Source organism: Nyctibius grandis, chromosome 5 (assembly GCF_013368605.1).
Source record: "Nyctibius grandis isolate bNycGra1 chromosome 5, bNycGra1.pri, whole genome shotgun sequence".
Lineage (NCBI taxonomy): Eukaryota > Metazoa > Chordata > Aves > Nyctibiiformes > Nyctibiidae > Nyctibius > Nyctibius grandis.
In genome coordinates this window covers 53784745-53928923 of record NC_090662.1, presented here as the reverse complement: position 1 = coordinate 53928923, position 144179 = coordinate 53784745, and the positions used below count along the sequence as shown (strand labels likewise).

The following is a 144179-nucleotide window of genomic DNA, read 5'->3' as shown; positions in this document are numbered from 1 at the left end:
CCTGGAGGAAACAGGGTTGTCCCCTGCTCAGGAAGAGGTCTCTGGATGTGGCGAGGCAGCGGCGAGCACCTCTGAGCTCTGAGGGTCCCAAAGAAGTTTTCTGGGACTTGCTGTAAATGAGACCTCTGCCTATTGTGCACAATTCTACTCTGTTATGCTTCTTTTATTACAGCCTCATTACATAGAAATTGAGCGTTAAACTAGCACAAAACCACCAGAGTGGAGTGGGAATCAGGATCCTCCCATTTTTATGCATATAGCTATACCATGAGACAAAGTGTGGGTTTCAGATTTTGAAGCTCTTTGCCTTAGGCTTTATGAATGCATTGCTGTGGCATAACTATAGGTTTGATGCTGTCTCACCAGGCAGTATATTGGCAAAACGCAGCAAAATCATTTGACTCGAGACTACGGCATGAGTAGAGAAAAAATCCATGCAGCGTGCCTGTCTGACGTCTCTCCTTGCTGCTGAAGGTGCTCCACCTCGTCTTATGGACAGCTGCCACCCCTGTCCAGAGGAAGGGGAAGAGAGGAGAAAAAACATGAAAGTGAGGAGGAGCGCAACAATCCCAGGCGTGACCACAGCAACAGTATGTGACGTCCCACAGCCAGCCCCTGGGAGGACCAGGGATGCGGGTGGTGAGGCCATTCCCATGGGAGAGGAGTGACACTGCCTCTTGATTTCTCTGAGCCTCCTGGAGCCCAAGCACTGGGAGGTTTTGCTCTCTTCACACCCTGAGAGTGATTGCTCCTCCCTGAGCACAGGGGATTTGCAATTACGCAATATTCAAAAGGAAGATGATGGCATGGGCGGTGGTGCAAGAGCATGCCCCCAGGGTGGCCTTGCAGCAATGAGGAGGGTGGTGGGAAGGGCCAAGGGAAGCCGCTTGGTCTACTTGTGCCCGAGGTCAGCCTGTGATGGACAGACACCAAAGCAAGCCTTCATGGACAAGCGCTGGCAGAAATGTTTTGTCGGTTTTGTTGCTCGAGATAAGGAACGTCTTTCTCAGGATGTCCTGCTTCCAAGGATGGTGATACATGCCACCACGAATGCTCTGGAACAGGAGAATATCATCATGCTCTAGGTTAATTATAATTGACATTTGAATAAAAAAATCCTCCATTCCTCACCCTGCCGATCCCTTTGCTATTTGATTCCAGTGCGTGTGTCTAAAATTAGGCCTTTGAAAGTATTTCATGGCAGTGGTTGTAAATGGTATATTTTGCTAAGCCTGCTGCTCTCGAGGCTTATGTTTTGCCATCTTATGACTTGGCTCGTGGCCGGAATTGCATCTGCGTAAATCTGGGACACGAAAGCTCATTAATACACTGTGACTTCAATAACAGAGGAGCTGAAAAAATTCTATTAAAACATATCAAGTTCATTTAAACAAAAAGCATTATTATTTAACCCTTAGGCTTGAGCTAGTCAGAATATGGGAAATAATCCTCATCAGTCCAGGATCTACCCGGCTTTCAGTGTAGCGTTACCCTGTCCCGAGGTTTCCTTGGGACACTGGCAGGTACATTTTGACACAGGGTGTATAACCTCAGTTCAGCACTGCATGAATGTGATGAGGCCTAGTGCCACTGTGTGCACTGAAGAGGGGGGAAATTGCCTTCTCCTTTACTGATAACAGCCTGAGCACTCCACTTTGCCAGCGTCTTCAGAACACATCAGCTAATTTTTTGTGCAATTATTTCTTAATGACCACTGATTACATAACAATAAAAAGCAGGTCGCTAAAACATCTGCACAAATAAGACAAGTTTTGTGTAGTCAAAGATTTGGCTTCAGATCACATTTCAGTGGGGTGTTCCCTGAAGGGTATCTCAAAATAAATCCAGGCTATTAAAAGAAACAAAGTTCTATTTTTGTCATGGGTTTTCTAATTTTAGTTCCCACTACAGGCCCCAGGACTCTTGTGACTTTTGGAGCAGAGATGGGCTGATAATAAAGAAAAGACTCTCCCATGCAATCTGCCTCCTCTGATTCAGAGCTTGTTTACTTGAAGAAGCTAGTAATGCGTACGCTATGGGTGAACGTAAAGGGCAGCAGCGCTCGCTTCTTGGACAGTCGTCTTGTGTGTGTCTAAAACACACATCATCGTGCAGTTTATGCTGATCTCTTTGATAGCAGATTACCACAAACTGTGAAAAAACCTCTTGCAGCAAGGAGTACGGGTGAGATACACTTGCTCTTTCTCACCCTCTCGTACACCCACCTGCCCTTCTTCCTGCTTTTCCTCTGACGTCAGGGCAACACCACTGTCATTTAATCTCTAGTGTGCGGCACACAACAATGTCCTGTGAGATGCTATATTATCTCTCTCCAAGCCTGCCTTTTTAGGGCTTCACTCTGCTCCCTGCATTTTAGCCTCTTTACTGTGGCACCCTTCTTGTCATTCCTTCTGATATTTTTGTCTTTGAGTTTCTCCACATCCTGTCATTAAGTGTTTTCTTGAAGCCACACTATTCACCCCTGTTATTTTCTTGCCCTCTAAGCGCTTGTCTTTGTCCACCATCTTAGCTAAGATAACCAGGATAATGATTTGGTGTTTACAATAGCTAAAAAAAGTGTAGACCATAGAGGATTTAGGCATACCAGTGCCATGATTTCACTACCAAATCATTGATGGAAGCAGTGTGGCCTGAAGGACAAGGGCTGGCCAGAAAGGCAGGGCACTTATTTACCCTCCAGTTCTTGTGAGATGCAGAGCAATTGCTTAACCCACTCTCCTCCAGTTTCCCCAGCTGCAGGATGAAGCTGACAGGGTGCTGCTACACTGTGCAGGAAAGAAGTACTATAAGTGGCAGATAGTTATTGGAATTGCTTGCTTGATTTCAGGCCATCACATTTCATTTCTCTGGAGACAGAGGTCAGGGAGGGGATTCATGAGAAGGAAATCCCACATTGCTGGAAGGCATTGATGCCATTTCCATTGTTGATGGAGAATTGTGTAAAATAAATGCCATAAAGTTAAAAAAAAAATCACACGAGTGGCTTTATATATTAATTTCCTCCTTTTTTATCCCAGTGGTTTGAATTGTTCTCATGTTTTTACCTTGACAGCTAGAAATCCCTCCAGGGCTGCAGAGGCAACTTTTGTGATGACTCATATTACTCCAAAGGAATGCAGGTTACCCTTCAAGCCAGCTTTTGACTATTTCTCTTGACTACCTCTAGCCCTTGTGGTATCCTTCACTGGAGTTTTAGAAGCCGTCACGAGCCCAGGCAGGCTCTATGCATGGCCCAGGGTCTGGAGGAGGCTTCACTTCCCTGTGGGCACTCCCAGGTTGAAGGCACTGGAGTCCTACCAGTGCTTCTTGGTCTGCCAAGGTTGAGCTGTCCCTGCTGTTAATCTTTTTTGGGCTCTTCAGGCTTGCACTGGAAGTGCAAACCTCTGCCTGACATCACCTATGGGGATCTCAGCTCCCTGCTTCCCTGAGAGCAAGTGCCACCACTGCAGATGTGCCACCACTTTCTTGCCCATCCCACCACTGGTGCTAGCCTGCTGGCGCCAACTGTGCATATGCAGACTGATGGACTCACGCATGTGGTGAGCTTCACAACAGTGCTTCTCATGCAAAGGGCAAAAAAGACAAGACCACATTAAGATATTCCAGCAGGAGAGGGCCTGCTGTGCTGGGGAAATCAGGGTTCCTTTGTCCGGTGGGGAGCAGAATTCCTTCTGTAGTTTTCCCACCACCATGGAGCATGCCACGTCCTGCTGCAGCACCATGTGCTTCCCCATCCCAGAATCTCTGAGCCCCTGTCAGGGCTGGCATACTGTTAGACAGATGCCCACAAATGGCTCTTCCCTCTCCCTGCAGAGGGCCTATGCCCCAGTTTTGCAGCACTGAGCCTCTGTAGCCCCTCTCCTAGCCCCAGGTCCACTGGGCAGGTTGAGCTGGGCTCCATTTACCACCTGCAGTGCTTGTGGCACTGGGGACCCCAAGGCTGCTCCACGCTGCGCGTTGAGGGACAGGGGAGGTTGTTGGGATCTTTCATCTTTCTTGGATACATCCGACATACTGCATGTGCACTGAATGATGTTTCTGCTCTGACTGGGCTGTTTGATATCTGGCCAGATTTCTCTTTTCCCATCTGGACAAGATTTTCAGGCAGAAGAAAAAGATGTTTCACAGAAGCTCTTGATATAAGGGCAATCTTGGGTGAGGGAATGGGCCATGTGCCTCTGGGGTCTGCAAAAAGTGCCAGGAGGAGGTGAGTAGACACACACCATCCATGGGGGCAAGCAGGAGGAGACCGAAAGAGTCTTTGCAGAAACCCTACAGGGCCAGGTGCCCAGACCCTGTGTTTGGGAAGGAGAGCTGGAGACAGCCCACAGAGGGCTGATGGATGGAAGCTCGCAAGAGGGGGAAGGCTGCACCATTTCAGGCATCCTACGTAAGGGTCCTTCTTGGCCTGTGGTTCTGCAGTTACAGAACCAGTGCATTGCGCTGGGACCAGGGGGGGATGACCTCCCTTTAGGGAGGTGTCATGGCTGGCTGGTCCTCAACCAAGCAACTGCATGGAGAGCAACAGAAGATTGATTGTTGCTGGAGACATCCTGCTGCAGGAGACAGAAGTCTCTGTGCTTGAGTCTGGGACACTGCAGAGATGACCAAGGGTTGTCTGGCCTCAGCTCCTCTTTCACATGGGCACCAACGTTACTGCCAGGGACTTCAAGCATTTCAGGAGAGACTACATGGATTTTGGGGTGCTGGCTAAGGGCATGGGGACCCAGGTTGTGTCTCCTCAATCTGGTTGATGAAGACAAGCTACATCATCTTTGGAGTAACTGGGATGTTGTCCTGGTTTGGCCTAAAACAGAACCAATTTTCCTTTCAGTGATTTTTATTTTCAGCTAAGTCTCTTCTAAGTAACTGCAATTTCTGAAGCTAACTGCATGTTTTGCAGACAGTGTCTGCTTCTAGGACTGATAACGCTCGAAGTTTGTAGCTATCACTGAGGCACCGGTAGGGATGTTATGCAGAAAGGCTCTTGCTGTACTTATTCTTAGAGAAACCAAGGTCACTGCCTAAATTCCTCACTAATTACGAGTGAAGAGCTGAAGGGGGGTCGCACCTTCAGGGAAGAGTGGACAGGGCAGGTGACCCAAAATTGACCGACAAAGATATTCCATCCCATACATGTCATTCTCAGTATAAAGTGGGGGATCACGAGGGTCCCTTCCCCTTCTGCTATGGCCGGTGTCCAAAGAGGACTCTGTCCGTTTTCCTTCTGCTCCCGATCCCGATCTGTGCATTCCTGAATCCAGTTCCCGTCCATCGCTGGGCCCAGCCTGGACCTTCCTGGAGCCTGCCCTGCAGTGCCGGTGGTGACGTGACCGACATCGGGGGAGCTCGATCTTGGTTTTGTATATATTTGTATATATTTTATTATTTCTATTATTATTATTATACTCTTTTTCGTTATTATAGTTTATTAAAACTGTTTTAACTTTCCAACCTGTAAGTCTCTCTCCCTTTTCCCTTTCCCTTCTTGGGGGGGGGGGGGGTTTAATAGAGAGTGTCTGCCACAGGTTTAATAGCCAGCCCAGCTTGAAACTCTGACAGATGTATTGGGACAGCTCACACAACTGGAGTGCTATGATGGATGGGTACCAGGTCTTCAGGAAAGACAGGCAGGGAGACAAGGGAGTGTGAATGCATATATGTGACAGAGCAGCTCTGATATCTGGAACTCCTCAATGGGCCAGACAGTAGGCTGGGTGAGAGCTTGTGGGTCAGGACAGGGGTGAGTAATCAGTAGGTGGTGTCAGTCTGGTGGGAGTTTGTTAATGACCACTTAATTGGGGGTGAGGAAAAAGACCTCTTTAAATAACTTGGAGATATTTCTGCATCACATACTCTGCCTCTTATGCGAGATTTTAACTTCCCTCATGTATGCCGGAAGAGCATATTAGAGAGGGATGCAGGCAAGCCAGCAGGTTTCTGGAAGATGTCAGGGCCAACTGCTTGACACAGGTACTAGACAAGCCAACCTGGGATCACACACACACACCCTGAACCTACTGTTCACAAAGCATTCACACTGGTTGAGGGAGTGATAATCAATGTCAGGCTTGCTTGTGGAGGCCCTGAAATAGTGGACTTAAAGATACTGAAGAGAGTAAGGAAGACAAGTAGCAGACTACAGACCATGGACTTCAGGAGAACAGACACTTCAGTTTCTTCAGACAATTGGTAGGTTGGATCCCATAGGAACCAGCTCTGATGGGCAAAAAAGCTCAGGAAAATGGGCAAGTCTGTACTGACAACCTCTTCCAAGAACAAAACCATCCTAGTGTGTAGAAAAACATGCAGATGTATCAGAAAACTGGCTTGACTCAGCAGGGGACTCATGCAAAGACTGGATGTAGGGAGAAACTTTTTCTTCATCAGGACAGTCAAGCAGTGGTTGCCCAGAGAGGCTGTGCAGTCTCCATCCTTGGAGGTTTTAAGGTCCCAGGTGGATGAAACCCTGAGCGACCTGATTCAATCTCAGACCTAACCCTGCTTTGAGCAGAGGGTTGGATTAGAGAGCTCCTGAGGTCCCTTGCAGCCTGAATGGGTCTGTCATTACATGAAATAGCTAACATGGTAAGACTACCTGATTCTTTATCATCGATGTCAGTATGAACATTGAAGCCCAGTGAATTTTCAGCATAACACCTCTATGTAAGTGTGAGCCTCTTTTTAGCCTTTTTATATGCACATTCAGGAAGGCAGCAGCTTTGGAAAGGAAAGTCTGGATGTTGCAGATACTAATAACACTGCCAAAGAATGCTGGAATGATGTACAAATACCCATATACATCTACTCAATCTCTGTCTTTGTACAGAAGTAGTTATAAGATCTACCAATAGCTTAAAGGGATATTTTGGTTTAAAAATACAGAGTCATTGCATCACTGACATTATGAAGAGAAACTAAGCAGGGCTGTTATTACTGCCTTCAGCTTTCTGTGTTAAAAATCAGATCTTCTTTTTCCAAGAATGGCCCTTCACGGAGTGGTGAGTATTGTTTGTTTTTCAAGGATGATGGAGTAAAGCTTTGTATCAGTCCAATCTTTTTAATATTTGGAGATCAGCTTATCTTATTGGGCAGACTGCCGAAAATGATTACAGCTGCAGAAACACTACATTTGAACAGGGATTTTATCAAATTACTCGCAACTGGAAAAAGGCCAAGAAAAACAGTGACTGGAGAGAGTGGAAATCATGCCTCAAAAATGGGATGAGAAGCTGTGGAATAATTATTCAAAAGCTATGGGAACTTACATGAACATCTGCCAGGTGACCAAAATTGCCATCTGAATAAGGCATTATCCAGTTAGAACAGATTTAGCTAAACAAGCCGTTCCACCAGGCATAATTTCACATTTTCCATCCTCATAGCTTTTCTATCAAATACAGATACCCCAAGAGCACTGTAAGATTCATACCCTATCATAAGGCACACTAGCCTCCCCTTGTAGACAAGCCCTTAGAAGCAGAGGCATGTCCACCAGTATGAACGGAGTAATGCTTGTTTAAATGCTACAAGATGAGGAAGTGATTCAGTGATCACTGCAAATAAAAGTGGGTAAACACACCGCTGGCTATTGGAGTAGACTTTTAGTAACGAAAGGATTCATTACATTTGTTTAGCCAAAAACATAGAAATACATCCATAGGCATCTGCTTCGTATATCAGTACGTGCCCTCCACAGTCTATGAAAGCACTATGTGCAAAAGTAATTTCTCAAGCACTACTGAAGGCTCTTTTTCCACTAATGTGAGAAAAGGGGGAAAAGGATACAAGACTTTTTCCATCCCAGTTGTGTTCCACAAAACAGCTGACCACAGTCATAAGTGTCAGGCACCCAGAACGCCTGGGATCTTCCAAGGGACATTAATCACAGCTGGTGGGGGAGGAGAGGCATGCGAACACTAGCGTCATAGGGCCAGGGGAGCGCTCCCTGAAGGTGGCGTGAGAACGCTGCTCCAGCTTGCTTTTTGCTAAGGCTCCAGGAGGAAGTCTGCACCAGCCAGAATTCCTCCAAGGATTCGGGGGCAGCAGCGGCTGTAAAAAACCATATTAGTTGGTTTCAGGCCATAGTCTGCATCTGTATAGCAAGATGCTGTTTGCACATGGGTAAATTCAGGTTGTCTATTCCCTTTGCTCATTTCAATACAAGCTGTGAGTTCGTAGAGTGAACCTTAAATGCAGATGTAGCCGGAAAAGATTGCCTTTTGAACTAACACTTCTCTTTTGTTAATTCCTTCTGGAGTGTATTGCCTGGAGTTTACGAGTGCCAGGCTTTCAATTAATTTCGCCTACATCACAAATCATAAATTAGAGATGGAATGCGTGGTCGGTCATCTAGTTTATCTGCCAGTATAACATTTCACAAAGAGAGGACATAGGTTGCTTTTCAATTGTTGTTCACTTAAAAGGGAGTATTTGTTATTTGCAAAAAAATAATTCCTCTCGTATTTTGGTGACACTTGAGCCCCTGTAGATTGTAATAGGTATACAAAATGGGAGTGTGTGCACACATGTGTGTGCATCAGGAGAACAACCAAGAGGGAGAGAACCAAAATGAAGTGCTTTATATGCAATAAGGCATGTCTATGCAGATGGGTGCAGACAGATGTGGTCTCCTCTGCAGGGCATGTTAGCTTGGGCACAGAGCTGCAGGAAAATGGCTCAATGGTTTCCACACCAGAGCTGGCTCCCATTCGATCAGCTCAGAGCATGGCAGATGAGCGTACTTGTCTGGGCTCATCCATGTAGACATGCCCTGACTCACCTCCAGACTTTCAAAATATCCCTGGAATGGAAAGGAGCTTTTCCAGTTAGGACCCAAAATAAATATTTGCTGGGATAACATGCACACTTGCTAAAGCATTTGAAGTGGAGAAAGACAAAAATGACAGTAGAAACCAAAATTAGATGATGATGAAACGAGTTGATTAAACAGGGCTCACTTATCATGAAACCATGGCAGATCTCCAGCCCAGGGTCAGGTCTTTATTTCCAAAAATGAAGAGGGACATGACAAATAAAGAGTAAAATTTGGCAGAGCTCAAAGGAGAGGAGTGCAAAAGGAGGAGAAAAGGCAAAAGATTAATTCCCTTTATGAGGTTTACAGACTGAGCTTTCCTTTGGGTACCTTGGATGCAACTAGCAGTGTTTCTCTACTTTTCAGCACTCTGACCTTTGGGGAAAATAAAGTGTAAAGTGATCATTGATCAAATTTACCTTAAGCCATCTAATCAGAGCCATGGGTCCATGATCTGTCCGAAGTCAGTGAAGAGGGCAAGTCACTTCCAGAGGCTGCATTTAGGGTGGTGAGAAATGAAATTTAGGATAAGTGACATGAATTACACCCTATGGTTGGTGTCTCTCTCCTTCTATTGACTGTAGCAGATGAGTAGCTTAATCTCAAATCACCTGAAGTCAGGGGAGATGAATCTCAACCTGAAGGGAGTAACAGAAAGAAGAAAAGTAAATAACGTTCATGCAGGATTCTGCACACACTGGGTCCACCTTCATCTCTGGTGTAAGCCTAAGAGTATCTCAGAGATCAATGAGGGTCAACATATCTGCAAATTTTGTAGCTGAAGGAAAGGTCTCAAATGAATATCCCCAATTAAAGCAGAACTTGGAGGCACCACTGTCGGAAGAGGTAGACTCGCTTTTGACCAGCTCCCCATCTTGCAGTCCACATTCCTTGTCTAAATAAGTATCTCAAGCTATTGAGGTACTGCAAAGGCACCATTTCTTTTTATGTTGGTGCTAACACTCAGAGGCTTAACAGAAAATTGCAACTTGTATCATGTGTTTCTTCTGCTTATACAGATATTGTCAGGTCAAATTACCCAAAAACCCGCCTCTCTTGCTCCTTTTAAGAGTCTTAATTTAGGCTTTTTCCATTACCCAGTTTAGTAACGGTTAAAGGTCAGATTCACCTCCAGGCTTCCTTTAACAAACACAACCTGCCCATGATGTAATCTGAGACACATTAGTATTCGTATACCGCATATTTGAAAAATTCTTGATAAACAAAACTGACGCTTGATGGTTCTCTGTTTCTCTCCACTTACCTGACCAAATCTGTCTGAAAGAGTGGCAGACGTAGCGGCATCCTTGACCATCCCTATGCAGGCTCTGAGCAAGGGCTGGACACAAGTGTCCAATGTTTACAGCATATGAGGATCAATGCACACTACAGATCTGTTTGCCTCAGTGCTGCTCTTGCTGGCCCAACAAATGAACTCCTTATGTTAGAGAAAGTGAGCAATAATAAATGTGCTTGAAGCAAAGGTCTTAATAACGTGGTAGAGGGACCATCCTTTCCCCTTCACCCCATAGGTGAGTTAAAAAGAGTCAGTGCCTTTTCAGGCAGGAAAAAGCCAGTGAAGTTGGCTTGGTAAAGAGACTAGCATGGAAAGGAAGGAAATTTGCTGTATACCGTAAAGATGTAAGTATTAGAATACCTGGCTGAAAAAGCCAATAAAGCACACCGAGCGTAAGAAAGGGAAATCACCTCCACAGCAGCAGCAGCTAATTATGCTGCTTGGCTGTAACGACCTGAAGGCATCACTGTGCTGTGGGGATGAGCAGTGCAGGCCTGTGTTATGACTCGTTGTGTGTGTGATTGGTAAAGACTGTCGGTGGTTAGTCCCAGTCCTTATCCACTGCTTTAACTGAGATCCCTCCCAGTGCTCTTTGGGAATGAATGTTCAGCGATGAACCACCTCTCCACAGCAGGACCCGTTGGCCCTCCACCCCCGTTCCCAAAGCAACTTCTGTGAAGTCACTGAAAAGATAACATCATGACACCAGCAGTATTTTAGATGGGGACCAGCTGTGATTAGGGGATGGCTATCATCTGAAAATCCACAATTATTAGAATAACTAATGTTAATGTATTCCACTTGGGCTAGACCATCCATGCTGGAGATTACTGCAGTTTAAAAAAGTAAAATGAGAAGCCTGAAGCAGTTGTGTTTCTCCAGGAGTTTTGTTTTTTTTTGATGAGTGTTTCATTTATAAAGTCCAGAATTTAGGATCCTGAACAGCCACAAGACGAGTAGGCCTACCTCAAACTGATCAAAATGGAATTTTTCCATTGGGTTCAGTGTTCAGTTGACTATCCAAACATCTGTTTTGTGGTTCATTCAACCTTATACGTCAATATGATGTTAATCTCCTTTATACACAAAAGCTGAAGCAGTGCCAATGATTTAACGTCCTAGGAAGATGGAAGATCCTTTCTCAAGCTGTAAATCCTTCTGGCCTGTGCCCAAAGTGAAAAATGTAAATCACCAGAGTGGAAACATGGCAAACATGATTTTCTGTCTAAACAAGCGCAGTCTTAACTTTGGAAATTCATCACATTCTTTCTTAGAAACACCTTCAATGACAATGAAGACAAATCTCCCAGAAAATTACTTTGGAAATTAACCAGCCTCTTCCTTACACATTTTTTCCAGTAATTTTCTGGGAGATTTGTCTTCATTGCCATTGTAGGTGTTTCTAAATCAGGAAAAATCTCTTCTTCAAGAACAGAGACAGCAAAAGCATTTTTAAATGTATTGCAAGCATTCTTTCTCCACGCTATTTTCTAAACAATCCCATTCCTTCCTTTCCCTGAAACCAAATTGTTAGTCTGTGCAGAGGTGGACCTAGTGAGGGGATAGGGGCAAGGGGATTTGTAGGCACCATTCCTACCTCTGCAGCTGGGCTTGTCCTGCTTAGGAAGCAAGCACTTGCACCTAGATCCAGTGCTCCAGATGAGAGTCACTCACTGTGGGACTAAAAGCCTTTTTTTTTTAAAAAAAGATGAAGACTCTACCGAGACAAAATTGATCTGAACACCTTTATCATTCACTTCCAAACTTAATAAAGTTTCCTTTAGGAAGCTTCAGCCCCTTGCTTTTTACTGCTCTGAGCTATGTTTTATGGCCTCCTTACACTACAGCACCATTCCTAGTAAACTATCAAATTTAATTGTCCATGTCCCACCTGGCTTCTTTGTTCCCTGCCATTTTCTCTAATAAAATAAGCTAGGAAAACCCCAGCTTCCCCTGACATGGACTTCTTCACCTCTTGAAATCTGAGAACCATCACGAGCAATTTTTGTCACTCATGACATAATGCAATGCCGAAGCGGAGTTGGACAGTTCGGGAGTACACACTGAGGGATGAGGGACTGGGGCAAAGGGAAGTTTGCAGGGACTTTGAAAATGCAGCTAGACTTTTGCAGAGTTTTGAGGGGGGGGGTGGGAAATGGGGTACCTCAAGCAAGCAGAAATGAAGGAAGCATGGCAGCATCTGCAGGGCGGAGGTGCGGGAGAGGAAAAGGGAGGAGCTGGAGATGGGGAGGGATGTGAGCGGCAGGGCGAGGTGGGAGTGCAGGGAAGATGTGGATAAGGAGGAAGGGAATGTGGGGAGCACATGATGCCATAAAGCAACAGTTTCTGCAGAAGGGCTCACAAGTCCGGAAGGGCAAAAAGAAGTAGATGAGTGACACGGGAAGTGGGATTCTAAGTAAAAAAATTTGGAAACTGCTGCCACAAATTTATTGAAGTTTAGGAACAGGAAAGCAGCTCCTGCCCTGATTCAGTCTGGAAATCTTGTCATGTCCTCCATGAATTCTGGCAGCAAATGCTTCAGGGGAAGGCGTAATAGCTGTAAGTGGGTGCAGAGGTAAATGCAGCTGTGCTCAGGTTGGGAGGAACAGCCCGACTGCCTTGCCCTGATACCACCAGTGGTCAGAAACGTGCCACACATGGCAGAGTTGATCTGGGGGCTCAGAAAGCTTCCTTAGCTCCCGCATAAGCAATGCTCACCTTGGCAGGGTAAGCCACTTTAGCACCTCTTGACTCACTTTGGCACTGTATTGTTAGAGACTGGCATGAGTTTTGGAGAACAATATTTAGCATCTTTCTTCGACACTGTTTTCAGGACACATGCTATTTGGAAATGTACTCTATCCACATCCATGCCCCATGTGGCTTTTTGAATCTTACATCTCAGCTAAAAAGAGTTCCCATGGCAATGAATAGTCTAATTATAAGTCTGTGGAAGAAAAGGCTTCCTTTTATCCATCTCAAATTTCTTGCTTTTTACATGTCAGTGACCTATTATTAGAAGGGAGAAAGAACTACCCACATCTACCTAACATAAACAATCCAGATCTCTGTTGTACTTTCACAGCCATCAAGTTGCAGAGTAAATAGAAAAGGAGAAGATTTACACAGGCATGAGCACAGCAGGATTCTGCAACAGCAGGAAGATCGGATGAATGCAACTTTTTCTTAGCAACTAATAGAACCACCCAAAACACAAGAGTTGGTATTAATGAGATTAACTCCTACACAGGAATTTGCTAGAAGAGAAAAATGTCAGGATAGAGATGGTCCACAAGATCTTGGGATGTGTCATGAGCAGCATTGTTAACGCAGAGGGTGGAGAAAACAACTAGAGAGGATCTTCTTCATTTGCTTCTACATAAGAACATGGGAGTGAAGGTGATCTGTACAAATGTGACCATGATATGACATGTGCTATAACTCTTAGAAAAGCAGGAAGATAAAAGACCAAAATAAAGAGGATGGACTTAAGAAAGCAGTCCTCACGATACTCAAAGATCTAGCACGCAAGATCAACACAGAAAACAAATGTAAGAGAGAAAGGATTCAGGGAAGGTGGAAAGTCCCTGAACGTTACCGTAAAGTCAAAAGTATGCTCTGTCCTAGTGGGGAGAATGTCTAGAATTGAGTGTCAGAGGCAAAATTGGATAAACTGTGAGCCTAAAAAAAGGTCAACATAGTTATCATCATTATAAAGGAACAGGGGAATTACAAGGCAATCAGCTTTTCTTCAATTCGTAGAAAAATGTTGGAACCAGAAATCAGAAAATTTGGGGCATCTGGAAGATAAAAACCAGATAAATGACACCAAACAAGGATCTGTTATGTCAGACTAATATAACTTACTCTCTGCGACAGGGCAACAAATCTTGTTGGTTAGAAGGAGGAAGTTAATGGCACATACCTTTAGTTTATTAAGGCTTTCAACATGCCTTGCATGACATTCCCATAAATAAGCATGGAAAAAAAGGAGTAGATAAATGTTATGGTTAAAACAGTGTGCTCGGAGAGTAGTGCTCAACAACTCATTCTCAAATTTGCAAAAAGTATCTGCTGAGGTTCAGCGGCGTCTGTACTGTGTCCAGCAGTATTCAAGATTTTCAACACTTACATTAGAGAGCAAACATATGCTTTTTAATTACATGAATTACTAAACTGGGAGAAGCTGCAGTGTTGACAGAGGACAAGATGGGAAGGTAGAATGATCTTGACAAATTGAAGAAATGGCTTGGAAGAAATATGGTGCAACTGAAAAAGGATAAATTAAAAGTTTTAATAATTAAATAGGAATAGCAAACTCCAGAAACATAGGAGGGGAATGACTGGCTAATGCAGGGTAATGCAGTTTGATGGTATAGTAGTCAGCAAATTCACTACTAGTCAAGAATTCAGCCACAAAATAGGCAACAGCTGTGTTATGATGGATGAAAATGACCAGTCCATGAAATATGGTGTAATTCTTTTGCTACCTGTGTTTCTGGTAAGGTTGAGACCCATTTAGGTCACAGGGATTCAAGAAGGATTTGTCTTCTAGGGATTGGTAGTGAGAAGGATCAGAGAAATTTGGCTTAGTATGGAGGAGACTCCAGTGAGAGATGATGAATCCTTAAATATCTCGTGATGAGTCCTTAGACACACATAAGTCACTAAACATAAAAATAATTCTTTAAATATGCAAAAGAGAAGTCATAGGAAAGGAATAAACTCTTCTTGGTGTCTGCTGGGGGCTGGATAAAGACTAATGTCAGGCATCACAGCAAAGAAAGCAGGTTACTCATCAGGAAAATCTCTGCAGTAGTAAGGACTGTGCAGCACTGGAACAGACTGGCCAAGGGGGACAGCGAAGTCTCCATCACTGGAGCTTTTAAAAAAGGATTGGGCAAGCATCTGCCAAGAATGTCATATGTTTAATTATTAGGACTTATTAATTAATAACTTCTCTACTTACTTCTTTGAATCAGCCATAATTTGTTACCTTACAACCCACCCCAATTTCCAAATTATTGATAAACATAGTGAATAGCACAGGCACCAGGACAGGATCTACTGCATTTCACCATTTTGTTGTAATGAAAAGAAACTTTTAGTCCTATCTACTGCTTTTTGCCTCCTGCACAACATTTGGCTCATGATAGTGCTCTGACTCTTACTTTTTCACTATTTAGCTGCTGGGGTGATACCTGACTAGATTCCTGTAGAAGTTCAAACAACTTATTCTGCTCCAGATGTTTTAATGTTCTAGTTTCAATGACAGTTTTGACCAGTTCTGATGTACGAATGCAGCAATTAGCAATCATCGCCAGATTTTTCTTTGTGTATGTGTAAATACTGGATAAGCTTACCACTTGAAGTCCTCAGGCACACAAAAAGCTTGCTTGCTTTCAGCCCACCAGCCTCCTTGAGGAGTGGAGCACCTTCCCAGTCTTGGATATACTATCTAAATGTAGCAACATACAACTTTTTCAGTTTGCTCTAGCATCTCAGCAGCTTCATCTCATTCTTAGGAACAGGATCAACGTTACCAGTGGTAAAGACTTACGCCAAAAGATATCTTTACTTCCAAAAAATACCCTTGTCTTCCTTTAGTTGCTTCCTTCAGTCCCTGGTGCTCTCACAGCCCCATGGATTCTCTAGTATGACTATCGCTTCTGAATGACTTAAGAAAACATCTTTTTAGCTTTACTAATTTTTAAGCTATGTTCTTTTCAAGCCTATGTTGATTCTTCTGATTTCCTGCTAATTTATCACCTACCATAATTTATAATCCTGTTTATTGCCCTCAGCAGGGTCAGATTTCCAAATGCTGAAGGACTGGCTCAAATTACCTCTTAAATCTTGCCACTTGGCATTCCTCTGCCCAGCCTGTTCCCTTTTATTCAACCCTAGGCATATCTTCTAATACTATATAACTGTTTTGAGTAGGTGACTTTCTAGGGATTTAATTTTAAAGTCTTTTAAATTAACCTGTTCATCTTATTTTTTAATGCTTACCACAACCATGTCACTTTCTAGTGTTTTATTTTCCCTATTTGAGTCTAATTATATGGTTGTGTCTAGTTATTTAATATTCAGCTACTGTAATTTTCTTTGAATTAACTCCTGTGTGTTAATTAAGACTGAATCAGAAATAGCTTTCCCTCTGATGTGCAAGCTCTTGGCCTAGTTACTCTGAGATCTGACACTTACATCCAAGAAACAGTCTCTCTAGGGTTGGTGCAAGCTGTCCAAGCTGTGGGTAGGCTGAAGAACTCCCCTACCATTGCCTCTTCCCTGTTGCTGGGCTCATTTCTCGCTGCACTCATTTTCCTTTCTTTGATCTGGAGATGTGCAATTTCACCGCGATTATCCTATCAATCAGGAAATGTCATTTTTGATGACATTATAAGCTGCTTCTTTCTCTCCGAGGGCTGTGCATACCTCGATTTTGCTCAGGTTGGCACTTTGTCAGTAGCACCTGTTGAGTTTTGTCTGCATCACCCACAACTACTAATCCCACTCCTGGCTGAGGGGGCCTGTAGACCTTGGGCAGCAAGGACACACTGGCCACAGCGTGCTCCTGAGCAGGAGGAAGCCCCTGCTTCCCACATAAGCTCTGAAAAAGCTTCCATTTCCCATGTCTGTCCTGCAGAGGCGAGGAGACCCTGCATCTCGGGAGGAACAGGGACCTCTGTGGCAGGGTGAAGGACAATGGCTCAAATTATGGCGTTTCACTTGGCCAACAAAGAGTCCTTCAGAGAAACAGTTCACTGCTGTCGGTGGCATTGGGGCTGCCTGGGCTGGTGTGCCTCTATTTCAGTCCCAAGCAGATGATGTGCCTCGTTAGGGGGAGGATACAGGCGACTATTAATGCACTTCTTTTGAAGAGTTCTCATCTGGGAAGTTAATCTCATTAAACGCATCTGCAGCAGCCTCGGCAGTCGCAAACATCTGCTCAAGAGGCTGCCGCAATGAGGCGATGCCTTCCCCCAGCTCAGCTGCCACCAGCGTGGCCTCACCGCCGTGCGTTGTCCGTTATGCGCCGTTGGCGACACACATCCGTCTGTCTGTGTCAGGAACACGTTGCACAACGCTTGGCACTAATCAGGAGGATGCGCTGGGGCATGGACACATAAACCCTCCCAGCGTCAGGTTACGTATTACACAGCTGTTCAAATTGCTGGGAGGTTTTCCCTCTTGTGTTTTTTTATATGGTTTATACGGTGTGAAGGGAGCATTACTCTTGAAGGGACTTAAAGATCTTGGCCCAGTTTGTCTGTGGTCTTTAAAGATCCCATGACGCTTTTTGCAAGAGCTGGAGAATTAATCTCGTTGTGCTACTTAAATTTCACCAGGGGGAATTATATTTTGCTTTTCTACCCTTTCTCTTTCTGTGCTCTGCTTTGTAGATTCAGGCATTATTAATACCTTTTATAGCATTTTAAACACACGCTGTGTGTGGCACTGTGAATGGAAATCTGAGGGGTTAAGCTCAAAGGAGAATCAGATTCTGAACAGTTTATGTGCTGGGAGAAGATCGTGGTAACAGGTGAGAGGCAGCACTGGCAGCTAACATATGGGCATTGTGAATATTGAATAAGAAAGTGCACTAAGTTAAAGTGCTGTTAAGTACATAAAATGTTTTTTAATTCCCATATGATTTTCAAAAGACTCTCCTATTTTAAAAAAATGAGTATTTTCTTCAACAGCTTATTTCTTTGTCATTATGATGGAGTTCAGAGGATAACAGACCTCACATCTGGTGAAAATACAGAATACTGTGACTAGACATCATAAAACAACTCATTTAATATCAGTGTAAACGAAAGCAGAATCTGTCCCACAGTAGCACCCACATGGTAGAGTGTGTTAGCCGGTCGGTTGTCTCACACTCAGATTCTTTCTCAACATAAGAAACAATGAAATGCCAAATTCACAGAAATAATCTGGCTTTGAGTAACAGGTACATAATATCCACTAAATAAAAGGTGATGAAATGTGGTGAAATGAAATGGAAAGAGTTCTTAAAAAATGCAGGAAGAAAAATGGGCAATGAGAAAGAAATAGTCTCAAAGACAGGATTTGAAAACCCTCAATTGATTTCTAATAGCAGTCATAGGACAGACCTGAATGTTTTCTACAGTAAATAACAACTGTAATTCATTTACCGAGAACAGAAAGACTATCAACACCACAGACTGCATCTGTCCTTAAAATGGGCTTTCTACCAGAAGTGGTGCTACCTTCCAGACCAGACTCTAGTTGCTGTCTATGCCAGTCTATGCCAGTCCTAACCACCAAGTCGTGCCCCAAATGGCATCCCAGAGGATGTTTTCTTGCAGACATGACAGTCAGTGCGCCATGAGGCCCCACTGCCCACCTCTCCTGCGTCGCAGCCCCCCAGCATGAGCTGCATCCCCGGCCGGGCTCTGCTCAGCCCCATGGCCCCCTCCCCTCTGCCTCCTGCACGGCTGAATTTGGGGAGCAGCATGTAGCATCTCCCTTTACCACAGCAGACAAAAGCAGGGGAGCACAGGAGACATTTGGGCAGGAGCCTGCGTGCCAAGCCATAGTGCGCTGGGACCCAGCTACACTGAGCACGGCCACCAGCTTAAAGTGCTCTTCTAAAAATGCCAGCAAAGAGCCTTAAATTTAAACGGCATGTTCCCTCTGCTTCAGGAGAGGCCATGGTAGGAGCAGGGAGGTGGAATGCCAGAAATGTTATTGCTTTGTGTCTAATAAGCAATAAATGGATTTTATTATTTGCCTTAAATCATAACCCCTATGCTAGCTTTCAGAGCTGCTGCAATCTGAGATAGCCAGTGTATTAGATAATATTGTGTCATGGGGAAATACATGGCTTCCTGAGGTTCGAACTGCCAAATCACACCCAATCGCTATTGTTCGAAAATTGCGTGAGTGCTGTAACAGATGACAAAGGGAAGCTGTGCTGAAGTGCTGTAGTCAAATATCATCAAGTATTACTAATCGCATAGTGGGGCCATTTGATTTAACAGAAGCTGGAATTAGGTTTGGAGCTGTATATCCTGATTTCTCTTTGATTTAACACAGGCCATGACATATGTTGTTAGCTGCTTCTCTTCCAGGCTGCGCAGAGGAATTCTTCAATTGCATCAGTGGGTTAAAAATCTAATATGATGCCACCACAGGAAAATCAGTAACTTTTAAGTGAAGAAGCCTGTACTTGGGCATGGGTTTCAGGCTAAAGGCTTTTATTTGTTTGTAGTCTAAACACACAAGACAAAGAATTATTCTAATACTTGTCCTACAGACTGGGATAACATACAGAGATCGTGTAGTTTTCTGGGGCTGACGTGGGAACAGGAAAGGGAGCTGTGCATGCAGCTTCAAGACCGTATTCTCCTGCAGGAACCAGGCAAAGTCTTGAGAACCAAATACAGATACGTGTGTTCCCAACTTCTGCTTTGCAACTCCGGCTTCCTAATGTGCACATCTGACATGCGATGAGAGGTATGTAATTGCCAGCACCTAACGCGGGGGAGGAGGGTTTGCGGCAGGCTTATTTGTCTAATATGAGAGCGTTTCTACTCAGAGTGAAAGGGAGGAAATAACCGTTCCCAAGGACTCAGAGGAAACAAGGGATTATTCCAATGTTTAGGAAACTTCCTTAGTTCACTGGAAAGAGTCCACGACTCTAAACCTGACAGCTTCTTCGAGTCTCTCAAAGCTCATAAACCTTTCCTCCAGACACATGGGCCAACTCGTGCTTCTGCACAAATCCAGCCTTGCTGGGGCGAGGGGGCTGCTCTGGCTACCCCGCCAGCAGCCCCGGAGCCCGCAGGGGTGGTGATGAACAAGGCACCCCAAAACTTAATATTCCGGTGCTGCCTGACATACCCAGAGACAGTGGTCATGTAACAGTGTCCGGGCTAAAACTGGCACTGAGATTTTCCGTGTGACATGCTCTTTGCTCTCTTCTCCCCCAAACAGGGCAATTTAAAGGGATCAGATTGTTCCCTGTTAGAACCAGGCATTGCCCCAGGCCTTTATCCCAAGCAGGGCATTACTGTTGCCTGCCATCACTAAAAGCAAGTCCCTTCCCCAGGTGTAAGCATTGATGGGACCCTTCCCTTAGCAGGGTCAGCAATCCAGGACAGGTTTGGTTCTGGGCTAAACGTGCTGGACATGTGCCTTTCCACAATTAAAAACCAAATATATCACTTCGGATACTTCTGAGCAGATTTTTCTCTAGCTTTATTCTAACAATTAAAACATTAATGACTCCCCCAGTATTTCCTGCAGGAGTTAGAAAGACAGCCTTTGAAGCAGACTCAGTCTGTGCGTTCAGTCTTTCCAGTCTTTGTATCATTTGATTTTGCTAAATGCATTTTCAAGTGAATGCTAAATGCTATTAATTTTCATTTTCTCACAAGTACTGCAGACAGACACAGCTGAGTGTTTGTAACTTTTCTATTATACACAAACCAGAGATTATTAAAAACTTATCATATGTTTTGAAAAGCGCAGTTAATTTCTTGATCTCCCCCAAAACTGAAACATTTATCCGCAGCTGCTTTTAACAAAACCTGATTTGTGCATTTCACTGCATTTGAAAAATGTTTGCTCCAAATGAATATAACTGAAATGGAACTGTGAGGAGAAAATGGGCACTCACGTGTCCTCTCTCCTACATACATACAAGCACACACACACAGAGGATTAGAAAACCAAAGGAGCCAAATTTCTGTTAAATCGTTTCATTTGCATTTCCTTGAGCCCTTGTGAAGGCTGACAGAAATTCTATAAACTTTTTGTCTAATAAAAATTAAGTTCAAAATGATGGTACCCTCCCCAACGTACTCATACTCCAAATGCTAATAATTTTAGGCATTGCTTTTCATGCTTTGTAATCAAAGAAGATAGCTAGGCTTTGTAATTTTGAGTCCTGAAAGCGTTTGGCTATCTGCTGCCAGTTGTAGCAGCACTAATCCAGAATAATTCTATTATGCGCAGTTGTTTCACATTTGCTCTGTAATGTGGCCATTAATTTTACCATCAAGGAAGCTCACTCTCCTACTAGAATTTAATTGTTAGCAGAGTGTTCACTGCACAAGGCTGCACATCAGCGCAAGGAGGTAAAATAATGAACTCTGCACCACAAAGGACTGGGAAGAGCACAAGAAATAAAATAATCAAAAAGTGTCCAAACAACTAATGGCAGAAATCATCATCTATCCTAAGGTTTCTTTATCTGATTAAAATGAATGTTCTCAATGTGATTTTACACAGGAAAATACCCTCCCAGACTATTGTAAAACTGTCTGGTGACCGGTCACCTGCAGTGTTCCTCAAGGTTCAATTCCAGGGCCAGTTCTGTTCGATATATTTATCAATGATCTGGAGGCAGGAGTTGAATGCACCATTAGCAAGTTTGCTGATAATACCAAACTGGGAGGTGCTGTTGACTCTCTTGAGAGGCAAGAGGCCTTGCAGAGGGATCTAGATAGATTGGAGCATTGGGCTATGATTAACGGGATGAAATTTAACAAATCCAAGTGCCGGATTCTGCACCTGGGACGGACTAATGCCAGGCACAAGTAGAAGTTGGGAGAGGAGTGGCTAGAGAGCAGCCCTGCAGAAGCGGATCTGGTGGTGCTGCTCAACAGCAGGCTCCGTATGAGCCAGCTGTGTGCCCTGGCAGCCCAGATGGCAAACTGCATCCTGGAGTGCATGAAACACATCACAATCAGTCAGTCAAAAGAGGTGACTATCCCACTGTATTCAGCATTGGTGCAGCCTCACCTGAGTACTGTGTCCAGTTCTGGGCCCCACAATTTAAGAAGGATGTGAAGGTCCTTGAATGCATCTAGAGGAGGCCAATGAAGCTGGTGACAGGGCTGGAAGGAATGTCCTCTGAGGAGTGGATGAGGATTGTGGGTTTGTCTAGTTTGGAGAAAAGGAGGCTGAGGGGTGACCTCATGGCTCTCTACAGCTTCCTGAGGAGGGGAAGTGGAGACGGAGGTGCTGGTTTCTCCTCCCAGATATCCAGTGACAGGACGTGTGGGAATGGTGCAAAGCTGCACCAGGGGAGGTTCAGACTTGACGTCATGAAGCATTTCATTACTGAGAGGGTGGTCAAACACTGGAACAGGCTTCCTAGAGAGGTGGTTGATGCCCCAAGCCTGTCAGTGTTTAAGAGGCATTCGGACAATGCCCTTAAAAATATGCTATAACTTTTGGTCAGCCTTGAAGTGGTCAGGCAGTTGGACTAGATGATCATTGTAGGTCCCTTCCAACTGAAGTTATTCTATTCTATTCTATTCTATTCTATTCTATTCTATTCTATTCTATTCTATTCTTTGGATGGTCGCACTCAAAGAGTTATGGTCAATGGCTCAATGTCCAAGTGGACACCAGTGACAAATGGCGTTCCTCAGGGATCGGTATTGGGACCAGTCCTGTTTAACATCTTTGTCGGCGACATGGACAGTGGGATTTAGTGCGCCCTCAGCAAGTTTGCTGACGACACCAAGCTGTGCGGTGCGGTCGACACACTGGAGGGAAGGAAGGGACCTTGACAGGCTTGAGAAGTGGGCCCATGTGAACCTTATGAGGTTCAACAAGACCAAGTGCAAGGTCCTGCATGTGGGTCAGAGCAATCCCAAGCACAAATAAGGGCTGGGCGGAGAATGGATTGAGAGCAGCCCCGAGGAGAAGGACTTGGGGGTGATGGTTGATGAGAAGCTCAACATGAGCCGGCAATATGCGCTTGCAGCCCAGAAGGCCAACCATATCCTGGGCTGCATCAAAAGAAGCATGGCCAGCAGGTCGAGCGAGGTGATTCTGCTCCTTTACTCCACTCTTGTGAGACCCCAGCTGGAGTTCTGCGCCCAGCTCTGGGGCCCCCAACATAAGAAGGACATGGACCTGTTGGAGCGAGTCCAGAGGAGGGCCACAAAGATGATCAGAGGGCTGGAGCACCTCTCCTATGAAGACAGGCTGAGAGAGTTGGGGCTATTCAGCCTGGAGAAGAGAGGGCTCCGGGGAGACCTCATAGCAGCCTTCCAGTACCTGAAGGGGGCCTATAGCAAAGCTGGAGAGGGACTTTTTTACAAGGGCATATAGTGACAGGATGAGGGGGAATGGTTTTAAACTGAAAGAGGGTAGATTTAGATTAGATATTAGGAAGAAATTCTTTACTGTGAGGGTGGTAAGACACTGGAACAGGTTGCCCAGAGAAGCTGCGGCTGCCCCCTCCCTGGAAGTGTTCAAGGCCAGGTTGGATGAGGCTTTGAGCAACCTGGTCTAGTGGAAGGTGTCCCTGCCTGTGGCAGGGGGGTTGGAACTACATGATCTTTAAGGTCCCTTCCAACCCAAACCATTCTATGATTCTATTCTATTCTATTCTATTCTATTCTATTCTATTCTATTCTATTCTCTCATTTCATCCTCAGCAGAGGGGCAGCTGTGCCAGGAAGGGCAGACCTGGCCTGCAAGCCCAGGTGTGAAGATTAGGAGATGCTGCTAACTGGAAGAGTTGCCCAGCTGTTCTTCAGAATGGTACCTGTCCTGGGACATATTTAGGGTTCCTAGCCTTGTAAAGTGACATCACTTTTTTTTTTCTTCCAAACCTCTCCTTTTCTTCATGCAGAGAATCATGTGTTTGATACACAGGCCAAATCCTTGGATGTTAAAGACCCTGGGACACTGTGGTTAGAAATAAAACTTGACACACAGTTTACTTGATTTGCAGTCATCGCCTTCCAATGCCATGTTCAGCAACGGGCCCTGGGGACCAGGATTTTGGTGTTGCTGATGATGCCCCGGTCTGCTGGGTAATGGGATCACCATTGACAATGGTTGCATGAGCCACAGTTTGGTAACGTGCTCTCTGCTCTCTGTGGCTCAGGTGAAGCCATCAGCCAGAGCAGCGCCGGTGGATTGGAGATGTCAGGTGCTACGGAGGCAGTGGGGGCATCTGACCAGCCCAAATCTACCTGGTAAGGGAGGAAACTTCCTTCAGATGTCCAGCACTCCAGCTATGCTCCAGCAGTCTGCATGTGGGACTAAGAACAGGCGGTATTTTAGGCTTTCACTAACTCATCACGAGGTCCTCCAGGTAGTGGTTTGCCTTTCTGCCTCAGGTTAGCTGCCCCTGCATGACCAAAACACCCACTTTGGCTACCCCTCTGGAAATGGTTCTGCAGTTCAGATGGTCAGAGGGCTTAAGGATGAATCACAGAATCATAGAATCCTATTGGTTGGAAAGGACCTTTAAGATCATCCAAGTCCAACCGTTAACCTAGCACTGCCAAGTCCACCACTAAACCATGTCTCTAAGTACCACATCTACATGTCTTTTAAGTACCTCCAGGGATGGTGACTCCGCCACTTCCCTGGGCAGCCTGTTCCAATGTTTGATAAGCCATTAGTGTTACCCAATCCTCTTCCAGGCTTGGCTGACTTGATAAACTGAAGGGAGTAGTAAGTTACAGAGGTTTTTATTACTTTGGCTAATGTGTGATGGGCCTCCTGGGTTATTTTTTCTAAGTTTGTTTTAAAAGCCCATATTGGAGTTATACGGCACCTGCCCCACCTGCCAGGCAGTGGGGTGATAGCAATGGGCAATGCCCAGCACCCTTCTTCCACCTCACCTTGTAATGACTCATCCTCCCCCTGGTCCCTTCCTTTGGAGGCTCCTGCCAGGAGGCGTTATCGCACACCGTTCTTACAACAAAAAAAATTAAGAGCTTTTCTTTTAATTTACCTGGCACACAATCAGGTTCAAAATCTCTTACTGTGTTTCGCAGAATCTTTTGTAACAGGATTAGATACGGCCATGCAGTAACAACACCGTAAATAAGTTATGACTTAAGGGCAATTTTTTAGAACACCTGTCTTAGTGATTTGTCATAGCTCAGGGCGAGCTGCCCTTCCTGACCCACACCACTTCAGGCCACCAATATTATGGCCTCACAGCTTTACCTCTGTGGGCTGCAGCATTTCCCCCTTCAGGCTGCATCAGACCTTTCAGTTTAGCTTCAAATCCACTGCTGAGCTTAAGGGCAATTTTCAAAAATCACTTGAGCACCTGGGAACTTGAGAACTTACCTCTCCTCATATCCTTACTATTTTTATGCCTGTGTACTCTTGATGGATTTTCAACTTTTGCACCCACCTGTTAAGACAGGAGGAACATCCGAGCTCGAGATTCACGGCTGCATCTCAGAAGCAGAGATTTTTCAATAACCAATCTTAAGCTGGTAATTGCAGCAAAACCCCTAAAGACTGGGTATGGTTATACTGATATCAAAGTGCTAAAAATGGACTGTTTTGCTGTAGGACCAGCTAAGCTAAAATTTCCCGACTGAACTCTACCCCTGCAAAAGCTTTTACTGACATAAATGTAAATGAGGGAAGAAAACCCAAAACCATAGGAGATGCAATTATATCAGGAAAGCCTGCATTTCTTAAGGGTGTCAGGAGTGAAACAAATGAAAATTAAAGGTATTTAGATGCCTACCGCTTACAGATTTTAAGCCTTTTAGACACAGCTCCTTTAAAGAGCTGGTTCCAAGATTATTTTTGGTGTATTCTTGCTTTCCTTTAAAGCCAGCGGGACTGAAGTGGTGCTGAGGATTTTGCTGTAGCTGCCAGATGGTGAAAATCTGCATGCCATTTTTGGCATCGGCTGCCCAATATCTAACTCTCTTGGAATGAAAACATTGTTAGGGTCACTGTCATCAGTGCTACCTAGTTCGTTGGGTTGCCAGAAACTGAACAGTGTTCACAGTCAGTATGAATTAAAAGGAGGAAATCTTCAGGAACAGGTGCAATTTCGACACCATTCAGTTTTTGCTGAATTACCAGCACCAAGAGTGTACCAAGGGACGCGTTCAGTGCCGTTGCCAGTCTCACTGGGAGGGCATGTGTCCAGGAGGAAAAGGGCCAAAGCATCCCATCATGTCCACATCTCTATACCCAGGCTCACCAGCTAGCCTATGGTGCATGAACCTTGCAGGGTGGCTGCCCAGAGACACCCCAGGTGCCATGTGGCTCTGCACAGAGCGATGCCCCATTCCATGTGTGAGGCACAGCTCTATGCTGGGACGATCACCCCAAGCACCTTCCACTATTTACAGGGACCTCTCTGCTACCTGGCAGGGGCTGCTGCCTTCTCTCCACCCCATAGGGCAGAGATGAGCATGGGTTTTCGGAAGGTGAGCTCCCACACTCCTCCAAACAAACCCTGTGCAGGCAGGACCCCCCGCTTATGGGGAGACCAGGCCTAGAAATACCACCTCACAGCTCTTTGCTGCTCTTCCTAACACAGCAGTACTGATTTAGGGCTGCAGCTGGACTGGGAGGCAGTTAAACACTTCTCATCATATTGTACGAGATGGGGATAGATTGTAAAGATGATCTCTGAATGAGTACACATGGCAAGTCTGTAGCAGCAAATGCTTCTCTTAGCGCTTCTGGCTTACAGACCTGCTGTGGAGGGTAGTCAGAGCTGCAACACGCTCGCTGGAAAACCACACGTGCAACTGTAAGAGGTGCACAGCCTCACTGACTAATAGGCAGAGCTTATAAATTGTGTTGTGTATGGGAGTGGAAGGAGCTTTAGCTGTTGAGAAAAGGGTGGGGGATGCCTGAGCATCCCTATGGGTGCAGGTGGGATTGGAGCTGTTGGAGCCCTGAAAGGGGATGGGGCTCAGGCTTTCTGAGAGGGATGGGGATGCTCCCACTGCCTGCCATGGCCAACAGCCTGGGTTTGGGCTGGGCAGGGCAAAGGCAGGATGGCACCCAGGGCTTGAGAAAAGCTCAGTGTTGGAAAACTGCTCCTCATCTTTGCTGTGGGAAGAGGCAGCAGGGCTGTTTTGGGGCCAGGGGCAGGCTACTGCTTCAGGCTGCAGCCTGCTTTGCCTCGCTAGCACTGACTTTAAATTGAGGAGCTTGCCTGGTGAAAGCATCAGTTTTTACCAATTTCCTAAAGGGAAAAAAAGTTTATTGTGATTTTGCATAACTGATGGTGTTATCTGACAGGATAATTGTTGCGTGTAATAGCAAACATTCCTGTTCTCCACACAGCTAGCAGGTTTTGGGAATGAATAGGGGATTCTTGTTTGAGCAGTTACCCCTGATGGGTTCCAGCTCCTTCCCTGAGACATGGCTCGCTGCACGTCGCACCAGCTTGGGACTGACATGTCTCTCAAATGCAGTGCACATTTCAAGACTCTCCCAAAGATCAGCAAGCCCACAAGGCAGCAGTTGTGATCCTCACCCTCTCCTGTATTTATTTTTAATCAATATGGATTATTTATTTGGTTGTGGTGATGATCACTGTATAGAAAATTCTAGAGACCTCCCCACAAGTGAGCTACAAGACAGTCAACATGCGCTTTTTTCCCAAACACTCAGGTGGCCCTTCAAGCCCTCTCTTGGCCCTTTCTACTTCCCTTGGCACAACCAAGGGGTGGCACTTTGCTGCCACCAGGCCGATGCCAAACCCAGCCCAGTCTGGGTGAAAGCAGAGTCAGGAGGGAAGGTAAATAAAAAGGCAGCAGTGGAACAAGAGAACAGGCCTATGCACTAGCAGTCCCAGAATGTATTAGGCTGCACGCCTGCTCCAGCCAAAGTGTGTCAGATGAGCAGGTGCAGACAGACTCCCGTTCCTCTGCCAGTGTGCCACGGGTGCGAGCCAGCTCGGGATCAATCCTGCGTTAGCACAGCACTGACCACAACATATTAAGCTGGTGGGAGCACAGCGACACCCTATTATTGTGGCAGGGCTTTGGGATGAGGACTCACTTGCATCTGTTTGCTCCTGACTGCGAAGACATGCCCTGGGGGGTTCACTCTGCGGGGTGAACTTTGCTTTTCTAAGGTTTCCTGTTCTCTTGTCATTGCATTCTGACAGCTTTCACAGAATCCCCACGCATTTCCCTCTGCCGCCTGCAGCCTTGGGCAGGTGTAGCTGGCTTGCCAGGCTGGCTCACCTGGTTATTTTTTTCAACAGGCCACCTTTTTTCCTTGTACCATTGAAAAAGCTGTATGGGAGCATGAACTTTCGGCTTCTTGTTTGAGAAGGCCATCAAAACTGCTGCGTTTCCTGCCCAGTGACTAGTAGCACAGGCAGGCTCCTTGCCAAGCACGTGTGGGAACAGGCAGTAAGGGCTGTAAAAAGCCTTTATGCACAGCAGCTTCACATCTTCACCGGCATGTTCTAAATTATCGGCTGTACAGGTGTTTGCAAAGTTGGTGCAGGACCCTTGAAAATGGAAAGGCCTCTGGACAAGTGCTTTGGCTTTGTGAAGTTGCTGCAGCCTACAGCTTACCCAGGGAAAGGGTCAGCCACTGCAGGTGCAAGTGACCAGGCAGCTAGAGCCCAGCGTGTTGCCCTGCATGGTCTGCGTGGGTCTGTAGGGTCTGTCCATACACAGGGCTGTGGGGGGAGGAGGTGCACCCCCTGCTTGGCAGGAGGAAGGACTGTGAGCAAGCGAGACTCAAAGAGCCATCTGAGCAGAGAGCGTGAGAAAACTTCCTACCTTCTCGGTATGTGTGTCTTGTTTGCTAAGGGAGCAGTTATTGCCTTTTCCTCATGTGTTGTCTCTAGCCTGTTTTTATTTCTCTTTATCCATAACAAAGCTAAGAAAGACTTTGCTGTGCTGTGTTTACTGTGCTAGGTACCTGCTTCAGTAAGTAAAGGTATGGATTTTGTAATTCCAGGATAAGTAAGCAGCAACTCAACCAGTGTGAGCAGTGGAAGAGAGAAACACAAGAAACCTGTTGGTGGGGACAGGAGCATAAGAAAGGGGGAGGAACAGGTGTTCAGGCTGTCAAGTTTGAAATGGGAAGATACTATCTTCTTGGGCCACAAAACATGAAAATCTCAAGGGATGGAAAACCAGAAAAAAAAAACCCATGTATTTTTCAGATAGGGTGTCTGTGATTTTCTGTGCCCTTTTGTGGTATGATGTTTGCATTTGCACACCACTCTCAATAATATAATTTCACAAGCAAATCACTCTGGTAATGCATTCCTCCAAAAAGCAGGCAGCAACAGCTTCAGGAGGCTCAGGAGTTGCCTCCAGCAACCATCTCAGTGCGGCATCTTCTGCGTCAAGCAGGAGATGGTGGAGGCAGGCAGAGGAGCTCCAGCCCCCAGCAGTGTGCCTGGACGGGTGTTCAGTGCTGGGGCCCTGGGCAGGACATGTGCTCCCTGTGCCGCCTGCCTTGGTCCAGCACTGCCCATGGCCACCTTGTGTAGAAGGTGGGCGGGCGGCTGGGGTGAGACATCTCATTACAGCATCTGCTCGGCCCTTACACTGCTCCAAAACACCAAGGGCTATAAAGTGCGATGAAATCCTGGACCCATTGCCCAGGGTTTTACCCCTGAAGCCTCCTGTGAGATCAAGCTCTCATTCCAAACTCAGACCCAGTCAGGTGTGAGATGACAAACATTGCAATGAGTCTCAGATCTGAAGCACTTCTTTTTCTCATTGACAGCATTCCAATCTCTTTGGTTTTAGGCCAAGTTTTTATTTTAAAAAAACATCTTTTTATTATTAGCACATCTCTGCAATTCTTTCTAAGAGACTTCAAACTGAAAATTCTTGTGTGAGTGTACCAGAAGACAACTGAATTTCAAAAGTCCCCTTCAAGTCCACCCCAAAAAAAACAGCAGAAAGAGAAAGGAAATCAGGAAGACAAAAATGAGCCCTTGTTACACAAACAGGCATGAGGTGGCCATTTGCACTGCAGTTCTTGGCTCTTACGTGAGCCCAGTATGTTCCAGCAGTGCCTTCGACCCAAGTGTTATTTGATTAGGAAGCTTGAATTAAGTGGCTACTACTTAAAAAGTAGCCTACCAGACTAAACTATGGGATTTTAATTAAGGCATTTACCTATGAGGAACAGTAAAGGGCACTGGGAACAGGAGCTGTTTAGTGGATTAACTCCCAGGCAGGAGTCAGGTCTCTGAAGGGACATCGGCTGGAGGCCCCCTGGTCTTGCCTTCTGCCCACCCGTGGGCTGCGCAATCTGCCGTGCTGCACCACCATGCAGGCAGGAGCGTTTCGGAGAAGGAGTCCTGGCCACACCTGTACTGGTCTTGCTGGTTCACATGCAGCATACGCAAGTCTGGTCTTGAGAGCAGCCCTACAGCAGCTTGCACTAGCCAGTGTAGACATAACCATGATAGCTCAGAAAGGAGCAGCAGTGCAGAGAGAAGTGTCCTCTTTAACAGAACCAAGGAAAACTGCTGGCATGCACAAAGAGGACCTCTTTCAGGCATGTGGACCTAGAGGACTTAATGAACATCACAGTCTGCATGAAAAGGGTAAAAAATGATATCCATGGTCTACAGGATAGGGTGTACAGGTGATTTGCTGTCAACAGTATCTAGGCAGAGGTGTCTGGAAAATAGCAAACTGTGCTAGCAGGAGGTGAGTAAATAGCCCTCTGACTCAACAGCAGGGCCTATGGGCAGTTGCTGCTTGGTGGGGAGGAGATGAGGAGTGGAAGATTAGTGTAAAGGGCATTAGAGGCACTTGTTCCAGGTGCAGCAGAGCAGAGGACATGCTGCTTCCTTGGGGATTTGCGTTCTTGTCCCTTCCTTCCCCCACCTTTGTTCCCTTGCGCCACAGCAAATCTAGTTCCCATCTTCGAGCTCCAATGACTACCCCCAGATACAAGACTTTCGATTCCTCCAGCATCTTCTGGATTCCTCACTACTCTGACACCCTTATCGCCTATCTCTATCAACTCCTTTCAATGTCCCTCAGTTGCAACCTGGACAGAAGGCAGCATGTACTATGCTGTATAGACCTATGCAGGTTATATCAAATAATTGTTCCACTGTATAGAAGCTTTCCTCTCAGAAAGGCCATGACTTTGTGTCTCTTTCCTTCCCACAGCTGCCTGTTATCACAAGACTTGCAGGATCTTTATCTCTACCTCACTGTCAAATATGGTGGAATCTAGTCAACCTGGTCAACTCTATGAAGAAGGGGCTGACAGACACATAGGAACAGCACAGTTGCATAAATGAAATTACCTTTGGAAATCAGCCTACAAAAGAGCTCACTGCTAGACATAAAATGAAATAAAGAGCTTGCTTTCGTTTGCAAAGAATTTGCAACCTGGCATTTGTGGTTTTCTGCAGGGAAGACTCTGATAAAGGTTTGAATTCCAATCAGGGGTGTAGGCAGAATAAAAGAATTAGTCTCCTCCTTTCAATGATGGGAAAAATCAAACTGGCTACCCCAGCAAACTTGTACAAGGAAACAGTTTTCACATCTGTGCTCAAATAATAATGATACAGTCCGTTTCTGTAGTATACATCAGTTAAGGATCTCAAAGTGCCTTAGAGCTCATTGAGCACTCCTACCGCCACTTACAATGCACCATCTTTTGAGAGATACACAATAACTGTTTTGCACAAGAGCTGGCAGGAAGTGTGGAAGACATCCATATTACATCTCTCCTAAATGGAGATTGATCAATATACTAAGGGTAATGTGTTATGCAGTCAAGAGAAAGGCTTGGGACATGGGTGTTACACTTTGTGGGTTGCCTCTCTTGACCTAGCTAGATATGACTACACATCATTTAGACTGCTTATAGAGCAATCCCATGGTGCCCATAAGGATTTGGCAATGTAATGTCACCAGATGGCAGAATTGAGGACTGAAAGCCAGGGTTTGTTGGTGGTGACCAAAAGTTTGTCTCCCAGGATGGCTGTTTCATCACCTGTGGGACATGAGTTGCTGATGTCAGTGCAGTTCTCAGGGAATAAGTGATCAAATTACCAACGCTGTCAAAAAGGTCAGTACAATTAGCTTTCTTAATGGTTGCTTCAGAAATTAGCCCAAGGGTTGTCTCGAGCCTTTTCCCACTTACAATCTCACTGGCTTAAATCTACGCCAGACCAAAACCTGCAGAGTCCTGGAGGGTGGATCTTCCTGTACCCTTAGGAAATGTCTGCTGAAAGAAGTTGTAAGTACAATAGCAGACAGCCACTAATACTGATTTTCATCAGTCCAGCCTCAGCCTTGCTCCAGTTATATCTGAGCAGTCACATCTCATGAACTCTGTGCGACTCTCACAACTACCTTCTGCCTCATGCTGCCCCGCTCAGAGAACCCTCATACATGCCCAGTGCAAGGCTGCCATTCTGCCCAGCTTGGACCTATGCTGTGGCCAGACACAGCCTCCTCTGTCACACCTGCCCTGGAGAACTGCAGAGAGACATGGAGCGGGGCTGCCCCAAGGTGAGGCCCACGCTCCAGCACAATCCCCAGCCTCAACCTTTAGGTACCAGTGCCCCTGCCCTACATGAGCCAGTATGCCATGTGCACCCAACAGCTGTCTACAGCTCCTTTTGGTAGTAGAGAAATGGGTTGTGGGCAGTTCTAATCAGCATAGTCTTCCCAAAAATGAGCACAAGACTCTTCATATACTCATGGGTTAAGCTACTGGTCTACTTGGATCATGCTTTTGCAAGAGAACTATGCTGTTATTGTTCAGGAAAGTTTCCTATAATAGCTTAATTTCATACTCATAACTATTGCACATGAATGGCAGTCTCCACAATAAATTGCAATAGCTTTGCAAACCCCATTATGCTTTTTGTCCATTGAAGAGCCTATTTCCCTTTGTCACTGGCACAGGCATGTTGACGGTTGTCTTAATAGAGCTGAGATCTATCTATACACCTTGCAGCATTCGTGCTTTGATAGACACTTAGGTTTTCAGATGTTTACTTTATTTACTACCACTGGTTTCCAAACTTCTCTAATCTCCTGGTTACGCTCTTCCAAAATTTATCCCAATTCATATGCCACATGTAAATCTCTGCATTATCCAAATAATATCTGCAGTTCCTATTCCAACGGCACCTCGAGCACTCAGTGCTTGAAGTGTTTGCAAGTGATCTGCTTTATTCTGTGTCCAGCTTAAACTGCTTGCACATAGCAACTGAAAGAGTTTCTGAGTGTCTCTGTCTGTCTGGGAAAGTTGACCTTCAAAACTACAGTCCGCTGCACTGAAAGACTGTTCATTAACACCATTGCATTGTTAATGCAATAAGAATGGATCCCTGTGGGGAACAAGAAGGCTTGAAATCTCCCTGTGTTCAAAAGAGAGTCCCCAGGGTCTAACTCCTGCTCTTTCATGACATTTCAGTGCTTTGATTCTCACTTGCAGGTGCTAAAGCTCAAGGCTGGGTCCACAGTGGGTAGCCAGCAACTGTGCAATGCAAAAACAACGGGACGAGGCAAGATGTGGAGACAACTCAGATATAATCCTGCAAACTGATATCCACAATGAAGCCTCCTTACCAGGAAAACTAGAAGAACAAGTGCTAAATGCAACCCTTGCTAGCAGACACTGTGGTGGGTGAGTTAGAGTCGCCCAGAAAAACACTGGCAAGTCAGCCAGGAGTTGCTCACCGTTCTGTTCGTTCATTTAGTAAAGAAAGGACCTCAGGCCCTCTTTTAAAAAAGAACAATAAATTTAATAATAATATTTTAAAAAGCCCAGAATCGGAGTGGCATAGCTAGTGATGTAATGATGTGAAAACTGTCAGCTGTGACAAACCACTCTGCTGCAGACAGCCCATTGATGAATAGCTGTCCTAGTAGATAAATTCCTTTACAGACCCCTGACACTCAGGTGGTGGCCTTTTCCACCAGCCCCATTTTATATATGAGTTTCATAGCATTCCTCCTTCCCCTTCCAGTCCCCTCTGCCTTGTGGTGAAAGCATCTACATGTAAAGTGTTCTTAGCATCAAGCTCCGGGACGCTTTGGAATTGCTACAACAAATCACAAATGATGTGATCTGATGGTATGAAATGAATAATCTCTGTAAATGGCATGGTGTACTAGCCTGTTCGCTGCATTAGTCAGACACACGCTTTGGTTCAGTAAAGTGCTGCCAAAAATTCTGACCACACCCAGAAAGAAACATGAAAATATTCCTCCCAGAAAAACACAAAGCTTATTTTAGTTATTTTTTTGAAATGCGATGGTGGCCAGCTAACTGGATTTGACACAGAAAGAGGAAAAAAAAAAAAAGTATAGTCCTACTTCCTCACAAAGGAATTATAAATCATTCAAAGGTTTTTTTAATTACTGAACCATTACAAGAATGCAGACAAAGGCTGGATGTGAATGAGCATATACAAGTGCATGTGTGAATTTAGGGGTAAAAGTGTGCATAGATCCTAGACAAGTGCACTGCATATCATTAATGTCCCCTTTGAGGGTTTCAGAATATAAGAATGTAAAAAAAAAAAAAAAAAAAAGAAGAAGAAAAAAGATCCCTGTTAGGTCAAACACAGACCTGGCCAGCCCACTGTCCTGACTCGGAGCATCGCCAGCAACAGATGCTTCGGAAAGAATATAAGAAAGCAGGCAAATCTAGAGTGATCCTACACTTCCAAGAGTCAAGCAGGGGCTGAGGGGACTTTCTAAGCTGGAGGCTACGTCTGGAGCCCAGTTTTTAATAGCCGCAGAGGTGCTTACAGCTCAGGTGGTCTCCCTGCACGCCGGGGAGCTTCTCAGTGTGAACAACGAGCGAGGAACAGCCCTGGGGGCTGCACTTGGCTGCTGCAGAAAGGGCTACCGCCTGCCCCCGCTTCTCCAGGGAGCCCCCATTTCGAGGCATAATCAGTCCTGGGTTTCTTTGCTGAGACAGCCAACAAAAGTTATTATAATTAATATAAATTGTGGTGACGGACTCCCTAATTCTGCTCAGGGAGGCTATTATACAGCTATTAGACTGCAACAAAATGTGGCCACTACTGATCTGGGCTGGTTTGAATTAATGACCCAGAAACGAAAGACTCTATATCCTATTAACATCTGCCAAGCCATGCCAGATCTCATTACTTTGGTTTATTTGTAACCCGACAGGAAGGACCCAACGCAAATCCAGATCTGGAGTCAATCCAGAGCAACTCCAAAAGGCACCTCTACAATCTCTCTCACATGGCAGAGCAGCATCTGCCCGGTTTCACCCAGCAGTGGGGAAATGTTCATTTCCATGGGGTTTTGTTTACCCAGATGCATGTCGGAGGACAACAGTGGAAAGGGACCGGTGAGATGTGAAGAGGGACTCGGACTCCCACTTTGCAAAAATTCATCTGCTGCACCGGTACCACGTTGCAACATGCAAATACAAGACAATTACCTTAAATTTCAACTCTGGTCAGTGCATGACCCTGGTTTGTACTTCACTGATTCCAGCTGGCAAAAGAGGGGTGGGTTTGGCAATGGCAGGGGTGCAGATCATGGCGTGTGCTGTGGGGACAGGTCTCAGCAGGTACCCACCGTCGCCTGCGACTTGCAACCCCTCTCCCTGACGGTTGATTGGAGCCAGTGGGATCATCCAGCTGGCACTGGGCCACCGTGACAGGACCTTCCCAGGGCATGTTTCAACCTCACTCCCCACCCTACCACCCACACAACTGTTGGTGCAGGGAGTGAAACCTCGGTACCACAGCGATAACTTCAGGTTATCATGTTAATTCCAGCAATAAAGTGATAAGGCAATACCAAGAATACCATGCTGGGAGCGAGTTATGGTTGTGGGAGCCTGTGCCAGTCTTGGCAGCTGACGCTAGTGATTGCCTATGGACTAGCCCAGATAGATTGTGTGCCGGGCTGGCAGCCCGGTCATGTGCAGCTCTGCAGGTTTTCCTATCTGTTTACTGCTGGAGACTGCAAGCAAGGATAAGCATACCATTGAGTCGAGCCAATCCACACACAAAAAAATCACCCCTTCTCTCCCCATCGATCCCATCTGATGTGAAAGGAGGAGAGAAGGGGGAGAAAACACAGCCCCTTGCCCTGGGTCTCTGCAGCCCCTGCTGCTGAAAGAGCCGCTGCGACAGCAGCATCTGTCTCGGCGTCTGACTGCAGCCTTGATCCAGTCCAGGCTTTCTGCAGATCCCTACTGGAAGGAAGCCATTTTTTCTTGAGTGTATTTCCAAGAAACAGTTGACAGGCTTGGCACAGCTATTCCTGGAAATGTTCAATAGGTCATCTTCTGGAAGAGAGTGCTGACTGATGGAATTGAACAGATCTTGTTCTGAACACCACTCGCTCCTTCTCTCGTGACGGCTTGGAATTCACCTTCGCACCATGCCCGGCCCCCCCCCCCCGCCGTGGCATCCCCCCGGCCCCAGTTTCAGCAGTGCACCAGCCTCGCACCCAACCCACCCTGCACCAAGGCAGCCTGCAGGGTTCGGGGTGCGAGCCATATTTCCCTCCTGGCAGCATTGCCATGGTTGTCCTGCGCTGCCAGAACAATTGCTGCATGCAGACGAACAGCCTCAGACTATAAATCACCGTGCTGCCCCTTAGCACACGCGTGCTGGTGCAGTGGAACTCCTGTCCATGCACACACACACACACACAACATGCACATGGAGGCCAGGAGCATGGCGATGCGGGCTGTCCGACTGCACTGTCCCCACTTCTCACAGGCCATCCCTCTCAGCTGAGGCATAGGCTGGAGATGAGCTTTTAGCTTTTGCAGTGTGTCACTGTTCACCAGCAACGAGAAAGTGCAGGGTGAAGTCATGCTAGGAGAAAGTTACTTAAGGTGAGGCATGCCGGCGAGGAAAAAAAACGAAGATCCATGTTGGGTGGTTTCTTCAGTGCTTCTCCTGCCTTTAACCTGTTCCTGGTTGTAATTGCCCTGGCGAGATCTATTTCATTTGCTGATTTTGGGGCGGATCCTGGCATCTCTTGCTAATTGAGGAAAAGGTCTTGGACAGTGATCCTGGCCCAGCCTGAGCTAGGGCAGGTCAGGATGCCTCGCTGGCACTCCCACCCGGGGCGAGGAAGTGCTGCCATGTGCTGGGATGGCCCCGACGATGGCAACAGGGAGGGTCTGCAAGCAAGGGCAGTCATCCAGCCTCCCCAGCATCTGTTTACCAGTCTCAGCATGTGGAGAGTGCCAGGAGTTGTGTCCTCAGGGCACCAGCCAGGGAGGAAAGTTGCTCTGTTTTAGAAAAGCACACGCGTTTGCTCCCTGCAAAGTGCCATAGCCTGGCTCTACAGCATCCCAATCTGGCTGCAGACGAGAGGTCAGGTCCCCCCCTGAGTCTTAGCTCCAGGGTCAGCCCACAACAGGTATTTTCTCCCCATGTTCAGAGATATTTAGCATGGCTGGCTGGGCTTAATTCTGGCCTAGATAGCTCCTTATCATGCTAAAGGATCTTTGCTTCTGTAGCAGCACAGCTCAGCAGGTATATGCTGATACCACCAGCGGCAGCCATGTGGTGCTCCCTTCCCCTGTCCCACGAGAGGAGCACGGGCAGGGCTTGTCTTCATGTCCCTCCCCAGCAGCGTGAGGTGGATAAGGGCTGGAAGGGACAACCGAGGTGCTTAGCTGGGATGTGGTGCAAAGAGCTGTCCTTGCCTCTGTGTTTGGGCTGTGGCGATTCTGCAGGTTAAATAGTGTCTCTGCCCTGAGTCCCATGAGCTTTTTCTTTCTCTTCTGCAGCCTCTGGCTGCAGCTGCTCACTAAAATTATTTTTAAATAATGCTCTGCAGGTTCTGTGTTGTCCCACTTCAACTCTATCCACAAATAATGTATTTGCTCTCTGCCAGGAATTAAATTTCACACATATCTGTAAAAATATCAAGACAAAACACACTTGGCTCAAACAGTTGCCAGAGCTGGCACCAGACCTGCTGGGTCCCCAGGCAGAGGCTCACAGAAGCCTTTCCTTTCCCCCCCTCTCACATCATGGATACATTGCACTGCTGCTTGATTTCCTCCTTATTGCCCCCTCCTTGATTCCCAGCAGCCCGGAGCTCATCTTCTCTAGGCTGTGGGTTCCTAAAACTAGTTTAGCATAGAACTGCAGAGGTATTTTAAGATAGCAAAAATAAGGACTGGAAGATCCTCCTTGTGCTAGCAATGCAAACAGGGGTGAATATGCAACAGACACTCAGTCCCACACCTCTGGAGCACACCCGCTTCACATCTTCCCACTCTCTCTTAGATGTTGCAAGTCTTCCCCATTTGAAAAATTCAAAGCATTTTTTTCAAGGAGAAAGTAAAATCATTCCCATTTACTGGTGAGTGGAGAGGTCTGAAGTAGGGGCTACAATGAGTTCACAGCCCCCAGGGCACCCAGGCCACCGACTCCAAACTAGAAGCACCCCAAGGAGGACCATGGCACTCATGGCTGTTCACCCCATTACAAACACAGCAACCAACTGTGAAGTTTAGCCCAAAACAAGGACTTTCCTCAGAGCTGGGGGAAGGTATGAAATGAAAGGTTAATTTTAAAGAAACCCTTTCAAAGGGAGAAAGTTGTAACCCTTCTGAGAAGAGAACAGGAACACGCCTTTACTCTTTAGGCTTTACCTCCAAAGCATGGGACTGAGGAATGCTTCTCCCATAGACACCCTCTTATGCGTGGGTGCGGTTGCCTGCTGCAGCACGTTGGGATGAGAGCTGTGCCCATGGCTTCCCTCCCTCCTTCCCTTGCCTCAGCCCCTGTGGGTCCTCTCATCTGCTGAAGATAACCCCAGGCACGCACGCACCATAGACCTACTGCCATATTTCTCTAAATTGAGCTCGCTGTGGGATGTACCTGCTCTGTAACATTGACAAAGCTGTGCTTTTCCAAATCTATGCCTTCTAGTCCTTTTTTGAGGCATTAATTAACATCTCAAATCATCATTTGTTACTGTCTTAATTACTGGTTGTCACCACTCAGAAAATATTTCAGTGGGAAGACGAGCTCTTGAAAAAAGATCCTTAAAATAAAAAAGGAGTCGTTCATAGTGACACTTTACGGGATCCTTGCCTCCTAGTGGCTGGACATACAGAAAAATGTGCAAAAATCCTTTATCCAGCATTCATTCATTCAGAAAAATATTCTCAGAGACTTTGCATAATTTTCAGGTCATGAACACCGGTGGGACCAGCTTCTGTGCCTTCCCCGGGGTCTGGGGCTCCCCCCGTGGCAGGAGGAGGCTGCTGCTCCATGGTCCCCAGGGCTAGCGCAGGGCAGAACGGTGGGAGAACGTCCTGAAGCTGGAGGCTTTGCAGGTCTGTGTCAGGTGGAAGAACGCACCTTTCACCTGACCTTCAAGAGACCACTTTCTTTAGTGTGAGACTTGCCAAGTCTGCAGGAAAAGCAGTTTATGGCAGAAGGGGACAAGTTGAGTTTTTTTGAATAGCTGCAGGAGAACTCATCCTCCTCTGGCTGAGAAAGAAATCCTAGCTTACGGTTTGAGACAGGATTCACATGGAAGATAGATATATCTTTTAAATCATACAGTGTTTATTAATAGAATGTGCTCTCCTTCCCTAAGCCTAGATTCCCTATATCTCGGTGTCTGCTGACGGGCAGCTAAGTCAGTTACTTTGTCAGAGCTGTGGTTTTTTAGAAGCTATTTAGAAATGTCTCTTCCATTTTGCTCGCCTGTATATCTTCCCGCTGTCTGGCCAGCTTGCATCTGATAGTTCTCAGTGACTCACAGATAAAACCTATTAGAAAAAAAAAAACAAACCCTAAGCAGTGACGCACCAGATGTGCGGTGAAATGTTAAAAACATGCTATGACTTTTTAGGAATACATGCAATTAATATTAAACAGATGCCTGAAGTTTCCTGCACAGCTGTTTCTCTATTACATGTCATGACTTTTAATGGCACTGAGGTGAGACACACAGACATGAGGAAACGCAAGATTGTTCCAAATTCAAGTTTTTAAAATTCTAGCAACAAAGAGGGGGTAAAAATAAAGCCAAAGCACCAAACCTCTCACAAGGTGCAAAAATGGACCATTTTTTTTTTTATTGGGTGCTTCACAAAGCTGACAGTGAAGTATCTCAGTCAAGTTAACATATACAATCTACTGCTTGGTAATTTATCACCTTTGTTAGGCAACCTGGTCTTTATTGGCTTCCTCTGATATATCTATTTTTGTAGCAGAGATCCACTCTGTGTTTATACACAGCTAGGACTAGAACTGGATTACAAGGCTGCGTTTGGTTCCAGAATCCCTCTTGCTGTGTGTGAATTGTTTACACAAACCGAGTAGGTCTTTTTCCAGGGAAGCTTGTCTACCAAGTTTCAATTTCCTTTTATTGGATACACGAACCATTTATTAGCCCCTAAAAGGCCTCCCTGAAACTCACATTGTCAGGACCTCCACGGCTGATGAGGTGGCAGCGTTACCACATGGGCTGTCAGTGTTCACAGCCAGAACCATCAGGAGCTGAAAGCACCTTGTCTCAAAAATCAGGACTTTGGGGTGGGATTGATTTAATCTGACACAAGGGATGGGATTCATCTCAATTAATGTACATACCTACAGCTGCGGTAGGCATCATTTAGTCACTGGGGTGTGAATTCATAAGGAAAGGTAGATGAATTGCACCCAAAAGGTGTCTGTTTCCCTCCCTTGACTGTAAAAGGATGTGACAGGGATCAGCTCTGATGTAGGTGTTTCTATGATAGATGTCTAAAGTTAGACAGATCCTTCTCTGGCTTTCTAATGCTAAATGGTTGGCCAAAGCAAGCCATCTGTGTTCCCTTGACAACCAGTGTAAGAGATCCCTCTAGAAGATGTCACCTGCATCTACCTGACAGGTGGGCTGAGCTGCCTGCCAATGGTGCCCATCTTCATTCTGCTGTCTATGGGAGAAGCATAGGCTATGTGCCTGATCTTTAGCTGGTGAAAGCTAGAAGAGATGAAGTCAGGTCTCCATCTCGTAGGGTTACCTTGCTTCAGGATCACAACCTCACCCACGACCTCAGTAAGGCCACGGCTCATCTTTTGGCTGGCACGGTGCAAATGCATCAGTGCTTTCACGTTTCCTGGGATATCTTTTCTGGCTCCAGGGTTAAGCAGTTCAAGTGACACAGGAAAGCCTCTGGACACTAAGCAGCTCCACCTCAGGCACCCTACAGGCCCTTACCTGTAGGGTGCAGTTCCCCTTCCCACCCACCATCCTCCCTCCCAAGGGGATCTCCTGTGGCCCCAAATTCCTCCAGCAGCAGCTGCTGTTACTCCCTGTGTCCCTTTGGAGGCTCATTATAGTTCTGATATTTGCTCTCTAGCTATTCATCGTGCCTTCTGTGGGGAGTCACAGCCAGTTTATCAGCTACCAGAAGCATGCTTTCTGGGCTGAAAAGCAATTTCCTTTTCTCCTCTTATTGCAGCAGCCTAAGAATGGTTTGATTTATGCCATCAGTTTTAGATTTAAAAATCCTCAGCTTCACCTAGGTACATTTCCTGGAGATCGGCAATGCTTAGTATAGTAAGCATTTAGTAATGCTTAACAGATGAGCAATTCTGTTATGCCATATGATCATCTCTTATACATGAGGTCTGGATTTTTCCTACCATGTTAGTTATAGCCACTGTCAAATGGTGCCATTCATCTTTTCCTCTTTCTCTTAGCAAGCTTACGTCCCTGGGAGAGTTCATAGCAGTGAACGTGGCAACCCTGTGTTGCTGCTTCTGGTGAGCTGCACTTCTGCCTTTCTTTTGTGCAGCACTCCTACTTTGTTGCTGTAATGGCCCCCAAAAAACATGTGTTTGCCAATATACTCAAGCACAGGAGAACACAATGGCACCATTTGAGAAATGCTGGCTTTTTAATGAAAACCACTGCTGTGTGCCAGGGAAAGTGGCATTCACCACCGCATGGATAGCTCAGACTCAACGGTCCCCACTCATCATTGCTGGATTTCTGCTGGGCTCTTCAGAAGTATGAGCCACCGTGGTCCACCCTGAGGGTCCACACAAGCCCATGCTGTCCATGGTGGGGGAGGCAGAGCAGGACTGGTCATGAGTGTGGGTTGGGCCCACCTCAGGTGTACAGCAAAGGGGCACTGTGAGGAGCAAGCAGGAACATGGGCCTCCACATTGGGCCCAGCACTACCTGTTCCTCGTCTCAAAGTTGGGAACAGATTGCCCAGAGAGGCTGTAGATGCCCCAACCCTGGAAACATTCAAGGTCAGGTTGGACGGGGCTCTGAGCAACCTGATCTAGTTGAAGATGTGCCTGATCACTCCAGGGGAGTTGGACTAGATGATCTTTAAAGGTCCCTTCCAACCCAAGCTATTCTGTGATTCTATGATTCCATGCTCAAGGTGCTTTTTTTATAACACTTAAGAGAATAACCTTCATTTCTAAGATGAGACCCTCAAGAGAGGTTTTGAAGCAGCCGATGCTTCTGTTGACTTACTTCAGTTCCCAAGGAACCAGCTATTTTGATTGCCAGTTTCTTGAAGCATGGCTGTGTATTGACTCACAGCCCCGCAGCAGAGCCGGGTGAGCCCCTCACAGCCTCAGAGCAGTGGGCAGGTTTCTCCATCCAGCCGATGGAGCCTGACCTTCCCATGACACCCTCCAGCTCCACCAGAACTGGACCCAAGAGCTTGGGCAGTTAAACTTGTCCCCAAACTGGGGCCTGAAAGCCAGCAGGAAGCCTTGGATGGGGTGGCCAACCCTCGTCATCCAGCCCCACACGGTGCATGTCCCAACGCTGGCCAGGCGCTCACGTCCCCCATGCAGGGAGGTGGTGGTGGCCACGTGGCCCTTGGGTGGCGCTGGGTGGGCAGCAGCCATGGCCAGAAGCGTTTGCTGTCGGCTGTGCTTGGCCAGGCGCCTGCTGGCGCTTCTTTCGGGTGACGGCTTTGCCTCAGTCGCTCATGGCTTGTCACCTCGCCAGGGTGCACGCCTCACAGGATTAGCTCTTGGAAATCGCAGCTGCCTGCCCTGTGAGCAATGTCCCTTCTAGGAAAGCATGTTAAACCTGAAGCCAGCCTGTCAGCTGGATTTCAGGGTGAAATCTGATGTGTCGGTTGTGTCTGCCTGGGAAAAGAAAAGAAAGAAAAAGAAAAATCCTACCTGCTGTGGCATCTGCTGGAATCAGAGCACACATCTCCCGACACACGGCCTTGTGTCAGGGATGGGGAGTCAGCAGGCAGAGACCTGGGGCACCACTGAGGATGGGGCATTGCTGGGAGCGAGCCTCCTGGGAGCTCTGGGGCTCATTCCCTCCCAATCCCTTTATTCTTGTCCTCTACATGCTCACGCACACGTGTCCCTCTCTGACCTGCTTGCTATTCCCTGTCTTTACCAGGCGCCCAGGGGCTGACTCACCAGAGCCCCGAGATGACATGGAAGCGGAGAAGCTGACATCCCGTGACACGGAGCCCAGTCTGCAGCTACAACACAAAAATCACAGTCCTCAAATTCACAACAGGCTGGTCAGCCAGACTCAAGTCTTCGTTTCCAGTCTGGTTTTTTCTTCAGACCTTTTGCCTGGTTCCATGATGTGGCTCTTGCTTTAGACAGCTAGTTTCAGGGGGTTGTTTTTTTTTTCCAGAACTCTGGAAAATACTTGGTGCTGGGTGAGAAAACCTGCGTGTATCACAAGGAAAATCTCTGGTCGCCTCTTCAAGGCCCGTGTTGACACGCTTTGCTCCATGGCTGCAGCACGCCCGTGCTGCTTAGAGATCACTCTGCTCTGCAGAGGTTTTGCTGCTCCACCCTGCCCACCATGCAATGGCCGCTCGCCCAAACAGCAAACCCCAAGCGTGCATTAAGTAAATAATCTCGGGCTCGCTACACCTTCTCGAACTCTGCTCATCGAAAGTCTGCATCGCTCTACAAGTTGCAGCCTGAAGTGGTTTCTCAAATGTTGCAAAGTCAGGACCAGCAATGGAGAGGAAGAATATGTAATTATTGAGGCTCATTTCACATGCAGACATCAGACCCAATGGCACAGCAAGCCCAGCACGAGGCAAGTAAAATTCCTTCAGAAGGCTTGATTTCCCAGGTCCCTACGTGGCTTGTTTGTTAATCCTGAGATTTTTCTCAGAAATCTTTATTATCCGGAACAGGGGTGTGTGCTGATCGCATGCTGCTTCTTGGAAATTACTGGGAGGCAACTTACTGGGAGGTAATTCTAGATGGGAATCTGAACAAAAGGTGTTGCTTAAGCATTTTGAAGAATAATTGGGCACTTGCTATGCAGTTTGTTTAATAACCTGTAAGATGGATCCTTATCAGGAATCTCCACATGCTCTAGTTATTCAATTGCTTTCTTATTTAAATAATGCCTAGCAAATGTGTCCATAAAAATGAAATTACCTCATAAAAGGCAGTATCACTGAGGTCTGCCTGCTCAGATAATTGAAAGTTATATTTTCCTGTTAGTATGCCTTTATATCCTTTTTCTTTATAGGGCTGTTGGGTGCCCATTAGGCTTTCAAGGGCAATGACTGTGCCATGCATCTCCAGCACCATTCCTGTTAAGGTGCCACGAAAGTGAATGCGGTTGTGGGCTCGTCCTGTCTGGCCTCAGACAAGTGGGAACACTCCCAGCCCCTTTCTGGAGTTCCCAGGGTTGTGAGCTGGGAAGCATCACCCTCTTGGCACAGAAAGTATCACTAAAAAGTCAAAATGAACATCAAAGGCGTGTAAGAGTCTCCATGTGTCTGCTTCCTAGGGAACAGTGTTCAGCGTGCATGCAAAAAAAAAATACCTCCACTCTAGTTTGCAATGATTCCCTTCAGGATAATCCAAAATTAATGGTGCAAAGACAGAAGATTAGCCTCAATGAAAATAAAATAGCTAATGATTGAAATCACAGTGAACAGCAACATGCAGATGTCCCAGGGGGTAGAAGAGTTTGCATATTTTGAAAGTCAAAAGGGCTAATTTTGAGGCCCACGCCTGAGCTGCATGCCATGGGGCAGGCTGACTTACAGCTGCAGAATGGCCATCCTGATCACAGGGCGAAACTCACTCTACCCGCACAGAACTCAAACCAGGAAGCAAGTGCTGGATCAGCTCTGAATTTAAGGGGGGAAAAAAAAGGCATTGTTAATCGGAAAAGAACTCTGAGTCTGGAAATGTATCTTCAACTAGAAACATTGCTGAATGGATCTGCGCTTGAGCAGTGCTCCCGGCTAGGGTGTTGTACAACCCTGCCCTGAACCTGTTCACGGAGGTGACTCTGTCATGCAGAAACAGGACTTTGGGCAGATAAATATTATGCCTAGACACACATTCCTCAGGCAGGGCTATGACAGCACTCACAGGAGAGTAATAACTAGCCAGCAAGCGAAAACAGCCTCTTGAGCGTGTGCTGCAAGGAGTTGTTAAGGAGGTCTCTGTGTGTTCTCTCTCTCTGAATGAGCTTGCTGCCGGTGTGGAGGAGGTCTGGGTGACATCCCTGGAGGCTGATGGCCTCTCTGAACACACCAGGTGAACATTAACACCGGCTGTGGCAATTCACATTGCCTACCTCGCCCTCCAAGGGTCTGATGGGTTTGTCCCTCTTCTGGGCAGAAGGTAGTTCAAGTACTTGGCTCATTCAATCCTCTATGCCCTTTTCTAAGTCTGACAGCAAGGGCTGGTGCTGCGTAGCTCAGAAATGAAAGTCCTAAAAACAGAAGAAAGAAAATGCGTAGTTTATTTTGCACAGACTACCATTAGGTTGCATTTCTTTTGGGTCAATGTGGGTTTGGATCCTTGATCTCGAGGTGGAAAACTCCATGAATCTATCAACAATCTCCTGAGCCATCAAATCCCACCTCTTAGGGGATTATTCACATTCCAGAACTCAAAATGATCTCCGTTTTGGAAACATACCGATACCCTTTGCTGAATGGCTCCACTCCTCTGTTCTTTTTCCTTTCTCATGACACTTACTTTGAAGTGAATAGTGCAAAGTAGCACTTCAGGCAGTGAAAGGAGGACCCCATAACCTAGAGTGCTTGCTACACCCACAAAAAACCCTTTCCTTTTTATTACCCCAAATCCATAAAGACTGCTTTTCAAAGGGAGGTAGTAAAAGTACCACGCTTCAGCAGGTTCCAATTAAAGAAGGCCTAATCCAAAGCGGATTGAAGCTAATAAGAGACTTTTTTGTCTCTTTGCTGTTGGGGCTTGGACCAGACATCAGCGTCAGAAATGGTATCTGTAACACAGAATCACAGAATCACAGAATCACAGAATCACAGAATCACAGAATCACAGAATGTCAGGGATTGGAAGGGACCTCGAAAGATCATCTAGTCCAATCCCCCTGCCGGGGCAGGATTGCCTAGACCATATCACACAGGAACGCGTCCAGGCGTGTTTTGAATGTCTCCAGAGAAGGAGACTCCACAACCTCTCTGGGCAGCCTGTTCCAGTGTTCAGTCACCCTTACAGTAAAGAAGTTTTTCCTCATATTTAAGTGGAACCTCCTGTGTTCCAGCTTGCACCCATTGCCCCTTGTTCTGTCAAGGGATGTCACTGAGAAGAGCCTGGCTCCATCCTCTTGACACTTGCCCTTTACATATTTATAAACATTAATGAGGTCACCCCTCAGTCTCCTCTTCTCTAAGCTAAAGAGACCCAGCTCCCTCAGCCTCTCCTCATAAGGGAGATGTTCCACTCCCTTAATCATCTTTGTGGCTCTGCGCTGGACTCTCTCTAGCAGTTCCCTGTCCTTCTTGAACTGAGGGGCCCAGAACTGGACACAATACTCCAGGTGTGGCCTCACCAGGGCAGAGTAGAGGGGGAGGAGAACCTCTCTCGACCTGTTGACCACACCCCTTCTAATACACCCCAGGATGCCATTGGCCTTCTTGGCCACAAGGGCACACTGCTGGCTCATGGTCATCCTGCTGTCCACTAGGACCCCCAGGTCCCTTTCCCCTACGCTGGTCTCCAACAGGTCTGCCCCCAACTTGTACTGGTACATGGGGTTGTTCTTGCCCAGGCGCAGGACTCTACACTTGCCCTTGTTATATTTCATTAAATTTCTCCCCGCCCAACTCTCCAGCCTGTCCAGGTCCCTCTGAATGGCTGCGCAGCCTTCCGGCGCGTCAGCCAGTCCTCCCAGTTTTGTGTCATCAGCGAACTTGCTGACAGTGCACTCTAATCCCTCATCCAAGTCATTAATGAATATATTGAATAGAACTGGTCCCAGAACCGACCCTTGAGGGACTCCGCTAGACACAGAGCTCCAACTGGACTCTGTCCCATTGACCACCACTCTCTGGCTTCTTTCCTTCAGCCAGTTCACAATCCACCTCACTACCCGACCATCCAGACCACACTTCCCCAGTTTAGCTGCGAGGATGCTGTGGGAGACCGTGTCAAACGCTTTACTGAAATCGAGATAGACCACATCCACAGCTTTACCATCATCTATCCACCGGGTGACATCTTCATAAAAGGCTATCAAGTGGGTTGAGCATGACTTCCCCTTGGTGAAGCCATGCTGAGTGCCCCTAATGATCCCCCTATCCTTGATGTGCCTAGAGGCAGCACCAAGAACAAGTTGTTCCATCACCTTTCCGGGGATGGAGGTGAGGCTGACCGGTCTATAGTTACCCGGGTCCTCCTTCTTGCCCTTTTTGAAGACTGGAGTGACATTCGCTTTCCTCCAGTCCTCAGGCACCTCTCCCGTTGCCCACGACTTAGCAAAGATGATGGAGAGTGGCCTAGCAATGACTTCCGCCAGCTCCCTCAGCACCCGCGGGTGCATCCCATCAGGGCCCATGGATTTATGGACATCCAGGTTGCTTAATTGGTCCCTGACCCAGCCCTCATCAACCAAGACAGATTCCTCCTCTATCCTGACTTCTTCTGAGGCCTCAGGGGTCCGGGGCTCCTCAGGACAGCCTCCAGCAGTATAGACAGAGGCAAAGAAGGCATTCAGTAACTCCGCCTTCTTTTTATCCTCTGTCTCCAGGGCCCCCACCTCATTCATCAGTGGGCCTACATTGCCTCTAGTGTTGGCTTTACCTGCAATGTATTTGAAGAAGCCCTTTCTGTTGTCCTTGACCTCTCTTGCAAGGTTTAATTCCAAGGAGGCCTTAGCTTTCCTAGTTGCCTCCCTACATCCTCTGACAACAGATTTATATTCCTCCCAAGTGGCCAGCCCCTCCTTCCAAGATCTGTACACCCTCTTCTTCCACTTGAGTTTGCCCAGCAGTTCCCTGTTCAACCATGCAGGTCTCCTGGTACCCTTCCTTGACTTCCTACCTGTTGGGATGCTCTGATCTTGAGCTCGGAAGAAGCAGTCCTTGAATGCTAACCAACTATCTTGGGCCCCCTTACCTTCTAGTACTCTGTCCCATGGGATTTCCCCTAGCAATTGCCTGAAAAGGCCAAAGTTGGCCCTCCTGAAGTTCAGGGTTGTGATTCTGCTAGCTGTTCTGTTCCTGCCACATGAGATCCTGAACTCTACCATCTCATGGTCACTACAACCAAGGCTGCCCTCAACCTTCACCTCTTCAACCAGACCCTCCTTGTTAGTGAGGATCAGATCCAGCAGCGCTCCTCTCCTAGTTGGCTCATCCACCATTTGCATCAGAAAGTTATCATCAACGCACTGGAGGAACCTCCTGGACTGGGGATGGCTGGCTGAGTAGGCCTCCCAGCAAATATCAGGGTAGTTGAAATCCCCCATGACAACCAGGCCCTGTAATTGCGAGACTGCTCTCAGCTGCCTGTAGAAGGCCTCATCACCTTCCTCATCCTGATCCGGTGGCCTGTAATAGACACCCACAACAGTATCACCCCTGCCAGTCTGCCCCTTAATTCGCACCCACAAACTCTCAACTCGCTCCTGATCCACCCCTGGACAGAACTCAATACATTCTAGCTGCTCACTCACATAAAGAGCAACTCCACCACCTCTCCTTAGCGGCCTGTCTTTCCTGAACAGGACATAGCCATCCATGACCACATTCCAGTCATGCGAGGCATCCCACCAAGTCTCTGTAATTGCCACTAGATCATAGCCCCCCGACCGCACACGGATTTCTAACTCCTCCTGTTTATTCCCCATGCTGTGTGCATTGGTGTACAGGCATTTCAGGGAGCAAGCTGGGCACACCGATTTCACCCCAGGGGGATGGGAGGCCTCCTGGTCTACCTCAACACTAGAGCATTGCCCCAGTGGTGCAAGCCCAGCTACTACCCCATCCCCCTTCGAATCTAGTTTAAAGCTCTCCGAATGAGCCCTGCTAATTCCTGTCCCAGAACCCTTTTGCCCCTACGACATAAACCTTTCCCATGTATCACTGCCACGCCTGTTGTCTTATAAAACCAGCCATTATCAAAGAACCCAAAGCCCTGCCTGTAGCACCAGTCTCGTAGCCAGGCGTTAATAGAGAGAATCCTACTATTCCATCCCACGTCATCACCTGAAAATGGAAGGAGGGAGGAGAAAACAACTTGTGCCCCAGACTCTTTCACCAACCGTCCTAGGGCCTTGTAGTCTTTCTTCATCCCCCTCAGACTACGGGATGCAGCTTCTTCCCCACCTGTCTGGAAGATCAGCAGGGGGTAGTAGTCTGTGGCCTTCACCAGGTTGGGGAGTTGCCTGGTGATATCCCTGATTCGGGCTCCAGGCAGGCTGCAGACCTCCCTGTGATGGGGGTCAGCTCTGCATATTGGGCCCTCAGATCCCTTTAGGAAGGAGTCTCCAACCACTAAAACTCTTCTCTTCTTCCTTGTGGAGGAGGTAGCTATACGCCTGTCAGGTTTTTCTGACTGTGGTGGGACCTCTGATATAGGTTGCCTCTCCACCACATCCCCGTTGGACCGGCTGTATTCCATTAGGGCTTCATATCTATTGCTCAGAGGCACCTGTGGAGGCAAGGTAGGCAAGGAGGGCACTCGCCTTTTGCCACGGCCATAGACTTGCCTCCACTCACTCCTCTCCTCTAGGTTATTGTTTTCCACCTGAAAGGGGCAGAGTACAGGGGCCCCTCGATCCTGGGAGCTCTCCGGCAGATGCTCCCATTTTTGTTGCAGGGAGGGCAGAGCCTGGCTCCACCAGTCTATCTCCATTTCAGCCTCCCGAATGCTCCTAAGCCTTTCTACTTCTGCTTGAAGCCTTTCAACCTGGCTTTGCAGCTGTGCCGCTCGGCCGAGCAGATCATCTACTTGCTCACAGCGCACACAGCCCCCTGACACCACAGAGACGGTGTAGCATTCCCTGCAGCCCGCAACCTGCACCATCGCCTCCTTCCGTGGGAGCTCTGTCTGGGTTCCCACATCCATTTTGGTCTTCTTCCACCGGGTAGATACCATTGTTCTTTCACTGAACTGGGAAATACCTGCTGGTGCCACCCCTGGTTCACAGCTCCTTGGCACCTTCCTCGCCTTGTGCACTGGGAGGGAGTCAGCGCCCTCCCCAACGAGCTGCAAACAACTGCAGCCTCTCCTGCCCTGGAGGAGCCTCTCCTGCCCTGGGACACACCCAGTCACTGCTGACTCACACAGGCACTGCTGAGTCTCCCACTCCCCTCTGGCCAGGGACTAGTCCCTGCCCTCCAGGAGACTTTTTATCACCCGATAACAGGGGGTGGAGCGTTTAAATCGCTTAAATCGCCCGCGGTGCCTCTGCGGTGCCTCCGGCTACGCCCCCTCCTCTCCTGATTCGTTGCCGGGAACCTCCAGGTCCGGGTCCAGGGTCAGGGGGAAGCAGCTCGGGGCTGATGCTCGCGGGGGGCTCAGGGGAGGCCCAGAGTACGAAAAACCACCCGGTTAAGCCCGATGTCGCCCTCGCCCCCGCACTAACCTCAAGTCGCTGCCGCCGCTTTCGCTGCTGCCGCCGCTGTCAGCTGTGCAGACATTTTAAGGCAGTCACTGCTGCAGGACTGCCGGGAGTCTTCCTACGCCATTATCAGTTTACTGATCATTCAGCTCTCCCCAACAGCTTCAAAGGGAAATTGCCAATTCATCTTTTTTCACAACTAAAACCTAGGTTCAGAAGTGAATTCTGCTAAAACACATACTTCTTTTTTTTTTAATCCAGAAAGTTATTTTGAAAGATTATTTCATTTTCCAGCAAATGTTCCTTTTTGTGAGGAAATCAGATCAAAAAGATGCTGTATTCAGGCCAAAAAAAGCCAAATCACTGGATTTATTTTTAGGTCTATTTATCAGGTGATGGAAAGACATCTTGAAAGTCAAAATTCATTTCATTTAGTGAAATCTGGACAAAACTTTTGAATATTCATTGTAAATACACAAAGCTTTTAGGAACTGCCTTTTCAGCTCTACTTCTTCTATGCCTTGACATTAGTCTGTGGCTATGGAGAATGTGGAACCTTAGATTAGCTCTCAGAGACTGTTTTTATTCGCAGGAAGAAACAAAATTGGCAGCATGACCACATTTAGCATCAGATGAGCGTGCCTTTTATGTTCTTTGAATATAATATGACTTTGTTTATTTTTCTAGCCTTTTGGAAAATGTTTTATTCCATAGACCAATGACTGTCACAAAATATGACTCAAGATGGAAATTTCTCCCGCATCATCTGGGAGAAGCGGCTCAAAGATGATTGCATTTTCATTTTACTCTACACTTCAGCCACTGTTCAACGCAGCAGTGTAAAGCCTCCTTGACATGGTTCTGCCCTGAGGAGATCCCTCCTTTGTGATCATCCATGCCGCTTTATACAGGTGGGAAATAACAGTGCTCTTAGACCTTGCCTATTGCTATGCTAAGAGTCCACCTGTACTTGCAGAGTACAAAACAGCTTTTATAAAGCCTACTTACCACTTAGGAGAGTTAAATGGGATCTCAAAGTCTCCTTTATAGACCAAGGAAGAAAAACAACGACTACTTTTTCCAAGGACCAGGAGTTAAGCCATCCATTTCAGTAGAAGGTCCAGCACGGGCCACCTTTATGCTTTCCTCTCTCAGGGCTCCTAAACACCGCCACAAGTACGTAGATAGCAATAATACCATTTTCACTAGAAAGGCTTTTTCAACATCAGTTAAGAAACCCAAACACATCGGAGAACAGTTGCTGCTGGCTAACCTTTGCCCCTGAGCCCACGCACTAACCTGAAACCTGGAGAGGCCATGCCACTCTCTGCAAGCAATGAGCTGTGGAAGAGGGACGAGTCCTTGCTGGGGGGCTGCCTTGGCTGTCAGCCTGCCCTGTGCACCAGTCCTGGGGGCACAGGGGCCCCGCACAACCGCCTGTCGTTACCCAAACTAGTGGCGCAAGGGAGTTGAGGCGAAGGGAGAGATGGGGCAATTCGCTCACAGAGTTGCCTCACTCCTGAACAATACTCAAGTTGCAGGCTTGTCTATGAGTAGGATTTAAATAAATAACATTTGCTCCCAAATTAGCCAGAGAAGAATAAACATTTTAAGACCTTTTGGCTGTCGTAAGAGAGAATGAGAGGCCTTGCTATACATCTGAAGAATTGAATTGTCTTAATTGCATCCTTGTGCAAAATAAAGCGTTACATACAGAAGAAAAATATTTTTAAGTGGATGGAAAAATCCACTGGGTTAAAGGAATACTACTGTCAAGTAAAATGTGTCCCAGCATTTGTGTGGTGCAAAAACAAGCTTTAATAAAACTGAAGAGTCTAATAGGAACATTTCCATGAATTTAAAAATAACAGCAATGGAAACAGTCTCATAAAATAAGTAAACCTCTCCCTTCAATATTTGCAACTCAAGTATTACAGTATTCATTTAGGGCCTGTGAATGTGAAAGCAACTATAAATTATGAATTAAGTGCTTTGTTCTAAAATATGAGAGGCCAGGTTTTAAATTCCTTGTCTAGCCATGGCTCCTGTCATTTCCGTACCACTGCTGGGATGCAGAATTTCGCCCACCTAAAGACCAGTTCAAAGACTATGGAGAAATTACCTGATCTGATAGTGACCCATCAGGTTTCCAGTGGCCCATAGTAGGTGGACAGAAGGATACCTGGCTTGCAAGGAAGGCTTCTTTGGCATGAGACTTCATACCTACTCCAGGCTGTTTTCTTAATCATTAAAAATGCTCTAAACATATTAGTTATGGATAACCTGACATTGGTCTTACAAATGAAGAGCATGAAATACAAAGTTCACCCGAAGAAGAAGGTACAAGGGCCCATGACTGTGCCCATTACACTGCTCTACCGCCCAGACTGGTTGTCTTCCCAGAGCACTGCCTTCAGGCTGGGTTAACTGGGGACGACTCCCTTGGAGACCAGTCTGTGTTTAGACTTGGTCCATGCCGGCTCAGAACAAGGTAAGGTACTTGCACTTACGTGATCAGGAGCCAGCTTCTTCCTCTAAATCATGTTTTCAGTAGTTTTTTCCATATCCAACTTTTGTTCCTCCAAACTGCTGCCAGGGACACTGCTTTGCCCCTATTCCCTATCATGCAGACCATGCTCCTGCCCATCTCACTAGCAGAACTGCTTCAGAGTCCTCATCACACTCCCTGTGCTGGGCCATGCTCACCTGAATTTGCCAAATGCCTGTACACCTGCCCTGGATGGTTTTCAACCAAAAAGGAATATGCTGGCATTAAAACATCATGAAACAGAAAAATAAATAAATCCCAAGGCCTAAATTGATTTACACTGTTTATTTGGGACTTGTTGATAGACTTAAACTCTGTAAGTAGCCATAACAGGATATGATTAGTTAAGATCTGAGTGAGGTATAACAGGATCATGATTTACTGAAGGTCAGAGCTGTATACAGAAGATTAAAACCAAAATACCACCAGATTGCTTTGCGACCTGTAGGAGCCGATCCTGCCAGGATATGTTTTCTGTTTCCATGCTTCTGAAAAGCAAGGTAGACAGGGTGTCCTTAAAATCCCTTTGTCTTTGTTTATTTCCCAGATGTCTTCCAAAATCTGGGTATAGGAAGAATTTAAAAAAAAAAAAGGCAGTGAAGTTCATTCATGCCCCAATAAAGACTTCTGACAAGGCTGTTAAGCTGTTAAGTTACATGGGGAAGGTCTTGTGGAATGGGAAATTATTTGGCAAAGACTCTGTAGGTGAAACAGTCTACTAGAACTTGCTCATAAACAGACCTGGAAACCCTGCATCCAAACTTTGTTCCTCATTTACTGTACAGCAAACTGTGCAGAGAGAATTAAAATGTATTCTGCCTCTTACCATCAGGCCTCAGAGAGCATCTGGCACTTCCATCGCCTCTGGATGTGTACCCTGTGGACTGATTCCCACTTACCTGGTCAGCAAAAACTTCAGTGGTTTCTTCCAGCAGGAAGAAAAACTCCTTGACAGGAAGGAAGGGGGAAAAAAGCCCAAGCTTTACTGTTCTTCTGAGTAAAAATCTAATCATCACTGGTGGTACAATTACAGCTGGCAAAGAACTAGGGACAGGAGTGTCGAAGCTGCCCTCATTAGGTGCAGAAAAGCTGGTAGAAAGCAAGCGAGCCTGGTGGATGGCACAAGCTGGAAGGAGAGCAGTGGAGAGTTCATCTTGACCAGAATGGACCTGCAAGCTTCAGTACCCCATTGGGCATGCAGTGGTCAGAGAAAGGTGCTTATGACACTCGACCTAAGAGTAAAACAACTGTGAAACAAGATTGCCTGGATCCAGAGCACAGTATAAAGACTCAGCAGACACCAGGTTGTCTCCCAGTTTATTACTGGAGACAAACATGGACAACTTAGAAGTTGTCTCATTTTTTAGGCCCCTTCTCACTCTGTTTGCCGTTTCCTGCCTATCTTCTGGTCATCTTTCTGCTGCGTGTCTTACTGAGAACTCCCCACCCATGCTACGCTACAAGACGGCATATGTGTGCAGTGCCTGTCTCCTTGCAGGAACGCATTAAATAATAACGGGAAAAACCCTCACAGGCACACTAGATTCCTGTTACTTCCACTTAGGGCCAGTTTCAAAGGCAGCCATCTATCCTGGCAAGAAACTGTATGTGCTAGAACTTTTATAAATATGAAATTAGCCACCTGCAATAACTGCTGTAAAATTGTTAAACTAGTAACAGTGATTATTCTCATTTCTTGCTGGGATATCAGGGAACTAGCACGGAACAGCAGTAAAAAAGGCTCCTACATAGTCCAGAAAATAGGTTAAACCAAGTGTTGCTCCCACAATGAAACCAGAAACCTTGCTAAACTCACTGCAGGGCCTCCTGCTTGCAAGGACTTTAAATGTCACCCTATATCCCCGCTGGAATAGTACAAAAGCAAACAGGAAAGAGTGATCCATTTTTTTAATGCCTGCTAAAAATTAATCTGGCATGAAAAGAATTACAAGTCACAAGATGCCACAGAAAATGGGAATGTTTAAACTTAATAAAACCATAGTTCCCAATTCCATTTTTTCCAGTTCAAGGCGTCAGCTCTTCAACATACATTTCAGTGAATCCTCTTTAATTAATTTAACGAAGCACTTGAAAGCTCCCAATCAATAGTGAGGCTTCACTCAAGCATGTACTGTATCACAGAAGGATCCACTTCTTCTGCCATCAGACTGGCTTGCAGACTTTGGATTGTTGCTTTTTTCCCCAAACGCTGTCTCCACAGGACAAAGGCAGCTACAATCTGTGACTGCAGGTTGTGAGGGTGATTGACTTTACATCGATAGATGTCAGTATGGGACAAACCCAAGCACAGAACAATATGCTCCCATTCAGGTCCCAGTCTCCTCGCGAGCTTGTTCAGCTGCTGATCTGTTGGTGAAGTCTTCAGAATACACGGTGCAATTTTGGTTACGTCTGTAAAAAAAAGAAAAAGAAGAAAAAGAAAAAAGAAAAAGAAAAAAGAAAAAAGAAAAAAGAAAAAAGAAAAAAGAAAAAAGAAAAAAGAAAAAAGAAAAAAGAAAAAAGAAAAAAGAAAAAAAAAAGAAAAAGAAAAAGAAAAAGAAAAAGAAAAAGAAAAAGAAAAAGAAAAAGAAAAAGAAAAAGAAAAAGAAAAAGAAAAAGAAAAAGAAAAAGAAAAAGAAAAAGAAAAAGAAAAAGAAAAAGAAAAAGAAAAAGAAAAAAAAGAAAAAGAAAAAGAATACACGTCACTAGACAATACCACAAATATTAATGTAAGACCTTGGCAAAGGAGGGAATAAGCAAAGCTGAGGTGAATTAATTAAAGAAAGAGAATACATAGTCAACTAGCAAAATTAATTACATAATCAAGCAGAAGATTAATTAGAGGAAAACTAATGCTCAGTAGACCATACTAGGGACCTTGAGGCTTTGCTTGTCAATAATCCAGATACCAGAATTCTACTCCAAAGCCAAGACTTCCAAAAGTAATTATGGATTTTGGGGTAGTGACCAAGAAAGGTTTTCAAGGAACATGTTTCCAGCAGCCATCACCCTCTGAAAATCAATCTGCTTTTAACACTATGATATAGTGAACAAATGACAAATATGGCACCAATAATACCTTATTACTCCTTTTCTGTGACACTTTTTATACACTTCAGAAATAACTTTGATTCCTTAGTTACTAGTTATTACTCTATTTTTTTTGCTGAGGGCTGTTCACATAAAATTCTTCTGTCTCCTAAGATGCTACTTACCCTTTGTGCCCTGTCATATATGGCAAACTAGTCTTGAGGAGACCAGCCTTGAGGGCTTTTCTTCTATTTGAATGAACCCATAAGCATGGTTCAGGTGAACCCAAATGAACAGGGCATCAACACTGTTCCCCAGTACAAATTATGCTTCCTTATCCCTCATCCCAGTTGTAGTAGCACTCCTGAAAACAGGCATGTATGTGCTACAGCCCCATTCCTTGAAGTTGTTCGACTCCTTGAAGTTGTTCTCAGGAGAGTGCAAGGAAGTCCCATGGTCTCTCAGAGATTTCTGCCCTAAGTCCCTTAGTATTGCCCAAGTACCCAACAGGACCCAGAATGCACTCTTCATCCAAGAAGATGTTTAGCATCGAACTGGTACCCAAGTCATGGAGGACAGGATCACTACCACTACCAAAACAGCTTTCACAGGAAGCATTAAGGTAGCTGTAGGGGTCTGTTAGGGACTGAACCAAGTATTCCTTACAAACGCAAGTGATCTCTTTATGTATTCCCTATGGTAATCTGATCATTTAAAAAAAAAAGCATTAATACAAACAGTGTTAATAGCAGAGTGAGAACACAGTGCTATTCAGAAACATGCTGTATGGGATCCATGTCACCTAACTCCAGGATAGCCCCTTCTGAGCTAATTATACTAGGATTAATTCTTGCTAAGGAGAGCAATAGGCTCTTCTAGAATACAGTCCATCTCACTGGAAACAAGATGCCTAAAATAGATCAGATTCATTACTCCTCTAAGAGTGCAAATTTCTCTCCATTGACTGTAAAAGGAGCGCTGGGTATAAGCTCAGATGTTGACGTTGATGCTGCAAACACCAGTGCTGGTGAAACGATTCTCTGCTTGTAAATTCAAACCACATACCAGTTGTAAAAAAAAAAGGTGCACTTAGAAAAGCAGCATAAGATATCTATAAAGCATATTTGCTCTTCAATACCCTTTGTGATCACAAGCTGAAATTGAGGGTCAACGCAGCCTGCAATTGCTGCTCTACTTTTGTTGCTGAAGATAGTGCGTCAAAACAGAGCAAAAATATCCCCAAGAAAATGCTAATTATAGCCTGCCGGTCTGAAGCGGCAGACTCCCTACAGAAGAAACGCTTTGCAAATCTAATTTATAGCTCCAATACCATGCTCGCAGTCTCCACTACAGCAGAACAGCAGCACTAGAAAGAACCACTTCTTCATTTTATTGGAAGTAATTGTTTTTGCATAGAATACCCAGAGCCTGCAAATGTTTGTACAATTTAAGCCCAGTCATACATAAGTACTATACAAAGCTGCTTTGAGTAAAGGGAAAATTGCTTTCTGAAGAGTAATTAAGTCCCTTTGATCTTTCTGTCTCCAGATTGCCAAAGGAACTTGGGGCAAGTGGGTGCTTTGGGGACAGGGCAGAGGATGCATGGCTCCTGAAGAAGGCTGAGCAACACTGGTGGGGCTGCCCTATACTGTCACATCACACATGATACCAGCTCCACAGGTAAGTCAGGACCATGAGGCAGTGCCTTTCATGAACTCAAATATTTGAGAGTGACTAAAATTTAAAATAAATATAGCTACACCGTGCTGTCACCAACACTACTTTTTGATATTAAACCCTTGCATTGGCTTATGGTCAGCTACTAAGCATAAAGCAGTGTGCCCAACAGAGCGCTACCTGCCAGCCTGGGCTTTGTGCTCTCACACTGGAATTTTTATACTTCATGTTCACTAGCAGAATGATTTTATGATACTGAAGTGTGATCAAGCAGAGAGGCCTAACAATAATACATGTCAGTTTCTCCATCTAGGCTTTGATATTAGGTAGATTTTTTTACTACAACAAGTATCTTGCCTTCAGCCTGTTATCAGCCCTTTAATAAAAATAAGAATAAAATCCATCCAGGAAATCTTTTCATCTTATGCTACCATCTGATTCTAATGTTGATGTGGAAAATTCTGGGACAGAAGCCAAATGTTAAATTTAATACAAAGGACTGTTATTTTAGTCCCATTTTATTTTCTGTGATAGCTCTTTTTCACCTCTGATACAAAGTCACCGAGGAAAACCTGAGACAAGTATTACATGATGGGCAATATTATTTAGAGGTATAGAAAAATATTTAGTGAGATATTTTAGTTATGACAAATACAAAATCACAAAAAGATTTGGGTATGTTCTAGGATTAATGCCACTCTTAATTTAATAAACATAATGGCATTTCAGGTAAAAGGGAAACGAGTTTTCTGCGCTCAGCACCCAAGCTGCTTTGAACACACTGCAAAAACATTAAAGATGTCTTTTTTTAGTCATGTTTGCTAGAGACCCTCGCTTATAGTCTCCATTTGTCAGAAACTGTCAGAAACTGTCAGAAACTGTCAGAAAGTTTCAATTACGCAGTTGCATTTGAAAGGTACATTCAGGATACTGAGACCTCAATTTTGCAAAAAATGTGAAGCTCTTGTTGCTTTAGGTGGATCCAGTGTGGAGGTGTATGTGCTTACGTGCTTCAGCTTAGCAAAATGAGGACTGCACTGTGAGAAACGGGAAGAAACAGGGTTTGGGGCACCACTGGAGGGTGTTGAGGTTTCCCTGGAGAAGGCAATTTGTGGTGCTGTCACCTCCAGCAAGCACATCAAGTGAAACACCATGTCCAGCTGTGGACATGGTCTACGCCACAAAGTGCCAGGGCCACACGCTGCAGAGATTTAGACGCTGAAGTCTCACTGTTCACGCTGAAGACACTAAGTCCCTGAGGAATGGAGAGCTGACGGCTTTGTGCTGGAGAGCAAGCCAGCCTGATGCACAGCTGCTCTCCTGGGACTGCTGGCCAGCTTGCTGGCGCGGCGCTTGGGACTATGAAAATCCCCTTTCTCTAGGCTGGAGGTGGGGAGGACGCCCTCCACCCCGGTTTTGGAGCTGAAACCAACCCAGAGAAAGACCCACAGCTCCTTCTATTCGAAGTTGCAGCATGAGGGAACGTACTTCTCCCCATCTCCAGCTCTCACTGGTCAAGGAAGCTCAGCCACCTTAAGCCTTTATCCTAGCTGTCCCAGATAAAACAACAGGTGATGTTGACAGCTTCTGGCCTGCATGCACATGTGTGTGTCCTGGTTTGGCCTAAACCAGGCCGATTTTCCTTTCAGTGATTTTTACTTTCAGCTAAGTCTCCTCTAAGTAACTGCACTTTCTGAAACTAACTGCATGTTTTGCAGACAGTGTCTGCTTCCAGGACTGATAACGCTCGAAGTTTGTAGTTATCACTGAGGCACCGGTAGGGATGTTATGCAGAAAGGCTCTTGCTGTACTTAGTCTTAGAGAAACCAAGGTCACTGCTGAATTCCTCACTGCTTACGAGTGAAGAGACGAAGGGGGGTCACAGCTGCAGGGGGGAGCAGACAGGGCAGGTGACCAAAAATTGACCAACGAAGGTATTCCATCCCATACACGTCATTCTCGGTATAAAGCGGGGGGAGCACGAGGGTCTCGCTCTCTTTCTGCTATGGCCGGTGTCCAAGGAGGACTCCGTCTGTTTTCCTGCTGCCCCCGATCCCGATCCGTGCATCCCTGAATCCAGCTCTCGACCGTCGCTAGGCCCAGCCTGGGCCTTCCTGGAGCCTGCCCTGCAGTGCCGGTGGTGACGTGGCTGACTTCAGGGGAGCTCAATCTTGGTTTTGTATATATATTTCTATATATATGATTATTTCTATTATTATTATTATACTCTTTTCCATTATTATAGTTTATTAAAACTGTTTTAACTTTCCAACCCAGAAGTCTCTCTCCCTTTTCCCTTTCCCTTTCCCTTTGGCGGGGCAGGGGGGGGGGATAACAGAGAGCACCTGCCACAGGTTTAATAGCCGGACCAGCTTTAAACCGTGACAGTGTGCTTCCAGACCACTGCACAGACTGGGAGATACGACGGTGCTGGTGAGTATGGACAGGAAACAGAACTGGATATAAATAGACAGTATCACAGATACGTACCAGACAAAACAGAGTAACCCAGATACCAAGGCTATATATGGGGCAAAGGCAGCCAGTTGCCACTTCTGTATTTATTTTTCTCAGGACCTCTCCAGTTTCAAGTAGGAGACTCCAAGAAGATATTGCAACAATCAGGGACATGGAAAATAAACTCACCCCAGCTCTGTCCCACTTGGCAGAAGTGGGAAGATGAAAGATAAAGTCCAGTGAAAATAGGCTTTGAATCACTTAAAGACTTTTTTTCCCTTTTGCTTTCTCATCACCATCTCTAGGTGATGAAAAAAGCTGAGATCAACTCAGGCTGTCTTGTGCCACGGGAAAATCTTTATCAGCATCAAGGAACTGACCTCCCGCTCTCCATGCTGCTGGAACGCAGTGAGGAGCAAGCAAGCTTGGCTCCAACACAGGACACAGCAGCGAAAAGTGCTGAGGCATTTTTGGGTGATCTGTAAAGTACCCAGCTGATTCCTCAGAACTGCTGGCAGCCCAAAGTGTCTTATGGTTTTCTCTAAAGGACCCTTCTCCATGTAAGTATGACTTCTCTGTGTACAACCAAAAGCATCTGTTGGGAGTTTCAGGGAGCCTTGTCTCTTATGCAGTCAATACATTTTTACATGATGCAAGACAAAACCAACTTTTTGGCTTTTGCTCTTTACTGTGTAAAAGGGACTTTGATGGAAATGGTGTACCCAAATCCAAAGTGCTGAAAAAGTCTCAATCAGCTTGTTGCAAATACTCTGATAATATAATCAAGATTTGATCATATAGAAGAATCAGATTTGAAGCAGGTAACCATAGGCACACAGGTAGCCATAAACACTGTTAAGTTTGAAATAAATAACTGTTAGGCTTGAAATAGATAACCACAGAAACCTCACCAGGGAAATACTGGAGTTTTCTATGTTTTGTTTAAGAAACTAAGGAGACCGTCACGGAAGCCAGTTATGCTGCTTGGAAACCCCTTACCCTTCCCATCCTGACTTGAATATCAGGGATAGTTTCCAATCAGTAGAGTAGAACTAACCAATGATTGGTTTAGAATAAGATATTGATAAGGTTATAATTAGTGGAACCAATTGTTGTAAAGGTTAAATTTAAGAGTGAGCATACTATGCATTCTTATGTAAATCAGTATATAAAAACTGATGGATTTCAATGTTTGGTTGGACACATACAGAGGAGCTATCCCCCGTGTCCCCAGCGCTGCAATAAAGAAGTGCCTGCTTATCTGCTTCGTGTGGATGAGTTTTCTTCCCAGTTGCTAGCAAGCCGCTGCCTAATCCTGCAAGGACAACTCCACAGGCAGTTCAGGAGACAGTTGGGGAGCCAGGGATACAATGGCCCACCTCTTATCTAATAACTAATAAATGTGTCCCTTGAGAAAGGATGTTCTGGGGACTGGTCTCTGCTTCCAGCGCTGCCTCTGTATTTTATCCATTTAAATGACCATGTACATACTCATTGGATAAGAAGACAGAAGCAGCCCTGGAGGAGGAAATGGGAATCCAGGTCTCTCTGAGCTACACAACCTAATGCTGAGGTGCACAGTCATACTCCTCTTCATTCCCTTTCACCTGATAAGTCATTCCAGCAAAAAATATAAAGATTTCCCTGGGAAAGGTCAAGAGTGCTTCCCAGCCTCTAGAATGGAGCCTGGTGGAGAGAAAACTCTCATGGGAATCAAGGGGTATGCTGAAACAGAGCAAAATTGCATGCAAGAGCCCTTGGCAGAAACAATGCCAGGCAAATGTTCTAATTTTTATATAATCACATCAGAAACAGGTAGGTGATTCTGGGCTTCAGACCCTGCATAACTGGAATTGGACTGTAAAAAGGAGTAACTGCTTAGGCATGCATCTGGTCTCAGCATTTCCTACTGACAGGTGTACAGAGTCCTTCAGTGATCTGGACTCAAGTCACTAACTGTTGCTCACTTGACCCTCTTACCAGATCCTGCTCATAATTTCTGAAGAGTTCAAAGCAAGCATTTCATAGTCCTCGTTAATCATCTTTCCTGGCATCTGGAGTACAGTTCTTCCCTGAGAAGTGCTAAAGTTAGATCAAGCAGTTCCACAAGCAGCAAACAAAAGAAACCTTGTTTCCCCCAGGTGTGACTCCTACAGCTGACTCGTGCTTCAGGACTTCTCTCCTGCAGCTGCTTCTGATTCTCAAGACACTTATGAAATCGCTCCTCTCCACAACAGCAACTAGGTAGGCTTCTTGAAGTCAGCCAACAAGTTCAGAAGCTACTAGAGGTACATGCATACACTCAATGGCCCACAGCGGAGGAGTGTACAGCCTTGGTTACTACAGGAAATTATGCTAAAAGGAACTTTGAAGCTCCACCAAGCCATCGTCGCTAATATGCCAGAAGCCAGTGACATTTGGGGCACTTCAGCTAAAGGGAAACATATATAAGAATCTAGCGCCAGGCTCTGCTTCCCTCCAGCCCCCTCAGAGCGCAGTGCACTTCTTCAACTAGCCTGAGCCACAGACCCAGCAGTGAGTATTCAACGGGCACGGTCATGGTTGCCAGACTGTGTGCTGTGTGTTTTGGCAGATGTGTTATGTTCCAGAAATGATTTAATGACTCAATGTCACAATAGCAAACAACTTGCACATAACCAGGTATATTTGCTTTAAAGTGAAATCCCCTTGGCCTGAGCACTACGGTAGAAGTGGGTCATGAAGCAGAACAACACTTTGTGTATCAGGCTGGGACAGGCTTTCAAGAGCAGTCAGGTGGGGTTGCAGAACCTGAATTGGAAGGGAAGTACGTAATGCTCCCACTGATGGAGAGATGGGAGACTTCTGAGAGCTGCAGCCCCACTTGAGCCACCAGAGATGCTGGATGAAAAGGAAAGTAGAAAGTAAGGATTTGGAGGGATCTCAGTGGGTGCTGTAGATCACTGAAGTCAAAGACCAGATCATGGTGGAGGTTCTGGTGAAAAGGGTGGAATAAAAAGAAGGTGCTGGGTAACTGCAGGGGGTGTCTTGGCTCAACTGGTTAGAAACCCATTTCAGGTTAGGAGGCTCTGAGGTGACCTTATTGCAGTCTACAACTACCTGAAGGGAGGTTGTAGTGAAGTGGGAGTTGGCCTCTTCTCCCGGGCAACTAGCGATAGGACAAGAGGGCGCAGCCTCAAGCTGCGCCAGGGGAGGTTCAGGTTGGACATTAGGAAGAATGTCTTTACAGAAAGGGTTATTAGACATTGGAATGGGCTGCCCAGGGAGGTGGTGGAGTCACCATCTCTGGATGTGTTTAAGAAAAGACTGGACATGGCACTTAGTGCCATGGTCTAGTTGACAGGATGGTGTAAGGGCAACGGTTGGACTCGATGATCCCTGAGGTCTCTTCCAACCTGGTTGATTCTGTGATTCTGTGAAAGGGGGATGGGAGGTGACAGTGGGCCTCCATTTGTATGGCTGCTCTTCTGCTTTCCTGTTCAGTTGTTCTCTCCCAACCCTGTCCTAACAGGTGGAACTGCAGGCAAATGCCCTGCCCTCTTCCTACAGCTCATCCAAATTCATGAGTTCTAAGCCAACCTGCAGCAACAAATGACTGGAGTGCCAGATGGGAAAGTATCACACTAGATATACGACACTTGGCTGGCCTGCAAGCAGAATGCAGCACTTAACTTCCCTCCCCTGCAAGTTAAAAATGATCATGAAGCATTATAAGGTTGTTTTGTTGCTGTGAACTTTAGAAGGGTCTGATTCAGGACCTGTTTAAACACGAGAAACAAGCTCAAGTGGCTGATCAGTGAAAAAAAGTAGAACAGACTATCCAGAAACCAAACCCTACTATATAATTTCGGTGTTGTTTTTTTTCTTGTTGTCATTGTTGCTAATTAAACACCAGACTGATTCAAAGGCTAGGAAGGGAACATTAGCGTTTTGCAACAGCTCCAAACAATCGTGCTCCAGGGAACATGGAAAAATATTTCTCTTCTATGTATCACCATATACATATCTGTTCTATACATCTGCAAACAGCACGGATCACGCAGCCCATCCAAAGTCTATCCAAAATCAGCAGGTCCACCTCCTGGTGTCAGTGGGTTTCAAAAAGTGTTCGACCAAGGACCGGAAAAATAGAACTGTAAATCCCGTACTATTTGAAGACAGATAGCTGATGCCATTATAGATATCTTTCCATATATAAAGTTAATACATTCAATTAAAATAACTTACAGAAGAAGATTAAAATAACTTGGAGAAGAGGTACAGTCGCCTTCTGCTTTTAGCACGTGCATAGCTGTTGCTGTCTTTCCTGCCAAACGTGAGCGGAGAATTACATGGGTAGCTGCAAGGTGCAAGACTGTGGTAACTGTTCCACTTATCTGCGCTGGTTGCCTCCTCTGTATGCTTCTGCTCACTACCAAAGAGATGCTCACCTCTTTCATCCCATTTCATGTTATCAGAGGACACCATTTAATGATGACTGCCAAGCATGTGCTGATCTCTGTTCTTTGCTTGGGAACTCCCACCTCTTCCTCCCATAGAACTGACTCAGCACGGGGAAATTCTGGTGATGGAAAACCTGTGCCTTTGTAGGAACAACAGGCCCAGTTACCTTCCTAAGAATAAATACTATTGTCTTCTCTAATGCAACCAACATCAAAGCTTGGTCAGTTAAATATCCAGTCGAAACTACAGAACGAAATCTGTACCATAAGCACATTGAAAGAAAAACACCTAAGCCAAGGGTTTAGAAAGCAGCACATTTTTTTCAAGTGACCATGTTACAGTAAACAAATTTGATGGAGAATTTTATGTTCGTCTGAGTATATGCCACAGGTAATGCTTCACAAGTGCAGGATTGTAAAGTTTCTGTAGCTTGATAACTTCTGATCTGATGAATGCAAACGGTCATTAATATACAGCATGTGCATGAATAAAACCAACCTCTGTCAATTAGTGATCATAAAACACTTACTCATAAGTGTACTTCTATCATGGTAATTTATATTTCCATGTCTCATAATTAAATTATGAAAGTCAGTAATCAAAATGAAAGCAAATATGAAATACATTTTTAAGACTGGCTGCATTCTTCCACATCGTGCTGGTTTTTTGTGACTTCTATTAAAATATATGAAGTTCTCTGTCTTATTTTAAATAAAATGGAATCTAATACTATGACAGCCAACGTGCAGAATAGTGTCCATGATCCCATGATAATAAAATCTATGGCAAATTTAAACGGTCTCCCTCAAGTGAAGCAGAATCCACCCATTATACCAAATTCAGCTCCTTCCTGCCAAAAGTTTGCTGTGACTCTGCATTATGGGTGCAATTAAAAAGTACATATATCTTCATTTGTTGACAATCTCTTCTCCTGTGTGAGCTCTAAAGCATCACGCTTTGTGACATTAAATACATTTTAGGTATTAAGGTAGGAAAAAAAGACAGCATAAAATTTTGTAAATCTACAGGCAATTCAAGAACACAGATGTTTCTATTTTGGCTCAATATCAGCAGCTAATTCGTATATTCTTTATCACTTGCTAATGACTGCCTAGTAGCTGCGGATGTGGCAGCAGACTGCTAAAACCTGAAACATAAACATTCCGATTTAATGACAAAAGTTTCCAATTGTATTCCCACTATTCAGTTCCAGTAGCTAGGCAGTTTTCCTGAACTTATTTTTAATCTGCTTTACAGGTTTTGTACCTCCACAGATCTCCGCTATACCGATGGCCTTCAGTATTAATCCATGTTAAACAGATTGACAGAGAAGTCCCTAAATAAATTCACCTTTTTTAAGCCATAGGGAGCAACCCCAGCATTGAAGGAGTTGAGAGAGATTGGGTTTCCACTTCTTTATTTGCTTTTTATTGGGAAGAGCAGGGAGGAAGTTTCAGCAGTTAATAGTGTGGATGTTATTCTGTTTCCCATGCAAAAAATTAATTACAATCCCACCTAGTATTTCTCTGCTGTTGCATACCATGAAATAAAATAATTAACTTCATAAATAAAATGGTGACTGCAGATGCATGCAAAGAAAAGAATACCTATGTAAAGAAAACACAAACACAACATAATGTAATATCTGCTCTCTCTTCAAGCAGGATTACCCTACATTACAGACAGGATTGGATTTAATCATATTGTGGTTTTATACTTTTTTATTTTTAGAAGCATTTGATGCTGCTGTAGGCCCTGAAGTGGAAGTAAAATTTGCTTGATATTCCCTATAGATTTCTATATTGTTATAAGTAAATAAGCTATATGGATCAGCACTGAAGCCACAGCTAACGATGGCATCCTTGCAGTGATACCTTTGGTATAACTGCATGAACAGGTTCAGCATGCAGCATTATACTAAGGAAAAAAAAATCTACTCAGAGAACTGGGAGGTTCTGAGGAACACCTGAGCTTTTAGGAATTATTTGTAAGAACTGCGTAAATACAGATACTGAGCATTCAGACCTTGGCTAAAGATTTTTTTTCCAAATGAACAAATAGATCTTGAAAAGTTATATGGAAAGAAGATGTATGACCATTTTTTTGGAAGCCAGGTGCAACTAGTTGTTAGACAGCACAAAGGTATGTGATAGCCTGAGACGAGAGTCTCCAGTTTACATGCTGGCAGTCACACCAAGAGTCAACTCTAGAATTGCTGCAAATTAAATTCTGAAGTATGCTAGCGGATTACTATATACTTTTGAATGCTCTGCAGTTCTTAGCGAATTCAGTGGAGTTTGATAATACTCATGACACTTTCAACCATTAATTATTGGTCTGAAGCATACAGAGCCATCATTTCCCTCAGACTAGTTTCTCCTCCATGCTATCACAAACGATAATTAATGATCAGCGGATGGTTGTATGAAGTCATGACGATCATAAAGCACATTCACATTTGCAGTAGACTTCTCATGGTTTCATAGGAGGCAAATGTTTACCCGTGTGGGCCAGGCAGCTCTGACAGAGTAATTCACCCACTCTAAGTGCAAAACAAAGACAACTGGAGCAATTAATGGTTATTTTGTCAGCTAGGTGACAAACTCATCATGCAACTATTGTCAGAGGATTGGAAATTAACTTCTTTTGACAGATGCTACTTGAATGCTTATTTCAAACAGGCTGATCTGTCTTTCAAAGAGCTGAGGCAAGTGTTAATCCTACTGCTCCTTTGCGTGCAAGAATCACAGCAGACTCCTCAGCATGTTTATCTGCCGAGTACAGTAAGTGAGTGAATTTTTTACTAGCAACTTTCCCACCAAGAAATCTTTCTAAAGGCTGCAGCATTTCAACAATAAAATAATGTGCTTGGACTTTAGCTATCGATGTTCCTTTCGCACAACAAAAAAAATCATACTGCCAGTATGAAGGACTGTTTTCTTATACAACACAACTAATAGCACATGTTTCCCTTACAGGACTTCAACCAAGTATGACAATGAGCCACTATATTTACCCTTGATAAAACTGTTCGTTCCTCCTAGAGATTTTTTTCTTCAAGTTGGCTCTTCATTTTGCTTTGGCTTGGGTAGTTAGAAATATCAGAACCGAAGATCTGCGCAACAGATGGAGCTTGGTTGAGAAGAATGCCTTTGGCTGGTGAGGATCTTTGCCTGGCAGGTGTCAAACCAAAATTAATACCGCACGTATTATGCTTTACCGAGTTTCAGATTTAGCGAAGTGAGACTGAATTCCTTCCTGACCACAAACATATATTAATAGAACAAGGCATGCAGAGCAAGCTAAAGCAGTACTATTATTATGCTGAATCCTCCACTGCTTGGCATTTTATTTAATCATTTACACCCATGCAGAGCAAGAAAACAAAATGCAACGGGTTAGTTTAGTGTCTCTTTACAGACATTTTGCACAGGTGTAAAAGATTTCACAAAATGCCATAAGCAACACGGACTTAGACACCTCCTGGTTTCTTTTTGTCCTCCTTTTCTTGTGTCAGTGCCTTAAAGGCTTATGAACTTTAGTAGGCTTTCCAACATTTCAAAATCCACAGGAAAAAACAGGTATTGGTACTAAAATACACTGCTCAGCTACAGTCCGTTGCTACACCTGGCTTGCCAAGTGCAGTTCAACAGCCTGAGTCAGAAGGCAGGGCTTTCCATAGGTGTCGGGAAGGAGAGCTTCAGGTGCCATCATCTGCTTCTCTCCATTTCCTGACTAGTGGGAGGCTCAGCATCACAACCAGCCCTCTCAAGTCCCAAGTCAATTGAAGATCTGAAAGAAACCAATTCGGAATCTCATGGCTGGTTTGACAGACCAGTACTGTCTAAAAGCAATTTTAGCTGACCAATAGGGCAGTAATTTTAGAAGGTCAGAGTCACAAGAGTTTTAATTATCTGTAAAGCAAATGTGATATTATATTTATGTGTGTATATATATATTTATTTATTTAAACATTTTCAAATTCTTAATAAAAAATATGAAAGTCTTTGATATCTGCAAGTCAAATTCATCCCCCTTTTGATGTCATTTCCACGAATTCAGGCAGGGGAAGTGTCACACCACCCTGTGAGAAAAAGGATGAAAAGGGGAGCATGGGTGAAGTCGTTTCATAAACAGAGGTCCTAATTCACAGAGCACTTTACACTACCACGGGTTTGATGAGTACTCCTTTCCCCTCTGAGTCAGCACTGACCTAACACTCTGCGCGATGTGCTCACCGGCGTGGCTTGTGGCTGCCCTGTGACACGGCTTGTGCCAGGTGACATGGCATGCTGACCAGCTGCAGTCATTGGAGATCCCAAGACAGTACTGAAAGTAATGAGGTGACTCACAGCTGCAGCCACGCACTTGAAGGCTGTGGACCTGATTACTCTTTTACTCACTCCGGAACAGTATTTTGCCAAAGCAACTGAAGCAAGTTCAAAATCAAACAAGCTATTAGCAAACATCTGTATTACTTACAGTATTCGTAGAAGATTTATGTTAGTATTAGGGGGACAACTCATATGCAAAACCTAAACATCTGAAAAATTCTTTTGCTTAAACAACTAATTTTCATGTCTCATGCATACAGAACAATGTTTCCCATCACAGTTTTGTAGTCTATTAGCTGCCAGATTTTGACCCAGAATGGAAATTTCAGTCACTTTGGCTTTCGTACATAGCGAATCAGAAATAAAAATGTTTTAGCATCAGAAATGAAAAGGCTGGAAGATCAGACAGACCATAAAAGATTTGTTTTACTTGGTCTGGGATTTTTACACAGCTATGCCTAACCTAAGTAAGACTGAAACAAAACGAAAAGGCAAAACAAAAAACTAGACAAATCTGTTCCGTCCCAGAGATGCAGAAATACAAACGATGCTTGTGTCTCTGGGGAGCCAAATCTGAAATCCTGCTACAAACAAGAGAGTAGGGCTGTTATTTCTTCAACAACTGTTCCTGATATCACAGCTACCTCCTAGAGGTAACAATGGAAAAGCAATCTTAAAAAGGGATTTTTTTTTTCCCTTAAGCAAACATCTTTTTAGTTCTACAAACTCATAAACAAAGAGATCGGGGGTTTTTTTATAATGCTGAAAATTTTAGTGCCAGAATTGTAAACATCAACATCTTTCCCTTCTTTTCTTCTTCAGATGTAACTGCTATGTGTTGGTTGACTTTATTAAAGAAATCGAACACACCCTGCAATGAACCTTCTATTGGATTTCAGTGTTAGACAGGGCTAAATATTTTGAGCTTCACATTCAACATGTTACCTAATTTTGTGTGTGCGCACCTCAGAGAAGAGCCGAATGATCTGGCGATGAGAGGTTAACACATTCTGCGAAAGCGGCCTCAAGTTTCCATTTGCGGAAATACGCCCTACCACAGCAGCGTATGCAAACCCGACTTTGCAGTGTACAAACCACACAAACAGTGCCCAGCTACCTAACCTGAACTTCCACTTGCACTTTAGTGTCTGTAAATATGCTAATGACAGGCACAGAGGGTTCATGTGCAAGTTTGCAAGTTCAAGTGCAGAAGACACATGAAAATTTGGCTGCAATGCTTTGGTTTTCCCTCATTTTGGGAGATTCCAGCTTTCTAAGTCTGTTACACAGCCTAGGAGTTGCATCCTAAAGCCACAAGACTGAAGTATTTAAATTTATTCAATTTCTTAGTTTGAAAATGAGACCTTGTTTAGTTGAAAGAGGTTGACTAGAACATGAAAGTACCTCTATGTCTCAGGCTTTTCAAGACACATTATTTACTAGACATTACTTACTGATACTGATACTGTATCTGGGTTGCTTGAGTACTTTAGACACCCCATGAAAAGTCCTTGCTTGAGGCATCTCAGGATCTAAAGATTTATGAAGGTTTTCACTTCCAAAATTGCTGAGTGAGTGGGGACAGTCAAGCTGAAAACTGTGAAGACCCTCAATGTTTTCAGGAAGCTCTGTACAGGTGGATTGTAAGACTCCGGACAAGAATCCCTGGATCACTACAAGCCACTAGTCCTTTTTAAACAATCCAGGTCCAAAGCATTTGACAAAGAGACTCAACAGACCCCTTCTGGAAACCAAGCAAGGAAAGCAGAAGCCATTTTTAATGCTGTTCTTTGTGTCATGCCATTATTTCCACATGCAAGTAGAGAAACCCGGTCAACCAAGGACGCCTGTGTCTGGGAGTGCCACAGAGGCACACCTTTTACAGGGAACAGAAGTATGTTTGGAACAGCTGAACACAAGCTTAACAGAGTAATCTCGAACAACATATAAAATTGTCTCAGATACACAACTGTAAAAAATTTGTAGCTCTGTAAACCCACAGACTGCTATTTTAAAGACAGTTTCATTAAGAAGCACAGCTTGAGAATATCTATCAAATAAGATCAGAGCTACATGTGGGGACAGCAGGAGGCAGCTGAAGCAATCTGCAGCACAGCTCTTCTGCTCATTGGTCTCTGACCCTGAGAAAAAGTCTAATTACTGCATGAATACACATATTAGACCAAAAGAGAATGCCTAGGAAAAGACAAGACTCTACTAGAAAGAGATGGTAAGAACTCCCCAGGTTTTGACAGGGTCTACAGCTCTGTATGGCCCCATCTGAGATAGTTTTGTTAGACTGACAACATGGCTTTGGCTTTAATTTTGAGGCCCAGATTTTGCTATGGGAATCATTAAATATGACACACTTGTCCCATTCAACAGAAAAACAAATCTGTCTCTACTTTTTATGCCTCTGAAGCCTTAATTTAATTGTGCAACACTTGATTTAGAAACATATTTGAACATGTTTGAGATATTACCTCATTTGTACACCACCCCAGGCTTTCCAGGAACTCTGAACCAACAGCCTTCTAGCCTTTCTTATATCTGAACTACTGTATTTTATGCCTTCCACACTGTACTGTCTGGAAACTTCCCTTGAGACTGGCCGTGATGTGTTAAATACAAACATGTAGGGAGGAGAGACATTGAGCTGGAGAGTTTGCAATCTCAGGCCCGTGTTGCGAAAAAGGCTTTGCATGTATAAGCTTATGTACGCAGAGATTGCCATGATTATGTTCAAGTAGCTCCAAAGATCTGGGCCTACACAGGCAAAAAAGGAAAAGCACCAGAGGAGCCAACAGCCCAGCAGTTCATCCATGCTGAATTTCTTCCTCATGACCACTGCTTGGAAAGGTGCCCATCTTCAGATGCTGATGAAGGCCTGCTACGCCTCTGCAGTTTTAATCAGAGTACCCAATTTACCAGGTCCCAGAAATGTAAATAATAAACTGACCCAAATACTCTCAAGTATGGAATTGAGCATACTGGAATTGAAAATCCACTGAGGTATTGATAACCAAAGGGAGCAGATAACCAAAGCTGTTAGTAGCTATTTGAGCCAGAAAGGCTGAAATTTTATGGAGACAAATATGTGCACACGTGGTTGGGATGAGGCTGGGGCTCTGACCTCGCAGGTCTGTCTGGTGCGGATCCCCCTGAAACTTTTGACTCACAGAGCTTGGTAGGCTCCACACAGAGAAGCTCCCACACATTTAAGATGGAGACAGTGAGGTTTCAATCTATCTGTTCTGTTTTCAGTCATCCAGTGACCACAGGTAACTCATGAAAATATCTGAAAATATCTCCTATCGGTGCTCTGTGTATGCAGGTGCCGTCATGACAATTCCTTGAAAATTCATGAAAAGCTACACCGAGACCATAGCTGATCCACTGTCACTGCTTACCAAAGCATCCTCCCAACATCTGCACCTCACCTCTGTTCTGCCAGTTGCTTCACATGGAATTTAAGGCATTGGATTTAATCTGGAAAAAACCACCTTTGAGTCAACTTCTGATGTCTGCATTTCATAGAATCATAGAATCATAGAATAGTTCGAGTTGGAAGTGACATTTAAAGGCCATCTAGTCCAACTCCCCTGCAATGAGCAGAGACATCTTCAACTAGATCAGGTTGCTCAGAGCCCTGTCCAACCTGACCTTGAATGTTTCCAGGGATGGGGCATCTACCACCTCTCTGGGCAACCTGTTGCAGTATTTCATCACCCTCACTGTAAAACCTTTCTTCCTTACATCTAGTCTGAGTCTACCCTCTTTTAGTTTAAAACCATTACCCCTTGTCCTACTGCAACAGGCCATGCTAAAAAGCCTGTCCCTGTCTGTACTTCACACAGAGATTTTCCCAGACAGTTCACAGTGTTGATTCCTTCTGGTCTCCCACTCTAGCACTGACTTATTCTGTTCCCACTTCCTGCTGTCTCCTCCATCTCTCCTCTCTTCCCTGCCTTGTTCTGTAGCTGCCAGAGGGCGCTGGAGCTGGGGCAGGGTGCTACCACCATGCCCATCACAGAAAAGCAACTGGTCTGTCTCCTAACCCATGCCGGCCAGGCACACAACCCTTCCACCGGATGGGTGGACTCAGCTGTGTCAAAGGTATGTTGCAAGTTTTTCCGTAACAAAAATCCCCTCCCACTTTCAAATAATGAATTTGGTTTTTTTTCTTTTTTTTCTTCCTTCTCCAGCTTTTTCCCTCCTTCCCCGCCCACTTTTTCAAGCAGGAAGGAGAGTGACAGGGAGAATAATGATTTCCTCAGCTTCTGTTGGAAAAAAAACCACAAAAGTTTTCCTCCAAGACAGAATTTTTTTCTTATTTTTTTTTTTCAGTGAGGTTCAGAAGCCATTTTTTTTATTTAAAATTTCCTAAATAAGTGTCCAGTTAATACTGGCATTTGGTGTGGAAGGTAGCAGGGAGCTGGTACCTCTGTTTCATTTAGCACAGATCCCAGCCTTAAGTGTGGCAAGAGGTCAGCTTGAATTTTTCTCTTGAATTGTATCTTTGCAAACCGCTTTTCAGGGTTTCGGCTGCATGAATCAAACCCCACAGCCCGGCGTGAATGCGCAGCTTGTGATGCTTTCCTTCTGCCAGTTGGCTTCGCACAGCCCAGGTGTTAATCCCCACTGCCTCCACATGTTTGGGAAGGAGGTAGGAAAGCATTGGTGAGCAAGGAGAGGACCGGAGTGGCCAAAAGCCAGGGCAGCCTTCCCATGCATGGAGAGAGCAGCAGAGACCAGAGTGGCTGGTAAAGGAGAAGAAAAAGGCACTGAGGCTACTGATTTTCCAGCAGCGTTGAGGGGCAGGGGTCTGAGCAGGTTTGGGGCCCTACTGCCACTGATGAGAACCGAGTGTGTGTGTACATGGCATGCTGTCTCTGTTTCTGCTCAGGAGTCAACCTTGTTTAAGGTGTGCTTTGTCTGAGCAGATGGCAGAGCATGATGGCTGTTGGGTTCAGATTCTGCTGCCAAACCAGCCCCCGGCTGTTTTCAAAAATAAAGACTGCCGCTCTCGTTACCAATGCAAAAATAGCTGCCTCTCCAATTGTCTCCTTCAAATTATTATTTTATGTATTACAGGAGCACATATCTAGCCAGACTTTATAATTAACATTACACAATTTTTAATTAACTGCCTACAACAATCTTCCTGATTTAACTGGTGGTAGTGTTGAAGGTTTTTTTTTTGAGGCTACTAGGAAAATCCAAACTCCTGGCTAGACATTCACATGGTTCAGAGCAGAGCCTGCACCACCAGCTGCAGAAGGCCACCCGTCACTCTGGCTATACCATGTCTCCCATGAAAAAAAAAAAAAGGCAGGACTGTACCAGAAAAGACTGTGACAGAAACACATACTGATTTAGTTTATTCCTTCAGCAGCTTTTTTTTTTTCATTTATTTTTGGCCAGGAACCTCCTATAAGGCTTGGCTGTTACCCGAACAGGCCCTTTCCAGCAGTCTCCAATGGCGTGCTGTGACCACAAGGCAGCACGGCTTCCTTCGGGTCCCCCTCCTTCCGACGGTGCAGCAGGGCTCACCGGCACCGCGAGGTGTAACCCAGTGCCGCCCTGACCCAGCACCAGGGCACTGGCCTCCTAAAACTCACCACCTACAAAACATGAAATGAGTTAAAGTCCAGAAACCTTCATTGGCACAAGTTCCATGCAAACCAACACAAATAACAGCTTTTGAAAATGTGACGAGTTCTGGGGACAAACAACCATCATCCTCTTTCCTCCATGACTGAGTTTGCTCACACCTGGAAACAGGAGTGGAAGAAACACCCCAGCCACACACATACACACACACACGCAACTTCTCAGCAGACCACCAGCAACTATTGATCCAGACACTGCAGCTGGAACACAGCAATGCTACACCAGCAATAAAGCACCGACGGGTCAGATTTTATGGTGTCAGCCCAAATTCAGTACCACGGGGCATGCATCAGCCAAGCCAGCTGTTCTCCCTAGGTCCAGCAAGCCTTGAGCTGCTGCTTCCCACATGGAATGTCTCATCAAGAGCAGTGTCTGCCACAGCAACTGCAATAGCACTGCGCATTTTTGGCGTGATAAGCTGTATTTAGAGTGGGAAAGTATTGCTTTGTGAGCTGAAAAGCAAACCAAGCAACAAGCAATAAAGTCCGGAGCTTCAGGCCAAAGGTTTTAATATCTGGTGTCGGTCCCGTCTTGCAAAACAAAGGATAGTTTATGCGTACTGTAGACATTTTCTGTCTGGAGCAAGGCTAACACATTATCCTTTTATTTACACTGCACATGAAGTGTCCTGCACCCTCACTCACTCAACGGCCCGAATCTAGATCTACCTTGCTGTTGTCCATGGGAGGAAATCTAGGTGTGTTGCAGAGCCAATGGGTCCCGATACTCTGCAACAACATCAGGCAGAAAAGATAACATCAGTCCCTCCTTGCAAGGCTCTAGGGTCATCCCAGACTGATTTTAATATCACCTGTGGCAAGGAGAGCGGGGAATGGTAGGCAGATCAGTGGCAGAGGTAAAACCTCAGGATTTCTGGAGTCTCAGTCATGTGCCGTAATGGCCAAATCACACCTCCTGTCTTCCATGTATGCAGCAAATCTTTTTTCTCCCTTCATCCTGGAGGGGATGAGATGATTAGGAAATTCCTTAAGCTTCCCTTACTTTGGTTTCTTCTCTCATTTCAGAACCTGACTTAAAAAAAAGATCAGGCCATTGAATGCAGTCTGGACTTTTGCTTCCAAATACTTCTTTCAGCATGGAAAGGACCAACAACCATGGAATAACCACGCAAGTCACCCTATTATGCAACAGACAGGAAAACTATTTGTGCTGGTACACTGTGGTTTTCATTCCTCTGAAGGCTGCTTTCCTCCAGGGAATTACAGTAACTGGACTAATTGAAGTGTGTTTTGACAAGTTATAACAGCCCCGAAAACCCACCTACAAAATTACATCCTGGTAACATCTTCCAAAGTAAACTGAAATCTTGTATGACAGCTCATTTGGGAAACTACTATGCCATAGCTTTCATTTGTTATGAGAACACAGCTTGAGTTTTTATTGAAGATAACAGGTGGTGCTACACCTAATGACATGGCTTAATCTTTCCCCGTACCAAGTTTTTGTACCGGCAGGGGCCCCATGGATCATCTGAAACTCTACTCAGAATAAAAACATAGTCTTAATTTTTTCTCAGTTCATCTACTTTCTTTCACTTTAGTTGACTCCCTCACAAAGTCATCAGCTCACCCCTAAGGTTGTCTGTCTATCCCCAATAGACAAAGTAATCGAAGAAAACCAGAACAAGCTGCCAGAGTAGATGCTGGCCTGTTGGGAAGACAGGGACACTGGTAGAGTACAAGGACCAGGCAGTGTTATTCTGAGAAAGTCTTTTTACTACTAAACCCAGCAGTGCCCATGAGCCCCAGTCACGTGCCACAGGCCAGGCATAGCACACGGTTCCCATCACTTAGGTTTATTCTTGGTTTATTCCACTACTCCACAAGCCTACCGGTCTCATACTGCCTTTTGCTTGCCACTGCCACAGAGAGAAAATATTTGGCTGAGGGGGAAGCTCTTATATACAAATAATTTAGGATTCAGAGGGCAGAAGCTTTAAATGCTAGAGGTTAGAACATTTGGAAAGTGAGCAACAAGAAGTATGGATGGACCAACTCCCTTCCGGCTCCTGGGCTCAGATGCAGCCCGGACAAGTTAGCATGTCCTGGAGATATCTACCAGGAAGACAAAGGAGACAGGCAGTGAAAAGGAAGGAAGTCCCAGACTAAAATATTTCATTTTTCCATATTTTTCTTCCTGAATATCCCAAAACAGAAAGCAGACAGATTTTTTTCAGAAGTGACCAGGATTTACCTAAAGACAGGATATTGATATGAAATATTCATGGCCCTCACACTTAGCAGTATTTCTCTTGGATGGGGTAACGAAGTGAATTATTACTTATCAGTGCCAAGAAGCTCATAATAAAAATACAGATTATAGTTCTCAGATTCATCAACTCAAACCAGATATTTTTGAAAAAAACACTCCAGCAGGAAGAATGTAAGTCTCACTTGGGCTACCAAAGCAGCATAAGAAATATATATTTTATCCAACAATAGGATACAAAGTAAATTATTTGATTTAAGAATTATGAAACAAATGCAGCCTGTGAAGAATGAGAAGGAGACCCCTGGTCATGTTATGCCAGGTGTGGGGTGTGCAGAGGAAGATAGATATGCATGTTAGACATAAACAAAGCAAGCAGAGATTTTATTGCATTGTGAGTTGATGATTTTACGAGACTTGAAATAAAATAATAAAGCACAGATCAAGCAAGATAGAGAAATACTGCAACTTCTTGGGAAGTCAAGCTTCAGCAAAGGTTCAGGCAGACCACAGCCACAGTAAGCCTTCATATCAATTCTACCCTAATCATTTGGTCCCCTCTTCCCTTCCATTTCTGACCTTCATTTCTTTCTTTACTGGGACATATCCACTGGAGAATCAGCCAAGGAGGACCCACTTATTAAATTCCTAATAGTGAGCATTGAATATGTCATTCTGCTTCTGCCACGCTCCCTGCAAAAAGGAAAGATCGATCTTCAAAACGCTCCCAGAGCTTGCCTGCATCACATCTGCATGGTCTGCAGGGCTTCGGGAAGACCTGACACGTCAGCATGCTGTGAAAGAAGGAACTCGTATGTCCCTAGGTACAACTGAAGGCATTGTCACTACCGAAAGTTTCCATAAATCAGAGTGTAATGGACCAACTCTTTAACAACTCATCTCTCCTCATTTCCAGACATATTACCAAGGGGAAAAATTTATTTTCATTTTAGTGCCAAGGATTTCCAGTGTTTCCATTTCCTCGCTTCTCCCAGCTCATCCTCAGGAAAAACAAAGCAAAAGAAAAAAATTCCCCCCAAATCCCCAAAACCCCAAAGCAAAGAAAAATAAAACAAAGAAAACAAGTAAGTACCATAGTGTTTCTAATTGCCTTCCAAAATACAACAAACAAAAAAGCATTTAAAATTGCTTTAGTTTGGGGAAATTACTAATCATAAGATCTCTAGTGCGTGTTTGTGTTCAATAGAGAATGTAATGGAAAAAAAATAGAGCATTAGTGACCATCCAAGAAAGATTTCATGAAAAACAGGGTGGAAGCGAGTTTGTTTAGATTTAATGTTTCCCCAGAAGCATCTCTAGTCCAAACATTACACCACAGGTCAAATGGAGGGGAGCCAGAAAGTGAAACACTTTAAAAATAGCCCTTAAAAAGGAAAGTGAAAGTGGCCAGTCTAGTTCCACCTTTCGTGAGCATGAAATACAAATTCTGTGGTGAAAATCAAATTTGGGCTCTGGTACCATCACTGAGTGTCAGTAAATACTGCAACCTATGCATGGGAAGTCCAACAGAAAAATATAGGTCCAGCTTCTAAAATTCTTCCAGGCTTAGCAATCCAAGCTGGTACTACTGCTTATAAGTAAACTTACATTAAAATATTTCACTTTGGAACTGACAGTTTAAGATACAATGAACTGTCCTCAGCCCTCTGTCCTAGCACTTCTAAGCCTACTTGCAGACAGAGAAGCTCAGCAAAGCTCTCCCACGAGACTGACTGCCACCAAGATCAGAAAAATGGCATGGGGCAGCTGCCTTGGTAATAATTTAAAGCCAGAAGGTTAGTCTTGCCAGCCTGTTTCACACATTGCAATACTCACTTTACTTTAGCTGTTCCTTCCAACTGAAGGAAAGTAAGCTTTTTAATGTTTGATAAGGCTCAGACTTTGCATCCTGATGCCGATGTAGGCTCATTTCTCCTTTATAGCATTTCCCTGGGCCTCAAGGCTGAAGATACCGAGGGACGAGAGAAAGATTGGGATGAGCATTATGGCAATGGAAAGCAATCCTGTTATCCGTAGTGGATTCTCACAGACAATCCCCGCAATCTCCCTCAATGCCTCTCAAATTGGCAAGATCGCAAAATGCCTGTAAGGCAATTTTTCTCTCTTCTCCACCTGGTCTTTGAGAAAGAGACGTGTGCCATTAAACAGCGAACCAGAGGGCTAAGCATTAAATCACCTGAAAGACAGAGCACTTGAGGCCCAAACAAGCTAAATGTCTTAGTCAAAGAAAAGGCAATTCCAACCTTCTTGTCAAGCCTCATTGACAAAGAAGTGATCTTACTCGAGGATGAAATGACCAGCAGCTTGCAGCACTGAAGTAAGAAATACTGTGTTTGGGAGAAAAGTCTTGACACATTCTCAGGAGGATGCTGACAAGAGCTTTGAAAAGCTAATCTCTCCTGAGGCTCATGAGGCTGAAGGGAAACCCTCTGAGAAGGCAGGGGAGGTGGCACCTATCTACTCTGATGTATCATCTTGTGGGAGAAATTGTAGCTCGGTAAAGTAGCAAAGGAGAAAAACTGAGAAAAGTTCTGTATTTTGGAATTGACCCAAAGGGGAAGATCTGCTCCAATGCTGCAAGCTGAGCACTTCAGGCTTCAGAAGCAAGCAAGTTCTGCATTTCTTAAGAGGAACAGGCAAACGTAAACAACGCTCCAGGGAAAAGACGCTGATGAAAAGTATTGTGCTGTGTGATTAAAAAAAGAGAAAACTGCTCCAAGCAGCTAGGGCTCCACAGGGGTCTGAACAAATGAAAAGTGGGAAGTGCAAACTTGCAAGATTTCAAAGACTGGATTTTCATGGGACCTTTATATTCCTCAAGGCTCAGGCTCCCTCTATGCCATGCATGGGGTGAGTGAGACTTCTGAGAGCGTGATCCACAAGAGCTGGCAGACTGAGCAAAAAACAACTGAAAGAAATGAGAAAGGCCGAGCCATTCTCCCTTCAAGAACAACCTAACACAGGGCCACAAGGCGATATGTCTCCATTGAAGATTCTCAGCCTAGAATCTTCTTCCAGAGCTGGATAAATCCTTTATTTCAAAAGCAAGCAAAGCCACCGTCCTCCCAATGAGATCTGAGGACCGGTGCTGTCACTGACCCCCTTTGCCCAACATCCCTAGGCACCTACAATTCATTTTTAAGGAGGTTTGAATCCACACCTCTCAGTTCCCAGAAGAATACTCTAGCCTCTTCATCCTTTCTAGCAAAGCTGTTCTTCCGGCTGCCCTCAGGCACCAAAAGCATGCATGGCTTTCTAGCCTCCTGTCTCGGAGTTCATGACCAGTGGTTGCTCAAGGGTCTGCAAATGACAGTACAACTCTTGGCCTGAGATGCACAAGGAGATGAGTCTGGAGCAGGGCACAGCAGAACTTCCTGTCCCAGCACAGCCGGTGGAAGCCAGGGAGGAAATGGGAAAATTGAGTCAGTTGAGGAAGGAGTCCTGGCCAGGAATGTGTTTGGTTTCTAACCTGACTGATCTAAAAAGAAAAAAAAAAAAAAAAAAAAGGCTGTGGCAGAAAAAGGCCAGTCAATCAATTAGTCAGTCATTTCCAGTTCAAATATTTCCATAAGTGCTTGGCAGTGTTTGCTATGTCAGGGATGTCTACTGCTGGTGAAAGATTTCTTAGATGGCAGAGAATTCCCCTTGATGACAAATTCTCCTCAGACAAGCTCCAGTCTGGGCAATTTCCCTTTGGAAGCCCTCACAACTTGTTAATTTGTTCAAGCATTCTCAGTCTTCTTAAAAGAGAAGCCAGTTGGCTATCAGTTGCATTTCCAAACCTGATACACTGAGACGGTGCTGAAGTGTAGGAAAATTCCTAAATTTAAGACACCAGGAGCATATTCTGTACCTGACCTGAATACTCTACCTTCACAGAAAACATTTACACAAATCCTAGATGTGTCCCAAACAGGTCTACAAACAAGCTGTGTTTAAGAATCATTTCAGTCTGTTACTGAAATTCAGCCTCATCTGAATTATAACTTGGCAGCTGAAAGCTGGCAGTTCTTGCACAGAAAAGTATATAGCTAAAAGTAAAGAGAAATACTGCAATCTTTTATAGTCTGATAACCTAAACTCCCACTGAAGTTCTAAAATCTAAATAATTTGAGATTTGGCTGCGGTTTTGTATTTAGGCATCTCTTTCTTACAGAAAATATGATGGGTTTTTAGTCAGCCCCATGAGGTTCAGTAGAGATTTTACAAGATAAGGAGTTCATGATCTGGCTCCACAAGCAGGCAGCAGTATGTTCCACTTATTAAAGCTATTAAAGCATATATGAATATCCGGCAGTTCTGCCATCTCCTTCTCTCTGCTGAGGGCTATGTCCTTTGAGATCACCTTCTGTGCTTTGTGCATTAATCAAATTGGTCTTGCCAGGTTGCTGAAAAACTAGAAGGCTTTGCCAACAATCTAGAAGCTGTTTCTCTCCGATCCATGTCTTCCTCCAACTCTTCATCACAGCAGACAGCTGCCTTACAGTCAAGCGATGCACGTATGAACACAACATGCCCGAGTCCAAAACTGGAGAGCAGGGCACAGCCAAACTCTTGATTATTAATCCCAGATCAGATCATACTCCCACAAAGGGATGTACAGGCCAGCCAGCATGCAACTAAGATTATAAACACTAATGACACAAAGGCAAATTTAAATTGTGGTACATAAGTGTCTCCATTGGGCAACAATGTCTAAAAATACTCCACTCATTTATCCCCAAACTTTAAAAAGTACTCTGCCAGTAACAGGGGATCTGCAATCACAGCATTTGGTGGCTTAGTCTTATTTTTCTTTATTGGTTATGCCGGCAAATCACATATAAGGAGAGATGATAAATATTCCTCATACTGGAGAATGCTCTAACGCTTTCTTATAAAGCGAGCTAAATGATGCAGTTTCTCTTTCTCTATTTTTTTTGTGGTTGAGGTTTTTTTAGCTTTCAAATGGGAAGTCAAGTGCTCCTCAGCTGCGAAGTGCTACTTTAATATCACCCATGCAACAATTACCTCTGCGATAACCTTCATTATATTAAATTACACATTATCCTTCCTCAGCTCAGTGTGAAGACTAGCTGGAGAATAAAATAAGAAAAAAACCCAACCCACTGAAAAGCCGTCATACAGTACCGTGCCTACACAACAACGGTGAATATACTTTCCGCAGGAAAACTAGTATCACTTCAGAACTGCCTGCCTTTGTTTGAAGTCTTAAATAAAACCTGAGTGAAGTCCCCTCACCTATTCCAATATTCATTTCACTGTAATTATGTGATGCTATTGCTGAAAATGCATACATATGACTGCGTAATTCAAGAGTGCTGCAATATGCAGTCAGGAGGAGTTAAATAGTGAAGACAATTTTGCTTTCAGTGTTTTCTTAATTTTTAGTAATTCTCTTAGCAACCCAAATATTCTCATGAGGTCTCTTTCAGTACAGAGCAGAGGTTTATATATTCCATTACTTTCTCTGAATAACCAGTACTAGTTTGTTTCTTTCTATTCCATTCTAAAGATATGTCTGTCTGTACTTTCTGGCTTTTAATAAACAGATTTACCTATTAAAATTCTGAGGTTTTAAAGTGAAATTTTTTCTGAAAAGTGGCTTATCGAAATGACATTAAAATTCTGCACCTTTTTTGTCTCAGTGACTTCCAGATAAAATTAATTCAATTTACAAAGTATAGGCTTGGGGGAATTTTTTGGTGGTGACTTTTCTTAACTCTCAGCCTTACTGACTGCCCAGGAGCTGAAAACTCAGCTGCACTCTTTTTGATCCAGTCATTAACACTGGTAGTAACAACTATGCAGGACAAGACATGCGTTCAAGAGAACAGGGCAGTGTAAGTAAAGGCAGGATGTAATAACTCAGGAAAAGAGTTAATTCAATGACCCTGAATAGAAAACAGTTCATAGCTATGCAAAAAAAATCATCATTGTGGAAAAAAACAAAACAAAACAAAACAAAAAAGGAACTAGTGAGTTTCAAGACATTGTGAGCAAGGCACATTCCTCACTGATGGATAACTCTGTATCAAGGCCATGAGCAACCGCAGCACCATGAGCGGAGGTAGAGAGAGATTGCACAACAGAGCTGGGCTCTGACGGAGCTGAATGGAAAGACAAATTCTGCTCCAGGATCTGCAGCCCCAGAGCACACCTTGAATACCGAATGACAAATCTGTTCCCTGTCCTTGGACAGAGAAGGTCGTTGGAGGGCAGACACCTCAGGGCTCTCCAACAGGGGCCTTGTCCATGATATTGTCCTGCCCCATGCCAGGCTCTGCGCTGCTGCAGCCTTGGGCTCGGATAATCTATCCAGTTACAACTTCGTAAAGTCCCGGCTACGTTGGACCAGTAATAATCATCATGTGTATAACCAATATGTTCACTGGAGAGAACGTGGAACTGCTTATGCTCTTTCACATATATTTATGCTGTGAAGCAAGTACCAGCTGCTGAAATCTCAATGGAGAGAGGGTATTGCCAACTCTATCCCAGCCAGTTTGGATCTCTGAAAGTGGTCATGGCTTTCTCTCTTCAGCCTTTAGAAATCTTGTTGGAAATTAGGGGAACTGGTTGAGAAAGAAAAGGATGCCACAAGCAACAAGACAACAATCAGTGTCTCTGAACTCATGCTCCTGGAATTAAAATGTTGCTGTTGTTAACACCTTTGGCAGCAATGAGATCCATCACAGGAAGCCTCACTGATGTTTATCAGCTCTCTATCAGCTTCTTATGAATTACCCTTTTACTCTGCAAGTTCACAAGTTTATTTTTACCTCCTGAAAGTGAAGAGCTAACAGAGGCACTCCATACTGAGAGCATAATTTTGGGAGTTTGAATGCTCCTAGGTTTCCAGAGAAACAATGAATGGGCATCTACTTGATTTTCTTGTGATAATGTCCATTGGGGTCTGCACTGTGGATTTTTGATAAAAGTGAGAACACAGTACTGTATTTATGGTTCAGAGTTCCAATGCATTTATAGGACATGATGTCTTCTAAATACCATGACTGAAACTACATATTCAACTAGGCTCCCCAAATTATTCTGGAACAATAATGATGAAATCCTCTACTGGGGGGCTGGTGAGCTAAGGAGGAAAACCTGCTGTGGGAGTTTAACTAACTCTTCTGTCACCTGGGAGGACATGAACCAGCATGAAAACTTTTCTGTATATCTGCTGTTAAAATAAGGAACAGGTGCACTGAACCCAGAGCTTTAGGAAACACAGATAATGTCTAGCAAACGGCAGCACATTCATGAACGTCAAGGTATCTTACAGCAGAACAAAGTGTATCTAAATTGTCATAATTGGATTTTATTTCAGGCCATGTAGCAGTAAGAGCGACAATCCCTAACAAGTATACTTTTTAATCTTTGTGTTTCATACCTCCTACAAAATTTGTCATCATTGGTTGCATCAGAGATGACATTACTGCATTTTTTTAGGACACAGCACAAAAAAACAAGACGAGAACATATTGTAGGCTATTTGCAGTTTCTTTTCTTTCTCTTGGGCAGAATTTCCAGTTACTACATCGCAAGACAGTACGAAATTAATTGTATTACATTTGAAACCACGTTGAGGAATCATACACAAAAAAGTACTGAGGAGGAGTTGATTAGTACTTTCATATATTTATTTGCAACACTCAAAAATAAGCAGATGAAAGGAGAAAGGAGCATAATCTTTATTCACCAAACAAATCTAGAAAGGACAAATTTGAAGTCTGATCAAAATAACTGGCTGGATACATTTCAAGGTCCATCTCACTACTATGGAAAGAAAAGAGGAGCTGTAGTAGGACCACACTTGCTTTATTCTTTCATACCCTCATTAAAAAGACAAGCAGACACACAGAGCATAAGTGACCCTGACAAACAATGCCATTAAAAAAACCTTTCCCAAGTTGACACACACCTACTGCAGGATGGGAGACTGACACATACCTAAAGAAAAACAAATTTGGCCTCTGTCTTCTAAAGGAGTACACATTATGCACTGAACCTATCTTTATGCAATCTACATACTACTGATGTTAACTGCCTTGAACACAGAATCACAGAATCAATCAGGTTGGAAGAGACCTCTGGGATCATCGAGTCCAACCGTTGCCCTGACACCACCCTGTCAACTAGACCATGGCACTAAGTGCCATGTCCAGTCTTTTCTTAAACACATCCAGAGATGGTGACTCCACCATCTCCCTGGGCAGCCCATTCCAATGTCTAATGACCCCTTCTGAGAAGAAATGCTTCCTAATGTCCAACCTGAAACTCCCCTGGCAAAGCTTGAGGCTATGTCCTCTTGTCCTATCGCTAGTTGCCCGGGAGAAGAGGCCGACTCCCACTTCACTACAACCTCCCTTCAGGTAGTTGTAGACTGCAATAAGGTCACCTCTGAGCCTCCTCTTCTCCAGGCTAAACAACCCCAGCTCCCTCAGCCATTCCTCGTAGGTCAGACCCTCCAGACCCTTCACCAGCTTGGTCGCTCTCCTCTGGACTCCCTCCAACACCTCAACATCTTTCTTGAAGTGCGGGGCCCACAACTGGACACAGTACTCAAGATGCGGCCTCACCAGTGCCGAGTACAGAGGGACGATCACTTCCCTAGACCGGCTGGCTACACTATTCCTAATAGAGGCCAGGATGCCATTGGCCTTCTTGGCCACCTGGGCACACTGCTGGCTCATGTTTAGCCGGCTGTCGATCAGCACCCCCAGGTCTCTTTCCGCGGGGCCGCTTTCTAACCACTCTTCCCCCAGCCTGTAGCGCTGCATGGGGTTGTTGTGGCCAAAGTGTAAGACCCGGCACTTGTTCTTGTTGAACCTCATGCCGTTGGTCTCGGCCCATCTATCTATACTGTCCAGATCCCTCTGTAGGGCCTTCCTACCCTGCAGCAGATTGACACTCCCACCCAGCTTGGTGTCATCTGCAAATTTGCTGAGGGTGCACTCAATCCCTACGTCTAGATCATCTATAAAGATATTGAACAGCACCGGACCCAGAACTGAGCCCTGGGGAACACCGCTAGTGACCGGCCGCCAGTTGGACTTTGCCCCATTCACCACCACTCTCTGGGCTCAGCCATCCAGCCAGTTTTTAACCCATTGAAGAGTCCACCCATCCAAGCCCCGGGCAGCTAGTTTGTCTAGGAGGATGCTGTGGGAGACAGTGTTGAATGCCTTACTGAAATCTAGATAGACTACATCCACAGCCCTGCCCTCATCTACTAAGTGGGTCACTTTGTCATAGAAGGAGATCAGGTTGGTCAAGCAGGACCTGCCTTTCATGAAATATAACAAGGGCAAGTGTAGAGTCCTGCATCTGGGCAAGAACAACCCCATGTACCAGTACAAGTTGGGGACAGAGCTGTTGGAGAGCAGCATAGGGGAAAGGGACCTGGGGGTCCTAGTGGACAACAGGATGACCATGAGCCAGCAGTGTGCCCTTGTGGCCAAGAAGGCCAATGGCATCCTGGGGTGTATTAGAAGGGGTGTGGTCAGCAGGTCGAGAGAGGTTCTCCTCCCCCTCTACTCTGCCCTGGTGAGGCCACATTTGGAATATTGTGTCCAGTTCTGGGCCCCTCAGTTCAAGAAGGACAGGGAACTGCTAGAGAGAGTCCAGCGCAGAGCCACGAAGATGATTAAGGGGGTGGAACATCTCCCTTATGAGGAGAGGCTGAGGGAGCTGGGTCTCTTTAGCTTAGAGAAGAGGAGACTGAGGGGTGACCTCATTAATGTTTATAAATATGTAAAGGGCAAGTGTCAAGAGGATAGAGCCAGGCTCTTCTCAGTGACATCCCTTGACAGGACAAGGGGCAATGGGTGCAAGCTGGAGCACAGGAGGTTCCACTTAAATTTGAGGAAAAACTTCTTTACTGTAAGGGTGACTGAACACTGGAACAGGCTGCCCAGAGAGGTTGTGGAGTCTCCTTCTCTGGAGACATTCAAAACCCGCCTGGACGCGTTCCTGTGTGATATGGTCTAGGCAATCCTGCCCCGGCAGGGGGATTGGACTAGATGATCTTTCGAGGTCCCTTCCAATCCCTAACATTCTGTGATTCTGTGTGATTCTGTGAATCCATGCTGGCTGGCCCTGATGCCCTGATTGTCCTGCATGTGCCATGTAATGGCACTCAGGATGATCTGTTCCATGACCTTGCCTGGCACCGAGGTCAGGCTGACAGGCCTATAGTTCCCTGGATCATCCTTCCGGCCCTTCTTGTAGATGGGCGTTACATTTGCTAATTTCCAGTCAGCTGGAACTTCTCCAGTTAACCAAGACTGCTGGTACACACATCAAGCTTGCCACTGAGTGGCATATACAAATGCACCCTGGGTGAAATCTTGGCATAACTGAAGGATCCTATGATCATAGAACAATTTAGACTGGAAGGGACCTCAGAAAACCTCCAGTCCAACCTCCTGCTTAAAGCAAGATCAGTTGTGAGATCAGATCAGAGCTTTATCCAGGTGTCTTGAAAACCTCCAAGGATGGAGACTGCACAGCCTCTCTGGGCAACCACTGCTTGACTGTCCCAATGGAGAAAAATTTCCTCCCTATATCCAGTCTGAACCCCTCTTGTTTCAACTTATGCCTGTTGACTCTTACCCTACCACTGTGCACCAACAGCCTGGTTCCCTCTCCTCAGTTATGCCCATGTAAGCCGTGAGGGGCAGCTATCAAGTCTCTCTGAAGCCATCTTTTCCAGCCCTGGTCCCTCAGCCTCTCCTCACACGGCATGTGCTCCTGCCCCCAGCCATCTTGGTGGGCCTTTGCTGAATGCATTCCAGTTTATCAATGTCTTTCCTGTACTTGGGCGGTCAAAACTAGCCGCAGTATCTAGATGTGCTCTCATGAGTGCTGAGGGAGATAGATAATCACTTCCTTTGATCTACTGGCTCTGCTCCTCTTAAAAGAGCCCAGGATGCTGTCTCCCCCCTTTGCTGCCAGGGCACAGCACTGGCTCATGTTTGCTTGCTGTCTATCACATCCCTACATTCCCTTTCAGCACAGCTGCTCCCCACAGGCAGACCCTAGCCTGTATTGCTTCTTTCCCAGGTGCAGGACTTCACATTTGTCCCTAATGAATTTCCTAAGGTTCCTGTTGGCCCATTTCTCCAGTCTGTCCTGGTCCCTCTGAACGGCAACCTTGTGCTTTAGCATATTGACTGGTTCCCAGTTTGATGTCATCTCTAAACACTGTGAATGTGCACTTGGTCTCCTCCCCCAGGTCACTGATGTTAAACAGGGCATGTCCCAGCACTGACCCTGTGCTACTCCATTTGTCACAGGCCTTCAGGTTGAGTATGACCCATTAACCACTAAAAGAGTCCATTTCAACCTCATACCACCACAGAACAACAAGAGATTGCATCACCTATGCAAAAATGAGTGTTTTCACAACAGCAATACCACAAACTGCTTTGTGGGCTACAGTAAGTTTCAAAAGATCATTAAAAAAGTATGTTCTTACCTTATTTGAAACTGAGTCTGTGAACACTAAAAAGCCACCATCTGTGCAGAGAATATATAATCTTCTTGAAAAGATTATTTGTCCTCATGCTTCCCATTTGGTAATAATTTTTTATATTTAGTACCTATCACCATGTCAACAACACTCACTGAACACAAAGGAACAGAAAGACAGATGCAAGCCACCCCTGAGCACAGGTGCTTACCATACATACCTTAACAGGCTGCTTATAACTGAAAAAACAGTAAGGAAAGAACTAGCTTTTTTCCTCACTCTACAATTTGCTGAACTCACAGACACAGGATGTTCCGGAGGCTGAGGTAAAATTGGGTTCAAAACAGATTAGATAAATTCAGATAAACAGTCTCCGGTGACTACAAAACACTGATCCAAATGCAGCCTTTGGACACATTCAGGTCCTATCTCCTACCAGCCTCTTTCAGAGAAGCAACACTGCACTAGGTAGGCTCTTATTCCAAGCCAGTCCATAGTTTTTATCAGGCCTCTCTAAAAAAGAGAAATGCTTAAAAATAGGGCCTCCCATAAAAAAAACAAACTTGCCATCAGCTGCCTCAGAGTGTCACCTTAAGCTTTAGCAGAAAGATCCTACCATTTCATCTCAGCTGTCATGGTACTCCAGGCTAGGGCGAAATAACCCTACCAGGCTATCATGATATTAGGCACTGTGATGCAAGAAACAAATCAATCCAGAGACCCAAGTCTGGATCATCTGAATACCTGGAGTAATCATAAGAACACTTGCAGAACATCTAGAAATTGGTATCTCTATTAACGGGTTGCATCAGAGTCTTCTAACAGACAGTATCCATTCCTCAAGGAGCTGGCTAACCTTGAGAGAAAATGTGTCCTTTGCTTCAGATAATCTTCTTTCAGCTCCCTCTCCAAAATTCTCCTTTGCTATGCTGCCTGCAAAACCTCAGTAATACTCAGAGCATGGAGGTGCTGAGTTCAGTACATACCATCTTGCTGACAAATATCACTTTATAATGCACTGTGGACCATGGTGGTTTGTTTGTTTGTTTGCTAAGTAATTGCAGTGGTGTAAACAAAAGTTGAGATTTCTGAGAGGCCCAGCAGATTAAGATCTCTGTTGGGTGGCCTAGAAGATGAATAATTCCTTTTTCCATAACTCAGAAGAAGGAATTGTTTCCTGATAATTAGGTAACAGGCAATGAAATATGTAATGTGCTAATTGGGCAGCTTGGAATGTATTGAGAAGGCGGGAAAGATGATGTGATATAGGATCATGAGAGCATTTGGGTATGACACTATGAGATAAAAAGTTTGGACAAGATATTTGTAAGGTCATTGTGACACACTATATTCAAAATTAAAAAGCGGGGTAAATGTAATAAAAGCAGGGTTTATATAATAAAAATCATATCTGATGGTTTAATTTATATGGTTTACAAAAGGCCATGCATGTGGAGTTTCCTCCAAAATGGTGACTCTACCTCTTTATCCCAACAGAACAAGATGACCAAAATATAAGTATGAAAGTGATCTCAAACAGCTGGTGGAGTTCCACATTTTAATACCTCTTTGACTTTAGAACAAAGAATGTTTCTGCTTACACAAACCAACAACTTTCCTTTAAGTATCAAATGATTTATTCTGTGCTATGACAATTTACGTGGAGTATGACTTAGAGCACGAATCACCTATAAAATGAAGATAACACTTTGCATTTGCATAATGGCCCCTGGTTAGTCCCTAAGCCCATAATAAAATGCATATAATAAAAATAACAACAAAACCACACCACTTAAAGCAATGTTTCACAGTCAAAAAAATGAATCTCACAACAAATACCAATTTCCCAACAACGTATTACTTACTGTCGTCTTCTCAGCCCTATGCAGAAGGATCAGAGCTGTTCTTGTGTTCTGAACTCAAGTTCCCGGGAATTATAATTGCCTGATTTCTGAAATGCATTAGAAATACCAGGTTTATTTTTAGGCCAGTTATTTGCATAAACAACTTTTCTCATAGTTGGAGTTTCCACAGGTGGGTCAGATAACAGCAGGTAATCTGCTTGGAAAGTCATGCCTAAGATTTCTAGAGAAGACTAGCAGAGTTCAGTGGGAGCTGAACCCCAACGCACGTATATGCTTTTGGAAGTCTTGGACTTGGTTCACAACAGTCTGTAATTTTTGATTCATGGGACTAAGGACACAATTCAGCATGATGTCAAATGCTGTCACTGTCACACTGATTTCAGTGGGAGGATCACAAGCAGTGACAGAACTATGACTGAACTACAGGAGTCTCATGTACTTTCTGCTGCTGTAAGAAGATAATTTCACTAAATTACATGGGTTTCTTAATTGCTCCACACATTATTAATTCCTAGCTGACTCATCTCCAAGGCCTTACACATGCCCAGGATCACAAGAAAAAAATAACACATTGTATTTGTTCTACCCATATCCAAAGATCAGAAGGTACCCTATTCACATAGCTATGCCTTTGTGAATTAGCCAAATGTTTTCTCCATTTTATAAACGGACATGTTGAGCTACAGTACTTCTGCCCCTTGCTCATCCTTGCCTTGCATCTATTTTTCCAGAAAAGTCTGTGTGACTTCACCAGAAGTTACGATGTTTACAGGATTCTTATCTGCTATGTTTCCTTCCTAGGTCTTAATCGCAGGACCATTTTCCTCCTCTTAAGGCCAGTTATGGGGCTCCTCAGCTCCATTCCTGTATGGTTACGCTATGCTGGTGACGAGAATTTTCCTGGGGAAGTTGCTATCAGTTTCTCCCAGATTTTCCAGTCTTCGAATTCTGACTGCGGGTAGATCACCTCATTTTTCTAAACGATTGTATCCACGTCTGCCCTCTTCAACCTCTTCTGCATATCTAATCCCAGACTTCAAGCAGACATTTTACAAGTGTGGCACTAGCTGAATTTCAAGGGCCACTGCTGGAGTGACTTTGCAGTGGTATTGCTAGGTTCCCATACACTCTCAACTGTCCTCAGAGAGAGGGACCTGGGGACAGGTTACCACCACCAGAATGGTTTATCTGGCAAAACCTCAGGAGCAGACGCAACGTGGTCTACAGGCTGGAAAGCTCTGTGTGTTGGCAGAAGTAGCTATTAGCCACAATCTTCCCAGAGGCATGGTACTTTTCACCCCATTTCATGATGGATGAGTGCTACAGCAACAGGGAGTGGTAGGCTGGATGAGGGGCCACATGTGATCTAGAGTTAGATGCTGAACCTTCCTGGTCTCATCTAATCTTCTGCATTATCACAAGCTATTTTCTTTCAGATTGTTGCTCTTGCACTAAGTTCAACTGTGTTTGAATACAGGACAAATTTATGTTTGTCTACAGTGCATCTTCCAGAAAATCTTCTAGTCTTTACTTGCAGATATCAAGAAATATTTAATTTGTCAACTAGCATTTTTCTTCAAAAGTTAGCCATCTCTCTCATTAAAAATATGAACTCTGCTTCTAATTTGAAGTTTTCTGGCCTCAGCTTGCAGCCACTGATTCCTGTTATGCCTTCTGCTCCTGTTAAAGTGACCTTTTAGTAACCCACTATTTTAGCATTAAGTATTTTCTTCCCATTAAAGTACTGTCACGGTTTAAAGCTGGGCTGGCTATTAACCAGGTGGTAGATGCTCTCTGTTAACCCCCTCCCCCCCCCAAGGGAAAGGGAAAGGGAAAAGGGAGAGAGACTTATGGGTTGAAAAGTTAAAACAGTTTTAATAAACTATAATAATGAAAAAGAGTATAATAACAATAATAATAGAAATAATCAAATATATACAAATATATACAAAGCCAAGACTGAGAGCTTGGAAATCCTCCTCAGGCAGAGTTGCTCCCCCAGCACAGGCAGAGGGGAAAATGCAATACCTCCCCCCAGCACAGGCAGAGGGCAAAATGCAATAGCTTCCCCCAGCACAGGCAGAAGGGAAAATGCAGTAGCTCCCCCCAGCACGGGCAGAGTGCAAAATGCAATAGCTCCCCTGCCATCACACCTGCAGGCTTTTAACTGGAGAATTGGCAAAGCTGGTACCAATCAGTGGGAGACAGGAGGGCCCCTCCCTCCTGGGCCCCACCTCCAGGAGGCAGTGGGTTAGTGATAAATAGGAAAGTGAGAATGACGTGTATGGGATGGAATACCTCGTTGGTCAATCTTGGGTCACCTGCCCTGTCTGCTCCTCCCTGCACATGTGACCCCCCTTCGGCTCTTCACTCATAAGCAGTGAGGAATTTAGCAGTGACCTTGGTTTCTCCTAGACTAATTGGCCTGGTTTGGGCCAAACCAGGACAAGTACTTGTACATTACAAATGACCCAACACTCTAGTTTAATTTTAACAAAATAACTCAAACTGTTAAGTTTAATGCTCTCCTTAAGTAATTGGAGGTAATGTAAAAAAAATATCTTGTTTTCCCTCATTTTTTCATTCTCCTAATTAGAGCTGAATGTTAGAAATATCCTTAGAAAGACAGAAATAGGCAAGACATCCCTGCTTGGCCTAGTTACACAGCATGACTCAACAGTGGCCAGAGTTGCAACACATTAAAACTTTAAAAAAAACCCCACTACTTATGCAGGCAGTGAGCCAAAGTTACTCCCTGTAAATCTAGTATAGTATTGAACACTTATAAATGATTAACTAGCACAGAAGTTAGAATGTTAAACTACAACAAGAGGGAAAAAAAGACCCTAACTGGCAAAGCAGAACAGGACACAAAATTGTGAACTCCAGATTTCGCTCTGATTTAGCTTACAGTATGAAAAAAATCAGTCACATTTGAAAAGGCATAATATCGCAGTGTTATGTGGCCTTCTTGCCTCTGATGCCTAAAGAGCTCATAAGTATTACTGGTAACCTGCTTGATCCAAAGTTCAAGAATATTTTTTTGCACTGATTTTATGTCCTTTTTCTGCAACTAGAATTAAAAAAAAGCCAACTTGAAAAGCCTTACTAATTATTTGTTAAATTAAGTTGAAATACATTTTTCCATCTTTATACCAGCTTCAGGCTTAACATTGCAACTGACTTTCACAGTTTATTAAGATTTGAACAGCTAGCTAGCAAATTCACTGGCTGAGAAAGTAATGCAACAGTGTATTAGCTGCTGCTTTTATCCTCAGTCCCTTCATGGCAGCTTTTGGCTCCAATATGCCCAACCTGACAGCTTTCTACGATGAGATGACTGCTTGATGACAAGGCAACGTGCCCTTGCAGCAAAGCACACCAACTGCCTCCAGGGCTGCGCCAGGCAGAGCATCGCCAGCAGGTCCAGGGAGGTGATCCCTCCCTCTCCTCAGCCCTGGTGAGATACAGCTGGAGTGCTGGGCCCAGTGCTGAGCTCCCCAGAAAAAGAGACATGGACATGCTGGACTGAGCCCACCAAAGGGCCAGGAAGATGGTGAAATGGCTTGGAGCATCTGACATGAGGAGAGGTTGAGAGAGCTGGGAGTGTTCAGGCTGGAGAAGGTAAACTCAGGGGCATATTGACCATGTGTGCAAATACCTGATGGAGGGAAGTAAAAAAGATGGAGCCAGCCTCTTTTCAGTGCTGCCCAGTGGCAGGATGGCAGGCAATGGGCACAAATTCAAACACAGGAAATTAAACTTAAACACGAGAAAAATATTTTTTTACTGAAAGAGTGATCAAATACTGGACCAGGTTTCTGAGAGAGGTTGTGGAGTCTCCATCCAAAACCTGACTCGTCACAGTCCTGAGCAACCTGCCCTGGCTGACCCTGCTCTCAGTAGGAGGGTTGGACTAGATGATGTCCAAAGGTCCCTGTCAGCCTCAACCATCTGTGATGCTGTGACTGTACATTTGAAAGCAGATATTCTTTTCATTAGGGATATCATTTTGCCACTCGGAGAAGTCACTTGCCCCTCGCTGCAAACTAATGTGTTTTGAAACTTCCATGCTCTCTAGAATTTTGTTCTCTTGGCCTTTTTGACAAACATTTCTTTTTCCATGCCTCATCCAATCCATTAAGAGGAATTAAATCTTTCCAGTATGAAACAGCCCACTGTGTTTTGGTGATGAAAAAGCAAGAAGGGGAAGATAATACAGGATGAATGATCATATAAATATAACTTCTTATGCTAGCAGAAAATACAACGGGTAATATTTAGAGGAGTCAGCAAATGGAGTCTTGGAGATGACTTTGCCAACATCCATGATAAATGGGACTATCCATATGCTTCAAGTTAGGTTTGTGATTAAGAACTGCATTGAATAAGGGCCAGAGTATCAAACAATGAAGCCCCTTGGATTCTGCTCAGCATATGCACAAAGTTCAGAGCAATAAAATCAGCCAAACAAGCCAGACTAACTCAAATGCAGCCGTGTCCCTTGCTGACTTTTCACTAATTGTCCCTAGTAATGAGGATATACCCATTAGCTCTTGAAGTTACATCCAATTTACTTATGGAATTTCTATGCCACAGATACTGATTCACAGTTTGGTCTATGTTCATAAAGCTGCTAAGAAATGATTTCCATTTCAAATTCCTAAACACAAATGATAAGAAAAAGACATGAAGGTTCCTGGACATGTCCACATAGAGCCAAAATGTCAAAATAGCTCTGCTACCAGGAAAACAAGGTCATTCTCAAACACATATATACATGCCTTACAATGCAAATCATCCTGAGATATCCACTGATGTGCCCCATAGTCCTATGACAGAACAGGTCATATATGTACAACATGTACAACATGCCATAGTAGAAGTATAACATGTAGTTTTATTCATTATAGGGACATTTTAGCAGAAACAGGGCACCAGGGGATCACAAAAGTAAGATACTCTAATCTCCATTGTGCTTTAACATAAAATTGGCCCTTAAGGTCAGGAGGACTACGGGAAGAAGGACAGGAGAGTTCTAACCAGTTTCACCATTGCTCACTAATAAATCAGCTTGGCAACTTGTCCTCATTTTAATTTAGATATTCTGGAGGGGAAATAAACTGATAATTTGGGGATAGAAAATTTCAGAATAGGTGGCTGTGTTGCTAGGGAGTCCCATTCTGGCTGCACTTTGGTTTGGAGAGTTGGTTGCTTTGAGTTTGTTGGATTGGTTTGGGTGCGCATGTTGCTCTTCTTGTAACTCTGAAAGAAGCACCCGAGGGCTGTGTGTTTTTATGCTGCACAGAAAATACCACTTCCTATAGGGCTGGTGAACAAATACGCCCTAACCACACTCAGAGACCTCTTTTTTATTATTATCTTGAATAAAAGAAATATGGGTGGAATCAGTTTCTCCCATGCTTGTTTTCTCTCCTTCACATAAAAAAACAGGACAGCCCCAAGATTAATTTTACTGTTTAACACACTAATTCAAAAGTGTAGTCCAGGTTCCTTATCAAATGCCAGTAGATTTTCTAAAGGACGGACTGATCAGCCTTCCCCGCCTTCCACAGGCATCAAAGGGCTTCAAGGGGCCTCCAGTTCCCCTTATACTCTGGTAGAAGCAAACCCCAGCTCAGCGAGGAAAAAGAGGGAGATTCAGTATTTTGGCCTTGATATACAGATTCTATTAAAACGAGCAAACAAACCTCAGGGAGAAAAGAATAACAGGAATGGGAGGGATGTTCTGAACACTCAAGTCACCTGCTGTAGTCTCTCTAACCTCAATGACTGCACTTAAGTTTCAAGGATTTCTTTAGTAATGCTGGCTTTGGAAAGCTCTGATTTACCACGGACAAAAAGTGCTTCAAGTCACTTTAAAAGTCTAACAGTGTAATAAAAATAAAAAGCAAAGCAGTGACTATGGCCGACAGTCCCTGGTTTCTGCGAACCCCTCTATTTGTATCGCTCCATCAAGGGAAGCTCACACCAAACGGATGTTGTGGCAGAGGTCCCAGACACACATGCCACCTAGACACAAGCAGCTCACCGTCACACCACTCTTACTAATCAGAAGAAGCGAGCTACAGCAGCAGTTCTTAAACATCTTTTCCTCTCTGCTCTCCTGGGATACATTCCTTATGCTCTCTCCTGCCTTCCCCAGCTGGACGGAGAACTGCTGACCCCAGGAGAAATAAGGAAGGGAGAGAGGGGGAACTGCAGACTGTCCCCTATAAGGAAGAGGCTGCTCTTGCTAGGAAAACCATGGGGAAGGCAGTGAGCAGTGACTGGGCAGGGATGGTGGGAGGTAGGCACCCAGAACTGACCACAGCTAGAGGAGGCTAGGCTGGTAGCCTCCATTACAAAAGACTGATGCTGCACTGGCTACTAGTTACCATGTGCTCCTGCTTCTCCTGCTCGCTGTGTTCTCTGCCCTCCTCCTTCATCTTCCCCAAACAACTGAAGACTCCCCCAGCCCTGTACCAGCCACTTCTTCCCAGGTGTTCCCTTTTCTCTGCTCCCTGAAGCACATCATGGCACAACCCGCCCCAGCTCCTCCTGGTATATTCCACATTCTCCATCTGACAGAGGTGTGTCCTGCCTTGGCAAGCCACCGTGCCGCATCACTGGGAGCGGAGAACAGCAAAACATTATACGGCGTGAAAAGCTGCTTGGATGGGAGAGTAGGCAGCTGGTATGTGAGAGCAGGAAGATTCAGAGGGAAAAGTTGCAGAGCAAAGCCCAGCCCAGATGAGACACTGAGTGGTAGGCACAGTAACAGCAGGAGAGAGAAAAAGTAAACACAAAGATTTTCCTTCAAAAAAGCTGGAAAGGATTATGTAGGATTGTGACCACATCTTTCCTCAACCATCCAGGCCCACCTTCCAGCTAAGCAGAAAAAAAGGAGAGCTCATTTTTTTACTACACACAAAGAAGCTCTGGGAAGCTTCTTTTGAGAAAAGAGGCTATTCCTCATTCAGGGGACAAGAAACAGATTTTCATTTTGCAGATTGCTTCAAGCACTGAGATAATCCAGGTGCTGGTTTCTTCCTGAAGCCTGGGAAGAGCCCTAAGCCTGTACAAAGTATTCATGAGCAGAATAGTTTGCTCATTTCAGAAAGCAATGGGAAGGAAGAGCAAACAGATCCACCAGACTGTGACAGCATCTGTGCACACTGGAAAGTGAAGTGGACGCTCAAGGGAGCAGCCAGAAAAGGGGATGGGTGAGGACAGAGGCCTTGGCCACACTCTAGGCCCAGAGAAGGTCTAATAGAAGGGACCGAGGACTTGGGAACCAGGGAGTAGAAGCACGAGCAGCTTGAGGTTTCTAAGAAGGAAATCACAAAGAGAGTCATGACTAGGGAAAAATGGAGAGAGCTCTCTAAGAAGGGCACTGAAACATATATATATCCATTACATCACTGTCTTCCCCTCCAGGGAATTAGCACCTCTTCTCTATGCTCCATGGTGAGATACCTGGGTGGGGTTGGGGTACACCATATCACCAAGAGGGGGGAGACCTGGGGAGACCCTGCTGCTGAGTAAGCAGGATCCAGCACAGGTCTTACCATCCAGTAGAAGCCACCATAGCCCTGAAGCCAGATTTATCATTCTGCTAAATTGGTGCAATTTACACTATGTACAAGGCAAAGACAAAGGAGGAGGAAGGCGGTTTCTCAATGCTGTTTAGGTGCGTGACATGAGCCACACTGTACAGCCTTGAATCAGCCTCTCTCCTTCTGCAGGAAAGAGGTCCCTCTTCCCCACAGGCCCACCAGAGCAAGGGACTGGCAGATGAACTTCCTGGCACAGTCTCCGGGGGTGGCAGCCATTCAGAGGACAGGCAGCATGAAAAACCACTGGGCATCTCTGGGTTACGAGATTTTGGATGGTTTATCTTATCCACCTGTGTGGTCAACATTGCTGAATAGGACAAAAAGTTGCAGTGTGATCCAAGAAAAAGAAGGCTCAGGCAGGAGAAAGGGATGACAAGCTCGAGACAGACCTAGTATGTGCCAGCAGAGGCACAGTCCGCACAGCGACATCGTAAGGGTAGCAGTTCGCTGCCTTTTCCTGACTGATGTGCGAGCCCAGCAGAGCTGTGGCGATGGCAGCCAGCACTGAGTCCTGTATGAGGTGCTCAGGAGTGGTACAGCTTCAAGGATCTAGCACGCCCCTCCCTTGAAAGGTGTTGTGCAGATTACATCACATTTAAAACACATTTCAGCACCAGGGCATACACTCTCCTTTCTTATTTTCAGTTATCTACCAATAAGACACTCAAATGAAAAATTACTCTTCAAGACAGCACAGGCATTTACCACACCCAATTTCAACTCCTGCTCCCAGCAGCACAAGCACAAAGACATTTTACGGAGGGATCATCTTTTTTTTTTCTTGTTATTTTTACAAGTTTCAGCTAGCCAGAGACTTCTGACCAACAGAATCATAACATGTGAGAAAACTCTTAAGGTTTAAAAAATTAATCTTAAATATTAGAAGTTTAGTACTTAAAGGTAACCTGATGGGAAAAGCAAAAAAAACAACTGATATCAGCATTGTAAGTAAATGTGCACTAAAAGGCCAACTCTGCTGCTCCTTGGCAGGAAGAAAATTGCAGGTTAGGGAGAAGAAATGCCTTGCAAATACAGGGTTTCACTCAAGTTACCTGTTACAATGAAGTGAGAAAATGGATGTTACTCCTGTCACCTGTAACTGCTAAAGAGTGGACACAAGCCAGTCTCTCCACACAACTACAAGTGCCAACATGTCAAGCAAAAGCATGCATATCAACAGGGATGTAGTTTTCTTGGCACTGAGAAAACGATGCATTAATTCACTATGGTTGACATAAAGCAAACACCAGCCATCAGAGGGGAGATTGCCTGTATCATTAGGGTCTACTGAAGAAACTCAGCTGGAGAGAAGGAAAAGCTTTTACCCAGGAAAATGCAAGTGAAGAAAAGCAAGGCAATATTCAAGACAGTAGTAAGATCGGTTATCTGGCCTATCAAACTAAATGTGCAGCATTAAATCTTGAAATGGGTAATCATGTGTCTGGTTCTGAAGGTATGCTGCAGAACTTCAAAGAAATGCACATATTATGTACTCCTTACTTATGACTGGCTTGGCTAACAGCACACAACCAGTATATGCTATAGTATTGGCTCTCAAATGGGAAAAGTGTGGAACATGTCTAAGGATGCACGTCAGGACAAGGAGTAGGAAGATATTGCTTTGGGAGGTGGCAAGTCTCAGCTTTTTGGGGGCCATGATGAAGATGGTTTTAGGGACGTGAGATACAGGCTCAAATGAGTGGCCCATGCCTGCTGGAGGAGAAGCTGCTGAGACCCAGGTCTGATGGGAAGGGAAACAGTCAGCCCCCTGAGGAGCTGTTGAAGAGCCGATTTTGCTACCAGTTGTTGTCTGTTTCGGATCTGCTCTCCCCTTACAGACTGTCGGAAAAGATCCTCTTTGCACACATCAGTAATTCTTACTCATAAAATAAATCTGGGCTTTGATAAATGAAGTAATTGTCACCGTGCGCTGACAGACTCCTGGGAGAGCACTTGTACTCTTGATTGACAACTCACTTAAACTGAGCTCAGAGTCTTTCACTAAAGACATTATTCACTTCTCTTGGATGGCAGAAACTGTTGTAATCCCAAGCAGGATTAGCGGAGCTATATCATTTTACATCATGTGGGAACCAGCCTATTTACCTTAAACTGCATTTAACTGCATAGGCTACTTATTTCATTTTTTCCCAGGAGTGATTATCGTGATCCTGAAAAGAGAAGGAGGAGAGCTACACTGGGTATTAAAACCCAACAAGATAGATCTGGCAGCTGAGAAACACATTCTGAGACAACAGGGCAAGTGAATTGCAGTTCCTAAAACCAAGCTTGAATTCTGCTGATGCGATACCTCCTTGTGTTTGACATTTACTAGCCTAGTGCTTCCTTCCCTCTCCTCTCTTTTTTCTTCAATCTAAAATATTAAAAAAAAAATTGTAGGCATTAATAGTAGATTTCCGTTTGCAGACTCTGGTGCTGGTGACTGAAGGAGGGATGTCTTCTACTCTTCCTCACTAAGAACAGGATGGGGCCTGTGAGCCTAAGGAAAACACTGCCGTGCTTTCCTCTGAATACTGAGCATCGCTGGACTTGGGCCCTGAAAAAGAAGGATGAGGGTGGAGAAAATATGAAAAAGGCAGAAAAGGACTAAAGATAGAATACTTCTGAGGAAACAGCTGGAAAAGGAAAAGAATAAAATGAGAGAAAGGTCAAGTTTTGGCATGTTCAATGTGAAAAAGAAATTAACAGGAGAATGATAGGGAAGAAGGAACTTCCTACTTTCACATAAACCAGTGAGAATAAAAAGCAGGTATGTTTAATTCAAGCGCAGAGGAGAATGGCAACAAGCTATTACATAATTTCTGTATTTAAAAAAAAATTCAATTTTTGTTATTTAATACTTACCCCTTCCTTCTTTTTTTTTTGTTTTGTTATTAAAATCACTTTCTTTTGGAGGGCAATGTTTGTTTGTTTAACGTAGCAAGAATGTATCTGCAATTACTGTTTGTGGTTTTTTGCTCCATAAAGTGCAATTAAATTATATTAAACAAGTTTACAAGATAGCACACAGAGTAACAAATTAGAAACCTCTATTTCACTGCTTTCCAAACTTAAAAACAAACTCACTGAATTGAAGGCTTTATGTTTTCGAATTCCAAGTAGAACATTTCTTAGTTCCAGAATTCCTGGAAAATAGTAAGAGTAACTGAGAAAAAAACCTAGGAACAGCGAAAGCTCAACAAATTGCAACTGTAACTTAATTAAAATTTACTTAATTTCATATTCAGCTACAGGAAACACCTGCAATTGTAACAGAAATTTTGGTCTCACTATCATAGTGAAACAATTCATCAATATTCTATACTTTAATATGTTTTAAATATAGATTTTGCTGGAGGGGGACGATCATCCACTAACTTTTCAAAAGCTTTAATCTATGCTGTTCTACAGTAAAAAAAATTCCTCAGTCTTGAGAAAGAACAAAAATGTAAGGCTCTGACTGTGACTCCACCAACAAACAAGCTTTAAAAATTTCCTAATTAGTGTAAAAGATTTGCATGAATGATAAGAAATTATTCTGAACATTGCCTGAACTTCTTTCAGGCTCACACATACAATGAGAATTTATCTTATTAGAATCAGCCATTTTAAAGAAATACGCTGCTTTCGTCTATTAATTAGACTTTTCCACAGCTTCAACCAGAAAAAGTTAATTTATAGCAGCATCTTTGTTTTTCAGGAAAAGAAAACAGTCTTTGAAATTGCAGCTTTGAAGTATCTCTGTTAATACGTACAGTCAAATATTAAAACGCTTTCCTACAATGCTGCTACGCTGGCTTTTTTGGTATGCATTGTAGTCAGATGTTCCTTTAATACAATAACAAGCAATATTAAATTCATCAACTTTTACTATGCTGTGTGCAACTCCTCAATGTAAGTCTTTCTCTTAAGCAATTCACCAAGTGATCATGGTATGTATTTTCTCGAGAAAGAAGCCAGTAACCATGGACCAGATCCAGCAGCCTTGGAGCCAGAAGCGGAGAGCAGGAAAGAGGGCAAGCTGTTCAGGAGCTTGGAAGGGGAAGGGTTTTCTCATTGGTTTTGTTGTTACAAGTTCAGGGCAAGGATGAGAAAACAATGATGGTGACTCTGGCAGCAGTGGGGCAGACCCAAATTACTACAAAGACAAGAAAGATGACTGGATATAGAAAGTGAGGTGTCCCGCATCCTTTGACGGGGTATTTGACAGATGCTTTCTTACACAGGAACACAACCAGTACAGCTCAATACAGTGGTAGGGACTCGGCACAGATTTGCCAAAACAAAAATCCCCTAGATAAGGGTGTAAGCAGAGAAGGAGACCTATGAGCAGTGGAGGCAAAGGGAATATGAGGAAAATAGCATTACAATAAGAGAAAAGAACAGAAACATCAAGTGACTGGATCCTGACAGTGTACTGGAGACTGCAGCTAACACAACATGCAGGATGCTCCACTGAGAGGAGAAAGGGTGGAAGAGAAAGGAGTCAGATTCGTACCAACACCGGGCAGAAGAAGAAGATACACACAATGGGAGACTGCCCTGTTTTCAACAAGAGCTGAAAACCTGTCATCTGACTGGATCTACAAATAAGAATGTTCTATCAAATGGATATAGGATATGGAGTCAGGTTTAAAAATGGTCCTGAAAATCTTGCACTTAAAAGATATGGCAATGGGCAAAGGAATGTCAGTGAGTAAAAAATGAGAAAGAAAACAGATCCAATACTGCAGAGTGCAGTAATCAAGAGGCAACACAGGCTTATGCCTAATCCAGTAAGGGAAATGGATGTGGTTAGTGACAAGCAAGTAAAATGTTTGTGTACTAATACTTAGGCCATGGATCAGAAGAGAAAAAATATAATTTTAATTGCTGGTGCAAGATGTGAGCAATACGTTGCAGGAATAACAGAAAATGCAATCAGGACTAGAACACAACAGAAGTAAAAATGATGGACAAAAACTGAACATGAATAATATCAATGGCAATGTGATAGGAAGGAATAGCATCGATAATACAAAATCCATTTAGGAGAAAGATGCTCTGCAGTAGACTCTCAGTTCCTTTGCAGCAGATTTCTTCCATTTTTCCCCAAAGAACTTTTTACCTGACACTCAAAAGACACAATTCCTAGTAGAAAACAAGATTTTTAAATTATGAGATACAGATAGCAGAACAAATGGATCTAGTAACAGCAGGGGCTCAGTTATTTCTGAATGTGAGATCCTGTGTATTTCTTTACCAAACACTGGTTGAACAAGAGGGTCTGTGGGTATTCTTAGAGTTGATTTTGGAAGTAGCAAAGATATCTGTAATACAACTGGATTAAGATAATAATCATGAGTTGCGAGACCATTATTTGCTTTTGTTTAAACTAAACAGAGAGATAAGCAAAATGCCTGTAATAAAAGTTCAGGACTTCAAAGGGACAAGTTTGATAAACTAAAAGAAACCAGTTTATTAAATAATCACCTGGCCTGAGGAGATATCAAATAGGAAGAACTATCTGAGCTCATGAAGCATTGCTATAGAAATGCAACTGAAAAAGCAAGATCATGAACAAAAGGACTGAAAGCAAAATTTCTGCTATAAACTGGAAGCTCGTCCACTGGAAATGTCAAAGAAGACAAACCCATAAAATCACACAGAGAATCACCTTGATATAATCATAAAAGACAAAGACACTGCTGAAGTGTATCAGACGTGCTTCTGCTAGATAAAAATCACTGTAGTGCTCTTGCTCTACAAAGCAAGAGCTCACCTGGAGCACTGAGCAAAGGTTTTCATTATCTGTATTGAAGGAAACTGGTCTCAAACTGGTGCAGAGCAGGGTTATTGGGGTGGTCAAGGGAACAGAGAAGCTTCTCCTAGACGAGAAGAGGACCTGAGGAGCTTGGCTTGGTTAGCCTCGGAAGATGTAGGCCGAGAGGGTTACAGGATTAGTTTCTATAAATACATGGCAGAGGAAGTAAAAGAGCTATTTAAGCAAAATGACAATGTTCACTCAAGAACAAGTGGATAGGAACAGGCCACAGTGAAATTCAGGCTGAAGTTAGAAGAAGGCTTCTAGTCTGACCGCACTGAGGTTTTGGAACATATTTTTAATGACAGTAGTGAAGACAAAGAACTTAATGGGATTTTGATCAGTTTGCAAATGTCATAGCAGGAGGAGGTTGCCTGGAACAGTAAGAGAACGAATGCTAGGTTCAGGAAATCTTTTCCATTCCTAATTTAAATAAAAAACTTGGCAGAAGTTATTTAATGCTGTCTTTTAATGGCTGTCTTTGTTACTTCATGAAATGTACTTAAAAGGATTGTTAAAAGGAAAACCTTTCTGTTGAAAGACAGAATGGCGTTTTTATGATGTACAAACAATAACTATCTTGGAATCCTAACAAGCACACTGAAAGCCATTAAAATAAGTTGCAGTAAATTCATTAGGGACAGTGATAACTATAAAAATGAGGAATTATTGAATCAGTTTAAAGTTCATGCATTCTGGAGTTATGTATTTTGGTAAAATTCCCCAAATTCAATTCCAGATTCCAAGTGAAAATTCAATGCAAATGATCTGATACCGGTTCTTCATGCCCACTGGAATCTTATGTTCAAACATGTAAAACTGTACTGCAAAAGAATTTCTGGGTTTTTTAACACATCCATCTCTGTGTCACCTAACCCCCAGAGCAGAAGTAAGCCCCTGGATTTACAAGGAAGGGAGCAAGAATGATAGGAAAAAATATATTTAGAGCTAATATAGGGTTGCAATCTTTTCAGGAATTTAAAGAATTGTTTTACCAGGTTTTAAAACATACATGCTAATGGTTTTGAAATATTACCTCAAGTAATTCTCTACAGAGGAAACAGCAATTTCTCTCTTCTTTTGGGACTACGGAAGAATTCAAAAGTGAGCTAGTACGAGACTTTAATTTCAGAAGTTAAATTCCTGCAAATTTTTAAGTAAAATAGATATCAGATATTAAAACACTCACAGGTTAAGGCTGACCGGTGCCGTCAGTTCTGAGGTATCCCCGAAAAACAGCCTTGAAAGCTTTCAAATTATTTCATTTAATTGATGATAGGAAAAACCACCTGTGGTTAGGACAGTGGACTGGGACTTAATAGTTCAGTTCCTGAATCTGCCATAAACTTTGGGGAAACTATTAATTCTGCTGCTTAATTTGTTAGCTGTAAGAGTAAAACAATATTTTTTTTTTCCCTTGTCCTATATATCGAGGCCTCCACACCTGGAGACGCCGACTGCTGAGAACAACGGGGCCGGTTCTCATTTTACATTTCTCACGTTACTGCGACCAGCGAGTCGATCACGCAGGATGACTTTGGCTCCGTCGGCTTATTCCCACTGCGCCGGCTTCTGCCGACTGACCAGGCTGCGCTTTTACAAGTAAAATCACGCAACGACCTGGAACACAAACACGGCAGAAGTCGACACATCATCCATACCAAGTCTATATCAACCTGAAAGATCAAAGCTCTGGCTTGTAAATGAATTATATGTAAGGGAAAGGCAATGCAATTATAACCACATTTCATACGGTCAGTCACAAACCCTCATATTAATAATGCCTAGCCTTCAAGTTCAAAGGCCAAATTCAGTCATACTGTTAATATTTAAGTAAAAAGAAAATGTACATTTTAACTTCATCTTTAATATCTTTTCTCTTCACAGAATATACTCTACATTTTAAGGTGTCTCTCTGAAAACGCTAGTTTTATTCAACTCCCAGCAACATAACAAAAGGAAACGGGATAAAAACCAAGGATCTCAGTGTGAGCAGAAAACCCCACTACATGTATGAAGAAGTTTTTGTAAAAACAAGGATTACCACATTTGCTTAGAAGTTGACTTGTTTTAATCCATATTTTGTAACAGGAAGCCTTTCATAATTTTCTTGCCTTTCATAATTTTCTTGATGACTGTTATTATTCTTACAACCTACAGGGCAACACGGAAACCCATTCTACCTCCTGTGAATTAAACACCTACAAACTTTCATCTTCATTTAGAAAAACCCCAGCAGCTATGAATTAATAAGTAATATTTAATATGATGCAGGACAAATTCTACCTGTCCGGTATGTAGAGAGCACAGTTTTATTATCTTCCTTCTGACTGCCAAGAAATCTAGCGAAGAGATGAAGCGGCAGAGTAGATGAAGCGGCTCTTTCCACAGATCTGGAAGACCACTCATGTTAAGCATCATTTTCCCCATCATGGCACATATTATTTCTCAATACTGCCGAATGACTACACAAACGGCGCAGATTGATCCCACACAGAAAAGAGATGAAATCTATGCTGAATGTTGCGCTAGCCAGAAGGCAGCCACTCATAGTAACACTGCTGGGGACTATTCTATACAGGGCAGACAGACAGGCAGACAGACGTTACCCTTCCGTGCGTGAAGCTGGTTTGTCGTGCATCGCACACCGACAAAAGGAAACGCTTCAAGTCTTTGTGCGAGGCTTTACGTAAATAACACCAAACTGACACCCTCAGGCAGTTGGGTGCCATTATTCTTTATCAGAAGCATTTGTCAGACTAAAACAGTCTCAGTACGTGACTTTACAGAGCCAATCCTAAAAGCAAAAAAGGCTCCCTTTGCTCTCCTGAGCCTAGGAAGAGCCCTGCTGAATGAAGAGGAGACGAAGGCCAAAGAGAAAGGATCTTCCTGCATGCATCTCTTTGTAGAGCAGGAACTTGCCTTTGTGCTTGAAGGTAGATGTTTTTATTACATGGTCATCACAGGCTACACCCTTAGAGAGAGCCTGCTGCTCTCTCTCCTTCAAGCCAACCACGTCTGGGGAACAGAAGTGCATCAAATGCAACTGAATGGGAGAGTAGCTCAAAAGTTGAATCTGTCACAATCTCCAGGCACCAGATTTCAACAAGCACATTCTCAAATTAAGGGAGAGAAAAATCCATGAAGGGCTATACAACACCGAGATACAGTTCATGAAGCCTCTAAGCCCCAGCCTGCAGGAAGAGCATGGCAGGTACCTACTGCTATGGGCAGGTCCTGTTCTTGCTGCTTTCCCTTGGCCACTGGGCTACTGGTCTTAATCAGAAACAGGTTACTGAGACAGATGGCCCTTGGTCTGGCTTCATATGGCCATCCTTAGATTATTTTTATGTTTATGTTTTCTCAAAGTCTGTTCAGGCAAAAAATACACACACAATATACTGTTTCAAAGCGTTAACATATGGATTAGAAGGAACCGGTGATACTTTGTACAACACTGACAACCCTGAGTGGCTTACACACCAGGATGACAAAACAAAAGAAAAATCTGGAAATCACAGAGACGAGAGAGGAAGTTTATTTTGCAAATTTTTGACAGAGTAGCCAAATTGTTCTTCAAAGTCTGTTTCCATAATTGGTAGGGGCAACATTTTGACATTATCAAGAATTCTTTGCAGGATTTAAGTACCTTTGCAAAAGGCAAATTAAACGAGAAGCTCTAAAATTGCTACAAACCTGAGCAGTGCAGTATTCAGCATGTTAATACCTTCTAAAATCAGAACTTCCTTGTTCTTTTTTTTCTCCCAGCACTCCTCAATATTAGCTCATCCAATGCACATGGCAAGCATAAACTGAACCTGCTGATGAAATGGATGCAGAGCTCTCTCTCCTATATAAAACCCAGGAAAGAAGGTTTAGGAAGAAAGTCAGGGTGGTGCTTTATCTACCACAGCATGAGATTTCTCTCTTTCTGCTTATATGGCAGTAACAGTTGTTCCTGAAGAAGATTCCCAAGATATTTCCTTGATCTTGGGAAATCTCTAGAGCGCCATGACATCCCACTCTGGCATTGATCCCATGAACTACCAGTTTCACAGCCATGAGCCTAAACCATGAGCGTGACTCTAGGGAAGCTGCATCTGCCCTGGCTTGGCAGCAGCATTCTCGATGGCGCATCTACGACTGTCTACCAAATTTTCTTTCCTAAGGTGTATGGCACCAGGGGTGGGGCTGGGACCAAGAACATATGACATAGGGCAATGCTCTTCCCTTCTGCCAAATCGCTGCTCCCGCCGGGTGAATCTGAGATCCTTTTGGTCTTCCCAAGGACTGGGAGAGGATACAGCTCAGCATTTGATATTCTCCCTGCCTTTACACGCTAATGAAAAAATCAGTGACCAGAGGAAAAGTATCAGTCTGTCAGGATGTTCTGTACCACAACAAGAACAAAGTTCCTGAAAATCTCCTCCCATGCCAGGCAAATTACAGCCAAAGACAGAAGAGCCTGCTGGTTATAAAGCATGCTGTTAATTTTTGCTTTTCCCTTCCTCTTGCAGGCAAAACAGTCTCAACTCTGGGAATTTTACTTAATTCACTTTATTGCCAATTAACACAAAGTTTTAATTACTGATTCAGATGTTGGGGGGGAGAAGGGGGGAACACATGAACTTCTCCCCCTTCCTAACCTCCATTTCCCTTGTTTTCCCCACGTGCCACGCTTGGTCTGTGGGCAGACAGGCAGCACAGGCAGCTGGGGTCTGGCAGCTGTTCCTTCCTGCTGTGCCTCCCTTATTGCTTCTCCTCCACGCATTTTGTTTTTCCTTGCCCCTCCAAGGACCAGGAGCAGCTCCCCAGCTGTGGTCCCCAGCCGTGTTCCCAGTGATGGTCCCTTCCAGATGTCTCCTCTTCCCCCAGCATGTGCGGGCCAGTCAGCGGGGGCTGCTCAGAGACCAGCAGCGGGCAGCTCACTGACACCCCCCCGAACCTCCCCTCGGCCCAAACCCTGCAACTTACACCCCAAACCCTCACTGCCAGCAAAACCCCAGAAGCCAGGGCTGTTGTAATTCCAGAAATCGCGCTGCGAACCCTTTTTTTGGACCAGCAAAATGAGGAAAAGAAACAGCGAGGGGCCAAAACACGCATTGCCCAGGCATCTCCTGACGCTGCCACGGCAGGGCTGCTAACGAGCACACAGCTGACATCAGCCGGGCTGGGGTTTTTTGCAAGCAACTCGTTCTATTTTTTCCCAGACAAAATCAGTTTTAGCTGCAAAATCCAGTTGTCCAGGTGGGTGTCTCTGGTTTGGGGGAGGGATGGGGTGTTTCGAGCACGGGGAAAATGCACTGGCAGGGTTTGGGAAGGGGCAAGCGTTGCATCTGCTGGGGTTGCAGCTGGCACAGCCACACCGGCAGGAGCGGGAATTTTGTGCCGTGAAACTTTCAGGGTAATGCTCCAAAAGTAATAGCTGTAAATATTTACCTTTTATGTTTAAAAAACCTGACTGCACAGAACTGCTGGATGCTGGTGCATGCACTGGAGGGACAGGAGAAGGGGAGGAGAGACACGGCCCTGAAGGTTGCCTGCTGAGCTCCTTCTAAGGTAAATTTTCTGTAGCCTGTTAGCAAGAAATCATCCGCTTTAGAGAGAAGCGCGCATTGGCGTGTTTTGTTTTCTCAGAGAAGTGTGGAATTTGAAGCCAGGTCCTTTGGCTTATCTGTTGTAAACCATGACTGCTTCGCAGCGCCACACCACTCAGTATTTCCTAGAGAAGGGATTCTGAGAAAAAAGAAAGAGCCCCAGTTCCCTAGAAGCATTAAATTAACACAAGGGATCTGTAAACGAAACAGCAGAGGTTTGAAAGCCTTACCCTTTACTGTTTCCTGCTTTCTTGGAAAAATCTCAGTATTAAAACAGATTGGATTACATTACAGGACTAGTTGCTGCTGAAGAATTTTATTTTGGGTTATAAAACACAATGTTTGCTGTTTTTCTAATTCAATTTGCTTTTACCTTTGTTATGTCACACTGTTACTAAGGTTCCTGTGAGAAAATGCAGGTTGTTATTGACTGCAAACTACCCCAATTATCATCTGCTCTCACTTTGCAAAGTAATCGTGGGTAGAAACTGCGTAGTAAGTATAATGCTGACCTAAAGAAGTATGTCATAATTTCAAATCCATTTACAGCCTTTGCTTTGGGCATATAAAAAAATTACATTAAGAACTTGTTCCCCCCCAAAAAAAAACTTAAACGGTTAACACATCTCTAAATTAAAACAAACACTGACCATAACACTGCCAACCAGTTTACATCTCTGAATTATGAAATGTAAACAAGTGATCTTGCAAACTTTATTTTCAGGGGCTTGTGCCTTTGTAGTGAAGTTTTCAGCTAGAAAAACAACATCAGCAGCCTTGTGTGGGCTCAGAATATTTTCACCACGAAGGGCTGACTGTAACTCTAGCCCTACTCCTGCAGCCCTGACACAAGGAAGACTCGCATTTAACATAGTGGGAATTTTTGCCAGGTGATAGCCACAGGATCAAGCTTCCTGGGTAGGATAAAAATCTAAAGCAAATTTTTATATTCATGTTTAAATGTTTTAAGTAGGTGAAGTGAAAATTCTTGGCACTCCCAAATGACATCAAAGATTGAGGGAGGAAAAAAACCAGAAGATTTCTTGGTAGCAATACATTTAGCACCTTTCTTGGAATGTAATTGTTACTGGAAACTTTGGGGGTGTATCCATATGCATTAACCACTTTTGTACAGTAAAGTCCAGTCTCTGAACTCATAAACGTATTACACAATATTCTAACTACCTCAAGAGGCCTGATAATAATCATAAAATCATAGCGTTCCACAATAGTCCTGAAGATAAAGGGAATAATTAACTTGCAGCTGGAAAAAATATGCTACTGCATATGTTACTACAATTACAATTTCTCTGCATACTGCAGTGATGCTTCTCACATAGCAAGTAAGAACAGAGTTAAAAATATAAAAGTGGCAGACCCAGGCAAGTAACTGACTGCCAAATTTATAGATGCATGTAAAAATTTGATTTAACAATGTTTTTTTCCATGTATTCATGAGCTACGTGAAAAATGGGGGGTTGGGGGGAAGTTGCCGTGAAAACAAGCGATGCAGGTCAGGATTAGACTATTTTTCCTATTGTCCTTTAGTAATATTCATCTGCTTGGTTTAATCTTCCTACTGCCACCTGTATGCTAAAACAGTGAAGTTTTAATCAAGAACATTTAATGATACTATAATGCTTGTAATCAGTATTCCTTCTTGCTATGGCACAGCACAGCACCGTCAGATATGAAAAAGAAGGAATTTCTGAGTGAAAAGCTATAGCCACTGCCCAGTTTGTGTGCTTGTTCTGGAGTCTTTGTAAGCAGTTGTGTTTAAAGGTAAAAGAACAACAGGACAGTCCATCAAAATCCCCTATATTTCCTCTTGGCAAATATTTTACCACCATCACCTTTATATTTAGAGAAGACATACATACATCAGTCCAAAACCAGACTGTAGAGCCATTTTTAAGCTAGGCATGAAGAAAATATAAATGACATGAACTAAGTAATGAAAATGACACGACAGCCCTACAGATTTTTAAATTATTTATTCTTCTTCCTTTTTACATAGTAATGTAGTTTCTAATACCACGAGCAGAAAATACAGACATCAAAACATAGTTATAATATTAAACAAATACCTAGAGTGTAAAATATTCTGCATTTCAAACTGAAATATTGAGATTTTTTTCAAAAAGTTAAATACAAAAATTATGGCTCAAACCTGCCTACAATTTGCAGGTGACTTAAAATGACTTGAAAAATAAATTAAGATACTATTCACCCAAGTGAATTCCTAGTTGAGTATTCAGATCAAACAGCAACAAGGACAATAGCTCATATCATCTTTAGGATGTAATTTTTAAAACTCAGTCACAGAATTATAGCAATTTTGACAGCACAAGGAATATAATTATGGTTCATACAGAAGCCTTTCTGTCTACCAACTTCACATGTATCTATTAAGTTATAATAAGGTAAAAAGGTACTTGCTGAAGGAAAAAATTATTTTAATTTTTGTTGTTCCATGCGTGATATTCCTATTCAACTCTCAATACTTTCAGAATGATTTTCTTTTACCTCATCTCCTTCGCAGTACACTTAACACCGACCATCAGATTTTTCTAAGTGCTGCCACTGTCTGCCTCGGGACATGAGGGGTGCTCCTTATTTTAACAATTAAGCCCCAACTACATAAAAAAAAGCACGTAAAACATTAGTGGACTAAAAAATATTCTAGGTTGTCACAACCTATAAATATCCATGTCTGAATGCTTTTAAAGGAAGTTAATGTTAAATCTAGGTACTCTATTTGAGCCACAAACATACCCAGTATAGTGCGATTCAAGTAGAAAGGAAACAGTCCGACTTCTTCCCTCTCTTCTACAACGCAATCCCTACCAACTTCCAGGAAACTTCAGGTTTCAGGAAAATCAGACCAATGTTACATGAGCACATTGAATTTTATGCAAATAAAACATTTAAACTCCTTGTAAGTTTCTACACCCATTTTTTAAAATATATATATATGTGGGTGGGTGTGTATACACACCTATTTTAGACATCCACATATATCTGACTTCTTCAAAAATCTTAAATATTGATCCCACATTGTGTGATAACCATGAAGTGAAGTGCTAAGCTACTCACAGCCAACAACAGTAACAAAACTATTCTCAGAAAAGGTTTTTCTTAGGCTCTTGTAATATTTGCAGAAACAGTTCCGTATTATTAATATTTATAACTAAAAATTATTCCACTAGCAGTTTTGTGTGAAAAATACAGACATACTTAGTATTTGGTACAAGTCTTCAGAATAAATATAATTAATGAATATTGTATAGTATCACTTATTTTACATAAACATTCAATTTTTGAGACTATGATACACTTTTTTTTCAAGAGGCTGTGGTAGCAAATAGGCTTTAAGAACTTACTGAATAGACAAAATATATTTATCATGAAAATTATATGCTTGGAGGAGTACACTCCTGATTTAAATGTGGATGATACGACAAAATATTTGCCTTGAGGAGAGGGAGGGACAGAGTTAGAAAAGCAAACTCATTCTGTCTGAAATATTTAAACAATTTAGTGAACTTCCTACTCTAAATCCTGCTCACGATATTCAATATGAAAACAAGTCAATAGAGCTTGATAATAAAACCAGAGGTAGTGCTGTAACTGGTAACCTTGGTTGCAAAGGAGTAAATTGCTTAAATGCAGAACGTGGGACAGGTTCCCAGTTGATGGTCCACTGGTTTAGCTGCTTTCAATGGGACTATGACAATGTAAACCAGCTGAAGAGCTACCCCACCATTCTGTTGTTCAAACAATTCAATATGATCCCTGCTTCAGGGAGAAAAGGAGGGCAAGATTTCCAATAAAATGAATACCACCACCTGATTTTGTGTTTTCTTTATTTTTAAAATAGGCAGAGCTCTAAAAGTCAATAATAATATCACATCGTAGATGTGGGACTGAAGTCAATAAGACAGTAAATTCAGTTATGGGAAACAGCTTTGAATGGTTTTAATTATATTTTCCTAGAAAGGCTTATAGAATGTTATTGATATTTGACCTGGATAGTTCTGTTTTCTATTACAAAGTACATAATATCAGTACAGCACTATATATGTCTGCATTCAGCAGTCCTTAACCCTTTGCAGGTCCCAAATGAAAGGAGAGGCAGGTGGATATATTTATTTTTTTTTTAATCTGAGAAAAGCAGATGCCATCAAACCTGTCACCTGTCATAAAGCACTAAACCTCAGTCAACGTAAAGAAGTAATGCAGTCTGAAACACCATCACATTCTAGCATGATGAAGAAAGAGAGCAGACTATTCATTCTGTGTACGGTATTTGTATGTTAACTGCATTAGACGTCTTTTCTTTTACGGTTGCCTCATTCTTTCTCTCTCCTAAAGCCGGCTCATGCACCTGGCCTCCCCTGGAAGCCTCTGCTGTCTGTCACTTTCCAACATGCACATTCCAGCTGATTGAATCCTTTAGTAAATTAGATACTCCCATACTGGGAGAAAAAAAAAAAAGGCAAAAAAAAAAGGGGAGGGGGGGGGGAAAGCCATACAGTATGAACAAAGGAATCCAGTTTCTCAGAACTATAATTTTCAAATCCATCTGGCCTGGGAGGGGGACAATAAAAATATACAGAAAGTGATTAAGTAGTACTCCACAATACCCACTGCAGCTAGTTACCACAGGTCCTGTGGGTCCATCCCCCCTGTGCATTCATACCGCAGCTGAGCAGCTCCAGGAGATGCATAAATGAATATCATTGCCTCCAGTGAACGTAAAGGAAAGCAGACCAGCAGTCACTTACCCACGGCCACACTTTAAATCAGCGCTAGAGCTGGGAATAAAATTCATTCTGCTTTCCTGGTTCAGGCACCATTCGGTAGATTGCAGCACAAAAAAACAAACAAGCACACAGACAAAATTAACAGTTTGGTGTAAAGGGAAAACTATTTCAAGACAGGAGCATTGTGGCAAGGCTAACAGCAGCCGAACAACAGGCATTCGGGCTCAATCAGAGCAACTACCTGAAATGGGAGTGCTGATAAGCCTCAAAGAAAAGTGGGTAATTTTAGGAGGCCTGGGCATTATCAGCACACCAGTTCAGGGAAAAAGCAGGATTTTTATACACTGTGGCCAACAGTAACCACCCCACTACTTACAGTATATATACTGCATATATATTTGTATATATATACATATACATCCATGTAGACACAGAAGACAGCTCTCCATGCTGATTCAGTAAAGTTAGAAGTGAAAAGAAGCTGCACAGCACTTGACGTGACGACAGAAACGAGCAGAGACAGCACGGTTCAGATGCATGCCCCAGTCAGACATCGGTAGGATACAGAAAATCAGAGCTACAAGTTCGACAGCAAATAGAGGTTAGAAATACACAGGAGTGACTCGTGGAATAGGCCAGGGGAGTTGTTTCAACACCCTGGCATGCTGCTCAGAATGATCTTTAAAATCCATTAAAAAGAGAATATATAGTGAGAGTGAAAAGGCAGCAAATGTAAAAGATTAAAGAAAACAACCTCCTGCCCAGTTAATGCTCTGCTGGGCTGTGTCCTGCTCCGACACAGCATCAAACCGAAACCAAGGGGGCACCAACACACACAGCAATTTTTCTTCCCGTTTTCTTTTTTGTTTTAAATACCAAAACAAGCTTTCTTGTGCTCCACAACTTAAATGCAACCGTTAACCCTAAGAAGGCAGGGAAGGAATTTTTCATAGGAGAAGTTTTATTCATAACTCAATAATATGGGGATTCTTTCATGTTTCTCAAGAAGCTTTAAAACTAATCAGCCCGATATTATTCGGATGGGTGGCACATCTGGGAGTGGTTTGAAGAAGCCATCTACTGAAAATGTAAGCAAAAGGCTCTTAGGGCAGTTTTTTGATGCTCAAGGAGGAAGTCTTTGGGAAGACCATATACAGTGAATATAAGGGCAGGGAGTAAATTCAGCGATCTTAAAGGGGGAAGGGAGCTTACTGCCCTCAAACTATGACAGCATCCCTCTTTGGAAGTGTAAGACATATGGCATTTGGGTAAGTGCACCAGATGGGGCCAAAACGTAAAACAGAACACAGATAAGACAATACTGGGCGTTCAGAGACGACTCGACAACAGCACATCAGGAGACAGTCTGGGACCCGTGAGACGGGCTGTAAAAAGGCACAGTTAAGCCTGGGTGAGTGAGCCAAGAATTATGAATGCATGAGAGCTACCAAAGTATCCTTTAAAGAATAAAAATCCTGCTCACTACAACAAATAAATGGAGATCTGCATGTCAAGGAAGGTGTGAACTGAACAGGCCGTCTGAGCAGTGAGGCTGCAGCGTGAAGCGGGAGCTAACGGGCTGGTCTCCAGGCCGTGGCGTCCACGTCCCACCCTCACCTTCACTACTGACCCAACACCGACAGCTCTTTCTCCACAGGAACAACACTCTTTGCTGTTTTGGCTAAATGCCCACCTCCTGGCATCATTTTCCCAAACTCGCTGCCCTTGGTTTTTGTGAAGAAAAAACCCCTGCATTCTTTGTAATGAATGGAGGGGGGAAGACTTGAAAATCTTAACCCTCAAGAGTTAGCAATGAAAGCCATGCGTTGCCCCCCTTGCCATGCCCGTGGCTGGGGGTGGCACACTCCAGCTACCCCCTGAGACTCCCCGGGCAGAGAGGCAAGTGGTCTCATGCACAGCCTCAAAAGATAGCAGATTTCTGGGATCTTGGTTTGGCATCCAAAGTTTAGTCACGGTCCAGATCGAAACCAGAGTCCCCTGTTTAAATATCTCTTCTGCAGGCACAACTGTCCTGTAAACAATCATCTAAAACACATTTTCTTTGGTAACATTTTTTAGGAGGAGAACAATAAGATGGCACATGTGACTGCAGCCCATCTCAGCCACCCATGGGAGCAGAGCAGACAGTTACATTAACTTTTTTACATCGTTTTTTGCTATTGTGTAAAAAGGGGAAATTCCTTTTCTGAACAATTTTTATGGGTAGTCAGTGTGTCCTGGACAAAGATTTAGATCCACATAGAGTAAATTACAGAATAATTTGGGAAGTTCAGGTGCCGTAAATCACTCAGATCAGAAATTCTGAAAAAATAGCATAAAACAGCAATGACACTTGCCGATAAAGCAAACTGAACCCTTTAAAAGAGCAACTATTCCTGAAAAGTCAATTATGCAGTGCCATTTTTAAAAGTAGTCAAGTCGAGGCAGAACATGACAATTAACACACCAGACGATACCAACAGCAAACTTATCTCAGTCCCAGGGGATCAGGGCAAGACAAAACCATTAGGTTACACGTTATATTATACAGTCAAATCAGAACAGGTTGAGTAAAGGAAAATTGAGGTTTGCGCAGCTACTGAAACCACGAGCTCAGTCGAATGACAACGTATACTTTAGACCATGTATTGGGTTTGCATGGCCAGGTTTTGGTAGCAGGGGGGCTACAGAGGTGGCTTCTGTGAGAAGCTGCTAGAAGCTTCCCCCATGTCCAACAGAGCCAATGCCAGCCGGCTCCAAGATGGACCCACTGCTGGCCAATGCCGAGCCAGTCAGCGACAGTGGTAGCGCCTCTGTGATAACATATGTAAGAAGGGGAAAAGCGTTGCTGCGCAACAGCAACTGCAGCCAGAAAGAGGAGTGAGAACATGTGAGAGAAAATTGCAGACACCAAGGTCAGTGAAGAAGGAAGGAAAGGAGGTGCTCCAGGTGCTGGAGCAGAGATTCCCCTGCAGCCTGTGGTGAAGACCATGGTGAGGCAGGCTGTCCCATGGAGGTCCATGGTGGAGCAGATATCCACCTGCAGCCTGTGGAGGACCCCACGCCGGAGCAGGTGAATGCACCCAAAGGAGGATGTGACCCTGTGGAGAGCCATGCTCAGGCTCCTGGCAGAAACTGTGGCCCTGTGGAGAGAGAAGCCCATGCTGGAGCAGGTTTGCTGGCAGGACTTGTGACCCCCCCCATACTGGACCAATGTGTTCCTGAAAGACTGCACGCCATGGGAGGGATCCACACTGGAGCAGTTCGTGAAGAACTGCAGCCCATGGGAAAGACTCAACATTGGAGATGGAGGACTGTCTCCTGTGGGAGGGATCCCACGCTGGAGCAGGGAAGAGTGTGAGGAGTCCTCCCCCTGAGGAGGAATGAGCGGCAGAGACAATGTGTGATGAACTGACCTGAATCCCCATTCCCCATCCCCCTGCACTGCTGGGCAGGAGGGGGTAGAGAATTCAGGAGTGAAGTTAAGCCCGTGAAGAAGGGAGGGGTGGGGGGAAGGTGTTTTAAGATTTAGTTTTATTCCTCATTATCCTACTCTGATTTGATTGGTAATTAAACTAATTTTCCCAAGTCAAGTCTGTTTTGCATGTGACGGTAACTGGACCCAGGAGCCTTTCATTATATTTTCTCTCCCCTGTGCATCTGAGGAGGGGAGTGATAGAGTAGCTTTGGTGGGCACCTGGCATCCAGCTGGGGTCAATCCACCACAGACCAGTTTCCTCTTCTCTTCCAAATGCAATACACGGTATCGATCACAATCTGCTGAAACCCTAAAAAAACGGTGCTGTAGTTAACAAAGGTGTCTCCTATGGTACGTTATGAATACCTGGCACTTCCAGGCTTCGCCCTGGGTGTTAAACTCCCCTCCAGCAGCGAGAGGTGCCTTGCAAGAAAAGTTCAAATCTTTGGAAAGTGCAGCCTCTGAAACATCAGGCTACAGGGCCCCTGGGCCCTAAGGATCTTCAAGATTATACCAGCCAGCTGTATCTTTTATGAGTTTTAAACATGAACTACTGTAAAAGCTTCAGGGCCTAAGAGCAAAACGCCTACGTAAGATCAAGGCTTTCAAGTTTGTTTTTTTTTTTTTTTTACTTATGTGCTTCTTAATAAAAAAAAAGATATCATTGCTAGCCTTTAAGAAGCCTGGAAGCTTTGTCCCTGTTAACAAGAGCTCTCTCGCTAGTCCCAGTGTCTGGTGGGAATATGAGATGTTTCTACTCTGAGATGTTACCTAACACTAACTTGGTTTGAAGTTCAGATTTCCCCGGCATCTTTCTGAGAGCAGGTCACAGAGTAGACCTGAAATCTAACACTTTCACCATATATAATAAAAGTCAGCAGGTGATGCAGTGACTTCTACTCCATAGGCGAGGTTCTTTACAGCAATTCAAATAAATTAGCAGCAAATTAAATGATTTTTCATGTCACTATCTGAAGGTCCTACTACATATTTTTCTTTAAAGATTACAATCCAACTGTTCAACCACAGTAAGAACAAAAAACAGAAAAACATATCATGGAAAGACAAAGGAGCGACAAAAAGCCTTACCTAGTTCCCAGAAGTTTGTGGGTTTACCAAAAACTTTGATAAAAAATATATTCTACCTGTGGTTCATGTTTCTCACGGTCCACAAGAAAACAAGAACTACTAAGAAACATGATGAGAAAACACAGAATGGACGGGACTTCATACATCAAGAGCACCTTCTCCTTAATCTTTCCTGATATTAGAAGAGTTCATTTGTGTTCAGAACAAAAAAAAAAAAACACAAAACAAAAACAAACCAAAAGTTGAATCTTCAACTTGCAGCAGAAAGAGTTAGGACTGGCTTTATCTCCAAACAGGAATGATGCTTTAAAGTTCCATTTCAAGACTTTGTAATGAAACTAGACCAATTACTAGGCTTTGAAGATTAACTGAAACTCTACAAAACAGCTGTAGACAAAAGGCAAATTTCAGCTTTTCCACTGGCTTTAGTCACAAAGAAAACTACCCTGAAATTAAGTTCTGGTGTATTTTACAGTATAAATGTAACAGACACACTTTATGTACTGGGGCAAAGCTCCAGCTGCTACATACTGCTTGTTCAAAGTGCAAGACGCTTTTCTGAGAAGACTCTGCTCAGCTGGGCGCTGCCTAGAGCATAACACACCCAGCTTGTAAGGAGGGAAAAAAGTGATATAAAACAATTCTAAAGACAAGCCATTTAGCTTTCTTCTGTACTAAACATAATTTAATCAGGCAGATTTCCCCATAAGAAAATACCAAGAACAGCAACAGATTCAGCTGTTTTTCCTACCAAGGCCAAAGGTTCACCAGCCAGCCCGGGTACACCACGAGGTAAGAGAATCGCCGTCTGCCAGAAGCACCAATTCTCTTAAACAACCACTTTTCAGCTACTTAAACACATCCTTTCCCGTAGGAAATAAACTACTTAGGTATGTGTGTATATTCTGAATTCAAGCTACCAAAACAGGGTGACCTACTCAAAGCTGAAAACAGCTCTCAACACTTTCTCATAACCTGTAGGCAAAAACAAGCATAGAATTGGTTGTAGTTCTGTCAAATAGCTACATCCTCTTTGGCTTTCCTGAAGCACCAACCACCTTTGTGTGCAGATGCCAATACTTATTTTATAAACCTGGAATGGTGGTGGAAGATTATCTAATAGAGCATTTCCCATATCTTGATCCTAAATCATACCTTGTTTTGCCTCTGCTGTCTGCCTTCTGCCTCTATGACTGAGGTAATTCATTTCGGTGTTCCAGACATGGCATATGCACTTTCTTCAGGTATGTGTTGTATTATCACTTTGCATGAAAACAATGATGACTGTGGTGTTAAAAGACAGAACTCTGATTAGCTACCTCCAGTCAAATGAAAAAATCAAGCTGAGTACTAAAACCTATGTCTAAAAAGGCAGTTAGTGAAAACCCTGGGATTAAATGCTCACTCTCAGCTTATCCTTTCCTAGACCACTGTCCTGACTGGCCTCCCTACCTGGAACAGGCATCAGAGGGCTAGACGTGGAGAAACCAATAAAATGAATGCATATGACAATCAAAGAAAAAGGAGAGAGGCTTGAGGGTCAAGAGGTTCAAAAAATGTAAGAACAGGGGGCCAAAGGGGAGCCTCAAACAAGGCATCCCTGACACCATTTCCCAAAGACACGTAAGAAACCAGAAGTTGCCACTGGGCACCTCTCTGTCTGGAGACAGGACAGCAAAAGGCAGTAGAAAGAGGCCCTACCCCACTGCTGGGATTCCCTCAGTCAAGCTTCCTTCTCATGATGTGGTGGGTGTCCAGCTTGACAGAGCCTGGCAAAGGTTAATGGTGAGTTCCTCGATGTGGTGAATATATTGAGCAAGATAGACCTAGCATGGCTGTCCTTTCATCATCTCTCATCCCAGTGGCTATATTAAAGAAATGCTGAACAAAACCTCAGGCATCTCTCCTTTTACAGCTAAGACTTCATGGGTAAGGAAGTTTTCTGAGTAACTGCAAGACTACTACAGGAGAAGGAACATTACTAACAACATAATGGATCCCACAGGTGGGAAAAAAAACCAGCAAAGACTATATGCCCCCACAGCTCAAAGGCAAGGCAAAGAACACTGGTAAGTTTGTAATGTGGGCTATGCAAGGATAGGATAGGATTATGATTAAGTCTTGAGAAAGCCCCTTTTTCAGAACTAAGGTGAGGAAAATCTATAAAGCATAGTATGAGGAGTAAGCCCATCAGCTGCGGTCAGGAATCAGTGGGTGTCTGCTACACAGCTGCAATGACTTAAGGACAAAGCAGTAATCACAGCTGTACATTAGAATTTATATCCGATATATTACAACCTGGAAAAGATAAAATACCATGATGGCAAGCATGAATGTTACCACTGCAAAAGAAAGATGAACAGCTTTTGCAGAAGGAGGATACTTCAGGGTCATTTTGGTGTTGACAGTTTTTAACACAAGGAAGAAATTATATCCAAAAACCCAAACATGATATCCAGTTCCAGTTTCACGCAGAAAATAAGCATGTAGATAACTCACAGCAGTACCCTATGGTGAGGCAAAGCAGTCAATTCTTCATACCCAACAACATTTTTTTTTAACCTTGCGATACCATTGGACTCAGAAACTGGTAAGAAAGGACATGAAATAATAACATACCCACTCCAAACATCCTGACAAAGGCGGAACGTGAAATCCTAGAGAAAGGTCCGAGTAATAACTTTGCTTTTATATCTTTAAAGAAGATGCAATTGAAAGATGTTTGGTTTGTTCACAGAAATGCTATTATACTCTTCTCTGGTATGTATGACCAATGTGCTTTGCATCTTAGAATTAAATCAACTATATGTTGTAATATTAACTGATCTGTGAAAGGGTTATGCATATGAAAATAGTAAACTGTGAAAGAAAAAGCTATCCAGAATGGGGAAAACGCCCAAAAGTTGTGGCTCAGACATGAAAGGAACCAGATAAGGAGAAAGGAAGCCATTTAGAATTGGCTGTACATGGAAGGGGTATAGGATCACAAGTGGCTTTCCAGGGGATTTTATATCCTGCTCCTGTATAAGCTTACTCAATAAACCAAAGGACTTAATCTATTCAGAGAGTAACTCTTCATTAATAATATGACAATACAAATGCTCTTCTTGATGCACAAGATTAAATAAGCAGTCTGAGTAACTAAATGGTGGTAGCTCTATGGGAGGAAAAAGGGCTACAGCAACGACTTGTACAGTCAATAGGAACTGAGCAATAAAAAAAGCAAAAAGCCACACTTATGGCATAGAATAGCAGAAAAGGACTTTGTTTATCAGTGCAAACCCTAGAGGTGTACAAATGTTAGCTGGTGCCAAATCAGAAGGCTAATTAACGCCTGGCAGTACAGAATCTCCTACCACCTCTGTCTCCCCTCCAGGAATAGGTATGTTTTGGGACTGTGTGCCTGCTCTGATGCTCCAGGATTAACGGTTATTAGATCCCCAATTCCAGGACTTCTGGTATTCTCCAGCCTCGCGTGGAAAGAGTTCTTAATTACCCCACAGGCAGTAATGCAAGACAGTGATGAAGTCTGAAGAGCTCCAGACTTGTCTGGATATGTATATTTCAGACAATGTTGTTGACATGATGACAGTTTCCCAGAATGAACCTACAAGGTAAGGACACCACATACAAAAAATAGTGTCACCTGTACGTAAACTGGAGGGTTTGCAATTTTAACTGGACAGCACATTTTTTAGTACAAGAAGCACTAGCAATACTATAACCTGCACAAGTAATTCATAAGCCTTCCTCGATTCACACCAGGAGGAATCAGTTGGCATGACAGCAGTATCAAGGCGTGGACATCCTGTATATTTCCTTAACTTAGACCTCTGAAGCTTTATGGACAAAAGTTATCCAATATTTGATAGCAGTCAACAAAAGAATGCTGAAGTTGAAAAAACAAGCTGAAGAAGTGTACAATGGTGAACTTCATCTTGGGTGACACGATCAGGAGGGCTAGACACTAACAAGTATACACAATCTAATGTTTAAGGCCAACGTGAAAGGCTTACGCACAAAAGCAAAAAGTTAGTTCTGCCTTTCCTAACATTTACAGTTTATTACAGAAGACTTGCAGAGAATCTCATGGGATTACTGTTGCTATCGTTATCAAGATTGATTTTCTTAAAAAAAGTCACAAAGTGATTTCAGCACTTACCAAAGAGCTTTTGAATAGGAAAAAGTAGTACATTTGTGGAGGTAGAAAAAGAGGAGGAAAACCCAGCACATTGCTTTCTTAATCAGAATATAACCCTTATCATCAAAAAATACTCACTGATACACGAGGAATTTCACCTCATGGTAAAATGTAGCATGGCCTACTGGGCAGTGGAAGAGAAAGCTGCTAAATTTATGGTTGGACTCAATGATCTTAAAGGTCTTTTCCAACCCTATGATTCTAAATCATAAACTCATGGCTGTAAATCACAGTTTCCTTCTTATCTGGCTTCATAAAACAAACAGGGAGAAATCTTCTAAACCAGAGTCTGGTATGTCAAGAATTTTGTAAGAGGGTGCACATACCAAAGGCAAAATGAACACCGCAGCGGACATATAATCACACTAGGAATGCCTCTGATCAGCATTAGCCAGGAAAACACTTTGTCATGCAGCAGGCTAGAGCATGAAACTCAAGTCAACAGCAGGGTTTACACTCCAATTCTTCCTGATATTAGTCAGAACAGAAAGGCACCACACTAGCGAGATTCACTTTTTCTCTAAATGACTTCATTTATTCTTTACACTACTGTAGGTGACAAATTACAGAATGTTAGGGATTGGAAGGGACCTCGAAAGTTCATCTAGTCCAATCCCCCTGCCGGAGCAGGATTACCTAGACCATATCACACAGGAACGCGTCCAGGCGGGTTTTGAATGTCTCCAGAGAAGGAGACTCCACAACCTCTCTGGGCAGCCTGTTCCAGTGTTCGGTCACCCTCAACGTAAAGAAGTTTTTCCTCATATTTATGTGGAACCTCCTGTGTTCCAGCTTGCACCCATTGCCCCTTGTCCTGTCAAGGGATGTCACTGAGAAGAGCCTGGCTCCATCCTCTTGACACTTGCCCTTTACATATTTATAAACATTAATGAGGTCACCCCTCAGCCTCCTCTTCTCCAAGCTAAAGAGACCCAGCTCCCTCAGCCTCTCCTCATAAGGGAGATGTTCCACTCCCTTAATCATCTTCGTGGCTCTGCGCTGGACTCTCTCTAGCAGATCCCTGTCCTTCTTGAACTGAGGGGCCCAGAACTGGACACAATATTCCAGATGTGGCCTCACCAGGGCAGAGTAGAGGGGGAGGAGAACCTCTCTTGACCTGCTAACCACACCACTTCTAATACACCCCAGGATGCCATTGGCCTTCTTGGCCACAAGGGCACATTGCTGGCTCATGGTCATCCTGTTGTCCACTAGGACCCCCAAGTCCCTTTCCCCTACGCTGCTCTCCAACAGGTCTGTCCCCAACTTGTACTGGTACATGGGGTTGTTCTTGCCCAGATGCAGGACTCTACACTTGCCCTTGTTATATTTCATTAAGTTTCTCCCCGCCCAACTCTCCAGCCTGTCTAGGTCTCTCTGAATGGCTGCGCAGCCTTCCGGTGTGTCAGCCACTCCTCCCAGTTTTGTGTCATCAGCGAACTTGCTGACAGTGCACTCTAATCCCTCATCCAAGTCATTAATGAATATATTGAATAGAACTGGTCCCAGTACCGACCCTTGAGGGACTCCGCTAGACACAGAGCTCCAACTGGACTCTGTCCTATTGACCACCACTCTCTGGCTTCTTCCCTTCAGCCAGTTCACAATCCACCTCACTACCCGATCATCCAGACCACACTTCCTCAGTTTAGCTGCGAGGATGCTGTGGGAGACCGTGTCAAACGCTTTACTGAAATCAAGATAGACCACATCCACAGCTTTACCATCATCTATCCACTGGGTTATGTCCTCATAAAAGGCTATCAAGTTGGTTAAGCATGACTTCCCCTTGGTGAAGCCATGTTGAGTGCCCCTAATGATCCCCCTATCCTTGATGTGCCTAGAGACAGCACCAAGAACAAGTTGTTCCATCACCTTTCCGGGGATGGAGGTGAGGCTGACCGGTCTATAGTTACCCGGGTCCTCCTTCTTGCCCTTTTTGAAGACTGGAGTGACATTCGCTTTCCTCCAGTCCTCAGGCACCTCTCCCGTTGCCCACGACTTAGCAAAGATGATGGAGAGTGGCCTAGCAATGACTTCCGCCAGCTCCCTCAGCACCCGCGGGTGCATCCCATCAGGGCCCATGGATTTATGGACGTCCAGGTTGCTTAATTGGTCCCTGACCCAGCCCTCATCAACCAAGACAGATTCCTCCTCTATCCTGACTTCTTCTGGGGCCTCAGGGGTCCGGGGCTCCTCAGGACAGCCTCCAGCAGTATAGACAGAGGCAAAGAAGGCATTCAGTAACTCCGCCTTCTTTTTATCCTCTGTCTCCAGGGCCCCCACCTCATTCATCAGTGGGCCTACATTGCCTCTAGTGTTGGCTTTACCTGCAATGTATTTGAAGAAGCCCTTTCTGTTGTCCTTGACCTCTCTTGCAAGGTTTAATTCCAAGGAGGCCTTAGCTTTCCTAGTTGCCTCCCTACATCCTCTGACAACAGACTTATATTCCTCCCAAGTGGCCAGCCCCTCCTTCCATGATCTGTACACCCTCTTCTTCCACTTGAGTTTGCCCAGCAGTTCCCTGTTTAACCATGCAGGTCTCCTGGTACCCTTCCTTGACTTCCTACCTGCTGGGATGCTCTGATCTTGAGCTCGGAAGAAGCAGTCCTTGAATGCTAACCAACTATCTTGGGCCCCCTTACCTTCTAGTACCCTGTCCCATGGGATTTCCCCTAGCAATTGCTTGAAAAGGCCAAAGTTGGCCCTACTGAAGTCTAGGGTTGTAATTCTGCTAGCTGTTCTGTTCCTGCCACATGAGATCCTGAACTCTACCATCTCATGGTCACTACAACCAAGGCTGCCCTCAACCTTCACCTCTTCAACCAGACCCTCCTTGTTAGTGAGGATAAGATCCAGCAGCGCTCCTCTCCTAGTTGGCTCATCCACCATTTGCATCAGAAAGTTATCATCAACGCACTGGAGGAACCTCCTGGACTGAGGATGGCTGGCTGAGTAGGCCTCCCAGCAAATATCAGGGTAGTTGAAATCACCCATGACAACCAGGCCCTGTAATTGCGAGACTGCTCTCAGCTGCCTGTAGAAGGCCTCATCACCTTCCTCATCCTGATCCGGTGGCCTGTAATAGACACCCACAACAGTATCACCCCTGCCAGCCTGCCCCTTAATTCGCACCCACAAACTCTCAACTCGCTCCTGATCCGCCCCTGGACAGAACTCAATACATTCTAGCTGCTCACTCACATAAAGAGCAACTCCACCACCTCTCCTTAGTGGCCTGTCTTTCCTGAACAGGACATAGCCATCCATGACCACATTCCAGTCATGCGAGGTGTCCCACCAAGTCTCTGTAATTGCCACTAGATCATAGCCCCCCGACCGAACACGGATTTCCAACTCCTCCTGTTTATTCCCCATGCTGTGTGCATTGGTGTACAGGCATTTCAGGGAGCGAGCTGAGCACACTGATTTCACCCTAGGGGGATGGGAGGCCTCCTGGTCTACCTCAACATTAGAGCGTTGCCCCAGTGGTGCAAGCCCAGCTACTACCCCATCCCCCTTCGAATCTAGTTTAAAGCTCTCCGAATGAGCCCTGCTAATTCCTGTCCCAGAACCCTTTTGCCCCTGCAACATAAACCTTTCCCATGTATTACCGTCATGCCTGGTGTCTTATAAAACCAGCCATTATCAAAGAACCCAAAGCCCTGCCTGTTGAAAATTGAAAAACAAAAGAAAAATGCTAACAGAACCCAAACAATACACATATAACCCTGTAATATTCCCTCTGGACTCCCTGTGCATCCTTCAGAGGAAACAGTTGTTTTCACTCTTACAGACTCTGTTTATACATTATGGCCCAATCCTGTGGATAATTAAAGTAAATTTAGATGCAAGTAATCCAACTGGGGCCAATGAGCATGCTGACTTGCATACAGTCACACATACAAATGTTTGCAGGTTGAGTTGGACAATAAAAATATAAGGCCTCTTAACTATCTATTCCAATTAAACAAACTTTAGCAATGCACGTTTCCACTAACTGGGATATGGACACCACATAAGATGACCATCGCCCTCTGAAGACTGAGGAGCTCCTTTCAGGCCTTTGTCTTGTGCAAGATACCAGATCAATACAGTGCCACGCCAGCAGCTGGCCAACTTAATTTTACCTAAACAGAAGTATGGTAACAGCCTTCTAATAAAAAGGTAGACATCTGGGCTAAGCATATGTTACACGTTTCTTTCTCACCTATATTCTACCCATTGATCATACTGGAAGCTGAAAAATCCCTAACATAGGTAACAACTTTAAATAGATGACTGAAGTGTGTGTATTTATAGTTTGCATAGGAGAAAGAAGATCAGGCACTTAGCTGAATATAAAGATAGAGTAACGTTGCTATGTATGAGAACTAGGATAAATGAAATACATAAACAGTGATAAATGAAAACGATACTCTCAGTAACAGGGTCAGTTCTCCTGGATTCAGATGCAAGGAAGAGACACAGGTTTATCATCAATCCCCTTCCCCCAGGATAAGGCTGAATTATTTCACTAAAATTCGTGCACAATTTCTGGGGAAAGTTAGGGGCATTAAGAAGGGGATTCACAAAGGCCAGTGTGCCAACAGAGAAGCTGCCTCAATTAGCCACGATGAAACAAGGAGAGGAACTCAAGCCCCATCTCTTTCTGGGACTTAGATTTTCAACTACAGAGAAGGACTTTATTCTAGTCAAAATTCAAGGTTTGAGCTCTCTCTTGGAGAGACACCTCCACCAAAGATTTATAAAACACAGCTGAGGGGCCACCGCTCATATAAACCATACAAGCGCTTACTTGGGAAGTGTCTAAGAGGTGAAGTCACAAGATGGTATCCTACCTCTTACACTGTGGGGTCATATTGACATTAAACTATTCCATGCAAAGAGCTGCACCTCGCTGCCAGCTGCTGTCAGGGATGCAGCCCCATCTGACGCGAACGCCCACAGGATTCGGCCCCGCGGGCGAGATCGCTAGAGAAAGGCCTGGCTGCATGTCCCGACACCAGACACCAGCCGTGAGCGAGGTGCCGCGCTGCTCGGCACTGTCAAGAGGCGGGCAGCCTGGGACCTGCCCAGGGCAGGCTTTGAAGTGCCTGTGGAGCTCCGACGGCAAAAGCTGCGGTGCCCGGGGACCTGGCTGCGGGCACAGCCAGCAGCTCGGTAGGTAAAGATTTAAGGCTTCCCATTTTGGATCCGGGTGGCTGCAAGAGGAACGCCTCAAGAATCCCGAGTTAATTCCTACTGCAAACAGCCAGCTAGCATTTCTAGCTATAACCTGACGTTGCTTTTAAAATGAGTGCTTTGCAGGTGAACTCCTCAGATCCACCATGAGCACATGAGCCAAGGGGATGATGAGGGCGTTTTGCAACCCTAACTGCAGCAATCGCTGTTCAAGGGCATGAAGATGAAACTAATCTCATGTGGGATGTGGCAGAACTGGATCATAGTGAAATATGTGACTTCTTAATTAAACAGGAGAGGAGTAAGAATAAAGAACATGTCACTTTGAAAAGCTGGGCAAACACAGCCATTGCCTACAGTAAATAAAAACATATTTAAAGAAATACTTTCTTCACATAGAAGTACTAGAAAGTACTGATTTTCCTTTTCTTTCCAGCTTTCCTTTCTCAACAGTTATTTTTCTGAGGATTCATATGCCCCTGCTTAAAGGCAGCACCAGCTGCCCGTGGAGGAAGGCTGTTTCCCACCAGAGCCCGTCAGAGACCCCCAGGGCTGTCAAGGGGCTTAGCCAACCCTTTATCTGTGTAAAGTCCTTTCACTCAACCATAGCACATGTTTGAAAGATCCAAAGACTGAAACAGGCCATTCATTAAAGAGCTCAACATATTATTAAATACAAATGAAAGGTAAGACTTCCAAAAGATCAGCACAGGACTAAAATTGCCTTCTTTAAAGCTAAGCGGAGCTTACCCTTGACCTTGCTGGGAGGAAGGTTGGGTGAGCTTGGGTTAACTATGAGTCCTTTTGAAAATCCCAGGCAAAGTGGTGAAACACTAAGATTAAGAAGGCTGCCAGAAGAAGTGGTGCACTAATGGCAATTTATTCCCCTTGACCCGATGCATTAATGCTTATTTCCTGCACACACAAACTGTAGAGTGTAAATCAAATCGGCTCCTTCTCTAAATGTAGATTGGAAGAAACAGAGATGCTTAACTTCAGTTCACAGCATAGGTGTTTGTCAAAACACGTGTACAACTCCCTGCCAATACATCAATATAGAGAGAACACAAATCTATTCACAAAGTAAGACCAGGAAGAAACTTAAGAAGAAAATCTGACAGTATATTGGAACAACGGTCCAATGGCTGAAAGAAGCAACGAGATTGGTTTTCTGTTTACACAGACAACTGCCAAATAGATAAAAATGGCTTTAAAAGTCTTGTATACAAAACTGTAAATCTTCTAACAAGATAAACTGCAGCTGCATCACTCTGAGGTAACAACGAGTGACACTTGGGTGCTCTAGTTCTCATTCCTATAAACATATATATGACTGTACACAAATCTGGAAGGAAAGCTTATTTGCGTAGGGCAATGCAGGGAGGGCTTCAAGATATAATAACCACATGTAACTAACTGTATCCTAGAGGAACTTCCTGACCTTTGCCATACAAGTGACATTTCCCAGTAAGAAGTAAGTCACATCACTGCTGATATTCTCAGTCAACAGGCAAAAGGAGTGCGGAGTCTGAACTAGTAATAGCTTTTCAGCTGCAGAAATGATTTTTTTTTGAAGGTCAAGACATGCTGCCATGTCAGTGTACGGAAGACAGCATAACACCCATTCCTTCACCAGAGAGAACATTTCAGTCATCAGTGGCAAGACCTTTGTCCTGCTCTGGTCAACAGGAGTCTGGCCTCTGACTTCACTGGAGTCAGACTTTCAACTGTGAGACGCTAGTTAACATTTTTACTGCCCTTGGATGGCTATGCAGCCTCTACAACACGTGCAAGCTAAGGTGGGTGTGTTTGCTGCTTGGGTGGTTTTTTTTAAAACAGCATTCATAGACTTAATTTATGAAAGACAATAGATTTCCCTCATGCAATGGGAATACCAAAATTAAACAAACATTTTCAGATGGAGCTCCAAGGCAATTCTGGAGGTGCTAAAAGGAATGCTGGCCAGCTCTAAAGGAAAATATTAATGAAGAAAAATTTCATGAAAAGAAGTCTACAAAATCTTAAGTAGGAAGATCTCTCATTACTCTGGAGCATATATTAGTGTATATCTATGAGACACAAGGGCCATTAATTAGCATCAACAGAATGCCTATACTGGTGACATAATGCAAAAACAACTGCAGCTTGCTTTTTCATGTTTACAAGTGGCTTTATCAAGCTGCAGGATCGGGTCCTTACAAGAAAGTTTCCAGTCAGTTCTAGAAAACAATTATTATTGTCCATACAAAGCTTTTTCAATGGTTCCCTTGCCACATCCGGAGACAAGATCAACAGTGGAAAGCTGGCAACAATTAACAAAAGATCTCAAGGATCACAGAGGACTGCAACTATGCATACTTTTGGAAATGTAAGACACGGACATGATTTTATAATGCTGTGATGCAAGTTGAGGAGGAAAATGGGCAAAGAATTAAGATATTTTGTCTAATGGAAAACTATAGGTAGTGAACTCTGTAAGCCATTTAGAATGGACATACTCTAAGATGAAAAACAGTAGTATAAACTCTGCGAAATAGAGACACTTAAATAATCAAAGAAAAAAGAGCATTTATTTGCATGCAGGGGCATCCCTGATATGATGCACATCTACATCTGTATGTATGTATGAACACAAAATTTTGTGAAGAAAAGATTCCAAGACTGCAGGTGTTTATGGACAAAACGACCTCATCCACTGGCCAGAAAAGGCTCTGTCTATATTAGCAAGCAGTACAGAGCAATAGCAGAGGACCTATATAGACTGACAGAGATCATGCTGAGAATCTGTTGTTCAAACTATACACAGCTGGAAGGTTTAACTTCTAACCGGCTCTAGTCTGGTCCTGTGGACTCTGTGAACACCTGGAGCACATTTTCCTGTTTAGATTCACCTGAAAGAAATTTAATTCAAACTCTCCAATTCACTTAAAAAGCACATTCCTAATCTGAACTAGAAGTCATGAATACATACCCAAAGTGTCCTATGTCAGTACCTATGTCAGCACCAAGTGCTACAACTTTTGGCTGCCACTTCTTTTCCTTTTGCTGCGCACCTGTGGGAAGTCTGACTCCACCTTTTGTGAGTCTACTTGGCCTTCACCGAGAACAAACTCAGTTATCTCAGCCTTTCCCTGTACTTCATGTTAAACTAACCACTTTAGTGGTGCTCCACAGGACTCTCTAGTTTGTTAATATCTCCCTTGTACTGGTGGCATAAAGCTAGATATAGTATTTTAAATACAGCCTCCTAGTACCAAGTGCAGGGGAATAATCACTTTCCTCAGCCTGCTGGCTTTGCTCTTGCTGATGCAGTCCTGCATCTGCTTAGTCTTCATCATCATACTTGCTGCCTGTCAAGACATCCAGCTTCTTTTCTGCAGAGTTGCAACAGGCCAGTCAGTGCCCATCTTGTGTTATTTTGTGTGAATGTTGTATCCCAGGTGCAGGACTTTACACTTATTTCTGCTGAACATCACAAGGTTCTTGCTGGCCCACTCATCCAGCTTGCTGGGATCCCTCTGAGAGGCAGTCCCGCTCTCCTGTGTCAAATGATCCCCAAAGCCTTGAGTCTTCCTGCTTTAGGCACAGTTCAGAAGACCCCAGAACACAAACTGATAAGTGTGCAAAGTTAATTCACCTACAAACTTCCTGAAGATACCGTCCTTCCCATCACCCAGGTCACTGACAAAGAGGTTAAACAGAATTGGTCCCACTGTTAGCCCTGAGAAACATGACTCACAACTAGCTTCCAGTTAGATGGATATTGAATGACCGATCGCTGCCCTTTGAGCCTGGTGGTCTGGATTTTTTTCACCCAGTGTGCAGTCCACCCATTCACAGAATCACAGAATCACAGAATCAATCAGGTTTGAAGAGACCTCAGGGATCATCAAGTCCAACTGTTGCCCTTACACCACCCTGTCAACTAGACCATGGCACTAAGTGCCATGTCCAGTCTTTTCTTAAACACATCCAGAGATGGTGACTCCACCACCTCCCTGGGCAGCCCATTCCAATGGCTAATAACCCTTTCTGAAAAGAAATTCTTCCTAATGTCTAACGTGATCCTCCCCTGGCGAAGCTTGAGGCTGTGTCCTCTTGTCCTATCGCTAGCTGCCTGGGAGAAGAGGCCAACTCCCACTTCACTACAGCCTCCCTTCAGGTAGTTGTAGACTGCAATAAGGTCACCTCGGAGCCTCCTCTTCTCCAGGCTAAACAACCCCAGCTCCCTCAGCCGTTCCTCGTAGGTCAGACCCTCCAGACCCTTCACCAGCTTGGTCGCCCTCCTCTGGACTCCCTCCAACACCTCAACATCTTTCTTGAAGTGCGGGGCCCACAACTGGACACAGTACTCAAGATGCGGCCTCACCAGTGCCGAGTAGAGAGGGACGATCACTTCCCTAGACCGGCTGGCTACACTATTCCTAATAGAGGCCAGGATGCCATTGGCCTTCTTGGCCACCTGGGCACACTGCTGGCTCATGTTTAGCCGGCTGTCGATCAGCATCCCCAGGTCTCTTTCCACTGGGCCTCTTTCTAACCACTCTTCCCCCAGTCTGTAGAGCTGCATGGGGTTGTTGTGGCCGAAGTGTAAGACCTTCAGTCTGTACCTTCCCAGCTAGCCACAAAAAATGCTGTGAGACTGTGCTGAAAGCCTTGATGAAGTCAATTAAATGAAATCTACTGCTGTCATCCACAGAGACAGTCATTTTATCACAGAAGGCAAGAATCAAGTCAGTTACGAATGATTTACCTGTGGTAAAACCAAGCAGGCTGTTCCCAGTCACTTTATTGCACTTTGTGTATTTGGCTTACCACAGCCTACCAAACATGACAGAAAACAGTCTCTCAAAGACATAGGCTGGCTCCCTCAGGACTCTCAGACACATCCCATCCACCTCCGTGGATTTGTGTATGTCCACTCAGGTAGTTCCTAAATCAATTTTCTTCTACTATAAAGAGCATCTCCGTCATCCAAATTCCACCACTAGGCACAGAGACCAGTGCCAACTGACAGCAGACTTTGCATAGGAAGACCCAGCCTTTTCTATGCCCTTCATCAGAGGTTGCCTTAGTCTTCCTTCCACTGCCAATGTACCTATAGAAGCCCATCTTGTTGTCCTTCACACCCTTGAATAGTTTCAAACTTGGATGAGCTTTGCCCTTCATAACTCTGTCCCTAAAAGCCCACAGAATGCTTTTATATTGCTCCTGAGTAGCCCGTCCTCACTTCCACCTCCTAGACAATTCCTTTTTGAATCTGAGCTCAGCTGGGAGTTCCTGTTTCAGTCAAGCTGGCCTTCTGCCATACCTGCTGCTTTTCCTGTATGTTGAAATGAACCATTTTTGTGGTTTGCCCCATACTGTCGAGTTGATCCCATCTGTCCCTAACAGTCCCCATTCTTGAAAAGGGTCCTGTGGTCATAGAGTCCAAAGAGCTGCCATAACACCAGGTGCACAGACAGGTGTGAATATGCAGGATGCATCCACCTCGTAGTCATCCTTAATCTGCTGAAGTATTACTAGTGCCCACATGAGAGAGTAGCAAGGTCTGATGATTGGCCAGGCCTTGACAACCTCTGTGATGTCCTGGATCCAGTCCCTGAGGAAGCAGCAAAATTTGGAAGTCATCAGGTCTGGTCAGCAGATGGATGTCTCCATTCCCTGCACCAAGGAGTCTTCAATCCCAGTTACCCATTGCTTCCTCTTAGTGGCACTGGTTATAAGTAGTTGATCAGGCATAGCTGACCCAAACACCTCTCTTGCCAGAACTCACTCCTCCTCTCCTGTTTCCAGGGACTATACATTTTATTAAATCTTTATTATTAGCCTCACATATTTGTGTTACTGAGGATGACACCAAGTATGGTTATATCTTTCCATTGATCTTAGAGGTCCTTTCCAACCAAAATGATTCTATGATTCTATGATTAACTTACCTGAAAGAAACTGTTTGGAGACTGGACAGGAAACACTACAGCCCTTAACAGTGATGCCTAAGATTTAGGCTTCTCAAAGTGAAAAACATAGATGTAAGCAGCATAAACACAGCTGCTTATTAACACGGCAAAAAAGCAACAAAGCAAATATTCCTTAAACTTAAAAAAAAAAAAAGAAAATAAAATCTTACATCCATACACACATGTCATGATGCATGCTGTTAATATTGAGTGTGTGCACAAACCTTTAATGCCAGACTTCACAGGTCTCCCTGCGGTCAGGAACAAAGACAAAACTGTAAACGTTAACACACGATTTTCAGGGGAGAAGGGAATGTGGAAAAGTTTGGGAAATTCTCCTATGAGGATGCCTTTGAATCTCTCCAGAGAACATTTTCTTTAGCCTCCAGGCATTGGGATGTGGTACAAGGGCATTACTTCATCTCCAGGTCAATTCAGTGCGGCCAAGGCTGCTAAGCCCATCCCTTTCCTTCAGACATACAGGGGAGGAAACTCCCCCTTCTGCCACTGGACTATACAAGAGAGGGGAGGGAAAGAGAAGAAAGAAAAAAAACACCGTCTTCTGTCCACCATTTTAGAGAGAGAAAAGGAATTCATCATCTGCTCTCCTATCTGACATCCAAATGGAAAAGGCAAGAGACCATGCTGTTTCCTCACTGCATTAGACATGAGAGGAAGCAGGATAGGAAGAGGGCAGGAAGCAGCCAACAAAAGGTAAGAAGAGATGCTAAACTTCCCCATGTCCTAATGCTGTCACATTTGAATCCGAATTCTTAGAAACCTACAACCCAGCTGTGGAAAAAGGACTTTGGGAAAGCTGGCGGGGGCAGGGGGGAGGGAAGGATGGCTTTCTCAACAGAAGTACATATTTTGCTTTGTTTCGTATTTGCGTGCTTCATCCAAAGTGTTACACAACATGACGCTTTATATAGCTATACGAGAACACACGCTCCCCACACATACTGGGAAAAACCCCAATCACACCAAAATCTGTTCAAGTCAAAAAACCTCACCCAAGTCTAACAGGACCCTAATGCAGACTGCTGACTAGGTACCACCACCACCACAACAAAACCACGCATTAGAAAATATTCCTTGCTTAGTTGTGAGAGAACAGCTTTCCCAAGATGATTCTGTGTAACTCCATGCCCTAAATTCACTAACATTTGCCAGACAGCAACGGCTGCTGCAGGATACCTTTGGCAAACGCTGTATCTCAGACTTTTCTTTCTCAATATGCTGCGATTTCCCCTGGAATGGAGAAATCATCCATGCTACAAAAAAGTGCAGTACTAACAGTTTTAGAAGCAAATAATTTTATAGCCACATATAGCATAGAGAGAAATATAAGACTTGGGCAGAGAAATTCCCGAGCAGAGAGTCATTCGAAAAACATTCTGATAAACAAATGCCGTTGAAGCTTGTATTTTCTTATTCAGTGCAAAAAATATTGGGTAACTGTTTGCTGTTCCTAGAAAGAATGGAATTCTGTTGCCAACAGCTGTAGTTTTTTGTAGGAGTTATAATACTATATTGAAGATTTATGTTCCTGACAAAGGCACAAAGTTATCCAAACTAAGGCAGAAAAAACAGAATAGTCTTTTCCCAATGAAAGAGACCCACGTTATTTTTGTTAACTCTTACTACAGCAGAAGTTTTGATCTTCAAAACCAGGAACTCATGCTGCGGTTGATGTTTATAATGATTAAGTCTTGCAATGCCACTCTGCACAGGGTGAATTGTTTTATCATAGGTTCTTACACAAGGAAGAAACACACACTATCATCCTGAAATCAATTAAAGTCATAAATATTTACCTCCAAAAGCACATGACTTCAAATTTTCTTCTTGAGATTTTGGGGTTTCACAATGATGCTTTCCCTACCTTAAGAAAAGGTTTCCCCAAAGCTGTGGCCATCTGACAGATCCATACGAGAGAGAAGGAAGGTGACCCTAGGCAAAAGGTTGCCCTGTACATAAAGTAAACAAGCAAGGGGAAGGAATCTTGGATCTCCTTGCTGCGATTATACAGATGCAAGTGGCCCTACCTGCCTGCACGACACTCTCCTGATTCCTATGGAAAAACTATTCCTCTCGCTGTGCAGGATTAGGATCTTCCATGTTCCTTGGAACTACAGCAGATAACAGCATACAGAACTATTACTTCTAAGTCAACTGACATTCAGCAATAAAACTCAGGATATCACAGGTTTTAAAGTTCATTTATTTGCAAGCAGCCAAACAGTGTACCTTGGGTTGAATCCTGGGCCAATTTACAGTTACACTCTATGCTGCTCCATGAACATTACACCAAGTTACACAACTTGGGAATCAATAAATCCATTGCCTTGGAAGAATCTGCCCAAAGGCTCCCGATGAGTCAGTGGCAGTGTCTTGTTTAGGCCTCAGACTTTGGCTCCATTTCGTAGCTGCTCGGTCTACCAGATCATACTTACACCACATCACCAAAATATTTTTATTTCTGTCCTTGGGAAATTGCTGTTTGGTTCGGTTGGTTTGCTGCGGGTTTTTTTGGGTTTGTTTTTTTTTTTTTTTCTACGGGAAGAAAATAAATTAAAAGCTTCTTAACAATTACAGCTGTGATTTTTTTTTTAAACTGGGAACCAACAAACTATATTTCTCATATAGTTGCTCTAAAGCAAAGATAGAAAGCCTGATCTCTTTGAACAAAACGCACAATAATCCAAAGGCCTACACAGAAAAATCACTGTGCACGTGCCACAGTTTTTACGTTCAGATAGACAAAACCTAATAGTCTACTTCCACTTACTTTAAAAATCCTATGTGTAGGATTCAGCAAGAAGTGAAAGACTATAAAATAAAACCTTCCTTCAAGGAACAACTTGCCACCAGCCCTCAGCCCTGCAAAAGATCTGCAAAAACTGAGGATATTTTGCTTGAGTAAACAGAATTTTAATCGAGCATAAACAAATGAACAGCAGGCATATGATTTCCATAGGTATGCATGATTCAAAGAAAAAAAAGATTTAAAAATCTGGGGCCATAAAACGAATTTCAATTTTTAAAGTTTTAGGGTCTAAGAAAAGGTACTGTGTATGCAGCAGGCTTTTTTCACTACAAATGGATTCTTTAAAAGAAATTGCCACTGACAAATCATCATTTATACGAACTGTTTCCAATAATGCAGAAGTTATCTAGCATGGCACTAAAGAACACATTTAATTTTAAGTACACTTATAGTTTTATTAGAGCCAATGGCTTTTTCCGTGCTTATGACCGAGTATATGCTCAAATACTCCGCAGAGACAAAAGCTTGTAAGTTTGTTGTTTAGAATGCAAAGCAAGGCTTTTCATCCCAAACCACATTTTCTTGCATGTAATCAGCACTGATGATGCTGCCATAGTTTCCAATTCAATTCCAGGGTGTGCTCAGCATTTATTAGGGCGCAGATGGTGCTCTCTTTCTCTGGCTTCCAAGAACATACCTAAAATATTAAAACGAACTTGGCTATCTGCCTCTTATCCTGTTCTTACACTCTGTATTGCCACAGTAAAAATAACAGTGACCTTTGATCTAATCTGGAAGTCTTTTCTAACTTACATGCAAAATTTGGCAATAGGATTATCAAGTACAGTCAGCCCACTCGAAACCGGAGAATCTGATATGCATAAATCCAGCACATTAATCACAAGCCATCAAGAACAGGAACAAGCAATCCACAAAAACAATCAAAAGAACAAAAATTGGAAACAATTTTCCTAGTAACAAACTATGTGATCCTGACTGTACTCGATGGATGTGTGTGCAGTTTCTGGAACTGTAAGGATTATTCAACAGCTTAACCAGCAATTAGCAAACAAACAGGCTGATCTGTAAGGCAAATAAAGAGCATTAGCATGACAGGATTTGTCCTAACAGCAAGCAAGGTCTGTTCCAACACACTCAACGCTGCAACTCTGCATTGTGCTGAGAACTCCCAGTGTTTTCCCCTATGGACAGCACAGGACATTTATTTCCCAAATCCTGAGAATTATTTACCCATTTCCAAGTAGGCATAAAGCAACCTCCACAGAGACCCAACCGAAAGGCAAGCTGTCACGATAGTCCATTGAAAACGTCCTAAAGTAAGATAATGTCAGATTTGTCTAGCAGATCTTGACAAAACGTTCTCGAACATGCAGCTAACTGGGACACGGGTGCACATGACAGTCAACGGGTCTTAGTCACCCATCTTCGCAGGCTTTCAGTCTCACGCCAAGCACACTGACACTGGAAAAATCACACATGTCCTGGTTTGGCCCAAACCAGGCCAATTAGTCTTAGAGAAACCAAGGTCACTGCTAAATTCCTCACTGCTTACGAGTGAAGAGCCGAAGGGGGGTCGCACCTGCAGGGAGGAGCAGACAGGGCAGGTGGCCCAGAATTAACCAACGAGGTATTCCATCCCATACACGTCATTCTCACTTTCCTATTTACCACTAACCCACTGCCTCCTGGAGGTGGGGCCCAGGAGGGAGGGGCCCTCCTGTCTCCCACTGATTGATACCAGCTTTGCCAATTCTCCAGTTAAAAGCCTGCAGGTGTGATGGCAGGGGGAGCTACTGCATTTTCCCCTCTGCCTGTGCTGGGGGGAGGCAACTCTGCCTGAGGAGGACTTCCAAGCTCTCGATCTTGGTTTGTATATATTTGTATATATTTGATTATTTCTATTATTCTTATTATACTCTTTTTCATTACTATAGTTTATTAAAACTGTTTTAACTTTCCAACCCGTAAGTCTCTCTCCCTTTTCCCTTTCCCTTAGCGGGGGGGGGGGGGGGGAAGGGGGTTAACAGAGAGCGTCTGCCACAGGTTTAGTAGCCGGCCCAGCTTTAAACCGTGACAACACGTCACATGCACCAAAATACATATGACCAAACTGAAACGAGGCAGGGGGGTGGGTGGGTTGGAGGGCTTGGAGAAAGGTTAATCAGACTGCTTGGAAACGATGTTCCCAAGTGAGGACTATTTCACTATTTGCTGGTAACATGAGGTTAGCAGCCAGTGCGTGCTGCCAGATCTAGGGCAAGAAACATGCATATTAAGCAGTTGTCTTGACTTCAAAACAGCTCAACCATTGCAGACACAGATTGCTAAAGAAATCACTTCGGAACAAACATCAAGTCCAGAAAACTAGTTTTAGAAGTACATTTAAATGTCAGAAAGCCAGAGATTTGACTAAATAAGATTATCTAACACCCACTAAATTGGTTAGCTCCTATATTTGTTTTAAAACTAGCAATAGCTAGTAATTTTGGAAGTAATGATCCTAGTTATGTGCACTCCAGTAAACACAATAAACTAAATAAATCTAAATTTGCATATAGTACTAAATCAAAATGACATTAAAATCATGATAGAAGTAAACAAAAATTCTGTCAATATGAACAATCCAGAAACAAACCACTCTAAAACATACATAAAACAAACAATAATCAGGTATGGATGGTGACAAGACTGTTCTGCAGCTAGTCAATACTACTGTTTATAGTCCGTTCCCTTTGAGGTAATGGAGTCTGGGTCCTCCTACATCCCAGCCCCTCCCAAGGCAGCCTCTCCTGCTGTCTCCCAGTCTCCTGAAACTCAGCCCTGCTCACTCCCCAAACTTTGCAATACTTCCTGGTGTTTGGCTGGCTTCCAGGAAATTCAGGCTGTCCCCTTTTCTTGGTATCATGCTCCATATCTACATGACGCATAACTTGAAATTACTGCTTCATTCAATACTTTCAAAAGTACGGCTTGAGAACAAGCTTCAAAATATCAGCAACAACAATCCTGGCCCTACCTGCAGGATCTTGTACTGTTATTTCCTTACGCTTCACCATCAGCTTGTCTTTAATCCACGGGAACTCCTGTAAGGAATCCAAGAACGCATCAAAAGCCTTGGGTCCTCTCATGGGAAGAATATCAAGGAGCATCATGGTTTTCCTCTGACTGGTGGTTTGGGATTTTATTTCTTGAACGTGACTGTCCGTGAGAATCCCTTCTTGGTAGAGATACTGAATAACAACTCCATCCACCAGCACCTCTGTACAGAGCTCCAGGCGCAGGGAGCGTAAAAGCTGCTTGTCTCTGGCATTCATGTGGCAACCTAGAGCGTGAGAAAAGGAGTAAGGAAATATGTGAAGATTAAACTACTTCAACCTTTAACATTCAGAAGTTATGTTTGATACCTGGTAACCTTTAGAAAGAATGCCAAACTCGGAATCACCAACCTGGGAAAACTATTAATGATCCCCACTATTTTCTTTCTGCTCAGATTTCACTGTCTCACAAGCTAAAATGCAGCCGTATCTGTGAAATATTAGACAGGAAGAGAACCTTTGGCATTGTGAAGATCAGTCCTTCACTGGAATAAAAACCGTGCCAAATAATCCCGCTCACTAACTGGTCAAGGTCCATGTAAAGGCAGCTAGAGCATTTGACAGTCCTTAAGAGACTGTACCCGCAAAAAGTTAGAGAGATGTCCCACCTGGCCTCTGTTACTGATGCCTCTGACACTACTGCTGTTGCAGCATTTCTGCTGCAGTAGTGCAAAAGCAGCAGCAGGACTGGTAGGTGAACCACAGACGGGCAGCAGCGGCAGGGACAGAGTCAGCAGGTAGCTTGGGCCTACACAACGCATTTTAACTTCAGGAGGGGTGGAAATGTACCTTACATTACAGGTCATTCTTCCCCCTGACTCATCCTGGAAGGCTGCTCTGGAACTCGACTGATGTGATGATGAGAAACTTTCTTTGAATTTCCATCTCAAATTTATCCACCTTCTATTTATAGGCATTTGTTCTGCCAAAACTGTTCTTTAGCTTAAGTAGCTCTTTTCCCTCCCTGGTATTTACCGTTCTAATGTGTTCACAGGAAGCAATCAGATGCCCTCTGCCAGCTTCCATTTCACCTAATACTCTGACTAGACAAAAGCTGGAAAAGATACATTTTATAGCCACTCTACAGAAGAGGAATCAAAGTCCAGAGAGACCAAGCACCTCATCCAAGATCTGTGCCAGAGTCTGTGCCAGACCTATGAACTGAATCAAGATGTCTAGTCTAGTCCTTAACGACAAACACAACCCTAAGCCCATTAATTGGCACTTGAAAAGGAAAATGAGAAAGTAATACAATTAAATACTTTCTCATGACTAAATAATGAAGTCAAAAATACTGCAGCAGGTGTTGAGTGTGATTATCAAAAGAGTTTCTGATAGTTAAACTAGAAGCTCCTGTTCGAACAGCTAGACCATGCAGAAACTGTACTTCATTCAGCTTCAGCTTGAGGATACAAGGAAACGCAGAGATTTTCCAAGCTTTTGTAAGAAACCTGCTAAAGTCTTTATATCATCAGAAGTGCCTACTGACTCCCAAGGTCCCATCAAAAGTTGTTTGGTTGGCCTGGTTGTTAAAAGCTAGGGCAGGCAACCAACAGAACATACAGGCACATAAATGGCATCTTGGGCAGAATGCAAGAGCATTAAGACCACGAGAGAGAGAGAGACTGGAAAACCCTGTCTGTGACACCCTCTGATAAAGCTCCTTTCCAAAAATGCTTCCCACGAGTGCTGAAAGCAGTGCTGGATGGCACCTTCCCACGAGGACTCCATCTTTCCTGGGTCACCCAGTACGTTTCTTGTATACTGAAGGGGATTTTGAAGTGCCTATCTTCTATCTAGGGGTCATTTGGGAATCAAACAAGAGCTATCCCCAGCACACGCCCTTACAAAAATGCTAGTTTGCTAAGCACAGCTTAAACATCAAACTCCAACATGGAGTGAGAGGATAGTGCAAGCAAGGAGATGGAAAAAGAACAGATGAAAAAAAGAACTGGATTTCCCCATTCGATGTTAGGATACTCATTTTGGACAGGTGAAGCTGAAGACTGTGGTCTCTAACACGCACTATCTTTACACTACTGGGAGCAATCACTGGACTAACACAAAATCAGATAAAATTCAGGCAGCAGGTCCCCGTCATTCCTCCCTTCCAGGATTCCCTGACCGCCCGAGCTCATGAAGTGCTTGCAGAGTTCAAGACAGGCACCCAGCAGCAGCTCTGAGGGTGTTACCTCAACCCAGGCAGAAAACTGTTTCAGATGCTACGAAACTCTTGCGCTTCACATTCTGCACGGGCGACCCAGAGTTCCCCATGTGCCGGATGAGGAACTTCGACTTCTCCAGTCACTGTACAGCACTTGATGAGTTCCCCTTCTTCACGACCAAAGTGGTCAGCGCTTTTCAAAAATAAGGCCTTTTCAACCATCTCAGTTTGCATCTTCATGCACTGAAAAACGCCTATCAAGCCATGAATCTGATGGGAGAATTTCTGCTGAAAAAGGCCTTTGGCTCGCTGGCTGCATGCAGAATGAGCACAACTGAGGTTTTAAAGCCCTTAACACCAAAGTCACTGGCCCAGTAAACTTCCAGGATAGGGTGTATTGATTTTTAAGGTCTTTTTAAAGATTACGTATTTCTTTGCCTGTGTTTATCATGAAAAGGAAATGTCGGAGTCAGGAACTAAGCATCCAGATACACAAATGTATCAGGATTTTGGTGTGTAACCGTGTAGGGACGGAGTTTAGCGCAACACAGAATTAATTTAAATTAATTTTCATCGCAGCCTATATCTAGGGATCCAAAGTAAGCTCTAAAATAAATTTTCTCTAGTAATGCTGGTGCTAGAGGGAAAAGAAAAAGATGTCTGTTTACCCAAAAGATGGCATGGCTCAAACCTTCCCCAGATACTTCTAAAAATGCATCTTTTCCGTTGTAGAGCTGAATTTTAAGAAATATACCCCCACGTCCTATTGAATGAGCACTGTCCTTGACTTACGACCCCACGAACAAAGGCAGGTGGTTGTTTTTCTGGATCTGACCCAGAATCTGTCCATGAATGGGGATAAAACTTTTGAAAGCCTTGACCCTAAAAAGACCCCTTCTGATCCTAAAAAGAACATTCACTCAGTTCTTGGCTGGAAACACTTTGGCATTTTCCCAAACACCGACAGCGCTGGGCTTCTTATGACTCTGAGTACGTTCCCATGTGCTTGCTTAGCTAAGAGGAAGGTCCTCCCGAATCCGTGAGTGATTTTGGCGATTCACAGCGTGCCTACGGGTTAAAAATCTCCCCCCCAAAAAATCAAGTTTTGCTTTTAACTTCTCTTCTGTAACCGAGGTCTGGAAGCTGCTGCTCCTGCCGCGGGCCAGGCCGCCCGACCCGCTGGCACCCAAGCCCCGAGCCCGCCCGGCAGCACCGCCACCCCGGCCTTCCTCCCTCCCTCCGGGCACGGCTCCCCGCCGCCCCGGCCCGCCCCGCGGAAGCCCGGCCCCTGCCCCGGCCCCGCAGTGTGGGGGGCCGCCGCCGCACGGCCCCTCGGCAGCACTCGGGCTGACGCCTTTACTACCGCTTCCCCCTCGGCGGTGCCCGGGGTAGCGGGCGGGGGGAGCCGGGACGAGCCGAGCGGGGCCTTCGGCACCGCAGCGCGGAGCGGGCGAGGGAGCGGTCGGGGCGGCGAGCGCCATAAGGGGAGAGCCCCTGCCCCCTCGCCCCCTACTTACAAGAGGGAAGTGAGGAACTACCCAGGGCGCCCCGGCGCCCGCGGAGCCTGCGCGGGGAGCACCATCTTTGTTGAAGGCAAGAGGGCTTCGCCGGAAGCCGCCGCCACCGCCCTGCTGCCGGCCGGCCGAGGAAGGGCCGCCGCTGCCGGCCCCGCTGAGGGCGGCGGGGGGGCGCCGCGGCCGCCATGTCAGCTGTGGGCAGCGGGGCTGGGCGGCCCCGCGGCTCGGGACGCACGACCGCGTCCCAGCCGCCTCCCGGCCGGGAAGGTGGGCCTTGGGGCGGGGGGGACGTGCGGCGGCGGGGGAACTGCTGCGGGGTCGTGGTTTGGAGCGAAGGGCGCAGGCAGCGCGGAGCCGGCCCCCGTCCGCGGCGGGACTGTCTGGAGCGCCCGGCCGCGGCGAGCTTCGCGAGTGGGCGTCCGGCAAGGGGAGGGAACCCCTGACAGGGCTGGCGGTGACAGCCCGCGCGGAGCCGGCCCCAC

The 144179-nt window shown here is 44.4% G+C and overlaps 1 protein-coding gene across 1 annotated transcript; it reads right to left on the bottom strand.

The window, feature by feature from the left end:
* Nucleotides 1-55118: 55118 nt before the first annotated feature.
* Nucleotides 55119-143821, bottom strand: CRADD (CASP2 and RIPK1 domain containing adaptor with death domain). The gene is made up of 3 exons (XM_068401517.1): nucleotides 143698-143821; nucleotides 139938-140243; nucleotides 55119-55637 (listed from the first exon to the last, which is right to left on the bottom strand). Exons 2-3 carry the CDS (start codon nucleotides 140233-140235, stop codon nucleotides 55342-55344), a joined length of 594 nt encoding a protein of 197 aa, XP_068257618.1. The 5' UTR covers nucleotides 140236-140243; nucleotides 143698-143821; the 3' UTR covers nucleotides 55119-55341.
* Between the last annotated feature and the right edge of the window lie 358 nt (nucleotides 143822-144179).

Coding starts and splice junctions, on each gene's coding strand:
- CRADD (XM_068401517.1), bottom strand. CDS start 140,235: ATGAATGCCAGAGACAAGCAGCTTTTACGCTCCCTGCGCCTGGAGCTC. Junction 55,638..139,937: donor AACAGTACAAGATCCTGCAG/GTAGGGCCAGGA, acceptor TTTTTTTTACAG/ACGTAACCAAAATTGCACCG.